The 125,993-nt window shown below is 48.6% G+C and overlaps 3 protein-coding genes and 2 long non-coding RNA genes across 14 annotated transcripts; 2 read left to right on the top strand and 3 right to left on the bottom strand.

Annotated features, from left to right (window-relative positions):
• Nucleotides 1-42,248: 42,248 nt before the first annotated feature.
• LOC142819274 (uncharacterized) lies at nucleotides 42,249-61,275 on the bottom strand. 7 transcript variants are annotated; one of them, XR_012897109.1, is made up of 4 exons: nucleotides 60,531-61,275; nucleotides 57,052-57,173; nucleotides 54,927-55,083; nucleotides 42,249-44,762 (listed from the first exon to the last, which is right to left on the bottom strand). It is a non-coding gene; the product is annotated as an uncharacterized LOC142819274 (long non-coding RNA). The 7 variants fall into 7 exon arrangements; XR_012897110.1 differs by lacking the exon at nucleotides 60,531-61,275 and adding an exon at nucleotides 59,903-60,497; XR_012897111.1 differs by lacking the exon at nucleotides 60,531-61,275 and adding an exon at nucleotides 59,346-59,801.
• A 9,634-nt stretch (nucleotides 61,276-70,909) lies between these two features.
• Nucleotides 70,910-76,747, bottom strand: LOC112544818 (alpha-ketoglutarate-dependent dioxygenase alkB homolog 4). 2 transcript variants are annotated; one of them, XM_075904971.1, is made up of 4 exons: nucleotides 76,616-76,747; nucleotides 74,960-75,157; nucleotides 73,897-74,542; nucleotides 70,910-71,058 (listed from the first exon to the last, which is right to left on the bottom strand). In XM_075904971.1, exons 1-4 carry the CDS (start codon nucleotides 76,727-76,729, stop codon nucleotides 70,934-70,936), a joined length of 1,083 nt encoding a protein of 360 aa, XP_075761086.1. In that variant the 5' UTR covers nucleotides 76,730-76,747; the 3' UTR covers nucleotides 70,910-70,933. The 2 variants fall into 2 exon arrangements, with proteins under 2 accessions (XP_075761086.1, XP_075761087.1); XM_075904972.1 differs by lacking the exon at nucleotides 70,910-71,058 and having other exon boundaries at nucleotides 73,797-74,542.
• LOC142819273 (uncharacterized) lies at nucleotides 72,079-75,000 on the top strand. The gene is made up of 3 exons (XR_012897105.1): nucleotides 72,079-73,710; nucleotides 73,895-74,067; nucleotides 74,862-75,000. It is a non-coding gene; the product is annotated as an uncharacterized LOC142819273 (long non-coding RNA).
• Nucleotides 75,800-118,064, top strand: LRWD1 (leucine rich repeats and WD repeat domain containing 1). Of its 3 annotated transcripts, none has more exons than XM_075904965.1 (16): nucleotides 75,800-75,896; nucleotides 79,250-79,391; nucleotides 88,117-88,351; nucleotides 89,146-89,265; nucleotides 94,248-94,400; nucleotides 96,083-96,223; nucleotides 97,471-97,791; nucleotides 99,911-100,037; nucleotides 100,421-100,530; nucleotides 101,538-101,745; nucleotides 107,281-107,353; nucleotides 107,446-107,586; nucleotides 109,191-109,288; nucleotides 110,206-110,367; nucleotides 113,294-113,418; nucleotides 117,683-118,064. In XM_075904965.1, exons 1-16 carry the CDS (start codon nucleotides 75,815-75,817, stop codon nucleotides 117,821-117,823), a joined length of 2,379 nt encoding a protein of 792 aa, XP_075761080.1. In that variant the 5' UTR covers nucleotides 75,800-75,814; the 3' UTR covers nucleotides 117,824-118,064. The 3 variants fall into 3 exon arrangements, with proteins under 3 accessions (XP_075761080.1, XP_075761079.1, XP_075761081.1); XM_075904964.1 differs by lacking the exon at nucleotides 75,800-75,896 and adding an exon at nucleotides 76,716-76,849 and having other exon boundaries at nucleotides 79,246-79,391; XM_075904966.1 differs by lacking the exon at nucleotides 75,800-75,896 and adding an exon at nucleotides 76,717-76,849.
• Nucleotides 118,065-118,380: 316 nt separating this feature from the next.
• On the bottom strand, nucleotides 118,381-124,081 carry POLR2J (RNA polymerase II subunit J). The gene is made up of 4 exons (XM_075904973.1): nucleotides 123,925-124,081; nucleotides 121,973-122,062; nucleotides 120,442-120,616; nucleotides 118,381-118,696 (listed from the first exon to the last, which is right to left on the bottom strand). Exons 1-4 carry the CDS (start codon nucleotides 123,975-123,977, stop codon nucleotides 118,661-118,663), a joined length of 354 nt encoding a protein of 117 aa, XP_075761088.1. The 5' UTR covers nucleotides 123,978-124,081; the 3' UTR covers nucleotides 118,381-118,660.
• Nucleotides 124,082-125,993: the final 1,912 nt, after the last annotated feature.

The following is a 125,993-nucleotide window of genomic DNA, read 5'->3' as shown; positions in this document are numbered from 1 at the left end:
CCTTTTTCGAGCGAAAAGTATGGAATTTGGTCGAATGTGCATTAAAACACTGTATCTAGCTGCATACATTTAGGTCAACATTCCCCTATGTCAGTTTTGGTTACGATTCCGTTTTTCCTCCCACCAAGCACATGAAGTACCTCAGAAATGTGTGAAAAGCCTTTCCCCTCTTCTGGAGAACACAACAACGCATCTCAGCTACGAGGTATGTGCGGAACTTGCTTGCACAGAGCAAAATGAAGTCGTTCTTTCCCACTGACAAGATGACTTTCACAAGCTCGTGCTCCATTTTGCTGCATGAACCCTCTTTTGAAAAGCGTTTTCAGCATCACCTGTCGTGTTTATCACTGTGGACTTTAGAAAACTGACTAGCTGCGTATAACATTCCCCATATCAGTTTTGCTTGCGAGACACTTTTCCACACAGTGACTTCAACTGGCTCAGAAATGCGTGAAAGTCCTGCCTTCCGGTCTACACACCGCAGCAACTCAGTTTACATACAGATCAGCTCGAGACATTGGTACAGGAACCACACTGCTCATTATGTTTCAGGAGACGATTTTCCGAAGCTGCAGCCCTGTAGGCAATGTCCCTCATACAAGAAGTAAGTTTGAATTGATTTTTTTAGCTGTAGCTGAGCTGTTTGCACCCTGGACGGTTCGAACACTGTGACAAGCTGGATGCTGCAGTCCGCTAGATCAGTTCTGCTTACGAGACGCTTTCTCTGAAGGTTTCTGGTATTGCCTCAGAAATGTGTGAAAAGCCTTCCGCACGGTCTAGCGAAAGCAACAGCTCTGTTCAAGTACATCTTTTGGGTGGGACTGTCATAAATGGGGAAAAATGAAGGCTGTCATTACCCGGAACAGAAAGCTTTCAAAAGCTCTGCATGAGCCCTCATCTGGAGATTAGTTCAGCAAACGCTATGGAGTTTTCCTATATGGGACATAAGAAACTGTGGCTAGCTAGAAACACTGCATTCAACATTCCCCTATCGCACTTCTTAGAAGTTGGTTTGAATTGATTTTTAGCTGTAGCTGAGATGTTTGCACCCTGGGCCATTCCAACACTGTGACCAGCTGGATACATCATTCCCCTAGATCAGTTCTGCTTACGAGACGCTTTCTCTGAAGGTTTCTGGTATTGCCTCAGAAATGAGTGAAAAGCCTTCCGCACGGTCTAGAGAAAGCAACAGCTCTGTTCAAGTACATCCTTTGGGTGGGACTGTCATAAATGGGGAAAAATGAAAGTTTTCAATTTCCCGCCACAGAAAGCTTTCAAAAGCGCTGCATGAGCCCTCATCTGGAGATTAGTTCAGCAAACGCTACCGAGTTTTCCTATATGGGACATAAGAAACTGTGGCTAGCTAGAAACACTGCATTCAACAGTCCCCTATCGCACTTCTTAGAAGTTGGTTTGAATTGATTTTCAGCTGTAGCTGAGATGTTTGCACCCTGGGCCATTCCAACACTGTGACCAGCTGGATACATCACTCCCCTAGATCAGTTCTGCTTACGAGACGCTTTCTCTGAAGGTTTCAGGTATTGCCTCAGAAATGTGTGAAAAGCCTTCCGCACGGTCTAGAGTAAGCAACAGCGCAGTTCAACTACATCTTTTGGGTGGGACTGTCACACATGGGGAAAAATGAAAGCTTTCAATTTCCCGCCACAGAAAGCTTTCAAAAGCTCTGCATGAGTCCTCATCCGGAGACAAGTTCAGCAAACTGTACGGAGTTTGCCCATATGCGACTGAACAAACTGTGGCTAGCTAGAAACACTTCATTCAAGATTCCCCTACAGCACTTTTGATTAGGAGAGGATTTGTCAAACTATTTCTTGCATTGCCTCGGAAAGGTGTGAAAAACTTGCCAGACGCTACAGAAACCGCAACAACTCGGGTCAAAGCCATGATTTGTACGGCACCTTCACGCAGCGAGAAAAAGGAAAGTTTTCATGCTCGCTGAGAGGAAAATTGTCGCAGGCACTACGTGAGTCTTGATTCGGAGCCTTTTTCGAGCGAAAAGTATGGAATTTGGTCGAATGTGCATTAAAACACTGTATCTAGCTGCATACATTTAGGTCAACATTCCCCTATGTCAGTTTTGGTTACGATTCCGTTTTTCCTCCCACCAAGCACATGAAGTACCTCAGAAATGTGTGAAAAGCCTTTCCCCTGTTCTGGAGAACACAACAACGCATCTCAGCTACGAGGTTGTCAGCCGACGGTCAGGGCAGTGAGTCCCTTATGACCGGCTGAAGTTCTTTAAATTGTGCTTGGTTCTGTTACAGCAACTGAAGGAGTCAGGTTAAAGCTTAAACAGTTACTATTTATTGTTACAGGGTAAACTTAGTTGTTAAATGCTACTACTGTGTTACAGATAACACAGACACTACAAAGGACAGGACAGTAATTACACTAATAAGTCACTTACAGGTACCATGAAACCCTTTTGGTTCTCTGAGCTCTTATTAAATGCATGCAAAATAGACACATAGCAGGTATATATTCTCACCCCTGCGTTCCAGACTTGGCGTGGCCAGCGTCTTTCTCTCAATCCCTCGGGAAGAAGTAGGGCGAGGTTGGGCGTCCCACAGACCTCGGGAGACAATCAATACCTGCCAGCAGGTATAGATGATTGGAGCTCAAATGGGGTAGGCTGCTGAACCTCTTTTTATACCCCTTGGGTCATGTAGGCTTCTTCCTGGGCTCAAGTGGCCAATTAGGAAAAATGGCTTTGAATGCCAAGTTTCCCACGAAGGGTGCAAAGCATAATTTACACCTGGGAAAATGCAGACAATGGGCACCTCTGGTATGTGATGGGCGAAGATTCCTCTCCTGGGACAGTGCAGGCGTGTCAATTACTGGTACTAGCCATCAGGGCGACGGGAGGCCCCGGGTCGTCAGCGAGCCCATTTACTGTCTGGTTTCTGTTTATGGTAGAGTCAGGGACAGGCAGCAAACCTGTGTTCCCAGAGCATCAAAGGCTGACTGCCTTTCTCTTGCTCTCTGGGGGGGGGGGAAAAACAAGATGGGGCTCGTGGAAAAACAAGATGGGGTTTTGTGTCTGGCTACAGAGGTATATGCGGAACTTGCTTGCACAGAGCAAAATGAAGTCGTTCTTTCCCACTGACAAGATGACTTTCACAAGCTCGTGCTCCATTTTGCTGCATGATCCCTCTTTTGAAAAGCGTTTTCAGCATCACCTGTCGTGTTTATCACTGTGGACTTTAGAAAACTGACTAGCTGCGTATAAAATTCCCCATATCAGTTTTGCTTGCGAGACACTTTTCCACACAGTGACTTCAACTGGCTCAGAAATGCGTGAAAGTCCTGCCTTCCGTTCTACACACCGCAGCAACTCAGTTTACATACAGATCAGCTCGAGACATTGGTACAGGAACCACACTGCTCATTCTGTTTCAGGAGACACTTTTCCAAAGCTGCAGCCCTGTAGGCAATGTCCCTCATACAAGAAGTAAGTTTGAATTGATTTTTAGCTGTAGCTGAGCTGTTTGCACCCTGGACGGTTCGAACACTGTGACCAGCTAATGCTGCATTCCGCTAGATGAGTTCTGCCTACGAGACGCTTTCTCTGAAGGTTTCTGGTATTGCCTCAGAAATGAGTGAAGAGCCTTCCGCACGGTCTAGAGAAAGCAACAGCTCTGTTCAAGTACATCTTTTGGGTGGGACTGTCATAAATGGGGAAAAATGAAGGCTGTCGTTGCCCGGAACAGAAAGCTTTTCAAATTCCCCATATCAGTTCTGCTTGAGAGACACTTTTCCACACAGTGACTTCAACTGGCTCAGAAATGCATGAAAGTCCTAACTTCCGTTCTACACACCGCAGCAACTCAGTTTACATACAGATCAGCTCGAGACATTGGTACAGGAACCACACTGCTCATTATGTTTCAGGAGACGATTTTCCGAAGCTCAAGCCCTATAGGCAATGTCCCTCATACAAGAAGTAAGTTTGAATTGATTTTTAGCTATAGCTGAGCTGTTTGCACCCTGGACAGTTCGAACACTGTGACCAGCTGGATGCTGCAGTCCGCTAGATCAGTTCTGCTTACGAGACGCTTTCTCTGAAGGTTTCTGGTATTGCCTCAGAAATGAGTGAAAAGCCTTCCGCACGGTCTAGAGAAAGCAACAGCTCAGTTCAAGTACATCCTTTGGGTGGGACTGTCATAAATGGGGAAAAATGAAGGCTGTCATTGCCCGGAACAGAAAGCTTTCAAAAGCGCTGCATGAGCCCTCATCTGGAGATTAGTTCAGCAAACGCTACGGAATTTTCCTATATGGGACATAAGAAACTGTGGCTAGCTAGAAACACTGCATTCAACATTCCCCTATCGTACTTCTTAGAAGTTGGTTTGAATTGATTTTCAGCTGTAGCTGAGATGTTTGCACCCTGGGCCATTCCAACACTGTGACCAGCTGGATGCTGCATTCTGCTAGATCAGTTCTGCTTACGAGACGCTTTCTTTGAAGGTTTCTGGTATTGCCTCAGAAATGAGTGAAAAGCCTTCCGCACGGTCTAGAGAAAGCAACAGCGCAGTTCAACTACATCTTTTGGGTGGGACTGTCACACATGGGGAAAAATGAAAGCTTTCAATTTCCCGCCACAGAAAGCTTTCAAAAGCTCTGCATGAGTCCTCATCCGGAGACAAGTTCAGCAAACTGTACGGAGTTTGCCCATATGCGACTGAACAAACTGTGGCTAGCTAGAAACACTTCATTCAAGATTCCCCTACAGCACTTTTGATTAGGAGAGGATTTGTCAACCTATTTCTTGCATTGCCTCGGAAAGGTGTGAAAAACTTGCCCGACGCTACAGAAACCGCAACAACTCGGGTCAAAGCCATGATTTGTACGGCACCTTCACGCAGCGAGAAAAAGGAAAGTTTTCATGCTCGCTGAGAGGAAAATTGTCGCAGGCACTACGTGAGTCTTGATTCGGAGCCTTTTTCGAGCGAAAAGTATGGAATTTGGTCGAATGTGCATTAAAACACTGTATCTAGCTGCATACATTTAGGTCAACATTCCCCTATGTCAGTTTTGGTTACGATTCCGTTTTTCCTCCCACCAAGCACATGAACTACCTCAGAAATGTGTGAAAAGCCTTTCCCCTGTTCTGGAGAACACAACAACGCATCTAAGCTACGAGGTATGTGCGGAACTTGCTTGCACAGAGCAAAATGAAGTCGTTCTTTCCCACTGACAAGATGACTTTCACAAGCTCGTGCTCCATTTTGCTGCATGATCCCTCTTTTGAAAAGCGTTTTCAGCATCACCTGTCGTGTTTATCACTGTGGACTTTAGAAAACTGACTAGCTGCGTATAAAATTCCCCATATCAGTTTTGCTTGCGAGACACTTTTCCACACAGTGACTTCAACTGGCTCAGAAATGCGTGAAAGTCCTGCCTTCCGTTCTACACACCGCAGCAACTCAGTTTACATACAGATCAGCTGGAGACATTGGTACAGGAACCACACTGCTCATTCTGTTTCAGGAGACGCTTTTCCGAAGCTGCAGCCCTGTAGGCAATGTCCCTCATACAAGAAGTAAGTTTGAATTGATTTTTAGCTGTAGCTGAGCTGTTTGCACCCTGGACGGTTCGAACACTGTGACCAGCTAATGCTGCATTCCGCTAGATCAGTTCTGCCTACGAGACGCTTTCTCTGAAGGTTTCTGGTATTGCCTCAGAAATGAGTGAAGAGCCTTCCGCACGGTCTAGAGAAAGCAACAGCTCTGTTCAAGTACAGCTTTTGGGTGGGACTGTCACACATGGGGAAAAATGAAAGCTTTCAATTTCCCGCCACAGAAAGCTTTCAAAAGCTCTGCATGAGTCCTCATCCGGAGACAAGTTCAGCAAACTGTACGGAGTTTGCCCATATGCGACTGAACAAACTGTGGCTAGCTAGAAACACTTCATTCAAGATTCCCCTACAGCACTTTTGATTAGGAGAGGATTTGTCAAACTATTTCTTGCATTGCCTCGGAAAGGTGTGAAAAACTTGCCAGACGCTACAGAAACCGCAACAACTCGGGTCAAAGCCATGATTTGTACGGCACCTTCACGCAGCGAGAAAAAGGAAAGTTTTCATGCTCTCTGAGAGGAAAATTGTCGCAGGCACTACGTGAGTCTTGATTCGGAGCCTTTTTCGAGCGAAAAGTATGGAATTTGGTCGAATGTGCATTAAAACACTGTATCTAGCTGCATACATTTAGGTCAACATTCCCCTATGTCAGTTTTGGTTACGATTCCGTTTTTCCTCCCACCAAGCACATGAAGTACCTCAGAAATGTGTGAAAAGCCTTTCCCCTGTTCTGGAGAACACAACAACGCATCTCAGCTACGAGGTATGTGCGGAACTTGCTTGCACAGAGCAAAATGAAGTCGTTCTTTCCCACTGACAAGATGACTTTCACAAGCTCGTGCTCCATTTTGCTGCATGATCCCTCTTTTGAAAAGCGTTTTCAGCATCACCTGTCGTGTTTATCACTGTGGACTTTAGAAAACTGACTAGCTGCGTATAAAATTCCCCATATCAGTTTTGCTTGCGAGACACTTTTCCACACAGTGACTTCAACTGGCTCAGAAATGCGTGAAAGTCCTGCCTTCCGTTCTACACACTGCAGCAACTCAGTTTACATACAGATCAGCTCGAGACATTGGTACAGGAACCACACTGCTCATTCTGTTTCAGGAGACGCTTTTCCGAAGCTGCAGCCCTGTAGGCAATGTCCCTCATACAAGAAGTAAGTTTGAATTGATTTTTAGCTGTAGCTGAGCTGTTTGCACCCTGGACGGTTCGAACACTGTGACCAGCTAATGCTGCATTCCGCTAGATGAGTTCTGCCTACGAGACGCTTTCTCTGAAGGTTTCTGGTATTGCCTCAGAAATGAGTGAAGAGCCTTCCGCACGGTCTAGCGAAAGCAACAGCTCTGTTCAAGTACATCTTTTGGGTGGGACTGTCATAAATGGGGAAAAATGAAGGCTGTCGTTTCCCAGAACAGAAAGCTTTTCAAATTCCCCATATCAGTTCTGCTTGAGAGACACTTTTCCACACAGTGACTTCAAGTGGCTCAGAAATGCATGAAAGTCCTACCTTCCGTTCTACACACCGCAGCAAGTCAGTTTACATACAGATCAGCTCGAGATATTGGTACAGGAACCACACTGCTCATTATGTTTCAGGAGACGATTTTCCGAAGCTCAAGCCCTATAGGCAATGTCCCTCATACAAGAAGTAAGTTTGAATTGATTTTTAGCTGTAGCTGAGCTGTTTGCACCCTGGACAGTTCGAACACTGTGACCAGCTGGATGCTGCAGTCCGCTAGATCAGTTCTGCTTACGAGACGCTTTCTCTGAAGGTTTCTGGTATTGCCTCAGAAATGAGTGAAAAGCCTTCCGCACGGTCTAGAGAATGCAACAGCTCTGTTCAAGTACATCTTTTGGGTGGGACTGTCATAAATGGGGAAAAATGAAGGCTGTCATTTCCCGGAACAGAAAGCTTTCAAAAGCGCTGCATGAGCCCTCATCTGGAGATTAGTTCAGCAAACGCTACGGAGTTTGCCTATATGGGACTTAAGAAACTGTGGCTAGCTGGAAACACTTCATTCAACATTCCCCTATCGCACTTCTTAGAAGTTGGTTTGAATTGATTTTTAGCTGTAGCTGAGATGTTTGCACCCTGGGCCATTCCAACACTGTGACCAGCTGGTTACAACATTCCCCTAGATCAGTTCTGCTTACGAGATGCTTTCTCGCGAGGTTTCTGGTATTGCCTCAGAAATGTGTGAAAAGCCTTCCGCACGGTCTAGAGAAAGCAACAGCGCAGTTCAACTACATCTTTTGGGTGGGACTGTCACACATGGGGAAAAATGAAAGCTTTCAATTTCCCGCCACAGAAAGCTTTCAAAAGCTCTGCATGAGTCCTCATCCGGAGACAAGTTCAGCAAACTGTACGGAGTTTGCCCATATGCGACTGAACAAACTGTGGCTAGCTAGAAACACTTCATTCAAGATTCCCCTACAGCACTTTTGATTAGGAGAGGATTTGTCAAACTATTTCTTGCATTGCCTCGGAAAGGTGTGAAAAACTTGCCAGACGCTACAGAAACCGCAACAACTCGGGTCAAACCCATGATTTGTACGGCACCTTCACGCAGCGAGAAAAAGGAAAGTTTTCATGCTCGCTGAGAGGAAAATTGTCACAGGCACTATGTCAGCCTCAGCGAAGATGGTTGCCATCTCGGTGGAACCTCCAAATTGTCAAAGTCAGACAGGACTCACAGATTTGTCAGACCGCTCTGTTTATTAGCAAAGCTGCTCTGCTAAATGCACTCAGAAAATGTGAGTGCCATACAAGGTTCAAACCCCTTGATTTATGCAGTCAAAAGAAAGCCAAAATTAACAGGATTAAAAGAGGGGCAAAACGTCACATAATTAGTGTGAGGCTAGTCAAGTATCTTCATTTCCACATCAAGCACACAGCAATCTCCTGTCCATATCTCCTTGGTTATCTCAATTTCTTTCTCCCTAATACCTAATGTTCCTTTTCCTATTAACTCTGGCTAGCACTCTGATCTGCATACCTACTACATTAACATACTTTTCTTCTTCCTGTTCAGAGACCAACAGTATTCCTTTAACTTATTCAATTATTACAGCATAATTCATCTCTTACAGTATAAATCTTTCTACTTTCACAACAGCATTCAAGATGTGGGCGTACCATAGTTTTATATAGGGGCAGTAAGATATTCTGGGTCTTATTTTCTATCCCTTTCCTAATAATTCCTAGCATCCTATTTGCCTTTTTGACCGCCGCTGCACACTGTGTGGAAGTTTTCAGAGAACTGTCCACGATAACTCCAACATCTCTTTCCTGATTTGTCATAGCAAAATTAGCCCCCATCAGACTGTACGTATAGTTGGGGTTATTTTTCCCGATGTGCATTACTTTACACTTATCCACATTAAATTTCATTTGTCATTTTGTTGCCCAATCACTCAGTTTGGTGAGATCTTTTTGGAGTCCCTCACAGTCTGCTTCTGTCTTGACTATCCTAAACAGTTTGGTATCATCCGCAAACTTTACCACTTCACTGCTTACCCCATTCTCCAGATCATTTATGAATAAGTTGAAAAGGATTGGTCCCAGGACTGACCCTTGGGGGACACCACTAATTACCCCTCTCCATTCTGAAAATTTACCATTTATTCCTACCCTTTGTTTCCTGTCTTTTAACCAGCTCTCGATCCAAGAAAGGACCTTCCCTCTTATCCCATGGCCATGGAATTTACACAAGAGCCTTTGGTGAGGGACCTTGTCAAAGGCTTTCTGAAAATCTAAGTATACTATATCTACTGGATCCCCCTTGTCTGCATTTTTGTTAACCTGTCAGGGGGTACACCCCTGTCAAGGGGCTCAGCCCCCTCCTACCGGGCCGGTACAGTCCCCCAAAGTCCCAACGTAAAAGTCCAGGCCCTTATATCAGGGTATATACGGTACTAGAGGCCTAGCCGCTCTGAGAAGCCTCCCCTGGCCCGGGGTTTGCTTGTCCAGGGAAGGGAAAACGGGTGGTAGGGGGACCCAGGCCCTCCCTCTCCACCAGGTCCCAGCCCAGGGCCCTTTAGGCAGGGTCTCTGACTCCTGCCGGCTCGGCAGGGGATCTGGCCGAAACAGGCCAAGCCAAACTTTGTACCCTTTGCCCTGGGCTGCTTCCTATGCCATCCGGTCCCGGAGATTTGTTAATATTAAGTTTTTCCATTTGTTCCAAAACCTCCTCTAATGACACTTCAATCCGGGACAGTTCCTTAGATTCATCACCCGCAAAGGATGGTGCAGATTTGGGAATCTCCCTAACGTCCTCAGCCGTGAAGACTGAAGCAAAGAACATGTTTTGTTAGTCTATAAAGTGCTACCAGACCATTTCTTGTTTTTTTCTGTAACAGACTAACTCGGCTACCTCTGCAGCTTCTGGAAAGAAAAGAGTTAGGCATCTCATGATGTCCTTTTTCCTAACCACAAGAATGCCACGGTAATTGACTGACTTCTACTGCTAATGAGAGTGAGGTAAAGGATTAAGAATTTACAGAAGAGCATCCCAACACTGTGGTGAGGTAAGGAATTACAAATAAGGAAAAGGATATGAAACCTCTACTGTGTTTTGCACTGGGCATGGTGGCATCAGTGGAACACATTGTAGAAGTTGCCCTGAGAGATGCCACAGTGATGTCTGATGGCAAAGGAGAAAAGACCTAAACCAGCCCTTTCCAAACAGCCTGCAGCCTGAAGTGGACGGATGCCTAGCTCATCCTGTACTCTTTCTACTTGCTGTGCAGGGTTAGAGTGTTTGTGACGTGGCTCTAGCTCTATTCATTATAAATAGGGGGTGATTTTTTAAGTAGGATTTTTGCGACCATGCACCTTCAGACTCCCAACTGAACACAGTTCTCATACTTTACCTGATGGTGGTACAAGAATCTATCCAATCTCAGTGCTAAGTAAGGAAACGACATTAGTAATCACTGTACAGTCACTGTATCCGGCACTGGGCATGTGTTTCCTATTTTCATTAGTCAAAGGCCTAGGAAAGCAAACCCAACTGTTGCACTGCAGTGGCAGCACGCTAAATCCTCTCCAGCTCTCTCCTAAAAGACTGTGGGTGAAACCACAAGGCCCTTGCAGGATTTTCACTCTGTAGGTAAATGGATCCTTGTCTTGAGCAAGGACCTCGGGATCTGACCTCATTTCCACACTGTATTGTGGCCACTACATATGGCTGGAGGGGACCATCTCCACCCGCTTGTGCTACTGAATTCTTCAGCCAGGAAACGAGGAGATGCGGGGGACCACATGCGCCAGTTATGGTCTGGCAGCCCCCGGCTCCCACAGGCGACAAGGAAGCCGTGGGGGTGTGGAAGAGCCGATGATGACAAACCTGGCTCTGTCGGTTCCTGCATCACAGCGTGGGCCCCACCTCTGCAGCGTGGCAGACGGGGGGGCACTAAGGGGCCTAGGCTGCCACGAGGCGAGCTCTGTCCGGGACTTTCCGGGGAGAGACTCACCAGCGAAGGTAGCACACTCCGAGGAAGCGTCCAGCGCAACGCCACCACTTCCATTCCGCCTTGCTTACCAAACGGCAGTTGGCCCAAAGCCTCTCCCACCCAATCAGGACGCACTGCACCCCGCACTGGCCACTGTACCCTCTCACGTGCTGCTAACCCCACAGTGGCTGCTGGGAGATGTAGTTGCCCCGGCCTACATCTCCCACAGGCCACTGCAGCTCCCTCCGCCCTCCCAGGTGCCCCTCTCGCCCCAAGGCCCGCCTGGCTGGAGCTGGGCAGGAGCACGGCCGTGAGTGGGCGGACGCAGCCTGGGGGAGCGGGTGTTGCCTGCCGGGCTGAAGCACAGCCTAGGTCCCGCTCAGGACCAGGAGCGGGTAAAGGAGCTGCATACGGGGCGGGGGGCAGGTGTCAGATCCAGGAAAGGGGGAGGGGCGAGTGCTTGGTGCGGGGAAGCAGGGGGGGGGGGATGTGTTGATGACGTGATTGCAGAGGAGGAAACTGAGGCATGGGTGTCGGCCAGGGAAAGCAGAGCTGGTGGGGGCGGGGCTGAGGCGGGGATGTTCAATGTCGGTTCACGGAGCAGTTGATGGACTCATGAATTCTCACCAGCTATTCAACAATTCCACAGTCCCGGGGGCGGGGCCGGTGTGACATCACAAACAGCTGCCATCACAATTGGCTCCCCATAGCTGTATCTGACACACACACGGGCCAGTCACATTTGGCTTCTAACGGTTTTAGCTGCGCAGTTCTGCAAGCACAGAGGGGAAGCCGATTCTGATAGATGAGAGGTTCGCTGCGACATTTGGCTGCCTGGACCCCCTCCACCCCACCTCTGGTTCAGAGAGTTTCACCCTGGCCCCCCATACCCACCCTCAACTCCAGGTCTAGGGCAGGGTTTCCTCTAAGACTTTCCATCCAGAAGTGGAGTGGGCCAGGACTTCTGCCCGAAGGCTGGAGCCGCAGCCAGACCCACGTGCTGGCTGCCCCGCTGTTCCCAGGGCTGGTTGCCTGGCAGGCGGCTGCTGGAGCCGGAGCCAGAGGCGGGGTACAACTGTTCCTGGGGCGGGGCTCCCTGCAACCCTCTTCTCCCTCCCCTCTGCTCTTCCTCCCTCACTGCCCTCCGAGCCCCCTGCCAGCTCCCCCACCTTTGCTTCCTCACATGTTGCTGGCTCCCAGGCTCCCACTCCCTGCAAATGCTGGGGGCTGGCAGCAGCTCCCCTCTGCCAAAGGCAGGGACTCAGAGCCCAGTCCTGGGGGGAGAAGCCTGGGACAGACCTTGCCCTGCACACAGCCTGCCCCAGGATGTGCGCTCCCTGGGGGGAGGAGGGGCCAAATCTCACATTCTACTCACCAGGGGATGGGGCGCTGCCTGGGACAAGGCTCTGGGTCCTTACAAGGTGGGGGTGGGGGAGAACCACTCTGGCGTCTCTACGGTGGGAGAGACTCTCTGGGAGCAGTGCCACTGGTGGGTGCCCCGCCCCCTCCCTACGCTGCCACACCCCAATACCACAGCCCTTAGGGCAGAAAACGCCATGACTCCCTTGGGGTTATGGGGCCATGGGAGCTGATGGGTAACGCAGTCCAGAAGACGCTGCAGCTCCTGTGGTGTGATGGGGGCCGTAGTGACCCGTGGAAAGACTACATCTCCCAGCATGCACTGTTTACCTTCTCTACCCGCCCAGGGTGGGATTTCTTGGCAGACCAGCTGTGACCTCAGGGCCTGCCACAGACGCAGGGCACCAACCCGTCCAAGCAAGGAGCAGAGCGGCGCCTTGCCAGAACGGTTCCAGCCTCCATCGCCGCTCGGCCACGGTCTCCGGTGTCCCTCCTCTGCCTCCCGCACCACCGGAGTTGGTGGGCTACGCTGGCTGCGCTGCTGCAGGAAACCCCAACTCCAGAGCCAGCCGCAGCCAGGCGCCCCAAGTCTGAACCCATCCCGTCCTGTGTTTCCCTCCGCCTCCCGCTGGCAGACCCGGCGCCAGCTGAGTGTTCGCTGAAGCCAATCGACTCTGGGCCCTGTTCCCGGGGGACGTGATTGGAGCACATACCTGGGCACCTTCTGGTCACGGTTCCCAGTCAGTTGCTGTCAGGCCATGGACCGAGCAAACATCACTTCCGGTCCGTGGGACTGAACGCACGTGGCGCCGGCATGACGCGAGGCCGCTCCTTGTTGCACCACGTCGGACACAAAAGGAGCAGCTACCGCGCGGCAGTTAGAGCCTCGTGCTGAAACGCGCTGCAACAGTTCTACTCTTCCCTGCCTCTCACATCCCAGCTGCATGCTCCAGATGGGAAGTGGTGTTGCTCTCCAGGAGCTAAAGCTGCCAGAGCACCGTCTGACTAGAACATGTCAGACGCACACGCCCGTGCAACAGCCACTCACCCTGCCAAATGCTCAAACGCAGGGATGCGTGTATATACGCACAAATGCGAATTAACAGATTAACACGCCTGAGAGCCCACTCGTGCTTGCACGAACACGCATGTGGATACTCATGCCCTCGCTCAGACGCGCACACACACGCATCTGCTCAATCTGCCTGCACGCAGGCACGTGCACACACATGCAAATGGACACTTGCACACGCACACACCCAGGGACGCACACACTTGCACTGATACTTACGTGCGCACGCATGCACACCAAGTAACAGTTGCCGAGAAGGACTCAGCAATAACATTAAACTCAAAAGCCAAAGATTAGATCAATTAGGAGACAACTATTCCCACGAGGCCCTAGTCCATGTCTGGGGCTCCTCGGTGCTGCTGCGAGACCAAGTCTTTACTTCAATCCCAGTTTTGCCAACTCTCAGCATGCGTGACGCTAGGTCAATTGGCAGCCTACTCACTTAGTTTTCCATATGATCCTTGACTCATTAAGTATCGCCAGCCAGGAGATTCGGGGGGCGGAGGGGAGGGGGATTAATGACATTTTTAAAAATACAAAAATCGGTGTTTAGTTTCTGTTGTAGATAAATCTATGTATTAAATATATTCCTTCATATGACTTGACATTGTGCCTCTCCATATAACCTTGTAACTTTGTATTAGAACCTGAATCCATATAACCTTGTAACTTAGTTTTCTACAAGTTTTCTAAATAGGGTTCTAATACAGAGTATATAGTTCAAGAGGTAAAAATGTCTTTTGCTAGGAGTAGAATAAGAACTTTCCCCCACTCTCTTCCCCCCACTCTGTAATCAATTGCCCTGTTGAATGAATGAGGTGTGAATGAGTAAGACTTGGGAGCCAAGCACCTCTAGACAGCTACACCAGTTGAAGAGGGGGTGGAAGCCAGACCCAAGGTGTCAAGAGGGCTCAAGAAAGAAGAGCAGACATATGGACAGCCTTGGGATTAGAAGCAAGCACCTTCTTTGGAAAACACCCTCTCTGAACAGACAGCACCCACAAAGGGACCAAGGGACACAGACCCAGATTTTGAATCTGGGATATATTTGCATAAGAGGGAAGCTGCTATAAAACTGAGTTGTCTTGCAGAGGACCCCGGGTTTCATCTTGTCACTATCGGAGCATCGATCCGGATCGGCAGAAGCCTGGCTCCACCCCTCCCCCGTCTAACTCACCTGGCCAGTGAAGTTAAGGGGAGCAACTAGTTGGTAACAACAGCAAGACTGAGTGTGCTTGTGCTTGTGTGTGTGTGTGTGTGTGAGTGCATGAGTGACATGTATATATATATATATATATATATTTATCATATGCATATGATAAGTATTGATTATTCTATGTGTGATCAATAAAAGTGGCATGTTGCCTTATCCCTCTGAAAAAGATCCCGAGTACTTCTTTTAAGTACAACACTGTGACTTTTGTACTTCGTATTTTCAAGTTCTTCCACCACAAGCCAGAGGGCCTTTTCTCAGGGACCCATGCCACACTCGCAAATGTCTGTGCGGCCCTCCCTCGATACTTACCTTGAGCCAATTGCTATTTGCTCTTCTTCCATAGATCGCAGTCTGGTTTCCATCTGCTGGCAGGGTCTCGGAGGGGGGGGGGGTGGATTAGCCTCTCATCTACACACACCAGGTGACCAGCCTCTCATCTACCCCAAGTCTACAGGGACAGAAAAAGAGACCGAAAATGCTTAGGAGCTAGGCCACCCCAGGTGTGTGGAAAGGACAGACACATGCGTCACCTGGCTGCTGCTCACTGGAGCCCAGTGTTGCCTCTAACATTTCCCCTCCAGGAGCGGAGTGAGTTTTGTCTCATGCTCCAAGATCGAGGTCACGTGCCCTTCTTAGGATGCCTGCCACCCACGCGAAGACATGTCTCGTCTGTGTTTTTAAAACATTCTGGAAGTATATGGAGAGGCACAATGTCAAGTCATATGAAGTAATATATTTAATACATAGATTTATCTACAACAGAAACTAAACACCGATTTTTGTATTTTTAAAAATGACATTAATCCCCCTCCCCTCCGCTCCCCGAATCTCATGGCTGGCGATACTTAATGTGTCTAGGATCATACGGAAAACTGAGTAGGCTGCCAATTGACCTCGCATCACACATGCTGAGAGTTGGCAAAACTAGGATTGAAATAAAGACTTGGTCTCACGGCAACACCGAGGAGCCCCAGACATGGACTAGGGCCTCGTGGGAATAGTTGTCTCCTAATTGATCTAATCTTTGGCTTTTGAGTTTAATATTATTGCTGAGTCCTTCTAGGCGACTGTTACTTGGTGTGCATGCGTGCGCACGTAAGTATCAGTGCAAGTGTGTGCGTCCCTGGGTGTGTGCGTGTGCAAGTGTCCATTTGCATGTGTGTGCACGTGCCTGCGTGCAGGCAGATTGAGCAGATGCGTGTGTGCGCGTCTGAGCGAGGGCATGAGTATCCAAATGCGTGCATGCAGAGGACCCCTACCAGCATATCCCCTTCAAACCCTCCCCATTCAAATCCCCAGCCCGCGCTGACCGCAAGACAAGCAGGGACGTTAGGCAGCCATTAAGTGAATAGTCCTGTAACCGCACAAAATACTGTCGGTTCCACAACTATTCGACAGTCTCCTAAGGTGGGACCGGCAGCCAGTGCGCTCCCAGCCCCCACTCCCAGGAAGCCCCCTCCCCAGCATGGACTGCTTCCTTTGACGCTGCCCCGGCATCTCACGCAGCTGCCTCCGTCCGCAGTGAGCCCTGGCGACCCCCACCCCGCCTGCCACCGCTGCCTCCGATAGCTGGCATGTGCGGGGGAGCCGGCTGGAAAGCTTCATGCAGGTACCGCCTCCCGTCTCCCCCCTCACCTTCCGTGCTGCGCCTCTCTATCGGAACAGTGCCCAGGAGGGAGGGGCGGGGGACAGGTGGCTCTCCACGGCACTGGCTCCCATTACCTCCACTTCACTGCTACTGAGTGGGAGGGCGGGCAGGGGGAGGAGTGTGGGAGACAGGTGGCATCTTGTGTCCCTGCTCTCTCTGTCGCTTGTCCCCTTCCAGACAAATAACTGAAGCCAAGTAAATTATTTTGCAAAAAACCCTCCACTTTTCTGCTATTTCTTTCTCACCAGAAAGGAGCGTGTTTTGGACCATGCGCTGCACATGCTGATAGTAATTCAAATCACTCAATTTGGGAATGAGAAATGTCAGTCACAGGTTTTGCATATAATCAGGTAGCTCGCAAACCCCTCCCCACAAAGTGCCACTGGCAGGACGGGCGAGTTCTGCTAGAGATGTCTAGGCGCCAGCAAGCTTTGTGCCGGTGGGCAAGACGATGTCTCTCCGAGGGAGGGGCTCCTTCACAGCGAGGGCAGCGGTGGCCTCCTGATACCAGCACAGCATCAGGGCAGCTTCTCCTTCCAGCCTCGCACGACCCTCGTCCTGCGCACGGGAACGCCCGAGCCAGCGGGCGCTGCACTTCCCAGGATGCCCTGGGGCCTCCAGTCCCCCGCTGGCCCCGTGCTCCCCACACGCTTTGGTCTGAAACGGAGAAGGGTCCGTGGAGCCCTGGTCCATTTCCCACGTGAGGAGCACGGGACCAGTGGGGGGCTGCTCGAGTTCCCTGCCGGCCCCGCACTCCCTACGGCGCTTCCGTCTTTGCAGAGCCAGCGGGGCTCACGCTGCGTTTCAGAGGCGCAGGCGCCCCATCGGCCCACTGAACAGTCGCGGCAAATTCCATCGACAATTCGATTACTGTAATTTAGCGAATATAACCCACGAGTTACGTTCATTTTTACAAAGCCCGCACCCCACCCCACGGAGTATACTCGGGTGCGGGGTATAAAGAATTGTTTTTACTCACCACATGATGAGCTCTCCATTGCCTCTTCCTGTGACTGTGCAGCCTCCGGACAGAGGAGCACTCACTCCCCGGTTCCTGGGCTGGGCAGGAACTGGGCGGTGAGCGCTCCCCCGCCCGGAGGCTAGCGGCTGTGCTGGAACCTGGGGCGGTGAGGTAGTGGGGCTTCTCGGGGTTGGGGGAAAAATAGGGGGTGGGGGGACCCGAATGCCTCGCCATTGACTGGTCGAGGCCTCGCGATCCACCAGTCGATCGTGATCTAGCGGTTGGTGACCACGGTGCTATAGCAATGCAGTGGGAGCGGCTGGCAGGGAGAGACGAAACAATTACAGCAGTTGTAAATAAAAACTCTTCTACGCTCCGCCTTTGTGCCCCCACCGACAGATTTGGACCCTGGACAGGGGGCTCGCACCCTGGGTAACAGTTACCCCCTTGGCCTCTGTGACGGACTGGGCTGGGTCTGGGCACAGCTGAGGGCGTCCGTTCAGGGCAAATTGCTCAAAACTAGGGCTACTTACAGCCCCAGACCGGAGACCTTTCCCAAACAGGCCACAATCCGGTCACACCGAGCGCTTCGGCTGCCAATCCAGCCAGCAGGAAGCCTCACGAGCAAAACCCCTCAGGCACCCCAGCTTTCCCTGTGCCACAATTAGCCCTGGGCCTGCACACAGGTGAGGGGTTATGGAACCCAATCTCACCTACCCCGAACGGGTCTTTCCAGTCCCAAAGAACCAGCCACAGATTCTTGGTCAGTTTCCCCTTTGGATCTTATCCACAAGATCACGCTGGGCCAGTCCTTTAGAATCGAAAATCGAAAGCGACAAAGAGTCCTGTGGCACCTTCTAGACTAACAGTTTGATTGGAGCATAAGCTTTCGTGGGCAAAGACCCACTTCGTCAGAGGCATGCAAGATGAAAGTCTAGGAGGTGCCACAGGACTCCCTGTCGCTTTTGCAGCTCCACACTAAGACGGCTACCCCTCTGATACTACAATCTACAGGGTTATTAATAAAAGAAAGAAAAGGTGGAGAGTGAGGGTGTTAAAGAAAATACATTACTTGCACCAGTCACCCTGGGTATGTCTACACTACCCTCCTAGTTCGAACTAGGAGGGTAATGTATGCATACCGCACTTGCTAATGAAGCCCGGGATTTGAATTTCCCGGGCTTCATTAGCATAAGCGGGGAGCCGCCATTTTTAAATCCCCGCTGCTTCGAACCCCGTGTAGCGCGGCTACACGGGGCTCGAACTAGGTAGTTCGGACTAGGGTGCCTATTCCGAACTACCGGTACACCTCGTTTCACGAGGAGTAACGGTAGTTCGGAATAGGAACCCTAGTCCGAACTACCTAGTTCGAGCCCCGTGTAGCCGCGCTACACGGGGTTCGAAGCAGCGGGGATTTAAAAATGGCGGCTCCCCGCTTATGCTAATGAAGCCCGGGAAATTCAAATCCCGGGCTTCATTAGCAAGTGCGGTATGCATACATTACCCCGCTAGTTCGAACTAGCGGGGTAGTGTAGACATACCCCCAGTTCTTGACGCAGGCTTTCAGCAGAGAGGTTATAAGCTGCTAGCTTAAAAGTTTCTGGTGTGCAGCCTATGTCAGGATGGGTCAGCAATCCTTCCCGCTCTCTGTCCGTTGTAAGGCTGCATCTGGGATCAGTAGCAAGATTGAAGACAAGATGGGGTCCGCCTCATGGCACTTATATAGTTCTCCTGGCATCCCCCATCCAGAGCAGGTCACACAGTCTCTGTTTCACATGCTGGCAGCCATTATGCCCTGACTGGTTTGCAGGTTTCTAGATGCCTTCCCCAGGTGTGTATTGGCACCTAGAGAGCCATTGTCGTTGGGGCTGTGCTAATCAGCATAGTCATTCCTGTGACAATCCTCCTTTACAACAGGCAGTCCAGGCCAGTATCAGCAGAGTCCATGTTCCTAACTCCACACACAGATATCACACACGTACATGAGGAGCAGACATAGATGGTATCTACATGTTTGGTTAGTCTATAAAGTGCTACCAGACCACTTGTTGTTTCTTTCTGTAACAGACTAACTCGGCTACCCCTGAAGCTCCTAGACACAGAACCAGGACAACACAAGCTTTCATTTGACACCTCGCATGGCCCCTTTGTACAGACTTTGGGGCAAACACCCGCCCCTATGGGCGCAGCAGTATCGGACTGCTCCTAGGACTGCCCCCCAGCACCAATACCCAACAATGGTATCTGAGACCACCCCCTGCAGTGTTACCCCAAAGCAGTGCCTGGGATCGGCCCCAGTGCTACCCGAGAGCAGTGCCGGGAACACTCCCCCCTGCAGCGGCGTCACCCGAGAGTGGCGCCAGAGCCCCACCCCAGCAGCATGACCTGAGAGCAGAGCCAGGGACCCCCCCAAACAGCGCAACCCGAGATCGGAGGCAGAGACCCCCCCCCAGCAGCGCTACCTGAGAGTGGCGCCAGAGACCCTCCCCACAGCAGCGCTGGCTCAGTCAGCCATAACACACCACCGCTCTTCCTTGCACGACTGGCGTACCTGCATAATTCCCGTTGGCTCCCGAGCCCTTAACCCGTGGAGATGCTCACCTGGAACGCCTGCAAGGGTCCTGTAGAAGGAGATGGCAGAAGCAGAGCAAGGACAAAGACACAGACAGAAACAGACAGACAGAAAGTATTGGCCAATACGAAAGAGCAACGAGAGAGAAACACAGGAGAGGCAGCCAGAAACCTTACCACCTTGCGTCTCCCTCCTCGAACCAAGCGTCTGCTGGGTAGGACACCGTGTTCCAGAGAAACCAGCACCCCTGACAAACGGGAGCTCTGTTTCTCCCACAACCAAGGAAGCACCTCGGCAACCTCTGCTCGGACACGCTGTCGAAGCAAAAGTGACTTCCCTTCCTAGAGCCGAGTGGGCCGTAAGCCGAGAGATTTCCAGACCCGACACTTATCTCCGTGACAGCGATGGCTCCTCCGCTCCCAGCCGGACGGTTCTCGCCTCGTTTCGACCAACCTCCCGAGCTCGCTGTTCTTGTTTTCATTCCATCCCCGGACGGGAGGACACTGGGACGGTTGACTTCTTATCGCTCGCTACCCAACCCAGAAAAGGGGGAAAACCAAACAAACAACTTACGTTTCAGTCTCCCTGTACCAGGGAAACCAGTACACCTGACAACGTAAAAGGGAATACGTTGGCATCTCAGTCCGTAATGTCGCGTAACCTCTTCTCACATATAAATTATGCTGCTGTCTTCTACCCTCCCACTCCGCCTCTCCCTGGCACTGCAGAAATACCAGTGGAGAAGAGTGCTTTGAGCCCACATCCAAATAGTCTCCTTACAGAGCAGACCCAGCAGAATTCTTCGTACCCAAAAGAAAGCTCATGGCCTGTGATGAAACCGACTACTAGTTGTCCCCTACTTTTTTGAAGGCTCCCAAGACCACATCTGTGCAGATGTTCACCCAGCAGACCTGCCCATGTCCTGTGAAGGGAGACAGCAGGACTGCGAAGAATAGAGTCTCAAAGGGGCTGATCAGTGGAGAAGTTCATTTCCTATTTTGGTCTCTACCTGGGTGCGTCTAGACTGGCAAGATTTTGCGCAAAAGCGGGCGCTTTTGTGCAAACACTTCCCAGCTGTCTACACTGGCCGCTTGAATTTGCGCAAGAGCACTGACGTTCTAATGGAAGAATTCAGTCCTTCTTGCGCAAACACTTTGACGCTCCCGCTCAGGGATAAGCCCTCTTGCGCAGGAATACTTACACAACAAGGCCAGTGTAGACAGGCACCGTAATTTTTTCTGAAAGAAAGCCCCAATGGCTAAAATGGCTATCGGAGCTTTCTTGCGCAAAAGCGCGTCTATATTGCGCACGGGTGCTCTTGCGCAAAAGCACTTTTTGTGCAAAAGCATCCGTGCCAATCTAGACGTTCTTTTGCGGAAATACTTTTAACGGAAGAACTTTTCCGTTAAAATTATTTCCGCAAAATCATGCCAGTCTAGACGCAGCCCCTAAGTATGACTGTCTTGAATACATAGTATTGGGGGCTGCACTGTGGAGGGGAGAGGTCTGAGGATCCCAGGGACACTGACAGTTTGGGGGATTTAGAGGCCCCAGAGTTGAAGAATAGCATGGAGGAGTGTTGGCGGGCAAAGCCAACTCAGCAAGTTCATGGGGAACAATAATTGGAACTGGGGAGAGCTGGGGGCTAAGGGATCCCATGAATGGAGGGATAACAGGTGCAGGGAGCAGATTAGGGAAGGATATGGCAGGCTGGCAGTGTTGGGAAGGAGGAGGACTGAGGGGGTAGGAGTGCAACTTGAGGGTGCGAAGGAAGGAATAAGAGAGGCTGGCAGGTCCAGGCACGGCGAGACAGGGGTGTATGGGTTAGGAAGGAAGGAAGAAGGGAGAACATAAGAACATAAGAACAGCCGTACTGGGTCAGACCAAAGGTCCATCTAGCCCAGTGTCCTGTCTACCGACAGTGGCCAGCACCAGGAGCCCCAGAGAGGGTAGACCGAACACAATGATCAAGCGATTTGTCTTCTGCCATCCCTCTCCAGCCTGTGACAGACAAAGGCCAAGGACACCATTTTATCCCCGGACTAATAGCCTTTTATGGACCTAACCTCCATGAAATTATCTAGTTTCTCTTTAAACTCTATTATAGTCCTAGCCTTCACAGCCTCCTCTGGCAAGGAGTTCCACAGGTTGACTACACGCTGTGTGAAGAAGAACTTTCTTTTATTAGTTTTAAACCTGCTCCCCATTAATTTCATTTGGTGTCCTCTAGTTCTTCTATTTAGGGAACTAATAAATAACTTTTCTTTATCAGCCCTCTCCACACCACTCATGATTTTATAGACCTCTATCATATCCCCCCTCAGTCTCCTCTTTTCTAAACTGAAAAGTCTCAGTCGCTTTAACTTCTCCTCATATGGGACCCATTCCAAACCCCTAATCATTTTAGTTGCCCTTTTCTGAACCCTTTCCAAGGCCAAAATATATTTTTTGAGGTGAGGAGGCCACATCTGCACACAGTATTCAAGATGTGGGTGTACCATAGTTTTATACAGGGGCAATAAGATATTCTGGGTCTTATTTTCTATCCCTTTCTTAATAATTCCCGGCATCCTATTTGCCTTTTTGACCGCCGCTACACACTGCGTGGAAGATTTCAGAGAACTGTCCACGATAACTCCAAGATCCCTTTCCTGATTTGTCGTAGCCAAATTAGCCCCCATCATACTGTACGTATAGTTGGGGTTATTTTTCCCGATGTGCATTACTTTACATTTATCCACATTAAATTTCATTTGCCAACTCCCCTTATTTCATAAGGTGCTAAGGTCTAACACTCTAGACCCGGCAGACTTTCTCTTTGGAGTGTGTAAAGTTAGTTTAAGTGGGGGTTAGTCTAAACACCCCCCACTCTGCCAAAAGGCTCCCCTGTGTACTACATGTACGTGCATAATGGTCCAAGGACCTGTAAGCATTTAACAAATTGAAAAAGAGGAAAAATTAAAGCCCTGAGGAATAAAAGTAAAGCTCAGAAAAGCAAAAAATCCTCCCTGCAGTAAAATAGGTAACTTAAAAGTTGCTGCAGCACTTCTGTGCCAAAATAATGCACAAAAAGTAAAAAAAAAAAAAAATTCTCAGTTGGCACACCCATATCAACCAAGCTTGGGGGGAAAATCTGGCACAACATCACCCCTCTATCCCTCTTTATAACGCACAAACAGGTAAAAAAAATCATAAAAAATAACTAAAAGAAATTAGCTCTTCCCTTTAAAAACACAGGCTCCTGTAACAAACTTGCCCAATCCAAAGCAAAACACAAAGTTTAAAATAAGTTTAACAGTTTAAAAAAAGTGTTCCTCCAAATCCTAAGGAGGAGGAAAAAAAAAAAAACCTGCTTTAAAAAATAACTCCTTGTTTCTTGCAGCCTCTTTTAATCATCTTAGCAATAAAACAGTCAAGTTAAACATTTGGCTACAAACACTTTGTTAAATCTATTGAAAAAAATAAAAAATTCTACTAAACCTTAATTGGTTAACCGCATAAAAAAATAAAATCTATACATTGTAAATTTGTAAAACCTGCACCCTAAGGGTTAAATGTGTCTTCCAAGAAACCTAATTATTGTTTAAAAAATCCAAGCCCAAAAACTTCACAGTGTTTCTGTTCAAGGCTAAGCTAATAGCAGTTTTGGCTTGCTTTCAAATCCAAGGTTGTGTGTGTCTGCAAACTGCCTGTCTGTTCTGGACGGGGGTGGGGGAGCACTGTCCCCCATAAGTAAGTCTGTAACATTGCATGTAATTCTTTTCAGAAAAAAAAACTTTTTTTGCTTGCTGGAATAGTAACTAGCAAGTACCTTGTTCTAAAAAAGTTTCTGTAGCAGTAAAAAAAAAAAAAAAAAAAGCCTGGTCTGCAGTACAAGAGGGAAACTAAGGCATGCCACCTTTAACTTAATAATTAAACAATAAAGTAATTTACTCAAACACTCTAAAGCTAGTGTTCAAAATAAAAGCATACCATTGGGTAACAGCAGGCTGATCAAAAAGTAGCAAAAATCTGTAAAAAAAAAAGTGTTCTAAAATATAATGCACCACCCCAACGTGGGTAAAAAATGTTTTCTTTGTCTTTCAAATCATCAAGAAGCGCTAATATCATCTAAAAATTAACTAAAAAAAACCCCATGGTTCTGTGTCATAACATAATAAGTTTGTGTTCTGTGTTCTGTCCAAATTTGTCTTGTGTGTGTCTTAATTGTAATATATGGATTTCTAACATTGTTGTGTGTACAATATTGTTGTTTTAATAAAAAAATAATTTAAGTCCCTTAAATAATCTTAACTTCGTGCTTTACACAGATGGCTTTTTTGCTTTTATAATTTTAGTAAAGTTTTAGTAGCAGGCTATGCAGTTTGTATTGTCTAAAATGTAGTAAAATCTGCTCCTCTACCTGCTGTTTTTCCCTTCTCTCCTACCATCGCCAGCTCCTTTGCCGTCTCTGTCAGAACTGGCCCTCCTGCAACACCAAGAATCGGAAAAGCAAAAGTAAAAACCGGCAGGGTGCACCTTGCACCCAAACCACTTGTGGTGCAGCTCTAATGGCCACATTGTTGGCCCAGTGGTCTTGCTACCTCACCTTGCCCCCGTGCTCCATAAATTGTCGCACGTTGGCAAAGGGGAGGATGGTAGCAATCCTTAAAACAAAATTGGTTTGCTCCCAAATTCTCCCAAGCAGCCAAAGATTACTGTCTGGCTTGCCCTGTCTGCCAAGCCCACAACGTGGGTAAACCTGTAAAAACAGTTCCGGCAACCAGACCTCCGCCTTTGGGACCATTTCTGAATTTACAAATGGACTTTATTCAGTTGCTTAAATGTCAATCTTTTAAATAATGTGCTGGTTATTGTTTGCTTGTTTTTGAGAGGAGTAGAAGCTTATTCCTGCAGGAAAGCTGATGCCATCACAGTGGCAAAGAAACTTCTAAATCATTACATCCCATCATGGGAAATACACCTTGTGATCTCCAGTGAAAAAGGTACCCACTTTACTGGGCAAATTGTTCAAAAAAACTGGAAAAGTACTACTCTACCAGACAAGCACTGCACTGTGCATGACACCTGGAGAGCGCAGAAGCAGTAAAAAGATGAAACAGGATTTTAAAGAACGAACTTGCTAAAATATGTAAGAACTCTGGCTTAATATAGATAGTAGCACTCCAGATTGCTCCAATGAGCATGAGAGCCACTCCTAATCAGAAAACTGGACTCAGGCCACAGAAAACTGCATGTGGCCGATCTATAAGACTGTTAAGCAGCCCAGAAATTAACCTGGCTGATGCCACACTTGTTAAAGGCAAGAATTGTCAGGAACTTATGAGGTGTGTACAGTCTTATCATTCACAGGTTAAGAACGCCTTCCAGGAGGCCCCGACTGAGTCGTGCCATAAACTACAACCAGGAGACTGGGTTTGCGTGAAAGTTCACAAACGAAAGACTGCCCTGGAACCCAGGTGAAAGGGGCCCTACCAAGTTCTTCTTACCACTCATACTGCTGTAAAGTGCAAGGAATTGCCCGCCTGGATTCACACCTCCCACTGCAAACCGGTTCCAGTCCCTACAAAGGTTGGCCCCAACAAGGAGCACCGCAGACCTGGTACCAGAGACCCAGGTCCAGAAGCAGATGGGAATCACCACAGACCAGGTACCAAAAACCCAGGTCCAAAAGCAGACAAGGATCAGCGCAGGCTTGGTACCGGCAATCCAGGCCCAAAAGCAAACGAGCCTAAAAAACCAAGGCTAAGGTACCAGCTGCGGCCCAGAAGAACCTGCCAGCGATAGGTGAAGCAAACTACGAAGTCCTAAAAAACAGCCAGCATAAGGCTGAACAAACAATTCATGTTAAGCTTATGCTTAATCTTGGTTTTAATACCTAGCAGTAATAACCTGTATAGTTTAAATGTGTTTATGCTTTTAATAAACCAAGTTTCCCAAGAATTTAATTCCACAGGTTGCTGGATATGTGCTCACAGTCCTGTACATTCAGAAGGAGGCATCCCAATAATTCCAGTCCCACTAAACAACACTCAAATAAATGGCACACTGTTTAGTAAACTAAGCCAAATAATACTTGGCAGGATAAAGGCTTTACTAACCCAGGGTATATCCGCCTAGCCTTGACCCCAATTGGAAAGTACTGCTGGTGTGGGGAAAATCCAATAACTCCAATTGTGTCAAAGGGGGGGACTGTGCAGAAATCAAAACTCTCTGAAAGAAAACTGCTGTAAGGGTTAAAAAGTTTTCCAGGCCTCTCTCCCTGTAACAGAGAGAAATCAAATTAGCTGTAATCAAAGACCCTTACAATGCCTCCTATCTCAAGTTCATGGATACTCCTAGTCTGTCACAATTTGTCATGTAAACCCTTATCTTTGTCACAGTTTGCCTTGTAGACTTCTCCACTCCACATTCTCATATGGCTTTGTTCTGTAAAACTTACTTCTAGCACTCCTGGGGTGAACAGAAGTCTCAGAGTGCTTCTGCTGAGACTTTGATATATTAAGGAAAAACAATCCACAACTGAATTGTCTAAGCATTCTGTATATAGGATACCTGAATCTGTCTTGCATGTAGAATAGTGATAGAAATGTAGCCGTGTTAGTCTGGGGTAGTTGAAGCAAAATGCAGGACAATGTAGCACTTTAAAGACTAACAAGATGGTTTATTAGATGATGAGCTTTCGTGGGCCAGACCCACTTCCTCAGATCAAATAGTGGAAGAAAGTAGTCACAACCATATATACCAAAGGATACAATTAAAAAAAATGAACAAATATGAAAAGGACAAATCACATTGCAGAACAGAAGGGAGATGCGGGGGGGGGGGGGGGGGGGGGAAGGGGGAGGAAGGAAGGTAAGTGTCTGTGAATTGCTGATATTAAAGGTAGGGAGAGTGGAATGTTTGTGAGTTAATGGTATTACAGGTGATAATTGGGGAAACTGTCTTGGTAATGGGTGAGAAAGTTCAAATTCTTGTTAAGTCCTTGTTGGCAAGTGTCGAATTTTAACATGAATGACAGTTCAGAGGATTCCCTTTCAAGTGCAGATGTAAAAGGTCTTTGTAGCAGAATGCAGGTGGCTAAGTCATTTAGAGAGTGTCCTTTCTGGTTAAAGTGGCAAGAAACTGTTTTCTCTTTGTGATCTTGTCTGATATCTGTTTTGTGGGCATTAATCCTTTGGCGAAGTGTCTGAGATGTTTGTCCAATGTACATAGCAGACGGACACTTTCGGCACATGATAGCATAGATTATATTTCTGGATGTGCAGGAATATGTGTTCTTGATCTTATAACTCACTTGGTTAGGTCCAATAATGGTATCAAATCAACAATGGAAAATTAGACACCACTCTCTACAGAAAACCCACCGACTCATACAGTTACCTACATGCATCCAGCTCCCATCCAGAACACACCACACGATCCATCGTCTATAGCCAAGCCCTTCGATACAACCGCATCTGCTCTAACCCCACTGACAGAGATCAGAAACTTCAGGATCTCTACCAAGCATTTATAAATCTCAACTACCCACCCAGAGAAATAAAAAAGCAAATTGAAAGAGCCAGACGAATACCTAGAAACCATCTACTTCAAGACAGACCCAAGAAAACCAACAACAGAACACCACTTGTCATCACCTACAACCCCCAACTTAAACCTGTCCAACACATTATCAATAAACTACAGCCTATATTGGAACAGGATACCATACTCAAAGAGGCTCTGGGAGACAGACCCATAGTCTCCTATAGACAACCACCTAACCTCAAGATGATTCTTACCAACCACCACAGGACATACCACACTAATACCAACCCTGGTACCTTTCCTTGCAACAAACCCCGTTGCCAGCTTTGTCCACATATTCATTCTGCTGATACCATTATTGGACCTAACCAAGTGAGTTATAAGATCAAGAACACATATTCCTGCGCATCCAGAAATATAATCTATGCTATCATGTGCCGAAAGTGTCCGTCTGCTATGTACATTGGACAAACATCTCAGACACTTCGCCAAAGGATTAATGCCCACAAAACAGATATCAGACAAGATCACAAAGAGAAAACAGTTTCTTGCCACTTTAACCAGAAAGGACACTCTCTAAATGACTTAGCCACTTGCATTCTGCTACAAAGACCTTTTACATCTGCACTTGAAAGGGAATCCTCTGAACTGTCATTCATGTTAAAATTCGACACTTGCCAACAAGGACTTAACAAGAATTTGAACTTTCTCACCCATTACCAAGACAGTTTCCCCAATTATCACCTGTAATACCATTAACTCACAAACATTCCACTCTCCCTACCTTTAATATCAGCAATTCACAGACACTTACCTTCCTTCCTCCCCCTTCCCACCCCCCCGCATCTCCCTTCTGTTCTGCAATGTGATTTGTCCTTTTCATATTTGTTCATTTTTTTTAAATTGTATCCTTTGGTATATATGGTTGTGACTACTTTCTTCCACTATTTGATCTGAGGAAGTGGGTCTGGCCCACGAAAGCTCATCATCTAATAAACCATCTTGTTAGTCTTTAAAGTGCTACATTGTCCTGCATTTTGAATCTGTCTGTCAGGGCTGCTGCTTTCACTCTTGAAAGTGACAGCCTGCATGCATGCATCATAAAGTTTTCTCTTCTAGGTTTCTCTCCTGCCTCACTGATTTGACCTCCGGCCTCGGACCCTTCTGGGGGCTCTGTACCCCAGGGGAGCGAGATTTCCCCCTCAACTTGGTGTCAGAAGTGGGATGGCTTGGAACTCCAGTTGGAAAGGCTGATGACGGGGAATGGGAACGGACTACAGCGCGCATCTGGAGGGTAAGGGATCCATTTAAAATCCCCCAGTCCGCCTCCCTGTTCTCGTCACCAGCTGGACCGGCTGGCGGTAAGAGTCATCTTTTACTTAAAATTTTTTGTTAAGAGGCTTGAGGGAAATTTAAAACGAAAACACTGGGTATAGCCAAATAGGGGTTGGATTTTGTTGGTGTTGTTGTTGTTGCTGACTGATTGGTGGCGAGTCCAAGCACATGGTTTTGAGTGAGTGAAGTCCGGAGGGGGACCGCAGCCGCACCAGCGCTGTCAGTGTCACTGCACAGCTGCTGAAAGCAAGGGCGGTTTCCCCCGGCACATAAGGAGTGTGAGTGAAGCTGACAGTTTGTGTGGACTCCCACACTATCCTTGGAGAGGGTAGTGTTGCTGGACGCCTGTACTATCCTTGAAGAGGGTAGTACTGTTGGGCTTCTGCGCTGTCCTTGGACAAGACAGTGCTAACATGGATAAAATTGCTCCCTCAAGTCTGTCTCCTACTGAGGGAAAAGGTTTCTCACAGCCTGGGACTCCCTTGTCTCAGATGATCAGTCAGCTAGGTATTGCCTGCAGGTTTGAAACTAAGGAGACTTAAGGAATTATTGAGCATTTGGAATGGCTATACTCAGGAGAATTCCCAGAATAAATGGCAACTAGATCTTTGACTTACAAAAGCTTGCTTATCTTAGAGTTTTCCTCGAGGAAAAACATCCTAACCAGATGGAATATTGGTGCCTCTGGGAGGATGTGGCAGTAAAATAAAAAGAATCAGAGCATTATGGCTAGCAAAAAAAGATTCTATTGAAAAGCTGCAGCAAAAATTGGCTACTCTAAAAAAACAGCTTGATTCCCCAGATGTGCCATCTGCACCCCCACCCCGCTTTGGACCCTTGTCAGCTGAACATTCTTTCCTGTTATCTCCCTTTTCTCCTGTAAACCTTATGGGACGTGACTTGTTGTGTAAATTGGGTGCAAACCTACTCTGTAGAGAGGAAGGGATATTTGTTGACCTTCCCCCTATCAGGCTCCAAATTTGATGGCATTACTACTCTCAGAGGAATCTGATGAGACCTCAGGACATACACCCCTCCTGAACCTCTCAGATGTCCCAGAGACATTGTGAATGAAGTGAGGTTGCTAGCCTCTGCAACACCAGTGCAAATAACATACAGACACAACAAGCCTTTCCCAAGGGTAGCCCTGTATCTATTGGCTAGGGAGGCACAAGAGGGCATTAAGCCTGTAATCTCTCCCTCCTTAAACAAGGGATACTTGTTTATACAACTTCACCATGTAATACACCTATACTACCTGTGAAAAAGCAAATCTATAGATTTGTAAAAGACCTAAGAGCCATTAATAAGTTTGTAATCCCTAAATTTCCAGTAGTACCTAACCTGGTTTTCTCTAATAAATTTATGTTCTGCCTTCTTTTCTATTCCAGTGCATAAGAATTCCCAATTTCTCTTTGCCTTTTCCTTTCAGGGTCATCAATTAACCTGGACATGTTTTTGTAAAGTTATTGTAAAAGCCCTACTCTGTTTTCTCAGTTTTTAAAAAGCTGACTTTAATTCTATCTCTCTTCCCTGCAGTTCTGTGTTAGTTCAGTATGTTGATGATGTGCTAATTGCTAGTAAAACTAAGGAAAAATGTAAAACTAATACCTCATATGTGTTAAAGTGTCTTGCTAAAAAAGTCACAAGGCTTCCAAAGCCAAATTGCAATTTGTAAAACAAAGAGTTCAGTACTTAGAACATTTACTTTCAGGAGATGGCCGCCAGTTAACACCTGAGTGAATTTCAAGTTCTTTCCATTCCTCACCCTTTCACCAAAGTCAGGTATACAAATTTCTGGGTACTGCAGGATATTGCAAACAATGGATTCCTAATTTTTCTGGACTCACCAGGCCCCTTACTATTCTACTCTTAATCTTAGCTCCTGACCCAGTGACCTGGTCCCCAGAATGTGAATCTGCTTTCCTTTCCCTTAAAACTCTTCTGCACAGTGGGCTTATCTAATTATAGCAAGACCTTTACTCTGTTTTGTCATGAACAGGATGGAATTGCAGCTGGAGCTCTCTGTCAACCCCTTGGACCCACACCTCGTCCAGTAGCTTATTTTTCTGCAACACTGGACTCAGTAGCCTGTGGGTTCCCACTTTGTCTAAGGGCAGTTGCAGCTACTGCTGAATTACTTTAAAAAGGCCCAACCTGTCACATTAGGCCACAGCATTATCTTACAGGTCCCTCATGCTGTCTCTGCTCTCTTACAGCAACACTGCACCCAGCACCTATCTGTTCAGAGACAAACCCTGTATGAGAATGTTATCCTCTCTTCCCCAAATGTGGTAATTCAAAGATGCAATGTACTTAACCCAGCTACTTTTTCTCCTTTACCCTCTACTGGTAAAGCACATACCCATAACCGTGAAGAATTGCTTGAGCACTGTGTAAAACCTCCCCAAAAATTTGTCTGATCAACCGCTGGAAAATGCAAATCTTGTATTGTACACTGATGGCTCATGTAAAAGAAATTCAGTTGGTAAACTAAAGGCTGGATATGCAGTGGTCTCAGATAATAATGTTTTAGAGGTTTTTTTCTCTTCCAGGAATCAAAATCAGCTCAGGCTGCTGAGCTCATCGCTTTAATTCGTGCTTGCCTTTTAGCGTCCGGACAGTCTGCTGCCATTTATACTGACTCAAAGTATGCTTTCTCTGTCTGTCATGCCACAGGACAAATTTGGAAACAACAAGGTTTCCTTACCTCTTCTGGCTCTGCTATCTCTCATGGTCCCCTTATCTCCCAACTCCTTGATGCTATTCAGCTACCCACATCCCTCTCTATTACCCATTGCCCGGCCCACACAGGTGCCACTGATCCTGTATCTCTGGGTAATGGGAATGCTGATGCAGCCGCCAGACGTGCAGCAGAACATGGACCTCTGGCTCCCTTTCAGATTCTGGTCTCTCTTTCCCTCCCTGTTTCTTTGCAGGACCTGATAGAACTACAGCAAGCTGCTCAACCTGCAGAGAAAAACCTTTGGGAGAAAGCAGGCTGCTCCTTATCCCCAGCTGGCTGCCCAGTCGCCCCAAAAATCTCTCACATGGCAGCTTGCTCAGGTGTCTCATCAAATGACACTCATGAGCAAAAGGGGGGTGGCCTCACAGATCCCTCACAGATCCCAAAACAAGGCTCCGCCCCAGGCGTGCACCTAGAAGCTGTCTCAAGAATATCTAATTCCTGTGTGATTTGTAAGCAGTTTAATGTTGCAGGAGGCCCACAGGCTAGCAGCCACACAGAAAGAAGAAACCTAGACATAAAATGACGGTTAGGAGAGCTTGCACCTGCAGGTAAAGGAAGCCCTCCCAGTACCTACTGATGTACCGTGCCACAACATCCAACCAGGCGACTACGTGTTCGTGAAGGAACATCGCAGAAAGAATTCCCTAACAGCCCGGTGGAAAGGACCGTTCCAATTGCTGTTCATCACCCACACAGCAGTAAAGGTGAAGGAGGGCCCCTCGTGGATCCACGCAAGTCATGTATGCCGAACTGCAGATCCAACAGAGCTGATTGACCCCGTCACCCAGGACCCCTCCCTGGAGGAATCACCTGAGGACGAGGTTCAGCGGACCGAGGCGGCAGACTCTCAAACCAGACTGTTACCAAACCGGCCTCCACCAGGAGCTTCGAGGTACAACCTGAGAGGTAGGACTGTACCAGCAAAGACCTACAGGTGAGCCTGGCGAAGGGGAATCCATTCCAGTATTGAGTGAACTAAGAGACTACGAAATCTAGAAGAGTGCCTGCAGAGGCAAGCCAAACAATACTAACTGATTAAGTTTAGTTAAAAGACTGCTTTGCTAGTTGCTAGCTAATTACTATATTATTATTATTATTATCCTTTCTACTTTAGAAATTTAAGATACTATAATAGGATGGGGATTGTTTTCCTTCTTTTAGGAGTCAGAATAGCCTTAGTATATAACTTTCCCCACCCTTATTGGGAAGCCCTGCAAAAGGTTGTGTCCCTCACCAATGCAAGTGACTGTTGGATATGTGAACAGCTCATAAAAGGCTCTGAAGGCCTTTTACCATTACAGTTTATCCCAACTCCTGCCTCCTTGTGGACCAGACCCCTAAAATTGAGATTTACTGGTAGTCAGTACTCTACAGGAGAGCGGGAGTGGGTAGATGCCCAGAATGATAACACTGTACCAGGAATACATAGTCATGGGGAAAACAGGCAGATTTGGCATAAAAATCTAATTGCCTCAGGAATTCCCCTAACTCAAGCATTACATCCATCAAGGACTATGTTTCCCTTATGTTTTGAAAACAAATTTGGCACTGGTAAAGATCTGGGTGGATCCCAGAAAATACCTGCTATCGTAAAGTAAGGTTAAATCCAGGGAATGGGCAATGGGTCATTTACCCAGCAGATAAAGAAAACCTTCCTCTAAGATAAGAATTCATCCCAGCAAAAGAAGAATACCTAAGAATGTCCAGAATAAACTTTGAGTAATACTCCAATAGGAGTATTAAAGGGGGGAATTGTGGGGAAAATCCAATAACTCCAATTGTGTCAAAGGGGGGACTGTGCAGAAATCAAAACTCTCTGAAAGAAAACTGCTGTAAGGGTTAAAAAGTTTTCCAGGCCTCTCTCCCTGTAACAGAGAGAAATCAAATTAGCTGTAATCAAAGACCCTTACAATGCCTCCTATCTCAAGTTCATGGATACTCCTAGTCTGTCACAATTTGTCATGTAAACCCTTATCTTTGTCACAGTTTGCCTTGTAGACTTCTCCACTCCACATTCTCATATGGCTTTGTTCTGTAAAACTTACTTCTAGCACTCCTGGGGTGAACAGAAGTCTCAGAGTGCTTCTGCTGAGACTTTGATATATTAAGGAAAAACAATCCACAACTGAACTAAGCATTCTGTATATAGGATACCTGAATCTGTCTGTCAGGGCTGCTGCTTTCACTCTTGAAAGTGACAGCCTGCATGCATGCATCATAAAGTTTTCTCTTCTAGGTTTCTCTCCTGCCTCACTGATTTGACCTCCGGCCTCGGACCCTTCTGGGGGCTCTGTACCCCAGAGGAGCGAGATTTCCCCCTCACTGGACATGTAATGGTTCAGAAGCCAGGGTAAAAAAAAAGCCAAAACCAAATGGCCCTAAACTATGTCCTAGCTAGTAAGGGCGGGGTTTGTGCCTTAGTAAGAAAAAAATGCTGTGGGTATATTTCTGACACCAGCAAACAAGTAAAAAAAAAGGTCTCAAAAATTAAAAAAAACCTGTGAAACTCCTAAGGGGGGAGACTGAACCCTCTGGGATTGGTTGGGAGGCTGGTTTGAACATGTGGGAACTTGGATTTTGCAAGGTATAGTTTTAGTATTAGCTATATTCTTTTGTGCCTATTTTTGTTTCTTGCTAATCAATTGCTTTATTTCTTGTATTCTAAAAAACACAAAACAGACCCTTACCAAAGGGAATGTGAAACTCGTGATGTTAAAATAGAATAAGCAGAGAAAGGAACAAGAAATTTACATAAATACTTTAATGGAAAATGAAGGTATAAAATGGTTTCAAGGTTAGCCTTTAAAAGGCTAAAAGGGGGGAGTTGTAGAAGCTATTTTATGTTTAGCTAGAAGCCATCTTGTATATCAGAAACCATTTCAGCTTTTCTCTCAAGCACGTAAACCAGAGTGAACTTTCTGTCACCCCGTGAGAAGAGGCCTACAGGATGGGCTATTGGTATGTGTTAATTGGGCTGGTTGGGACAGGAGATGTACTCCCTCGAACCTGTCCGCCATCTTGTTGATAAGGCTTTGTTTTTCCAAATTTAATTAAGAATTTCTGTAATTGGATGCCCTGACGTCAGACTGTTTGGCTAAGGGTATAAAAATACTAGGATTAATTGTATTAGCAGCTTTACTGGGCCTGGCTTTGCTGGGACCACGTTTGGCTCACTTTGCTTTACTAATCAATAAAGCAATCAGTTGTTAGCCGCCTAAACAGAGAGGAGCGTGTTTTTGCTTCGACAAACCCCAAAAGCGTAACGAGAATCAGTATAAATGGTGGCGGAGTGCCCGTCAGCCAGAAAGCAAGCGCGGGTTAGGGCAACTAGTTCAGTGACTTGCGCTGTCACAGAAGGTAATGGCACAGCTTCTAGGGTTTCAGAGAGTGATACCGCAGCATATCCTGCAAGGAGACGACCTTGTCTATCTTGAAAGCAGGAACACAAGGTCGGAGTTAGAGAGAGGGACATCAGAAAGGTCAGGGCACGGACGGTGACAGCAGAGACAGCTGCAAGGCAGTCGTGGGGTTCACTGTCATCAGACAGAGGAAGGAGAGTGGCAGGGTTCAACTGAGAACAGTGATTTATGGTGATATGCGAAGCCGAAAGCAGTAAAAGTTCGTACCTAGTGAGGCGGGCGGAGGAAAGGTGAGCTGTATTACGTTGTAGCAGGAGAGTTTCTATAGAGCGGGGGACCATGAGAGAAAGAGGAGAGCAGAGGACAAGGGACTCAGCCATTTCGACTAGGCGTGCCGCAGCAGCCACAGCACGCAGGCAGGGGGGTAAACCCTGGGCAACAGGGTCCAAGGTGGCAGAGAAATAGGCCACTGGATGATTTTTGTCACCATGCTCCTGAGTAAGAGCCCCAAGTGCACAACCAGATTGCTCATGGCAGAAAAGAGTAAAAGGCTTACAGTAGTTAGGTAACCCTAAGGTGGGGGGCAGTGAGAAGCACTAAAGAGTCAGTTTCTGAGGCCGATAATGAAGGGGAACAGAGGAGTAGATCATTTACATATTGGACCAATGTGGACCCAGAGGGGAAGACCAGGTCAGTGAGGTATCTGGCTAATGCTTGGGAAAAGAAAGACGGGCTTTCTGTATACCCCTAGGGAAGCATGGTCCATGTGTACTGCTGCCCCTTGTAAGAAAAGGCAAAAAGATACTGGGACTTAGGGTGAACCGGGACAGAAAAGAAAGCAGAACACAGATCAACAACAGTAAAATGAGTTGCATCTGGTTGGATAGAAGCCAGAATAGTTGCTGGGTTAGGGACTACAGGAAAGGTGGGTACAACAATGCAGTTAATGGCTTGAAGATCCTGAACAAACAGCCATGATTTCCCATCAGGCTTTCAAACTAGGAGGATAGGGGCCTTACGGCACTGGAACACGGGACAATAATGTCTTGTTCCCGCAGGGTGAATATGACCGTAGCTGAAACCTCTAAATCCCAAAAACCCAGTCCCACGACCCCTTCTCCGACCTCTCTGGTGTCTGGTAAATTAGAAGGATGCTCAGTGGTGGGCCAATTTGCTATCAGGAGCCTTTTTTTTTTTCTTGCTCACTAGGGGTTATAAGTAGCTTACACAGTTGCAGGAGGTCTGCTTCAGAGGATTCATAGGCATTGCACACTAGCAAAAATTCCTCTGCAAATTTGGTAGGGTTTTCCTGGGGCTTTGGAAAACCTTTTACAATTGAGTGGAGCTCCGTGTGGGTCCAGGGTTTATAGCTCCAAGTGGGACCGGTCTGAGTCTTCTCGGAGAACGGGGTAAAGGGAAGCGCTTGGTCTGGTGGTGGGAGAGGAGGTTTCCAATAAAGCTTTTCACTTATAATTAGAATTTTTAAGGGAGGCGAGCTTTGATTCAGTCCATCTAAGATTTGCCTCGAAGCAATCTACCTCTCCTCTAGCCAATTCAGCTTTGGGAAGGCCAAGTTTGTCTTTTAAGACGTCCACTTGGTCTTTGTTCCAAGATCCTAACAGTGACCACTAAGTTTTGGGATCCCCCAGAGTCAATCTAGATCATTTTTCTAGAAATGTACAGGGGTCTGGACCCTTTCTAAAATATATAAACTGAGCCGGGGTCGCTTTAGGGAACTATCCCTGCTTAGACGTCTGCTTACCCATACAGGAAGACTTCATACACCAAATCACACAAGGAGGAAATTCGGGTTCATCAGAGCGGTACCCAGTGCAACACAGAAGAAGCCCGCAGGCTACTGCCTCAATCGCCCTTGCGTTCACTCCAAGGATTTTATCCAAGGTGCGGTGCGGCTGCGATTGTGCAGATTCCAGTCACACAGATCGCGGGGACAGGAGCCCCTTGGTCAGCCAGTTCCCGGACAGGGATGGCTCCCAGACTCACTCACACCACAGGGAAGACGGATAGACACAGAGACAAGACAGTCCTCAGTCCGGACAAAACATAGAAATAATTACCTGATCAGAGTCCTGATGTTAGATCCCGGGATCCCTACCAGAACACAGCGGGAACCAACAGGTTCGATGGAGTAGACTTCGCTGTGCTTGTGCACCTTTCCATTCTGGCAGAGAACCGCTCCAGCCAAATGCCCAGGTGCCGGCTACCACTGCAAGACAGTCAGGGATCACACAGTTCCAGCGAAGACGGTTGCCATCTCGGTGGAACCTCCAAATTGTCAAAGTCAGAAAGGACTCACAGATTTGTCTGTTTATTAGCAAAGCTGCTCTGCTAAATGCACTCAGAAAATGTGAGTGCCATTCAAGTTTCAAACCCCTTGATTTATACAGTCAAAAGAAAGTCAAAAGTATCGCTGTCCTGGTCAGGTGGTCGGTAATATATCCCTACTGCTAATTTCTTATTATTGGAGCATGGAATTACTATCCATAGCGATTCTATTGAACATATTTTTATTTCATTTGATTCTACATTATCTTTCACATACAGTGCCACTCCGCCACCCACCCGGCCCGCTCTATCCTTTCTATATATTTTATATCCCGGTATGATTGTGTCCCACAGATTTTCCTCATTCCAGCAGGTTTCAGTGATGCCTATTATGTCAATCTCCTCATTTAATACGTAGTACTCTAGTTCACCCATCTTATTAGTCAGACTCCTAGCATTTGTGTACAAGCACTTTAAAAATTTGCCACTGCTTCTTCGTCTGCCCTTCCCTGATGCATTGGATTCCTTTGGATGCGGTTGTTTGTCTGCTCTGGCCCATGGTTTGCCCTCTCCCCTCCTCTCTTTCTGACTACAGCTTAGAGAATCTCTGTCTATGGATTCCCCTCAAAGAGAAGTCTCCCTCCGATTGACGTGCATCTCCGCACCAATCGGCTTTCCCCCATCTCGTAGTTTAAAAACTGCTCTACGGCCTTTTTAATGTTTAGTGCCAGCAGTCTGGTTCCACCCTGGTTTAGGTGGAGCCCATCCTTCCTCTATAGGCTCTCCCTCTCCCAAAAGTGTCCCCAGTCCCTAATAAATCTAAACCCCTCTCCCCTACACCATCGTCTCATCCACGCATTGAGACTCTGAAGCTCTGCCTGCCTACCTGGCCCTGCGCGTGGAACTGGAAGCATTTCCTAGCAGCCTAAATTTGGCCTCCAGGACATCTCTCCTACCCTTCCCTATGTCATTGGTAGGGGACCATGACCACGACCACCGGCTCCTCCCCAGTAGTACACATAAATCTGTCTAGATGCCTCGAGAGATCCGCAATCTTCGCACCAGGCAGGCAAGTGACCATACGGTTCTCCCGGTCATCACAAACCCAACTATCTATGTTTCTAATGATCGAATCACCCACTACTAACACCTGCTTCTTCCTAACTGGCATTCCCTCCCCCTCAGAGGTATCCTCAGTGCGAGAGGATACCGCAACATCCTCTGGGAGGAGGGTCCCAACTACGGGATGGTTTCCCTCTGCTCCCGTTGAATGCTCTTTTCCCTTGAGACTTTCATCCTCCTTAAGAGCACTGGGGGCAGATAGGGCTAGGGATGCAGGTTGGACTGGGAAGCAGGGGAACGGGGGTGTACATTGGACTAGGGGTGCTGAATGGACTGGAGAGTGAGAAGAATGGGGGTGCAGGTTGGGTTGAGGTGTTGAGTGCACAGAGGGTGGGGGAGGGGCTTGCAGGTTGGGTGGGGGGTGTTGAAAGCACTGGGGGGTGTAACAGGTGCAGGTTGGGCAGGGGGGTGTTGAATGGAGCGGGGGATTCAGGTCGGGTGGAAGGTGGGGGAGGGAGGTGCAGCTCGGGGGGGCTGTGCAGAGCTGGGGGGGGGCTGAGGACCGCGGGGCGGGGGCAGACAGAGGCAGGGCCTGAGTAGCACTGCAGGGGCGGCCTATGATGCAGTTGGGGCCAGGGAGAGGCTGGAACGCAATGGGTGTGGCTATGACGGCCGGGGCATGGCTATGATTGGGGCGGGGCGGACAGAGACACGAACCGGGAGGCCGCACTGTGGGAACTACAACTCCCAGGATGCATCGCTCAAGCTGGCCTGTGATGTCGCTTCCGCTGCGCCTGCCCATGGGAGCTGCGGATTGCGGCACGGAACGTTTCCCACAAGCCACCGCGGCTACTTTCCCTGCTCCCCCCGGACTCTCCCGCCTCAGAGAGCCGCCCCCCCCACCCAAACTGCCCATCCGGCTTGTCCTGTGGCATCAGGACTTGCAACCCCCCCCACTCTGCCCCCCCACCAAAACCCCCTGTAGTCTGTCCCCCAAACCTCCATTCCGCCCCCCCAGCTCCCTCTGCAGTCTGCCCCCAACCCCCCTACTCTCCTCCCCCCCGCCCCCTGCAGTCTGCCCCCACAACCCCCCTGCAATCTGTCCCCCAACTTCCCCACTCTGCTCCCCCAAACCCCCCTCTGCTTCCCCCACGAAACCCCCCCTGCAGCCTGCTCCCCCAACCCCTCCTGCAGTCTCCCCCAACCCCCTACTCTGCTCCTCCCCACCCCCTGCCGCCTGCTCCCCCCAACCCTCCCACTCTGCTCCCCCACCCCCTGCAATATGCTCCCTCCACCCCCCACTCTGCTCCCCCCACCAAACCCCCCTGCAGTCTGCTCCCCCCAACTCTGCTCCCCCCACCAAACCCCCCTGCAGTCTGCTCCCCCCACAACCCCACTCTGCTCCCCCCTACCCTTTGCAGTCTGCACCCCCCACCCCACACCAAACTACCCAGCTGGCTTGTGCGGGACATGCAGGACAGGCTGTTGCCTTACAAAGTGCAGCGGGGCAGCGTGAGGCCGGTTGGGGGGGGGCTGCCTCGGCTGCACCCTGTTTGAAAACACTGAGGCTGTGTCTACACCGACGCGATGTAGTGCCAAAGCGGCCGCTCTTGCGCAGAAACTTGCTGCCTGTCTACACTGGCCGTGTACAACCAGGGCTTCTGAGCAAGAACTAGGATGTTCCTGCTCAGGAAGAAGCCTCTTGCGCAAGAGCCCTTCCAGCACAGGCCAGTGCGGACAGGCACCAGGAATTTCTTGCGCAAGAAAGGCCGATGGTTAAAATGTCCGGCAGAGCTTTCTTGCGCAAGAGAGCATCCACACTGGCATGGATGCTCTTGCGCAAGAACACATGCCAGTGCAGACGCTCTCTTAGAATCCTAGAACCACAGAGTTGGAAGAGACCTCAGAAGGTCATCAAGTCCAGCCCCCTGCGCTAGGCAGGACCAATCCCAACTAAATTAACCCGGCCAGGGCTGTGTCAAGCCGAGACTTAAACACCTCTAGGGATGGAGACTCCACCTCCTCCCTAGGTAACCCATTCCAGTGCTTCCCCACCCTCCTAGGGAAATAGTTTTTCCTAATATCCAACCTGGACCTCTCCCACCACAACTTGAGACCATTGCTCCTTGTTCTGCCCTCTGTCACCACTGAGAACAGCCTTTCTGCAGCCTCTTTGGAACCTCCCTTCAGGAAGTTGAAGGCTGCTATCAAATCCCCCCTCACTCTTCGCTTCTGCAGACTAAACAGACCCAACTCCCTTGGCCTCTCCATTGCGTCCACATCCTTTTTGTAGCGGGGGGCCAAGAACTGCACACAATACTCCAGATGTGGCCTCACCAGAGCCGAATAAAGGGGAATAATGACATATCTGGATCTGCTGGCAATGCTCCTCTTAATGCACCCTACTATGCCATTAGCCTTCTTGGCTACCAGGGTACACTGTTGTCTCATATCCAGCTTCTCATCCCCTGTAGCCCCCAGGTTCTTTCTGCAGAACTGCTACTTAGCTGGTTGGTCCCCAGCCTGGAACTCGTCTGGAAGAGCTTATTTTGTTTCCCGAAGAAAAAGCTGAAACCCTGGACCGTCCAGTTCAAAGCCGGTCACCTGGCAACCATAAGCAGAGTGGTGCCTTGTCGGAGCGGTTCCAGCCTCCACAGCCGCTCGGTTACGGTCTCTGGTGTCCCTCCTCAGACCCCCCCGTACCACAGGAGCTGGGGGGTTACACTGGCTGCACCGCCGCAGGAAACCTCCGACCCCAGTCGCTGTCCCAGCCAGGCACCCCAAGTCTGAACCCGTCCCGCCTGGCCCCGTGTCTCCCTCTGCCTGTCACTCGCAGACCCGGCGCCAGCTGAGCACTCGCCGGAGACAATCGACTCCGAGCCCTGTTCCCGGGGAACGCGATTGGGGCACGTACCCGGGCACCATCCGGTCACGGTTCCCAGTCGGTTGCTGTCAGGCCGTGGACCGAGCAAACATCACTTCCGGTCCATGGGACGGGCGTCCACCCAGCGAGGGATGCGAGACGCACAGCTCCTGCCTCGTGCCAGAACGCGCCACGGGAGTTACAATCCCCCCGCCCGCATCAGTGCATCATGGGAGACCGAGTGGGGTTCCCATGTGTGAACTGTCAAAACAAGAGACCCCCTGAGAGGGCGCGTGTCCGTCTCAGTGTCTGCCAGCTCCCACTGCAGTCACGGGTGGGGCCCTGAGCCCGAGTCCCTGTCCCGCCTGCCTCTTCCCCCTGGCCCTCTCAGACTGTCTGGGCCATTGCAGGCTCCGGCTGGGGAGGGCAGGGGTGTTGCTCTCCAGGAGTGGGACCCCAGTATCCGCCTGGCACTGCTGCCATGGCTCCATCTGACTGTCACGCCCCCTCTCTGCACACTCCTCAGGCACAGGCAGCAGCGTGGGCAGGCAGGCAGGCAGCTCTGCGAAGCCAGCACCAGCTCCTGCCTCCCCCTCTTGCCTCTAGAAGAGGCAGCAAGGGGATTGACAGGTGGGTCCATGAAGCCACCACACACAGTGCTCATGCATATCAGTTCCCGCCTGCCTCCTCCCACCATACTGCTTCCTCTGTATCAGAGGCAGCAGCACAGAGGTGGGGGAACAGGCCGATCCAATGCTTGTGGGGCGCTGATCAACTGTACAACCGCGCCCTCTTGTGACGAGCTGACTTAAAAGCTGGCTTCCCACAGGTATCAGCTCACGCCTCCTCCCTCCTTGCTGCCTCTGACAGAGACAGCGGATGAGAGGGGAGAATGCGTGTAATCCACAGGATTGACCAATAAGTTGAGGCTTATTGGTTAATCGTGTAGTCGTCTGTACATTGACATTCCTAGAGAAAGCCACTAAATCTGGTGTGGTGAGCTTAGCCCCTAACCAGCCAGCAGCGAGCAATACCTCTGAGCTGATAAGTGCTGGGAACAGAACAGCTAAAAAGTCAGTGATAACATCTAACTCTAAAATGGTGAGCAATAAATTAAAACATAAGCTCTTAAATATGAATAAACTGCAACACCCGTGCAAAAGAATATGAACAGAACACTAGGCATTTAGATTTATTTCAAAATTAAAAGGTTTGTGTATTATTAGGGTAAAACATACATAAAAATGCGATGTTAAACTCATGTAAGCGATTGCTGGAGCATGGATTACAGCAGGGGTTCTCAAAATTCGTGATACCACTACCCCCTAAAATGCTAAACGAATTTGTGTGGCCACCCACCCTCACTGCCCTGGGTTGCTTCCTCCCCCCCTTCTCACCAGACTCCTTGCCCTCCTGGGGTTCCTTCATGGCATGTGCAGTTCTTAACACCCTCCCCCCTGCAGGCTCCTTTCCCCCTTCTCTTTCTCCTCTGTGCCTCTTTTCTGCTCCGCATCCCACTCTCCCGCTGCCTTGCTCCTGGAGTCCCATGGCCCCGGCCACGCTGTGCGGCTTGCTGGCAGCTGCCTTCCGCCACCCTGCCGCTCTTCACAGCCCGGGGGAGAGGGGTCACAAGTGAAAAACCCAATCCAGCTGCAACCCCCCCCGAAGTTGCTCACAACCCCCCAAATAGGATAGTCAGGGCTCCCTGAAACAACCAGTTTCCTATGCCAGAGAAATTGGACAAGTTACTTAGCCATTTCCACAGGGAACTTGGCTCTTCGTGGGGAAGGTACGCAATCTGTTCCAAGTGGCTAGCGCGATCTATTACATCATTGGTGTTGTCAGGTATATATACACAACATTCTTTGCCAATGAGAGCTCAGGTCCCTCCTTTTGCTGCCAGAACTATATCCAATGCCTGATGGTTTTGGAGGGCCAGCTGTCAGATCGCTCCTGTTTCTTTGGCCAGGGCCCTTAAACTTTCTCTAGTTTCATTTGCCATGATTTCAACTACTGCTTGTAACCTCAGAAGCCTTTTTGCATGATGTATTACCCCCCCAAATGGAATAAAGGAACCACCAATAGTCTCTTCCCAAGTTAAGGGGCTTATGTGAGTCACATACTATTGGGCATCTGACAAATCCCTTCTTTTTCGCCTAAAATGACGGAGGCGTTCTCGTGGGAAGGAATTGTGGGAAGAGTTAGGCCGGATAACAGATACCCGACCAGTTAACTGGTAACGCAGTCTAGGCTTTTGTCCCGCAGACCCAGTGAGGCCCTATCAAAGCTGGGAAGGGTCGGTTGCACCCCTTTGCCATATAGGTGTCTACAAAGGAGGAGTAATATCCCCCGAAGGGCACACGGTGATTCTCCTTATGGGGAGTGGTGTTATTTGCATGGCATTGAAAGATTGTACTGTTCTCACTAGGGTGGCTGTAGGGGGAGCATGAGAGTGATTTCATTCTCCAATCTTAGACAACTGCTCCTCCCCAGATTCAGCCCCGTCCCATTACACACCCAACACCAGTGACCTTTTCCCTCCTCCACACTTATCCATTTAGATACATTGATTCCCACTACTTCCCAAGTGTCGTTACTGTTCCATGTCTTGTTAAACGGATGAGGTCCTCCGGTGAGGCCTGGGGAATTAAGTGGGATTGCCAAGACAGGAACCAGCTTGTGACTGGGCTGGGATGTGGCTGCAGACCCAGCAATTAGAGATATTAAGGGTCTGAGCGATCCATACTTGCTGGTGGATAAAAGAATTGTCATTGTCATTGTGGATTCCCCAGACCTTAAGACACCAGTGGCCAAGGAACAGGCCCCACCAGAGGCACATGTTGGAGGCAAGACCCTTTTGGTTCTGGCAACCTCAGCTGAGGGAACCGCAGTCACGGTTTTATGCCCACCAGGCAGCAGGCGCTAGGCTCACTACTGCTTCTTCTTGGGCCTTCCTTTTGGTCCTCGTCTGCTTCAGGCAACCCTTACGCGAACGTAGGTTGTAAGGTATTGCAGGCTGTTCCTCTACGTCTTCTTCTGGAGTCAAAATTGACTCTGTGTGGTCCTGAGGCGATGATTGGTCCGCAGGGGGTGGTGCCTTCTTACACTGCGAAGCCTGTATCCATGCTGCGATGCCGGATAGCTTAACAGCCGTCTGGGTAGTGAGCAGCACCTGATGCTGGCCCTTCCACCGGGGTTCCAAGGCGTGTTTGATGGTGGTGTCGTATGTAGACCCAATCATCTGTCTCGAGAGCGTGGCAGGCATCAGAGGTGGGTTCCGTTGGAGGCATCAGAGGTGGGAACCTGTGAATGGAAGTGACTTACAGCTTCCATTAGTCCCTTGCAGTATTGAAGGAGTATACTGTGAGTCAAGTTCAAGTCTGAGACTGGAGTAATGGTAGCCATTGTTCTCAATTTCAAAAGGACTTAATTTATGTCTTTGGGATGGGGTGGATTGAATTTCCATAAAGGCCAATGGTAAGGCTGCTGGCCAGCTTAACCCTGTAGAGTCACAACATTTTTTGCAAGCTTATTTTTTTTATCACACCATTTCATTTTTCAACTGCACCTGCGCTCTGTGGGTGGTAGGGACAGTGCAGCAGGTGTGTGACAGGTAACACACGATCCAGGTGCTGAACAAATTGTCCAGTAAAATGTGTACCCCGGTCACTGGACAGAGTGGCAGGAATTCCTTTGGCAGGCATAATATGATTTAACAAACATTTGGAAACAGACAGTGAATCAGCTTTGCGACAAGGAAAGGCTTCAATCCAACCCGAAAATAAGCATACCATAACCAAAATAAATTCATATCGTTGACACTTAGGCATTTGTACAAAATCAAGCTGCCAATGCAAGAACGGTGCTTGGGGCAGGCCCCAGAACCCGTGAGCTACCTTTACAGGTTTGCCAACATTGTAGCTTTGGCAAGTGGTATAGGCGGTACAGTGGCGGGCTGCAAAACAGCTGAAATGTGGGGCTCACCATCCTGCCTTAGTTACAGCAGAGACCATCCCCTCCTTTCCGACATGCGAAACATCGTGAAGCAGGGAGGCCAGAGGGGGGTAGAGTGAAAAGGGGGCCACAAAGGTACCAGTAGGCGAGTACCGACGGGAATCGGGGTATAGAGAGCAACCCTGGGTGACCCAGGAGTCTTTTTCTGCTTCTGGGGCAGAGTCTTGGAGCAGGGTGAGGTCAGAAAGGTGGTACAGAAACAGAAAGAGAACCGAGAAACGCACCTGGGGAAGGTTCTATGGCAGTATTACCCTTAGCAACATCAGTATCTGCTGTGGAGTGGCCAGGGCACTTAACAATAGCTAATGCAGATGGGAGTAAAACTGCATACAGGAGAGCAGCAATGTAGGGGCCATTCTTGATAGGGGCACCAGCAGAGGTAAGGAAACCCCGAGCTTGCCAGAGGGTGCCAAAGTCATGTACAACCTGTAGAAGCTATGTTTAGCTAGAAGCCATTTTGTGTATCAGAAACCATTTTAGCTTTTTTTTTTAAGCACGTAAACCAGAGTGAACTTTTTGTTACCCCGTGAGAAGAGGCCTACAGGATGGGGCCTATTGGTATGTGTTAATTGGGCTGGTTGGGACAGGAGATGTACTCCCTCGTACCTGTCCGCCATCTTGTTGATAAGGCTTTGTTTTTCCAAATTTAATTAAGAATTTCTGTAATTGGATGCCCTGACGTCAGACTGTTTGGCTAAGGGTATAAAAATACTAGGATTAATTGTATTAGCAGCTTTACTGGGCCCGGCTTTGCTGGGACCACGTTTGGCTCACTTTGCTTTACTAATCAATAAAGCAATCAGTTGTTAGCCGCCTAAACAGAGAGGAGCGTGTTTTTGCTTCGACAATTTGGAGGTTCCACCGAGATTCCTAACGCGCCACTTGCCTGTATGGATGGACCGGCACTCCACTTCCAAACCTCTCAGAGAGCTCAATAAAAGGTAAAGGGAATACCTGTTACGAAATCTCCTGGTGAGGGCTTGGGATTTGGAGTGACGGCCGGCCATTGGGGTAAGGAGAGCTACGAAATTCAATTTTGTGAAGTGGCTAACATTTTTGTCTGTCTGTGTCTGTCTTTGTCTATTAGGCCTGTCTTATGTGTCACAGTTCCAAAAGGGCACACCGGTGTCTCTAGTAAGGCAGCCATGCGCTGGACCCTCTGTGTTCAGACGCTAAAAGCTGGTGTGGTGCCAGTACTCTCTCTCGGCACACGGAAGCTTTGCTGTCTCTCTCTGTTATTTGTGGGCGTAGTACTGACCTCTGAGGCTAACCCCAGGCCATAGTACCCCATTCCGCCAGGCTGTCTCCAGGCGCCAGGACGTGGTGTTCTGCCGGGCTGAGGCAGGTGCCGGAAACCCCTGCGAGCTAGGTGCACTTTAAGTCCAGTGCCTCGCAACCAAAAGGGGGGGGGACCAGTGCGAGCAGGTAAATTCTTAATTCGGTGACTCGCAGAGCGAGCAGGCAGATTCTGATTCAGTGACTCGCAGAACAAGCAGGCGAATTCTAATTCTGTGACTCGCAGAGCGAGCAGGCGGATTCTGATTCGGTAACTTGCAAAAGAAGGTGTAAGCAGGCGGACTTTTAGTTCGGTGCCTTACAAAATTAAGCGCGCGCAGAAAATGGGGGTAGGTCAGTCTACAGGAATTCCAGTGCCTTGATAATAAAAGCCTTCTGGTATAGGATCCTAATAAAGCCTGATATTATGTGCCGGATGTCTTAGGGCAGCGCCACTTAATAGAAACACCCATAAGAATTGAACAATACAAAAAAATGCATCTAAATGTGGAAACTGTAGGAAAAATGTAAAAAAAGGAAAAAAAATTGTAAAAAATAAAGAAAAAGTGTGTAAAAAATAAGTATAAATGTAATAAGTGAAAAATAAATGCCTCTGCATAGGTCTAAGACTTAAGCTAATCCCAGCCGCACCAGGGCTCTCCCACAAGGGAGCTCTGAGCGCAAGGGGGGGAGGTCAGCAGAACCTCAAGACTCAGCGGATATGTGAGAACATAAGAACATAAGAACGGCCGCACTGGGTCAGACCAAAGGTCCATCTAGCCCAGTATCCTGTCTACCGACAGTGGCCAGCACCAGGTGCCCCAGAGAGGGTGGACCGAAGACAATGATCAAGAGATATGTCTCCTGCTATCCCTCTCCAGCCTCTGACAAACAGAGGCCAAGGACACCATTTTATCCCCTGGCAAATAGCCTTTTATGGACCTAACCTCCATGAAATTATCTAGCTTCTCTTTAAACTCTATTATAGTCCTAGCTTTCACAGCCTCCTCTGGCAAGAAGTTCCACAGGTTGACTACACGCTGTGTGAAGAAGAACTTTCTTTTATTAGTTTTAAACCTGCTACCCATTAATTTCATTTGGTGTCCTCTAGTTCTTCTATTTAGGGACCTAATAAATAACTTTTCTTTATCAGCCCTCTCCACACCACTCATGATTTTATAGACCTCTACCATATCCCCCCCTCAGTCTCCTCTTTTCTAAACTGAAAAGTCCCAGTCGCTTTAACCTCTCCTCATATGGGACCCATTCCAAACCCCTAATCATTTTAGTAGCCCTTTTCTGAACCCTTTCCAAGGCCAAAATATCTTTTTTGAGGTGAGGAGACCACATCTGTACACAGTATTCAAGATGTGGACGTACCATAGTTTTATACAGGGGCAGTAAGATATTCTGGGTCTTATTTTCTATCCCTTTCTTAATAATTCCCGGCATCCTATTTGCCTTTTTGACCGCCGCTGCACACTGCGTGGAAGATTTCAGAGAACTGTCCACGATAACTCCAAGATCCCTTTCCTGATTTGTCGTAGCCAAATTAGCCCCATCATACTGTACGTATAGTTGGGGTTATTTTTCCCGATGTGCATTACTTTACATTTATCCACATTAAATTTCATTTGCGAACTCCCCTTATTTCATAAGCTGCTAAGGTCTAACACTCTAGACCCGGCAGACTTTCTCTTTGGAGTGTGTAAAGTTAGTTTAAGTGGGGGTTAGTCTAAACACCCCCCACTCTGCCAAAAGGCTCCCCTGTGTACTACATGTACGTGCATAATGGTCCAAGGACCTGTAAGCATTTAACAAATTGAAAAAGAGGAAAAATTAAAGCCCTGAGGAATAAAAGTAAAGCTCAGAAAAGCAAAAAATCCTCCCTGCAGTAAAATAGGTAACTTAAAAGTTGCTGCAGCACTTCTGTGACAAAACAATGCACAAAAAGTAAAAAAAAAAAAATTCTCAGTTGGCACACCCATATCAACCAAGCTTGGGGGAAAAATCTGGCACAACATCACCCCTCTATCCCTCTTTATAACGCACAAACAGGTAAAAAAAAATCATAAAAAATAACTAAAAGAAATTAGCTCTTCCCTTTAAAAACACAGGCTCCTGTAACAAACTTGCCCAATCCAAAGCAAAACACAAAGTTTAAAATAAGTTTAACAGTTTAAAAAAAGTGTTCCTCCAAATCCTAAGGAGGAGGAAAAAAAAAAAAACCTGCTTTAAAAAATAACTCCTTGTTTCTTGCAGCCTCTTTTAATCATCTTAGCAATAAAACAGTCAAGTTAAACATTTGGCTACAAACACTTTGTTAAATCTATTGAAAAAAATAAAAAATTCTACTAAACCTTAATTGGTTAACCGCATAAAAAAATAAAATCTATACATTGTAAATTTGTAAAACCTGCACCCTAAGGGTTAAATGTGTCTTCCAAGAAACCTAATTATTGTTTAAAAAATCCAAGCCCAAAAACTTCACAGTGTTTCTGTTCAAGGCTAAGCTAATAGCAGTTTTGGCTTGCTTTCAAATCCAAGGTTGTGTGTGTCTGCAAACTGCCTGTCTGTTCTGGACGGGGGTGGGGGAGCACTGTCCCCCATAAGTAAGTCTGTAACATTGCATGTAATTCTTTTCAGAAAAAAAAACTTTTTTTGCTTGCTGGAATAGTAACTAGCAAGCACCTTGTTCTAAAAAAGTTTCTGTAGCAGTAAAAAAAAAAAAAAAAAAAAAGCCTGGTCTGCAGTACAAGAGGGAAACTAAGGCATGCCACCTTTAACTTAATAATTAAACAATAAAGTAATTTACTCAAACACTCTAAAGCTAGTGTTCAAAATAAAAGCATACCATTGGGTAACAGCAGGCTGATCAAAAAGTAGCAAAAATCTGTAAAAAAAAGTGTTCTAAAATATAATGCACCACCCCAACGTGGGTAAAAAATGTTTTCTTTGTCTTTCAAATCATCAAGAAGCGCTAATATCATCTAAAAATTAACTAAAAAAAACCCCATGGTTCTGTGTCATAACATAATAAGTTTGTGTTCTGTGTTCTGTCCAAATTTGTCTTGTGTGTGTCTTAATTGTAATATATGGATTTCTAACATTGTTGTGTGTACAATATTGTTGTTTTAATAAAAAAATAATTTAAGTCCCTTAAATAATCTTAACTTCGTGCTTTACACAGATGGCTTTTTTGCTTTTATAATTTTAGTAAAGTTTTAGTAGCAGGCTATGCAGTTTGTATTGTCTAAAATGTAGTAAAATCTGCTCCTCTACCTGCTGTTTTTCCCTTCTCTCCTACCATCGCCAGCTCCTTTGCCGTCTCTGTCAGAACTGGCCCTCCTGCAACACCAAGCCCCAGAATCGGAAAAGCAAAAGTAAAAACCGGCAGGGTGCACCTTGCACCCAAACCACTTGTGGTGCAGCTCTAATGGCCACATTGTTGGCCCAGTGGTCTTGCTACCTCACCTTGCCCCCGTGCTCCATAAATTGTCGCACGTTGGCAAAGGGGGGGATGGTAGCAATCCTTAAAACAAAATTGGTTTGCTCCCAAATTCTCCCAAGCAGCCAAAGATTACTGTCTGGCTTGCCCTGTCTGCCAAGCCCACAACGTGGGTAAACCTGTAAAAACAGTTCCGGCAACCAGATCTCCGCCTTTGGGACCATTTCTGAATTTACAAATGGACTTTATTCAATTGCTTAAATGTCAATCTTTTAAATAATGTGCTGGTTATTGTTTGCTTGTTTTTGAGAGGAGTAGAAGCTTATTCCTGCAGGAAAGCTGATGCCATCACAGTGGCAAAGAAACTTCTAAATCATTACATCCCATCATGGGAAATACACCTTGTGATCTCCAGTGAAAAAGGTACCCACTTTACTGGGCAAATTGTTCAAAAAAACTGGAAAAGTACTACTCTACCAGACAAGCACTGCACTGTGCATGACACCTGGAGAGCGCAGAAGCAGTAAAAAGATGAAACAGGATTTTAAAGAACGAACTTGCTAAAATATGTAAGAACTCTGGCTTAATATAGATAGTAGCACTCCAGATTGCTCCAATGAGCATGAGAGCCACTCCTAATCAGAAAACTGGACTCAGGCCACAGAAAACTGCATGTGGCCGATCTATAAGACTGTTAAGCAGCCCAGAAATTAACCTGGCTGATGCCACACTTGTTAAAGGCAAGAATTGTCAGGAACTTATGAGGTGTGTACAGTCTTATCATTCACAGGTTAAGAACGCCTTCCAGGAGGCCCCGACTGAGTCGTGCCATAAACTACAACCAGGAGACTGGGTTTGCGTGAAAGTTCACAAACGAAAGACTGCCCTGGAACCCAGGTGAAAGGGGCCCTACCAAGTTCTTCTTACCACTCATACTGCTGTAAAGTGCAAGGAATTGCCCGCCTGGATTCACACCTCCCACTGCAAACCGGTTCCAGTCCCTACAAAGGTTGGCCCCAACAAGGAGCACCGCAGACCTGGTACCAGAGACCCAGGTCCAGAAGCAGATGGGAATCACCACAGACCAGGTACCAAAAACCCAGGTCCAAAAGCAGACAAGGATCAGCGCAGGCTTGGTACCGGCAATCCAGGCCCAAAAGCAAACGAGCCTAAAAAACCAAGGCTAAGGTACCAGCTGCGGCCCAGAAGAACCTGCCAGCGATAGGTGAAGCAAACTACGAAGTCCTAAAAAACAGCCAGCATAAGGCTGAACAAACAATTCATGTTAAGCTTATGCTTAATCTTGGTTTTAATACCTAGCAGTAATAACCTGTATAGTTTAAATGTGTTTATGCTTTTAATAAACCAAGTTTCCCAAGAATTTAATTCCACAGGTTGCTGGATATGTGCTCACAGTCCTGTACATTCAGAAGGAGGCATCCCAATAATTCCAGTCCCACTAAACAACACTCAAATAAATGGCACACTGTTTAGTAAACTAAGCCAAATAATACTTGGCAGGATAAAGGCTTTACTAACCCAGGGTATATCCGCCTAGCCTTGACCCCAATTGGAAAGTACTGCTGGACATGTAATGGTTCAGAAGCCAGGGTAAAAAAAAGCCAAAACCAAATGGCCCTAAACTATGTCCTAGCTAGTAAGGGCGGGGTTTGTGCCTTAGTAAGAAAAAAATGCTGTGGGTATATTTCTGACACCAGCAAACAAGTAAAAAAAAAAGGTCTCAAAAATTAAAAAAACCCTGTGAAACGCCTAAGGGGGAAGACTGAACTCTCTGGGATTGGTTGGGAGGCTGGTTTGAACATGTGGGAACTTGGATTTTGCAAGGTATAGTTTTAGTATTAGCTATATTCTTTTGTGCCTATTTTTGTTTCTTGCTAATCAATTGCTTTATTTCTTGTATTCTAAAAAACACAAAACAGACCCTTACCAAAGGGAATGTGAAACTCGTGATGTTAAAATAGAATAAGCAGAGAAAGGAACAAGAAATTTACATAAATACTTTAATGGAAAATGAAGGTATAAAATGGTTTCAAGGTTAGCCTTTAAAAGGCTAAAAGGGGGGAGTTGTAGAAGCTATTTTATGTTTAGCTAGAAGCCATCTTGTATATCAGAAACCATTTCAGCTTTTCTCTCAAGCACGTAAACCAGAGTGAACTTTCTGTCACCCCGTGAGAAGAGGCCTACAGGATGGGCTATTGGTATGTGTTAATTGGGCTGGTTGGGACAGGAGATGTACTCCCTCGAACCTGTCCGCCATCTTGTTGATAAGGCTTTGTTTTTCCAAATTTAATTAAGAATTTCTGTAATTGGATGCCCTGACGTCAGACTGTTTGGCTAAGGGTATAAAAATACTAGGATTAATTGTATTAGCAGCTTTACTGGGCCCGGCTTTGCTGGGACCACGTTTGGCTCACTTTGCTTTACTAATCAATAAAGCAATCAGTTGTTAGCCGCCTAAACAGAGAGGAGTGTGTTTTTGCTTCGACAAACCCCAAAAGCGTAACGAGAATCAGTATAAATGGTGGCGGAGTGCCCGTCAGCCAGAAAGCAAGCGCGGGTTAGGGCAACTAGTTCAGCGACTTGCGCTGTCACAGAAGGTAATGGCACAGCTTCTAGGGTTTCAGAGAGTGATACCGCAGCATATCCTGCAAGGAGACGACCTTGTCTATCTTGAAAGCAGGAACACAAGGTCGGAGTTAGAGAGAGGGACATCAGAAAGGTCAGGGCACGGATGGTGACAGCAGAGACAGCTGCAAGGCAGTCGTGGGGTTCACCGTCATCAGACAGAGGAAGGAGAGTGGCAGGGTTCAACTGAGAACAGTGATTTATGGTGATATGCGAAGCCGAAAGCAGTAAAAGTTCGTACCTAGTGAGGCGGGCGGAGGAAAGGTGAGCTGTATTACGTTGTAGCAGGAGAGTTTCTATAGAGCGGGGGACCATGAGAGAAAGAGGAAAGCAGAGGACAAGGGACTCAGCCATTTCGACTAGGCATGCCGCAGCAGCCACAGCACGCAGGCAGGGGGGTAAACCCTGGGCAACAGGGTCCAAGGTGGCAGAGAAATAGGCCACTGGATGATTTTTGTCACCATGCTCCTGAGTAAGAGCCCCAAGTGCACAACCAGATTGCTCATGGCAGAAAAGAGTAAAAGGCTTACAGTAGTTAGGTAACCCTAAGGTGGGGGGCAGTGAGAAGCACTAAAGAGTCAGTTTCTGAGGCCGATAATGAAGGGGAACAGAGGAGTAGATCATTTACATATTGGACCAATGTGGACCCAGAGGGGAAGACCAGGTCAGTGAGGTATCTGGCTAATGCTTGGGAAAAGAAAGACGGGCTTTCTGTATACCCCTAGGGAAGCATGGTCCATGTGTACTGCTGCCCCTTGTAAGAAAAGTCAAAAAGATACTGGGACTTAGGGTGAACCGGGACAGAAAAGAAAGCAGAACACAGATCAACAACAGTAAAATGAGTTGCATCTGCTTGGATAGAAGCCAGAATAGTTGCTGGGTTAGGGACTACAGGAAAGGTGGGTACAACAATGCAGTTAATGGCTTGAAGATCCTGAACAAACAGCCATGATTTCCCATCAGGCTTTCAAACTGGGAGGATAGGGGAGTTACGGCACTGGAACACGGGACAATAATTCCTTGTTCTCGCAGGGTTGATATGACCGGAGCTGAAACCTCTAAATCCCAAAAACCCAGTCCCACGACCCCTTCTCCAACCTCATCCCCGTTCTTGGTACCCTCCCCGTTCCTGGTACTGTCTGCCGTGCCCTGAATAATGCTGTATTTGCAGAGCCATTAACTTTTGTGAGGACTGCTCCTCTTTCCCTTTTACAGTGCGGTGGCAATGCTCTGCCACTGCTTGCAATTTGTCCATGGTGTTGGCCTCCCATCCAACACTTATTGGCTTTAACATACTGCTAATAGCAGGTAGGAGGCCATTAACAAACGCATGCGCCAGGGCGCCCTGTCCATTTTCACCCGGTCGCTGTATACCAGAATGTTGCAGAAAAAAAGCCCATCGGTCAGACGGGTGTGATAGTTCCCCGGGTTTTCTCTCTGTTGCTGTTTACAGCAATGTATGGCCGCCCAGTTGGTTTTTGGAGTCCATACTTGGGGAATGGCCTCATACAGGCACTTTGCTTGATTCTTACATTTGTTCCAGTAGGCAGCGTCAGGACCAGTGTCTGGTAAATTAGAAGGATGCTCAGTGGTGGGCCAATTTGCTATCAGGAGCCTTTTTTTTTTCTTGCTCACTAGGGGTTATAAGTAGCTTACACAGTTGCAAGAGGTCTGCTTCAGAGGATTCATAGGCATTGCACACTAGCAAAAATTCCTCTGCAAATTTGGTAGGGTTTTCCTGGGGCTTTGGAAAACCTTTTACAATTGAGTGGGACCGGTCTGAGTCTTCTCGGAGAACGGGGTAAAGGGAAGCGCTTGGTCTGGTGGTGGGAGAGGAGGTTTCCAATAAAGCTTTTCACTTATGATTAGAATTTTTAAGGGAGGCGAGCTTCGATTCAGTCCATCTAAGATTTGCCTCGAAGCAATCTACCTCTCCTCTAGCCAATTCAGCTTTGGGAAGGCCAAGTTTGTCTTTTAAGACATCCACTTGGTCTTTGTTCCAAGATCCTAACAGTGGCCACTAAGTTTTGGGATCCCCCAGAGTCAATCTAGATCATTTTTCTAGAAATGTACAGAGGTCTGGACCCTTTCTAAAATATATAAACTGAGCCGGGGTCGCTTTAGGGAACTATCCCTGCTTTGACGTCTGCTTACCCATACAGGAGGACTTCATACACCAAATCACACAAGGAGGAAATTCGGGTTCGTCAGAGCGGTGCCCAGTGCAACACACAGAAGAAGCCCACAGGCTACTGCCTCAATCGCCCTTGCGTTCACTCCAAGGATTTTATCCAAGGTGCGGTGCGGCTGTGATTGTGCAGATTCCAGTCACACAGACCGCGGGGACAGGAGCCCCTTGGTCAGCCAGTCCCCGGACAGGGATGGCTCCCAGACTCACTCACACCACAGGGAAGATGGATAGACCCAGAGACAAGACAGTCCTCAGTCCGGACAAAACATAGAAATAATTACCTGATCAGAGTCCTGATGTTAGATCCCGGGATCCCTACCAGAACACAGCGGGAACCAACAGGTTCGATGGAGTAGACTTCGCTGTGGCTGTGCACCTTTCCATTCTGGTAGAGAACCGCTCCGGCCAAATGCCCAGGTGCTGGCTACCACGGTCATCCTGCAAGACAGTCAGGAATCACACAGTTCCAGCGAAGACGGTTGCCATCTCGGTGGAACCTCCAAATTGTCAAAGTCAGAAAGGACTCACAGATTTGTCTGTTTATTAGCAAAGCTGCTCTGCTAAATGCACTCAGAAAATGTGAGTGCCATTCAAGTTTCAAACCCCTTGATTTATACAGTCAAAAGAAAGTCAAAAGTATCGCTGTCCTGGTCAGGTGGTCGGTAATATATCCCTACTGCTAATTTCTTATTATTGGAGCATGGAATTACTATCCATAGCGATTCTATTGAACATATTTTTATTTCATTTGATTCTACATTATCTTTCACATACAGTGCCACTCCGCCACCCACCCGGCCCGCTCTATCCTTTCTATATATTTTATATCCCGGTATGATTGTGTCCCACAGATTTTCCTCATTCCAGCAGGTTTCAGTGATGCCTATTATGTCAATCTCCTCATTTAATACGTAGTACTCTAGTTCACCCATCTTATTAGTCAGACTCCTAGCATTTGTGTACAAGCACTTTAAAAATTTGCCACTGCTTCTTCGTCTGCCCTTCCCTGATGCATTGGATTCCTTTGGATGCGGTTGTTTGTCTGCTCTGGCCCATGGTTTGCCCTCTCCCCTCCTCTCTTTCTGACTACAGCTTAGAGAATCTCTGTCTATGGATTCCCCTCAAAGAGAAGTCTCCCTCCGATTGACGTGCATCTCCGCACCAATCGGCTTTCCCCCATCTCGTAGTTTAAAAACTGCTCTACGGCCTTTTTAATGTTTAGTGCCAGCAGTCTGGTTCCACCCTGGTTTAGGTGGAGCCCATCCTTCCTCTATAGGCTCTCCCTCTCCCAAAAGTGTCCCCAGTCCCTAATAAATCTAAACCCCTCTCCCCTACACCATCGTCTCATCCACGCATTGAGACTCTGAAGCTCTGCCTGCCTACCTGGCCCTGCGCGTGGAACTGGAAGCATTTCCTAGCAGCCTAAATTTGGCCTCCAGGACATCTCTCCTACCCTTCCCTATGTCATTGGTAGGGGACCATGACCACGACCACCGGCTCCTCCCCAGTAGTACACATAAATCTGTCTAGATGCCTCGAGAGATCCGCAATCTTCACACCAGGCAGGCAAGTGACCATACGGTTCTCCCGGTCATCACAAACCCAACTATCTATGTTTCTAATGATCGAATCACCCACTACTAACACCTGCTTCTTCCTAACTGGCATTCCCTCCCCCTCAGAGGTATCCTCAGTGCGAGAGGATACCGCAACATCCTCTGGGAGGAGGGTCCCAACTACGGGATGGTTTCCCTCTGCTCCCATTGAATGCTCTTTTCCCTTGAGACTTTTATCCTCCTTAAGAGCACTGGGGCTCTCAGACTGGAGGTGGGACAGTACTACAGTGTCCCGGAAAGTCTCATCAACATAGCTCTCTACCTCCCTTAGCTCCTCCAGTTCAGCCACCCTGGCCTCCAAAGCCCGAACTCGGTCTCTGAGGGTCAGGAGCTCCTTGCAACGGGTGCACACATATGCCACCCGCCCACAAGGCAGGTAATCATACATGTTACACTCGACACAATAAACAGGATAGCCCCCACTCTGCTGCTGGGCTTCTGTCTCCATGTTTCTAATGAATAAGTTTAAGTATAAACTGGGATTCTTTTTACACCTCTGGAATATAGATTATTCTAAGAGTTATGTTTTAAAGAAGGTCAGAAGTCACTAGTGCCCTCTAAACTCCCTCTCCAAACTCTCCTGTTAGCTGTTCCTGGTCGCCGAGTATAGCTCTGGTAGCCCCTCCCCCTGACTGAGGCTCAGCCAATTAACAGAGTCGTCTAGATTTCAAACCTTTTAGCCTTCAAACAACAAAGCAAACAAACAAACAAACCAACCAGATAAACACAAGCTCAGCACACTGCAAATAACTCCCCCACACACAAACACACACTCCAGACAGCCACTTACCACAAGGGTCCCGTTGTTCCTCCTCTTTTACCTGGAGAACTCCCTCTCCAAACTCTCATGTTAGCTGTTCCTGCTCGCGCTCTCCCCGGTCGCCGAGTCACAGAGGCTGGTAGGTCGCAGACCTGGCGAGATAGGGGTGTGCGGGTTGGGAAGGAAGCCAACAGGGAGCTGAGAGGTCCCACGTACGGGGGAAGGGAAGGAATAGGGTGCAGGTCGGGGTCAGCTAGGGGGTGTTGCAGGGAGCAAAATGGGGGACTGATAGACCCCATGAATGGAGAAAGGGGCTAGGAGGGACATGTTGGTTTGGGCATTGTGGAGAGGAAGGATAAAAATATGGTTCACACAAGGGAGGGGGCCCGCATGGGGGATATGATTGGCTTGGGGGTGTTGTAATGCACTGGGAAAGTGAGGGAAGGGAGGTGCCGGATTGGCTGCAGCGCAGATAATGGGGGGGGGCAGGTTGGGCTGAGGTAGAAGGAGTGGGGGTGCTGTTGGATTGGGGGTGGGGTAAAAGGGGGTGTGGGTTGGGCTGACGGTGTTGAATGCACTGGGGGCAGATAGGGCTAGGGATGCAGGTTGGACTGGGAAGCGGGGGAACGGGGGTGTACATTGGACTAGGGGTGCTGAATGGACTGGAGAGTGAGAAGAATGGGGGTGCAGGTTGGGTTGAGGTGTTGAGTGCACAGAGGGTGGGGGAGGGGCATGCAGGTTGGGTGGGGGGTGTTGAAAGCATCGGGGGGGTAACAGGTGCAGGTTGGGCAGGGGGGTGTTGAATGGAGCGGGGGATTCAGGTCGGGTGGAAGGTGGGGGAGGGGAGTGCAGCTCGGGGGGCCTGTGCAGAGCAGGGGGTGGCTAAGGACCGCGGGGCGGAGGCAGACAGAGGCGGGGCCTGAGTAGCGCTGCGGGGGCGGCCTATGATGCAGTTGGGGCCGGGGAGAGGCAGGAACGCGATGGGCGTGGCTATGACGGCCGGGGCGTAGCTACGATTGGGGCGGGGCGGACAGAGACACGAACCGGGAGGCCGCACTGTGGGAACTACAACTCCCAGGATGCATCGCTCACGCTGGCCTGTGATGTCACTTCCGCTGCGCCCGCCCACACGCTGTGATGTCACTTCCGCTGCGCCCGCCCACACGCTGTGATGTCACTTCCGCTGCGCCCGCCCATGGGAGCTGCGGATTGCGGCACGTTTCCCAGAAGGCACCGAGGCTACTTTCCCTGCTCCCCCTGGACTCTACCGCCTCAGAGAGCCCCCCCACCCCACCCAAACTGCCCATCCGGCTTGTCCTGTGGCATCAGGACTTGCAAACCCCCCCACTCTGCCCCCCCACCAAAACCCCCTGTAGTCTGTCCCCCAAACCTCCATTCCGCCCCCCCAGCTCCCTCTGCAGTCTGCCCCCCAACCCCCCCACTCTCCTCCCACCCAGCCCCCTGCAGTCTGCCCGCACAACCCCCCCACAATGCTCCCCAACCCCCCTGCAGTCTGTCCCCCAACTTCCCCACTCTGCTCCCCCAACCCTCCCACTCTGCCCCCCACCAAAACCCCCTGTAGTCTGCTCCCCCAACCCCCCCACTCTGCCCCCCAACAAAACACCCTGTAGTCTGCCCCCCAAACCCCCATTCCGCCCCCCAGCCCCCTCTGCATTCTGCCCTCCAAACCCCCCACTCTACTCCCCCCCGACCCCCTGCAGTCTGCCCCCCCAACTTCCCCACTCTGCTCCCCCACGAAACCCCCCTGCAGCCTGCTCCCCCACGAAACCCCCACTCTGCTCCCCCCACCAAACCCCCCTGCAGGCTGCTCCCCCCAACCCCCAACTCTGCTCCTCCCCACCCCCTGCCGCCTGCTCCCCCCCACGCTCCTCCCCCCCAGCCTCCTGCAGTCTGCCCACACAACCCCCCCACTCTGCTCCCCCACAACTGGAGCCTTTTAGACTCCGGAGCGGTTTCCGAGGGGCCTAGAAATACGGCTGTTGATTGCAGAGTCTTGGTGCAGAAGCCCTAAAAAGGGCTGGATCCCCTCGGGTCCCACGGCGCAAAGGATTCGATCCCACCGCGGCGGTTGCTTAATCAGGCGATCTTCAAACAGGACCCCGGGCCGGATACTACACTCGAGCTTACCTCACCTTACGGCACACACAGACGTACTCTCCCCCTCCCAAGACGTCCCCCAGCGCGGGGGAATAGAAATTTTCTAAGTCCCCCCCTCCCGGTAGCTCACCGCCGCCGCCCTCTCCTCGCTCACGGCGACCGACCGCAGCCAGAGCGACCCACCCCGCGCGCCTCCTCCGACCTACCCTTGCTCGCCCCAGGGAGGCCCGGGTGGTGGTGGGGCGCCGGGACCCTCTGGGCGGCGCCCTGCTCGCCTCCCTCCCTCCCTTCTGCCTTCCTCCATTCCCGGCAGCCCCCGGGCTCATCTGCAGGCAACAGAAGAGCCTCCGCCAATAGGCGGTCTCAAAAGACGTGCCTGGGCGGGGCCTGAACATCTGATTGCATCTGAGCTGTAGAGCGCCCGGCCGGCAGAAAAACCGGGGTAGGGGTTTAAATCCCTTCCAGGCTAAAAAAAAAAAAAAGAAACCGCACACAACTGGAGCCTTTTAGCAAACTGGAACCACCGCGGCGGTTGCTTAATCAGGCGATCTTCAAACAGGACCCTGGGCCGGATACTACACTCGAGCTTACCTCACCTTACGGCACATACGGACGTACTCTCCCCCTCCCAAGACGTCCCCCAGCGTGGGGGAAGAGATATTTTCTAAGTCCCGCCCGCTCGCTCGCCGCCGCCGCCCTCTCCTCGCTCACGGCGACCGACAGCAGCCAGAGCGACCCACCCCGCGCGCCTCCTCCGACCTACCCTCGCTCGCCCCAGGGAGGCCCGGGTGGTGGTGGGGTGGCGGGGCCCTTTGGGCGGCGCCCCGCTCGCCTCCCTCCCTCCCTCCCTTCCTCCCTTCTGCCTTCCTCCATTCCCGGCAGCCCCCGGGCTCATCTGCAGGCAACATTTGAGCCTCCACCAATAGGCGGTCTCAAAAGACGTGCCTGGGCGGGGCCTGAACAGCTGATTGCAGATCAGCTGTAGAGCGGCCGGCCGGCAGAAAAACCGTGGTAGGGGTTTAAATCCCTTCCAGGCTAAAAAAAAGAAAAGAAACCGCACACAACTGGAGCCTTTTAGGCTCCGGAGCGGTTTCCGAGGGGCCTAGAAATACGGCTGTTGATTGCAGAGTCTTGGTGCAGAAGCCCTAAAAAGGGCTGGATCCCATCGGGTCCCACAGAGTAAAGGATTCGATCCCACCGCGGTGGTTGCTTAATCAGGCGATCTTCAAACAGGACCCCGGGCCGGATACAACACTCGAGCTTACCTCACCTTACGGCACACACAGACGTACTCTCCCCCTCCCAAGACGTCCCCCAGCGCGGGGGAATAGACATTTTCTAAGACCGACCGCAGCCAGAGCAACCCACCCCGCGCGCCTCCTCCGACCTACCCTCGCTCGCCCCAGGGAGGCCCGGGTGTTGGTGGGGCGCCGGGTGCCCTCTGGGCGGCGTCCCGCTCACCTCCCTCCTTCCCTCCTGCCTTCCTCCATTCCCGGAAGCCCCCGGGCTCATCTGCAGGCGGGCTCCGCCCCCTCTCCCAGCAGTCTTCCTGCCTCTACCTCTGCTCTTCTGAGCCCTGACTCCCTTTCTTGATTTAAAAAAAAAATTAAAATGAAAAAAAGTGGCGGCTGGCCAATGCTGCCTGTGAAAAAAACCTCCCCCAGGAGACCAAGGAGACGCGGAGCAAAGCCGCAGCGAGAAAGTACGGGGGCGGGGCCGGGGGGCCAGCCGACCAGGCAGACGCGGAGCAAAGGTCCAGGTCCAGATCCAGATCCAGATCCAGCGGAGCATATCCACAGCCGATAGCAGAGGATCCAGTGTAGCAAAAAGGAGAGAGCAGCTGTTGCTTTAAGGCAACAGAAGAGCCTCCGCCAATAGGCAGTCTCAAAAGACGTGCCTGGGCGGGGCCTGAACATCTGATTGCAGATCAGCTGTAGAGCGGCTGGCAGAAAAACCGCGGTAGGGGTTTAAATCCCTTCCAGGCTAAAAAAAAAGAAACCGCACACAACTGGAGCCTTTTAGGCTCCGGAGCGGTTTCCGAGGGGCCTAGAAATACGGCTGTTGATTGCAGAGTCTTGGTGCAGAAGCCCTAAAAAGGGCTGGATCCCATCGGGTCCCACGGAGCAAAGGATTCGATCCCACCACGGCGGTTGCTTAATCAGGTGATCTTCAAACAGGTCCCCGGGCCGGATACTACACTCGTGCTTGCCTCCCCTTACGGCGCACACAGACGTACTCTCCCCCTCCCAAGACGTCCCCCAGCACGGGGGAATAGAAATTTTCTAAGTCCCGCCCGCTCGCTCACCGCCCGCCGCCCTCTCCTCCCTCACGGCAACCGCAGCGAGACCGATCGACTCACCCACCCCGCGCGCCTCCTCCGACCTACCCTCGCTTGCCCCAGGAGGCCCGGGTGGTGGTGGGGCGCCGGGGGGCCCTCTGGGCGGCGCCCCGCTCGCCTCCCTCCCTGCCTTCCGGGCACCCTCCGCCAGCCCCCGGGCTCATCTGTATGCGGGATCCGCCCCCTCTCCCCGCAGTCTTTCTGCGTCTGCCTGCTCTTCCAAGCCCTGACTCAATTTCTTGATTTAAAAAAAAAATAAACAGAAAATTAAAATGAAAAAAGCGGTGGCTTGCCAACGCTGCTTTTGAAAAAACCTCCCCCAGGAGACCAGGGAGAGGCGGAGCAAGGCCACGACGAGAAAAGCCGCTCCGCGTCTCCCTGGTCCACTGGAGGTTCCCCGGGTTCCCTCCATCAGACCAGGGAGACTAGAAGCGGCTTTTCTTTGCCATGGCTTTGCTCTGCCTCTGCCTGGTCTGCTGGGGGAGGTTTTTTCAAAGGCAGCGTTGGCGTCGGACCTGCGCTCGGGGATGTCAGGGAGCAGTTGATGAGCCCTGTTGAACACTAGACTAGCCGGTTCTGCAGGCGAGGCAAGGCGAGGCAGGTTGGAGCAAGCGAGCGGGCGGGCGAGCGGGCGGGCGGGCGGGCGGGCCAGCCAGCAGGCCAGGTAAGCGAGCGGGGGAGAGGGCGGAGCCCACATGCAGATGAGCCCAGGGGCTGGCAGAGGCTGCCAGGAAGGGAGGAAGGAGGGAGGGAGGCGAGCAGGGCGCTGCCGAGAGCGCCCCCAGCGCCCCACCACCACCCGGGCCTCCCTGCTGCGAGGCAGGGGAGGCCAGAAGAGGCACACGGTGTGGGCGAGTCAGTCGGTCTCGGTGCGGTCGCAGCGGGGGAGCCTCCCAGCAGACTAGGGAGACCCGGAGCAAAGCCGTGGCGAAAAAAGCCGCTCCGCGTCTCCCTGATCTCCTGGGGGAACCCCGCAGCAGACTAGGGAGACGCGGAAAAAAGCCGCAGCGAGAAAAGCCGCTTTGCGTCTCCCTGGTCTGCTTGGGGCGGGGGTCCCAGAAGACCAGGGAGACGCGGAGCAAAGCCGCGGCGAGAAAAGCCGCTCCATGTCTCCCTGGTGTGCTGGGGGGACCGCCCAGCAGACCAGGAAGACAAAGCAAGACGCGTAACAGCTTTTCTCACTGCGAAGGACGCGGGCAGCGGGACCGCCTGCATCCTCCATGGCGAGAAAAGCCTGGTCTGCTGGGGCTCTGGGGCGCACTAGCTCTGCCCCCCCCCAGCAAACCAGGGAGACGTGGAGTGGCTTTTCTCACCATGGCTTTGCTCCGCGTCTCACTGGTCTGCTGGAGGGTCCTCCCAGCAGACCAGGGAGACGTGGAGCGGCTTTTTTTGCCACGGATTTGCTCCGCGTCTCCCTGGTGTGTTGGGGGGGCCCCCGCCCTGCAGCAGAACAGGGAGACGTGGAGCGGCTTTTCTCGCCACAGAGGACGCGGGCTGTGGGACTGCCCACGTCCTCCACGGCGAGAAAAGCCTGGTCTGCTGGGGGGGAGGGCTTTGCTCCGCGTCTCCCTGGTGGTCAGCTGGGGGGGTCCACCCAGCAGACCAGGGAGACGCGGAGCGGCTTTTCTCGCCGCGGCTTTGCTCCGCGTCTCCCATGTCTGCTGGGGGGCTCATGGATTTTTTTTCTCTTAAGTGCATTTCTATTCGGGGATGGCGCTGAGAGCCTTGATGTGTTTATTAGGGTTGTAAGATCCTGGTTAATCAGGTTGACCTAATTTTTAACTGGTTAAGCGGTACTGTCCCAGCCTGGCTGGAGTAGCCCCCAGCCTGCGGGGCTCCTGACCACCAGCTCCGCACTGGGGCTGGCTGCTGGCTCCCAGCCTCCCTCCGAGCAGCGTCCCTGCTCCAGCTCCCACCACTTATGAGTTAACCAGAAGTGGTAAGCATCACCTGGTTAGAGTTAACCTTTCACATCCCTGGGCTATGTCTACACTGCACATTGTTGTGCAAGAAGATATGCAAATGAGGCACGCCACTCCTAATTTGCATACCTAATGAGCCACCATTTTTGCAGTAGGGGTTTTTGTGCAAGAAGGAACTGTCTACACTGCTCCTTCTTGCACAAAAACCCCCTCATGTGCAGCAGCCGTTCTGCTGCTTATTTTCAGGAAGAACGGCTCCTGCGCAAGAGGAGTTTTTTGTGCAAGAAGGAGCAGTGTAGACAGCTCCTTCTTGCGCAAAAGCCCCTTCTGCAAAAATGGTGGCTCATTAGGTATGCAAATGAGGCATGGCGATATTCATCACCATGCCTCATTTGCATATCATCTTGCGTAACCATGCGCAGTGTACATGTAGCCCTAGTGTTTATCAACCCCACGGATGGCAGCATGCTGTTACTGTGATAGGTGCCTTATTCACGTGGCTGGTAATGTCTCGTGGAACCTGGAATTGCCATTGCCACATACAGACTTGCTTCCTTATTACACTGGAGTGAATCCGGAGTAATCCACTGAAGCCAAGTGAGTTACACCAATATGTAACTAGTGTGAGACCTTGGGCCTGATTCACTGACATGCAACGGCCCCTTTACACCTGCCAGCATGAAGACACAAGCTGCAAAAACAGACCCTGGCTGATTGAAAACTGCTGGCCCCGCCCACGGTCCCCAGTATAGGGAGCTGATCAGGCCATTCTGGGAGCATGGCTGATGTGCATTTTACTACAGCCCCGCAACTTTTCTCTCTCACTTGCCAGGGACTGTTTATAAGGCTAGAAGGCTCAGGAGAGCAGAGAGTCAAATCCTGCTGGAAAATGCCAGCGCCCCCAGATTCGCTGAACTGCTTTGTCCAGCACAGATGTCTTTTTGGACCTGATCTCCAGGTGCTGATGCGTGAGAGTAGAATCTGGCTCCACACTTCGATTTTATTTTTGTTGCAGCAAAAAATAGATGCACGTGTGTGTGGCTGTGATCGGCACAAAAAATAAATAAAGCCAGAGAGGAACATATGGGCCTGCTTGAAAATGCCATCTGCCAGCAGCAGCCTGCCACTGTTCTAAATACCAGAGGGTAGGAAATGCAAGTGGCAGTTTCAGCTTTCTGTTTCCTAGGTGAACACAATTTTAATGAATAGGGCCTTAGGCCTTCGGATTCGCTCTCTCTTGTTCGCGCACGCTGCTTCCGAATGCAGCTGTAATTTGCCAATGGGAGCTGAAACTGAACTAGCTGCCTTCGCATCACAGCAAGGAGCTAGAGCCAGGTGAATGCTCTAGAGAAATGAAAGAAGGAAGTGATATGTTCCTAGCCTCTGCCTTACACTATGGGTATGTCTACACTACCCCGCTAGTTCGAACTAGCGGGGAAATGTAGGCATACCGCACTTGCAAATGAAGCCCGGGATTTGAATTTCCCGGGTTTCATTTGCATAAGCGGGGAGCCGCCATTTTTAAATCCCCGCTGGTTCGAACCCCGTGTAGCGCGGCTACACGGGGCTTGAACTAGGTAGTTCAGAATAGGAATCCTAGTCCGAACTACCTAGTTCGAGCCCCGTGTAGCCACGCTACACGGGGTTCGAACCAGCGGGGATTTAAAAATGGCGGCTCCCCGCTTATGCAAATGAAGCCCGGGAAATTCAAATCCCGGGCTTCATTTGCAAGTGCGGTATGCCTACATTACCCTCGTAGTTCGAACTAGGAGGGTAGTGTAGACATACCCTATGTGATATACCCAGAGTACTAGTACAAACGGTTATTGTCCTGGATCGATTGCAAGGCATTACATCCTCAGCAATCCATGTTGAAAACCGAAAGTTTTTGGTCATCTGCGCCTGCATCTTTTGTTTTTAATGTGTGTTGCTAAGGATGTAATGCCTTTTAATTGATCCAGGACAATCCAGGGTATTATTCTTGTCTCTGCCAATCATATTTCCCGCAAGTCATTTCACTTCTGTATGTGGAAGGAACACTTAACGCCCGCCTACCAGGGCCACATTATGACTTTCATGGGCCGTAGGCACTTTTGCCTTCATGGGCCCCTTCCTCCATAAAAAAAAAATTAAAAATTATTTTTGATATAACCCTAAATACTTCAACATTTTATTTTTTTTCTGTTTTAGGCAAAATGTAATAGATTTTCGTGGGCCCTGAAAGTTTCATTTTTTTCTGATGTGAGAAAAAAATTGAAACATTTTCTTCGACCCTAAAAGTTCATTTTTTTTCTTCTGATTTTAAAAGAAATTAAAACATGTTCGTGGGCCCCTTAAAAGTATTGTGGGCCCTAGGCACTGTGCCTAATGGATAAGTCAGCCCTGCCGCCTACACATCCCCCATCTCAATGTCCCACCTGATCTGTGGATGGAAGGACCATGTGTTATAGTTATAGCAGTAGCCTGTGTTCTGAGGCTTGCTGGGTTGTGACTGTACATAACCAGCTGTTACTCTGCCTTCTCCAGCGGGAGCTGTGTTGATTTGGATGGCCAAAGAAAGCAAACTGGCAGGAGAGCGGGATGACACATCGTGGGCCCACACCGGTCATGGATCACAAAATTCGTGGGACAGCCTAGTTTTTGTACAACCAACCTCACACCCTGAAAGCTCAGTTTGTAGCTCAATAGCCAGTCTCTCTAGGTTCTGTAACACATGGGCTGACCTATATTTGAAAGCTGTACTAATTTAAGGATATCTCTTATGGTGGATCTCCACTGCACCCATAAGTTGAAATAAGAGATACAATTTTGATCTAATTTCGAAATAGCTTATTGCTACACAGCACCAAATTTCAAAATAAACCGCTATTCCAAAACATCCCTTTACGTCAGTTTAAATTCTGTGCCAGGAAAGATAATGGAGCAAGTAATTAAGAAATTCATCTGCAAACATCTGGAAGAAAATAAGGTGACAGATAGGCGCCAGCATGGATTTGTAAAGAATAAGTCATGTCAAATCAATCTGGGTATGTCTACACTACCCTCCTAATTCGAAATAGGAGGGTAATGTAGGCATACCGCAATTGCAAATGAGGCCCGGGATTTGAATTTCCCGGGCTTCATTTGCATAAGCGGGTCTCCGCCATTTTTAAATCCCTGCTCGTTCGAACCCTGTGCCGCGCGGCTACACGGGGCACGAACTAGGTAATTCGAACTAGGCTTCCTACCGTTACTTCTCATTTCATCGGCACAGGGTTCGAACGAGTGGGGATTTAAAAATGGCGGAGCCCCGCTTATGCAAATCAACCCCGGGAAATTCAAATCCCGGGCTTCATTTGCAATTGCGGTATGCCTACATTACCCTCCTATTTCGAATTAGGAGGGTAGTGTAGACATATCCTCTGATAGCTTTCTGTGACAGGATAACGAGTCTTGTGAATAAGAGAGAAGCAGTGGACGTGGTATACCTAGACTTTAGTAAGACATTTGATACGGTCTCGCATGACCTTCTTATCAATAAACTAGGCAAATACAACTTAGATGGGGCCACTATAAGGTGGGTGCATAACTGGCTGGATAACCATTCTCAGGGTATGTCTACACTACCCCGCTAGTTCGAACTAGCTGGGTAATGTATGCATACCGAACGTGCAAATGAAGCCCGGGATTTGAATTTCCCGGGCTTCATTTGCATAAGCCGGCCGGCGCCATTTTTAAATGCCGGCTTGTTCGAACCCCGTGCCGCGCGGCTACACGCGGCACGGGCTAGATAGTTCGAACTAGCAAGCCATTCCGAACTATCTGTACACCTCATTCCACGAGGAGTACAGCTAGTTCGGATTAGGAAGCCTAATCCGAACTAGCTACTCCGTGCCGCGTGTAGCCGCGCGGCACGGGGTTCGAACTGCCGGCATTTAAAAATGGCGCCGGCTGGCTTTATGCAAATGAAGCCCGGGAAATTCAAATCCTGGGCTTCATTTGCAATTGCGGTATGCCTACATTACCCTCCTATTTCGAATTAGGAGGGTAGTGTAGACATACCCTCAGATAGGCTAAAGTTGAATAAGGAACAATCCGTTTCACACATACAGAATGGGAAATGACTGTCTAGGAAGGAGTACTGCAGAAAGAGATATAGGGGTCATAATGGACCACAAGCTAAATATGAGTCAACAGTGTGACGCTGTTGCAAAAAAAGCAAACGTGATTCTGAGATGCATTAACAGGAGTGTTGTGAGCAAGTCATTCTTTCGTTCTACTCTGCGCCAATTAGGCCTCAATTGGAGTATTGTGTCCTGTTCTGGGCACCAGATTTCAAGAAAGATGTGGAGAAATCGGAGAAGGTCCAGAGAAGAGCAACAAGAATGATTAAAGGTCTAGAGAATATGACCTATTGAAGGAAGACTGAAATAAATGGGCTTGTTTAGTTTGGAAAGGAGAAGACCGAGAGGGGACATGATAGCCATTTTCAGGTATCTAAAAGGGTGTCACAAGGAGGGAGATTCTCCTTGGCCTCTGAGGATAGGACAAGAAGCAATGGGCTTAAATTGCAGCAAGGGAGGTTTAAGTTGGACATTAGAAAAAACTTCCTAACGCTCAGGGTGGTTACACACTGGAATAAATTGCCTATGGAGGTTGTGGAATCTCCATCACTGGAGATATTTAAGAGCAGGTTAGATAGATATCTATCAGGGATGGGCTAGATGGTACTGGGTTCTGCCGTGTGGGCAGGGGACTGGACTTGTTGATTTCTTGAGGTCCCTTCCAGTTCTAGTGTTTTATGATTCTATGATTCTAACCCTGGTGGAATGAGGGTTACAGGATTATTGGAATAGCGAGCCAATTGTTTTGAAATCTACTTTGAAATAACTGGCTGGTTCCAAAGACACGGAATAGCTATCCTAGCGCCGCAGTCTAGACGTACCCTTAGGGGTGTGATTTATACTGGTACAAGCTATAGTTTAGGCAGAGTTGCTATACTGGTGTAAAGGTCCTTTATACTGAATCCACATTCAGAGGGTTTTATTGCTTTGACTACGGGGGTTTATTAAAGGGTACAACTTTCTATTGTGCATGAGATCTGTGTCACAAGATTGGATTAATATGTGATAGGATCATGACACAGCTTCACCAAATCATGTATCATAATATCTTGTAGTGGGACATTATAAATCTGATAGCCTTAGTCACTGAAATGACACCTAGGATGAATTTGGCTCTGAAAGATTTGTTTATACAGTACTGTCAGCTTTGTTGATTTAGGATAAGCATCTGATTATCCTAAATCAGGGATGGGCAACTAGGTTAGAGAGTGGACCGCATGGGCCTTCATCTCAGTGGGCCGCGAGATTGTTGTAACCAAGATGTCTCCTGGGACAGGGTAATTTTGCTAACTGCGCTTGCATATCTAGAAGGTGCCGTCTGAACCGTAGCAGCGCTTTGATTGGATACAGAGGGAGTGCCCGGCTCTCACACTCAATGTTGTGTGTAATCAGCATGCACTTCACTTCACGTGCCCTTCCTTTATAAACATGTCATTGTTGTAGAACTGCTATAAAAAAAGCTATGTGGACACAAACCAGCGGAATCTGGTGACCCTGCTTGTGGGCAACTGTAAACAAAATGTCTCGTGGGCCACACCTAGAACCCCGATAGGCGCAGATTGCCGGCCCCAGTCCTAACTGGATTGTAATGTTTGTCAGGAGGTTTTCTATCCATTTGTACAAGCTAAGCTCCCTCTGCTGGCAACCAAGAAATCAAACCTCTTTAGCAGCTGGACATGCTAGGCATGGGAAGTAGGGGTGTGCGGGGTGCTGCAGCACCCCCAGATTTTGCTCCCAATTTCCCCATACCTGTGGGCTGTCTCTGCTGCTGGCTTCACCATCCTGGGTCTCAGCCTCTGGACGGCCCCCACAAGATTCTGCTGGCTCCACTGGCTTCTCTGCGGCCCGCTAGTCTCACAGGCTCTGCTGGCCCTTGGGGCCCTATCATCTGTTGCCCCTGCCCCTGCAGGGTCCGCAGTCCAAATGCCCTGCCAGCTCTGGGGTCTAGGCCATCAGACTTGGGGGTTTCATTGATGCCTGGGGTCCTGACGCTAGCCTGGGGCTGTATTCCTAGTGCCAATCCAGAGCTCAGTAGTCAAACCCCCGTTGTGGCTGCATCCTGGGGGTGGTGCTGGGGTAGAATTGCCAATGCTCCCAGACCACATGGACTGGATGCTATTAGCACGCATGGCATCTAATTTGGTCTGGTCCAGGAGTTGGCAACTAGTGGAGGGGCATGAAACAGGTGTAAGGGAGGGTGCGTAACTCAGCATCCCCACCCTAAAAATTGTTCCAGCACCACTGTTTGACAGTGGGGGAAATTAAATCAATTTTTGAAACTAGACAGATAAGAGCTGGGCTTCTGCCTTTGTAAATTTCTGCAGAAATGCTTCCCTTTACAGAGAAGGGCAATAATAACTGCCAAGAAGTTGCTTTTTCCAAGAACATATCAGCAAAGCCAGAGACCTAGATACCACTCCTCATCCTGCCACTGATTTGCTGAGTGACCTTGGGCAAGTCACTTCATCTCTCTGCGCTTCCGTCTCCCCTTTAGCTGTCTTGTCTATTTAGAACAAAAGACTTTTGTGTTTGCACAGCGCCTAGAAGGACGGGGCTCTGATATCCAGTGGAGGTCTCTAAGCGCTATTGTAATACAAACTAATACATGCATAATCAAATGATGTTTTTACAAAATAAGCATATAGGTCAAGCAGTGGAACCATTTCTCTCTTTCTGTGCGACTGAAGCCACAGTCAGTGTGTGTGAGTGTGTGTGTGGGGGTGGGGGAAATAAGAAGCTTATGCTCATTGTGAGATTGTGTGTGTGGGCAACTTCTCTCGTCCGATGCATATCCTGCCAAGTGTCTGTTTTCACTCTGACCATGGGTCCTGAGCATCTGCCTGAGCCTGCCTGATTATTCCCAGCCTTTGGGCACAACTGTGGTACGTGGGTGACCCACAAGTGCGCTGCTGAGTCTGGGGCACTCTCTGGTGTACAGACAGCGGGCAAGGAATGGTGCTCTGTTGGGCACAGACCACACATGCCAGCCCATTTCAGGGCATTCGCACTGTCCCCTCACCAGAGATCCCTCGGGTGCTCTGGGCTACACACTTTGGTGCACAGGAACTGTAGGACAAGGGCAGCCCCAGCGGGTTGCAGGCCTATGAAGGATGCCGCAGTCCCCCAGCAGGCTTCCCAGGAAGCTGTGCCCTTGGCCTGCTGCTCAGATGAGATTCCATTGCTGCCCAGCTGATTAGCAGAGTGCCCACAGCCCGCAGTATGTGTTTGGATTGGTGGTGCACAGCTGCATGCCCTCCCCGGTGCACAGAACAACATTTATTCTGCACAGGGGTGGGGAAAAATAGAGGGAAGTAATCCCCGCACCCGCCCTCCTGATCTGCAGCCCCCTGGGCGGGTGCCCTCTTCCCAGCTGCCCTTAGACCTGCTATGGCCTCTGCCACATCCCTACCCCCACCGCCCCCGCAGCGCACTCACTCAGCAACAGACCACTCCGACCAGCAGGTGGCGCCGCAGGGCCGGGCAGGGAGCCCCGCTGGCCTCTCCTCTCTACGGCGGGCGCGGGGCGGGGCCTGGCGCGCGGACTCGGAAGTGGGGGGGGGGGGGGGCGCCCAGCCAGGGCGGAGGTGAGGGAGGGGCGGGTTTACTGAAGCCTCAGCGTTCCCCCCCCCGCCCCGATAACGGGTCGCCACGGGGGTCTCGGTGACCCCTTCGCCCAGCCCGAAGCGGCCCCGCGGGGCAGGCCCGGCAGGCAGGGTCTAGAGCTCCCCGCCCGCGCGCGGCTCCGTGTGGCGTGGGGTACGCGCGCGGCGGTGTGTGTGTGTGTGTGTGTTGGGGGGGTTCCCGTGTGTGGGGTGTACACGTGTTTGTCCTTGCGTGGCGGGGATGTGTGTGTGGGGGGGTGCGTACGTGTGGAGGTGGACACGGAGGGGGCGTGTGTGTAGGGCGTGCTCGTGTGTGTGTTGGGAGTGTGGGGCGGGCCCGTGGCTTTCCCAGCCCTGCCAAGGCACGTTTCCCTGGGGGGTGGGCTGCACACACAGAGCAGCCTTCTGCTTCCCAAAGAATATTCGCCTGTCTCAGCAGCTTAGGGGTGGGGGCTCCTGTTCGGTTTCTCCATGACAAGCCCCATTTCTACAGCACTTATGGGGCCCCCCTCACCACAGTGTCTGGGCATCTGCGTATTCCCATCCATGCCTTATTGCAGTGCCCTGGTGACATAGCGAAGCATTATCCTGTCCATAGGCGGAGAAAATATGACAGGGTGGCATAACATCCATGGGAGAGATGGGAGTTGAATAGTGATCTTGGAGTACCAGTCCGGTGTCTGAGCTCTAAACACTAGGGCTGTGTCTAGACTGGCCAGTTTTTCCGGAAAATCAGCCGCTTTTCCGGAAAAATTTGCCAGCTATCTACACTGGCCGCTTGAATTTCTGCAAAAGCACTGACTTCCTACTGTCTGAAATCAGAGCTTCTTGCGGAAATACTGTTCTGCTCCCGTTCAGGCAAAAGTCTCTTTCACACAAAAGGGCCAGTGTAGACAGCTCAGATTTGTTTTGTGCAAAAAAGCCCTGATCGTGAAAATGGCGATCGGGGCTTTTTTGCAGAAAAGCGCGTCTAGATTGGCATGGACGCTTTTCCGCAAGAAGTGCTTTTGCAGAAAAGCGTCCGTGCCAATCTAGACACTCTGTTCAAAAAATGCTTTTAATGGAAAACTTTTCCGTTAAAAGCATTTCCGGAAAATCATGCCAATCTAGACGCAGCCTAGGGCTGTGTCTACACTGGTGCGATCTCACGCAAAAGCGGCAGCTCTTGTGCAAAAACTTGCTGCCTGTCTACACTGGCCGTGTGTTCTTGCGCAAGTAAACTGATGTTCTAATGTATAAAATCAGGGCTTCTTGCGCCAGAACTCTGACGCTCCCGCTCAGGAAGAAGCCCTTTTGCGCAAGAGCTCTTCCAGAAGAGGCCAGTGTAGACAGGTAACATGAATTTCTTGTGCAAGAAAGCCCTATGGTTAAAATGGCCATCAGAGCTTTCTTGTGGAAGAGTATCTACCCTGGCATGGATTCTCTTGCGCAAAAGCACATGCCAGTGTAGACACTCTCTTGTGGAAGAGTTTTTGCACAAGAACTCTTCTGCAAAAGAGTTCTTGTGCAAGAAGCTGCCAGTGTAGCCATAGCCTTCATATTCTGTCCCCCTACTTCACTCACCCACAGGCTGCTTCCATCTTCTTGTAATGCTACAGAATAGCAGACTCATACCTTGATCCTCTGGTTTGCAACAAAAGCAAGCCCTGAAGATGACTGAGGATTCACAGCAAGGATCTATGCAGACTTGGTGCAGCCATGATTATTGTTATTATTTCTGTAGCACTATATTAGACTCATGAAACTGTGTCTACGAGGGGTTTGGGGATGGTCCAGTGGTTAGGATATAAGCCTCAAACTTGGGAAACTATGTTTCTTCTTGCAATACTTCAAACTTCCTGTTTGACATTGGGTTGGTCGCTTAGCTCCTCTTTGCCTCTATTCCCTGTCTTGAAAATTGGAATAATAATAGCTAGCTGTTATCAAGTGCTTGAGATCAGTATATGTCAAAGCACATTACAAAGGAAAAACAATGGAGAGTCCTGTGGTAAATTAGGGTATGTCTACACTACCCCCCTAGTTTGAAGTAGGGGGGTTAATGTAGTCATACGGAGTTGCAAATGAAGCCCGGGATTTGAACTTCCTGGGCTTCATTTGTATGATCCCAGCCGGCACCATTTTTAAATGCCAGCTAGTTCGGACTGCGTGCCGTGCGGCTACACGCGGCACGAATTAGGCTTCCTAATCCAAACTAGCTGTACGCCTCATGGAACGAGTAGGAATAAGAGATCCTCCGGAAAAGGGCTTTTTTCCGGAGGATCGGGGCCAGTGTAGACGCTCTTTTCCGGCTTTTCTAAAAGCCGGAAAAAAGCGGCGGACATTTTTATTTAAATGCCGCGGGGGATATTTAAATCCCCCGCGGATTTCCCTATCACGAAGTGTCAAATTAGCATGCCCCTTTCGGAAAAGGGGCCAGTGTAGACGCAGCCCTTAGGTTTAAGTGATTAAAGTGGTTTGTTTAACTATAATGAAATGCAAAGTAGTAAAGAACAAAAGTATAATAGTCAATTTCTGATTCTCATCCAACAGCTAACACTACAATGTTTGCATTGTGATACTGTCAGGGCAGGCTTATTTTAAAAGCAGCTGCGCTTCTTCAATCTATGGTAATGTTGTAACATTTCCATGAGATCTAATTTTTATATTTTACATAATTTGGTCCTTTAAACAGCCTCCAAATAAGACAGTGATAAACTGCAAAAATTCTGAACTTTATTTTTTAATTATTCAAACAATTCATAATTCCAGGTTTCTCTCTCATGCTTACACTGGTTTTCCTTGAAATGTCAGGGCTATTTCCAGGAGTTCTTTACCCAGTTTTTCCTGCTCTCCTCCCAAAGCGAACTCTGCAGACAGCTCCCTGAAGGTGACACAGACCCGGCGATGCTCTATATGCTTGCGGTATATTGCATGCTTCCACTTATACCGTGCATCTCCAAATAGTACAATCAGGGATCTTCTAGGTAAGTGAATGTCTACAGTAACTTTTTTGTATGGAATAAATCTTGAGGAAAACAAGTAGTTAATATCCCAACTGGCTAAATTTTCACATACTGTTGTGGAAGGAAGGTGGTTTTGTTTGTGGCTCTGGGAAGCTTGAGGTGAGGCAGAGGGATTTGATTCCCCCATTGCTTGCTTGTGATTGGCAACTAACTGGAGACCATCCTCTGATTCACAAGACATGGACAGCACCGTTTTTGAGAGTAAATTTAAGCTAACCAGTCGCTCCCCCCAAAGCCACCAGTCATCAAAGTGTGGGTCAATGGCAGAACCTCTTTCTGGTAGATAGTCCAGGTTACACTGCTCAACAGGAAAGAAGTCTTCTAATGCAGAATGAGCCTTCATTCGCTGTACAATCTCCTGGCTAAAACTGGGCAAGCCAAAGAAGCCACCAGTTTTCAGCTTCTTTTTCTTAAAGTTCACTTTGGGCCCATAGTCCTGTTGAAAAGGAAAAGCAGATGATGATAAATAAAAATGTGGGTTATGCCCTTTTAGAGAGGCACTATCCTCTGGACAAACTGGGGAGCCCTGGGCATCTTGGGTTCTGTTTCTACCTTTGCCAGTGACTTATCAGAAGATGATCTGCACCAGTAAGATAGCCCCATGAAAGTCATAATACTTTTGGATTCAAGTTTTCCTGCTTGTGCACATCAATGTGGTTTGAGATTGTTTCAATGTGCAATATCAAGCGTGATTCACTATAGCTATCACAAATGCACTCTTGAGAGAAATTAATTTCAAATATTTGTTATTTCAGAAAGAATCAATTTAATGAAAACATTAAACCTAAAGCATGATTTTTGTTAAGTGAAGAAATAATCTTCCCCTGAAGGAAACCTATTTCTGGACTCAGACCTGCTTCCTTCGGCCAGATTGTGATAGTTTCCAGTCATCTTGATCCATCAGCTGAACCATTTTATATTCCTCATCTTGGCTTATAAATTCCTCCAGCAAGAACACTCCTGGAAATGGAAATGCCCAGCCAGCAAACTCTGAACATTCATTTCCTACAGCCAGACCTGTTGCTGGACAATAAGTGAAGTTACCTTTTTCCTGCAGAAATAAAAAAGGACACAGCAAAATAAGACATTGCCATTGTATCTGTTGTTATAGGTTAGATACATGTTAAGAGTTGAACAGTTGTACTGTTTCTCTTCAGGGAAATGTCACTCTCCTTTTACAGCTGTATCTCTGCAACTTTCATTCTTTAACAGTAATACCTTTATAGCGCAAGCTGCCACTGGATAAAAAATCACCAAGCTGTGCTTTCTTAAAATACAGTGTATATTTGAGGGGTTATTGCTCCTCTTCCATCCCTCAGTGTTCCGAGTTGTAGCCAACTACACTGGGTGATGGACTTCATGCAAAACCCTCTACAAAACCAACAACACCTCTACTGATGCTACTGGTTAGAGTAACAGAAACCTATGCTTTAAACTGGATCCACGGTCTAGTGCACTAACCAGCAGGCTGCTCTCAAACTATTTTGCATGTCTTTCCTGCCCCTAGCTCTAGTTGAGATGTGAGCAACTGCTACTGGACTGAACGTGGTTTGGCCAACTGGAGTGCTCCAATTGTATAGCTAATGACTTTCTTGATGCCTTTGATACAGGCCTAAAGAGGGAGAGATCCAAATCAGGCTGGAATATCCTGGTGTTAACTCTTTGTCTACACTACAGCTTTTAGCAACGCAGTCCTTTTGGCACGGCCATGTTGGTAGAAGTTGGACACCGTAGCTGCTGCCTGTCAGCACACTTGCAGACAAAATACTTTCACCTCCCAAAAGCAGCGGGTGAGTGTTCCTGCTGACCACGTGCTGTTCACACTGACGCTTGCCATGGCAAATCTTCTGGGGAATGTTAGCATGTGTGAATGGTAAAATTTTGTTGCTCAGGTGCCAGTGTAGGTATCAAAGCAACAGCTACTGACTGGCCTACAGGGGAGGTTGTGGCCCCATCCTCTGCAGGCAGAGGCTCAGTAGCATCCTCCCTGCTCAGGCAGCTCTCAATGTCACTCTCATGCATAAAAGCTTCAGCAGGGTTGCTGAGTTAGTCTGGAACTGGAAAAACTTAAACAAGGAACAGTCCTGCAGCATCTTAAAGGCTAATACCATTTGTGTGTTTTGTTAGCCTTTAAGGCGCTGCAAGACTAGTCCTTAATCTCATGCATCCTAGGCCTGGTGTTGCCTGAAGCTAGCTCCAATACCCTCCCCTCATGCTCTGGAAATGCGGGGGGCTGAGCTTGTGGGGTTTCCTCCGAATGGAAGCAGCCTGTTTAGCAGCCCCCCCAGCCTTTAGCCTCTCTCTCGAGCAAGGGTGGGGGGCAGGCAACAGCCGCCCCCTCTGCCACTCTCTGGTGCCCGAGGGCAGCCAGGGACAAGAGGCACTGTGCCTGCCCGCCCCCCCCTCTCAGCCCGCCCCATCCACTTACACCAACTCACCCCCATCTGCCCCCCCCCGCGCCCCTTTGTCCCATCCCTCGGCGCCCCCTCCCGGTCCCTCCCCCCGCTACCTGCGGGGGCGGAGCGGCCGGCGCGGGCCCCTCGCAGAGCAGGCAGGAGCGGATCCCCTTGCAGCCGCAGGCGGGCCCCGCTCCCCCGCCGCCTCCGGCTCCCCGCGCCTCCATCCCGCGGGGAGAGGCGCCGCTCGGGCCCCGGACCCGGATCGCCGCCCGCCGGGCTGCGCGCCCCCCCGGCTCCGTCGCGGCGGCGGGGCCCAGCGCGGCAGCGCGCGGCCCCGGCGGCAGGTGAGGGGACGGGGCACGCGGGGGGGGAGGGCGCCGCAGGGGAGGGGGAGGGACACCCGGGCTCCACGACCCGGCTCCGGCAGGCTCGGAACCGAGCCGGCCGCCCCCACGCCAAACTCGCTTTCCCAGCAGCCCGCGGGGCGGGCGGCCAAGCCACAGGGCCGAGCTGGACCCCGGGGGGTGCTGGGAGTTGTAGTTCTCGCCCTTTTCCGGCCTTAGCTGTCCGCCCGCCCCAGCCTGGCACACGGGCTCTCCTCCCCTCCCCCACTCACCACGGGCAGGACTGGCCTGGGCCATGAGGCTCTTCCCCCTCCCCCCACGGGCAAAGCTGCATGGGCCATGGGCTCCCCCCCCCCCGCTCCCTGTCAGGGCCGGCATGGGCCATGGGGCACTGCGCCCCACCTCCCCTCCACTAGCAAGGCCGGCCTGGGCCGTGAGGGTCTGCGGCCCCTCCCCCTCCCGGCCAGGGTCCCGAGCCAGAGCTGGCCTGGGACATGGGGGTGCTGGCCCCTCCACCCCCCTCCCCTGTTTCAGGCAGGGTTCTGAATCGGGACTGAGCTGGGACGTGGGGACATGCCCATGGCGGCTCTGCACCCCCAGACCTACCCTGGACCCGACCAGAACACAACACGGTCACAAACGCATTTGTTAACGTGGCCTGGTCTGCAGCTGGACCAGAACACAAGGACCCAGCTGCGGCCATATGTCACAGAGCTCGGCGCCCTATCTGGGCCAGAACATGCTGGTGCCACATCTCGCTGGAACTGGATCTGGACACAGCGACGTAGCCCTGAGCTGGAACTGAATAACCGGAACTGAACTGGAAGAGGAGGGCTTGATCACTGCCCCTGACATGGCCATGCAAATCCACAGCAGACCTGGACCAGGCCACTGTCACCCAGTCACAGCCCTGCAACTGCTAACACAGCAGCATAGTCCCTTGCGGTCACTGGACCGGACCGTGGCAGCCTGATCACAGCCACAGAACCCCTAGCACAGCAGTGTTGCTCTGAGCTGGAAATGGAGTGGCACAGGGTGGCTAGGCCACAGCCCCATGGAGTGGTAATCTAATCCCACCTCAGAACTGGATCGAAACAGGGTGACTCAGTCACAACCACGTGACCTCTCCCTGGTAATGCAATCTCCATCCAGACTTGTATTGGAACACCGCGATAGAATCGTGGTGACCTAGTCACAGTCATACAACCCATAGTAAGGCAACACAACCTGCACTAGAACTGAACCAGAACACCCTAACCCGGTCACAACCACATGGCAACTCAACCCTTTGCTGGACTGGACCTGGCACTGGACCAGGTCTCAGTCACACAGTCACAGCCATGCCACCCGTAACATGAGAACACAATCCTGCATTGGAACTGGACCGGATCATGGTGATGCGACCATAGCTAGGAACCCATCATGGGGCAATGCTGTTTTGAACCAGAACTGTATCAGAGCAGGATGTTGCAGTTACAGCTTCCCATGAACCTGTCACATGGCAATGCAGCTCTGTGCTAAAACAGTGACAGCCTCTCAGACTTGGCCTGTAACATACCAATGCAGTGTTGTCCTGAGTCAGAACTGAACCAGTCACAGTCACTTGGCCCATAATGTAGCAACACAGTCTTGATTAGAACATGATGTTGGGGACACGGTGCCATGGCCGCCGCTTCCAGCCCCACATGGGGCTGCCAGCTCCCAGCCTGTGTGGAGGTCTGGCGGACCTGGAGCAGCCCTCTGCCTGCAGTGGGCTGTGATCAGGGGCCTGCTCCCTGTGGTATGAGTTAACCGTTACCCGATAAGCATCACCTGATAAGAGCGATGCTTACTGGGTAACCAGTTACCGAATAATATCCCTACTCGTGACCACACAGACCCCCGATGGGCCACATTTGGCTGCTGAGCCAAGGTTGCCCACCACTGAGCTAGTTTGATTAGTTTTGCAATATTTTAGGAATTTAAGGATTGCCAGCCTGGATCCAGCTAGCGGTCTTTGTAGTCTGGTATCCGATCCAGTGGCCAGTAAAATTTCAGAGGAAGAAACCTTGCAGCAGGCAGATATTGTTTATGACTTGCATAGCAACTAAGAGCTCTGGTCATGCACAGAACTAAGAGGTGGTCCCTGTGCCAGTTTGCAATGTAGGATACAACTGACCCACAGTATCACGAGTGGTTTTATTACTAGCATTGTGACAGTCGGGGCAGGTGATGTGAAATGTATGTCCAGTTTGGTAAATGTTTATGATTGTTTTGCAAGGCTGGATTATTAAATTACCTAATAAACGTCTGATTTATCAACAAAAAAAGGAGTAGTTGCACCATCACCTTTTCTTTCATTCTTGTTGAGAAAAAGTTTTACAGGACTCCTCCTAATTCTTGTTTCTTTCACCAAGAAAGTTCCTGGAAGACATTTTACCGCTGTCAGCTTTGTGCTCCCAGGAAAGTGGCAGAAACTAACCATGTCCAAAGTTACTACAGAGCTTCTTTTGGAAAGAGCGGTTCCAAGATCTACTAGGCTCCGGAAGATTGAGACTCTGAAGTAAGTGCAAACCAGACTCTGAATAAAATTCCAGTTGAATCCCACTTGGGCTTGCTTTCTTTAGATAGGAAAATGAAACAACACACATGTCCATTATAAAAACACATGGGGTACGTCTAAACTACATGCCTCCGTCGACGGAGGCATGTAGATTAGCCAGATCGGCAGAGGGAAATGAAGCCGCGATTAAAATAATCGCGGCTTCATTTAAATTTAAATGGCTGCCCCGCTCTGCCGATCAGCTGTTTGTCAGCAGATCGGGGCAGTCTGGACGCGACGTGCCGACAAGGAAGCCTTTCTTGATCGGCACAGGTAAACCTGGTTTCACGAGGCATACCTGTGCCGATCAAGAAAGGCTTCTTTGTCGGCGCGGCGCGTCCAGACTGCCCCGATCTGCCGACAAACAGCTGATCGGCAGAGCGGGGCAGCCATTTAAATTTAAATGAAGCCGCGATTATTTTAATCGCGGCTTCATTTCCCTCTGCCGATCTGGCTAATCTACATGCCTCCGTCGACGGAGGCATGTAGTTTAGACGTACCCTTGGTGGTGTGATGGGGCTTTATCACCATTACAGGGTTGAATAGGCAAGAATTAGAAAGTCAGATTATCTGCAGGTGTAAGATCTTTGCCATCATGTATATTCTGCATATGCCATATGTGTTACTGCAAAACTATTAGGGAGCTGGCTTCTCATCTCCTTACATTAAGTAGCACTTTCCTACTTTGTCCTTAATGGGACCCATTCATGGAGTAAGGTACTGTGACTAAGCAGATCTGAATCCAGTTGATGGGGGCAGCAGAGCCTACAGCCAGCAGGGTAGGGAAGCCGACTGGGGCCAGAGCTTGTGGGGCAGTGGAGCCCACAGACGGCAGAACTGCTAGGAACTCCAGTGGGATGGCATGGCTGCTGCAAGGTTGGCAGGGCCAGCAGGAGCTCCGGAAGGGCGGTGGGGCTGGCGTGAGGTCGGCAGGAGCTCTGGAAGGGCTGCTGCAGTTTGCGGGGCTAAGAGGCTGGGGAGAGGAGCCCAGGTGGCCGGGGAGAGAAACTCAGTAGGGAGGCTAGTACTTCCCCCGCCCCCGGCCTTCCTTTGTCTGGAAAACTCCCTTGTCTGGGATTGGTCAGGTCCCAAGGAAGCTGGACCGGGGAGGTCCAACCTGTCCCTTAAGTTTAACTGTACTGGCCTTGTAGGTAGAGACTCTTTGGAAGCCTCTAAAAATTCTCATTGTGCAGTTGCTATCATAACCAGGGTGTACAAAAAATATTTTAAAATGTCTAAAGTAGCTTTTTCATGGCAATGTAGGACAGGAAGGCACCTCTTGGGTGGTTCAGCCCAGTCTTGTGCTGTTGCAGGCAGCCAAACAGTGTCATGCTTTTACAGAATGTTATTTCATCAGCGGTCAGACTGAGAAAAAATCCTGTATTGACATTCTTCCAAGGCCGGCCCACAAATCCAACGCTACCCAGCCATGAAGCCAAAATGAGAAGCTAGTTGTAGCAGATCACTGTTATATTCTATGATGTTGGGGGATCACCCCAAACACTATGGCTGTGTCTACACTGGCCAGTTATTCTGGAAAATCAGCCGCTTTTCCGGAATAACTTGCCAACTGTCTACACTGGCCGTTTGAATTTCTGGAAAAGCACTGACGATCTAATGTAAAATCATCAGTGCTTTTCCGGAAAAACTATGCTTCTCCCGTTCGGGAAAAAGTCTTTTTCCGGAAAACTGTTCCGGAAAAGGGCCAGTGTAGACAGCAGAGATTTCTTTTCCACAAAAAAGCCCCGATTGCGAAAATGACAATCGGGGCTTTTTTGCGGAAAAGCGCGTCTAGATTGGCACGGACGCTTTTCCGCAAAAAGTGCTTTTCCGGAAAAGCATCCTGCCAATCTAGACGCACTTTTTCTGAAAATGCTTTGAACGGAAAACTTTTCCGTTAAAAGTATTTTTGGAAAATCATGCCAGTGTAGACATAGCCTATGAGGTTCTGCCACTGCTGGTCCTGGGACTTCCAGAACAGCTCAGCATTAAAGCACCTGCCTCAGGGCCCTGACACCAGCACCCTGCCCGCAAACACAGGCTCTTGGCTCCCACCAGCCTCATTACTCCTGGCCGGGTGATGCCAACAGCCCTTCCAGTGCCAAATCTCCCCAAATCCATCCTCCCAGAAGCTCATGCCATTCCCCTTTGGTTTGTCATCGCTGCAGGCGTGAAGCCAGTACCCCAGTTATCAGTTCACTTTGTTGCATGCACTCCTCACAGCACAAAAGACCTGCATGAGGTAGAAGCAAACAAGGTTTATTTAATAGCAGAACTACAGATTCAGAAATGGAGTTGTGACAGAGAGCAAACATAGACAGGTTAAACAGTAAATCAACATAAAGACGCAACTTTACACATCCAGGGTATGTCTAGACTACATGGCTGTGGCAACAGAGCCATGTAGATTAGTTTACTAGACATACCCAAATGAAGCCACAATTTAAATAATTGCAGCTTCATTTACATGAAAATGGCTGCCACGCTGTGCCGGGGATCAGCTGTCCCGGCACAGCGGGGCAGTCTAGATGCGCCACTGTTGACAGGGAAGCCTCTGTTGACCGCTCCATTATGCCTTGTGATGAGTCTGCCTCATGATGAGTCACAAGGCATAACAGAGCGGTCGACAGAGGCTTCCCTGTCGATCGTGGCGCGTCTAGACTGCCCCGCTGTGCCGGGACAGCTGACCCCCATTTTAAATCGCGGCTTCATTTGGGTATGTCTGGTAAACTAACCTACATGGCTCTGACAACAGAGCCATGTAGTCTAGACATACTCCCATCTAGGGTGCAGTCCCTTTTCTGCTACAAGTTACCTGTTGCCTTTGAACAGGTTCCCCGCATACTGCTAGCTCTAGCATTATGGCAACAGCTTTCTGCCTCGAGGCTGTCCCTGTCTCTGAACAGCTCTCACTTCAGCCTTAAGTTCCCTCTAAGCCAGGCCTACTCAACACACAGCCCACAGGCTGTTTGTTTGCAGCCCACCGTGCGGTTTGGGTTTACTGAGGGCTCACCATGCGGCCTGTGGGTGGGATCCTTTGAACATGGCCTCCACCGGGAACACGCTCCACAACGGCGAGTCAATAGAATAGTCTTCTGTTGAGGTACATTTTCATATAGTTAAATTCCGGGACTGTCATTGCTCATTAAAAGTGCTGTCATATGGGTGGAAATCAGGTAACTATTGCATTTTATTAACATCAGCAGAACTGATTTAAATGGGGCTTGCATGTTGTGTAGTCTTGCCTTAATCTTTGTATTAATACCCGTCAGTGTGAAAGAAGCTATTTGCATATATTTGCATGTATATGCAACCACACTTAAGTTGTGTCCATTGGCATGTGCTGTGAATATTATTGTGGCTCTCAGGGCTTCCAAAGTTGAGAAGCCCTGCTCTAAGCCGTGCAGCTGCCTATTAAGCCCCGAGCCGGGCTGTGGTGTGGAGAGATGTCTCTTTCCAAGCCCTGTATCTGGTTGAGTGGGAAGAGGCACCTCCTCCTGTCGGCCCCAGCACGAACCTGCCGCAGCCAGGAAAGAGGCACCCCTGCCCACTGGCCCCCGTCCAGCCTAACTCAGAGATGCCAGGGCCAGGGGGTAGCGCCTTCCCTGGCCAGGCCTTGCTGGAGCAGCTGCAGCCATGGAGAGGCACTTCTCTGTCCCTGAGTTTCCATGATGAGAGGTAATTCTCTCTCCCTGAGACAGCATGCACCCCCTGCAAACTCTCCATCCACAGCCTACCCTAGAGCCTGCATCCCACAGCCAGAATCTTCACTCCCCACACACACTCCAGCCCTCTGCCACTGCCATGAACCCCCTCCTACACTTTAATCCCTCGGCCCACCCCTGCCACACACCATCCTTGTGCATAATGATTTCTGTGATGTGTTACGCATCACCTCCATGGTGGTGCACATCACAAAATTCATTCTGCACATGGACATAAAAAATTAGAAGGATCACTGCTTTGGACCCCTTCCACTGTAAAAGGATCAGTACTAGCTAAGGGAAACACTTGCCTTGGGTGGTACCTCGTCCTTTCATTCACTGTCCCGCTCTGAGGTGGAACAGAAATGTTACGACGTGCAGTCTACATACATTCATAACTTGCATCTATATCTCCTAATAATTACTAAGTTTAGAACATTTCAAGCTTTCATAAGAGACAGCTCTTGCTGTGTTTTTCTAGCATAGTTACATGGCATTCAACGGCTTACTCTCTGGTGTTCAGGTGTTCAGGCCTCTTGTTCTCCCCGCGTGGTGTCTGGACCCTGATTGTCACGCATTCTGTGCACTTGCTTTGATCAGCCACGGTGCTGACATTGCTGGGCCCCGGTGATGACGGCTCTTGAGATAAATGGAAGCAGGTCTTCCTTCTAGTTGCATGTTCAGCCTATCGCAGCCACTCAACACCAGATTCACATCTGGAAGGGCTTTTTCTAATCGTAACTGCAATCCCTTAACAAGTGAAATCGGAAATTCTCAAGCACAAGAAATTAGCCACAAGGAAACAGTTCACTGGCATGTGGAGCCAGGCTAAAGGTTTAACCAGCCCAGTCTGATCCCAGTTCTCATGATATATGTCTAGTGGCAAAGGGCTTCTATTGGCTAGGAAAGAGAATTTCCCATTTCTATGGTGGCAGGAATCACCTGTTTTGGTTTGATTTTTTTAGGACTGTCACAGGGCAGACTCATCACCATAGCACCTCCAGCCCACAGTCCTGGGAATTAGCTTGTTTGGCTCGCTAGACACCTCCCTCTAAGGTGGTGTCTCCCCATGTTTCTCTTCGTCCTCGGCCTCCTCTTCAGGACACTGCCCTCCAGCAGTGCCCACTCCAGCGTCTGAGCCCCTCTCCCTCCCAGGGGTTGATGTTAATCCTGCTTTCACTCCTGGGATCTCTCCTCCCTGATGCTCTGTCTACAGAGCTTCCCTTGTCTGCAAAAGCCTATGCAAATGAAGCATGGATTAGCATATTGCCACACTTCATTTGCATAATTAGGAGCAGTTTTCACACAAAAAGCCCCTCTTGCATAAGAGCCATTCTTCCTGAAAAATGAGGAAGAACAGCTCTTTTAAGCAAGAGGGGTTTTTTTGCACAAAAAGGCACTGTGTAGATGGTGCCTTTTTGCGCAAAAACCTCTTGCACAAAAACAGCTCCTAATTAATTATGCAAATGAAGCACAGCAATATGCTAATCCGCACTTCATTTCCATAGGCTTTTGCAGAAGAGGGAAGCTGTGTAGACATAGCCCAGGGCACCCTGTTCTCCTCCCCTGTACCCACCTTGCCTCAGTGACAAACTGCAGTCTGTAATGGCCACTCATTACTGGCAAAGGGATGTGGACCTGCTGCCCCTGCCTACCCTGGCTGCCCCTTCAGGCCTTGCTTCAGGTCCTACAGCCTGGGAGCTTGCTTAGTTAGAGCCTCCCCAGCCCAGCCCAGCCCAGCCCAGCCTGCCTTCCCCAGCATGGCTCTATCTCCAGGTAGCCTCCAGTTTTTCTGGTAGTCAGGTCCCTACTGCTCTCTCCCCTGCCCTCCAGGAGTCCTTTATATAGCCCCCAGCTGGGCCCTCATTAACCAGAACTGCCTCAGCTGGGGCTTTGCTCACAGCCCTCATTCAGGACTGGGGTTTTACCCTTAGAGGGCCAGTGCAGGGCAAACGCCCTGTCACAAGGACTAAATGCTCATGACTACTTTAAACCTCTGCCTGTTCCAGAATATGATTCTGTCCTTTCTGTGCCTCAGACTGTCATAAGAAGTGGAATTCCACATGGGGAGAACACTTTTGTAGCACCTTTGATTGATTGATTGGGGGGGGGGATGGGGTGTCAGTCAGTTGTTTGAAAACTGCCCAGGCACTGGGGATGTCAGAAGTAATTCCAGGCAAGATGGCTTAGTCATTTGAGGTGCATGAAAAACATAAGTGTATCCAGTGGGTATGACTGTCATGTATACGTGATGTACATAGAGACACCAGACACAGTGGCTACGTCTACACTGGCACCCTTTTCCGGAAATGCTTAAAATGGAACAGTTTTCCGTTATAAGTATTTCCGGAAAAAGCGCGTCTACATTGGCAGGATGCTTTTCCGGAAAAGCACTTTTTCTGGAAAAGCGTCCGTGGCCAATGTAGATGCTCTTTTCCGCAAAAAGCCCCGATCGTCATTTTTGCGATCGGGGCTTTTTTGCGGAAAAGACTACTGTGCTGTCTACACTGGCCCTTTTCCAGAACAGTTTTTCCGGAAAAGGACTTTTGCCCGAATGGGAGCAGCATAGTTTTTCTGGAAAAACACTGACAATTTTACAGTAGATCGTCATTGCTTTTCCGGAAAAGCAAGCGGCCAGTGTAGACAGCTCGCAGCCAGTCTGTTGAGAAAGGAACTCTGTTATGTTAGTTCTCTTTTGGAAATAGTGTTCCAGAAGTAAAGTGCAAAGTCTGAAAGATGTAAATTCAAAGAATTCAGCATCAAAGTCACTACAATAATAATTGTTATCATTAATTTTTTTTGGTAAATTTGTAATACGTTTTATACACGGCGGATGGAGGGTGCCAGATTTTAAGCTGCAGGGAGGAAGGGGACAGGCAGCAGCTGTATCAGAGGCAGCAGTGGGGGGTTAGGCAGCTCCCCGGGAGCTGGTGCTCACAGGGAGCTTGCTTAAAAGCAGGCTCCCCGCAAGCACTGGCTCTAGCCTGCTCTGCTCTACACCCCCTCCGCCCACTCTCCTGCGTATAACCATGAAGGTTAACCAATGAGTCCAGGCTTATCCATTAACCATTTAAACGTGTATACTGACACATCCCTAGTAAGCGAGGGAAGTGTTGGTAATGCTACTAGACAATATTGACCTCTCGTGGTTCGGTAAATTCTCTGATTCAATACCAGTCAGGTCCTGATTATGCCAGACTAGAGAGGTTCAACCTGTGTCTTCTCATTAAGTAACAGGTGGAAGTTTTGCCTGTAGATGTTAGCCATAGTTACTGCTCACCCACCAAACTTGAAGTTACATTTAGCCAGTGCTTTTTTTGCAAGAAAAAAGGTGCCGGTACTCCAGGCTCAAACTTGTTGAGCCAAAAAAAAAAAAAAGTCCTGTGCTGGTGCTGAAATGCCCCTTTAAGAGCTGTGTCCCGAGCGGGCTTCTGTTGGGAACCAAGCTGCCCTGGAATTCAATTAAAGTAAGATGGGAAAATAGGTGCCGGTACGCCGTCCTGGGGCGTACCATCACAAAAAAAAGCAATGCATTTACCTATTCTCCCTTCTTGTCATCTTCACATTTGTGTTTGAACCCTGTAATGCTACATTCAAAAGTTGGTGTCTGTAGGATCATAAAAATATAAGAATGACCATGCTGGGTTAGACCAAAGCTCCATTTAGACCAGTATCCTGTCCTCCAACAGTGGCCATTTCCATGTGCCCCAGAGGGAATGAACAGAACAGGCAATCATCAAGTGATCCATCTGCTGTTGCACATTCCCAGCTTCTGACACACAGAGGTTAGGGACACCATTCCTGCCCATCTTGACTAATGGCCATTGATGGACTTATCCTCCATGAATTTATCTAGTTCTTTTTTGAACCCTGTGAAAATCCTGATCTTCACAACATCCTTTGGCAAGGAGTTCCACAGGTTGACTGTGCATTGTGTGAAGAAAAACTTCCTTTTGTTTGTTTAAAACCCACTACCTATTAATTTCATTTGGTGACTCATAGTTCTTGTGTTATGGGAGTAAGTAAAGAACTTTTTCTTATTCACTTTCTCCATACCAGTTATGATTTTATAGACCTCTATCATATCCCCTCTTAGTCTCCTCTTTTCTAAATCCAAAAATCCCAGTCTTATTAATCTCTCCTCACATGACAGCTGTTCCATTCCCCTAGTCATTTTTGTTGCCCCTTTCTGAACTTTTTCCAATGCCAAATATCTTTTTGAGATGATGCGACTGCATCTGTACTCAGTATTCAAGATGTGGGTGTATCATGGATTTATACAGTGGCAATACAATATTCTCTGACTTATTCTATCCCTTTTAAATGATTCCTAACATTTTGTTTGCTTTTTTGACTGGGGCTGCACATTGCGTGCTGTCCACAATGACTCCAAGATCTCTCTCTTGAGTAGTAGGCACTGAATTAGCTGTTATCATTTTATATGTATAGTTGGGATTATGTTTTCCAACATTAAAATTCATCTGCCGTTTCATTGCCCAGTCACCTAGTTTTGTGAGATCCTTTCAAAGCTCTTCACAGTCTGCTTTGAACTTAACTGTCTTGAGCAATTTAGTATTATCTGCAAGTTTTGCCACCTCATGGTTTACCCCTTTCTCCAAATCATTCATGAGTATATTGAATAGGATTGCTCCCAGTACAGACCCATGCGGGACACCACTAGTTACTTCTCTCTGTTCTGAAAACTGATCATTTATTCCTTCCCTTTGTTTCCTGTCTTTTAACCAGTAAACAGCCCATGAGAGGACCTTCCCTCTTATCCCATGACATCTTACTTTGTTTAAGAGTCTTTGGTGAGGGACCTTGTCAAAGGCTTTCTGGCAGTCTAAGCACAGATAGATTTGCTCAGCAAGTTTTACAACAGGATGAAACTTTATATCCTTTAAAAGGTCAATATGTTTACCTTTGTCTTTACCTTTGGGTGAACTGGAAATGGCACGTGTTTTGCTTTGGTTTTGTTTCAGTTTATCCAAGTTGCAGTTAAAGACTGGAGACTTAGAACCACGGTTGTTTTCACGTCTGAGACATCTGCAAAATCTCGATCTCTCTGATAATGCGTTGGACAGGCTTCCGGCTAATTTGAGCCTGCCAGGCCTGCGTATCCTAAACTGCAGTAACAACCAACTGGAAGACGTGACTGCCTTGAAGCAGTTCCCACTGCTGGAGGAGCTAAGCTATGAAAACAATGTGTATTTGACCGTGAGTGATATAGTTTCCATCCTTACATGATAAGCAGCATATTGACCGGGAAGTAAATAATAATAGTACCTTGTGTAGCACTCTTCAGCCATAGATCTCAAAGTGCTTTACAAAGAAGGTCAGTAGCATTATCCCTGTTGTACAGATGAGGCTACTGAGGCACACAGAGGGCCCACAGTTACCCAGGATGCCAGTGGCAATGCTAAGTCTCCTGTTTCTTGGAGCAGTGCTCTAGCCACTAGGCCGGCTCCAGGAAGCTGCCCCCGCAGGGCTGCTTGTGCAGGGTATTCTAACGTGACTCCTCTCTGCAGAGCTTAGAAGATGGAAAGTGCCATGGTAGTGCGAAAGGGACCGCAAAACCCCCTTGTGCGCCACATAACGCCGCAGACTTGCCACAGCTGTGGGAAGGGGGGTCATCAATAGAAAAGTTAACTGAGTTCTGCATGCAGAAGCAAATTTTGCCCTCCATCATGCTGCACAGTGCTCCCTGGGCTAGCTGAGATTTTACTCCTGGCGATGCAGGAACAAGAAAGAGCTTGACTTGACTCTCAGAGCCCAGTTTGAGTTTGCAGGGCTGGCTGTCAGGACAAGAGTTTTACTTGTAAACAGAGCACGTTTAATCTGAAAGTCTTAAATGGTGCTAAATTATTTTCTTAAATGCCCTTTGTGGAATAAACATATTCAGTTCCTTCCTGCTGGATTTGTAATTTAAAACTCAGCAAACGAATGTTTATTTGTTCAAGCGACTATTGTGCCCATGCTGCCATAATGCAAACGTTCGATCTGTTTCCTAGACCAATGACGACTATAAGGTTATGTTTCTTCTACAAAATCTTCGGCTTCTCAATGGCAAGGATATCACCAAATTAGCTAATCATGTGAGAATTGTCAACAGCCGAGAGCTGACCAGCAAGGTAAGAGACGTAATGTTTCCATGGGCTTGCCTAAGGAATAGCTTACACTTACAGTAAAACCTCAGAGTTACGAAAGCCTCGGGAATGGAGGCTGTTCGTAACTCTGAACAAAACTTTTTAGTTCTTTCAGAAGTTTACAACTGAACAGTGACTAAAGATAGTTTTGCAATTTTGCTGTACAGACGAAAAGGCTGCTTTTAACCATCTTAATTTAAATGAAACAAGCACAGAAACAATGTCCTTACTTTGTTAAATTAAAAAAATAAAATAGCGAGGACTCCTGTGGCACCTTAAAGATTAACAAGTTTATTTAGGCATAAGTTTTTGTGAACTGGAGCCCACTTCATTAGATGCATGGACCACCAGGTAGGAACATGATCATGCGTCTGATGAAGTGAGCTCCAGCACACGAAAGCTTTTGCCCAAATAAAGTCTTTTGTCTTTAAGGTGCTGCACAGGACTCCTTGTTGTTTCTGTTGAAAGAGACTAACATGGCTACTCCCCTGAATCTTTTGTGAACTTTTTTTTTAAAACTGGTGTTCGTAACTCAGGTTCCACTGGCGATACAATGCAATATTCAGGTTAACTCCTCTGACCCTGTCCTCTGCTTCACTGTTGAAACTGTGCTGGCAGCTGACATGTTTAAATGCAGTAGCACAGTTCCATCTACATTGTGAACAGTCCTTGTCAAGACTTGAACGTCCCCTTCATTGGCCTCCTGTTCTCCGAAACCAATTTGTGATTGCTCTCCTGGTTTTCATTAGTCTCCTTATGCTCACCTCATGACCACCCACTGCCTTCAGTTTAAACCAGCATGCTCTGCACAACAAGACATGGGCCCCGATTCTGGGCTTTCAGGTAGCACCTGTGTACCAGCTCTCCTGGCATATAGAGGCTGCAAAGCTGGCGGGTCTTTCCACCCGGAATTCCCCTTGTGTGGGAGGGCTTTGACATTTGACAGCCCTGTATTAGATTTCTTAGCAGTTGGTAATAAATGAGACCATGTGTGTTCGGGATCTTCAGTTTTTCTGGGCTCCTGCAGCAACTCAGAAGTGTGGGGTTCTCAGTCTTTCCAGACTACTGCTCCCCTTTCAGGAGTCTGGTTTGTCTGGCTTATCCCCAAGTTCCACCTCCCTTAAAAACCACGGGATGTTAAAAAGGGATGTTAAAAAGCAGTTAATTAGGTAACCATGTAACTGTGAAAAATCTTAGCCGTTATATGCTCCAGGCTCTGCAGTATACTGCTTTATACTGTAGAGCCCAAAGCGTAGCCGGCTCCCTGGGGTTAACTGTTTAACCGGTTATGCTGTTGCATCCCTACTGCTACCAAATCAAACTTAAAATACAAATGTGTCCCAGCACACTAGTACTCAGAAATTGCAGACCTTTTCATTTTTACCATATAATTATTAAATCAATACATTATTTAAATTTTGTCCTGACATCTCAGTCAAAATGAGATGACAGAGCAGAATAAGCAAGTCACTGTTTGAGATTTTAGATTGTACTGACTGCATTAGTGTTTTCTATGTAGCCGGTTGTAAAACAAGGCAAATATCTGACTGAGTTGATGTACCTCCGAAAGATATCTATGTATCCCCAGAGTTATGTGTACTCTTAATCAAGAACTGCCATGTTAGAGGAGCCTCAGGAGTTGACATAACAGCCCAGTTGGTGGCTAAACCACAGGATTCCTCTAACATACACCATGGTTTGAACTAGTTCTTAGCTAGCTCCAGAATCAGGATACATCTAGATTACGTCCCTCTTTCAACAGAGGGATGTAAATTAGGCACTTCGAAATTGCAAATGAAGCTGGGATTTGAATTTCCCACGCTTCATTTGCATAATCACGATATGGCGCTCTTTCAAAAAAGCGCTCTTTCTAAAGTAAAACCGTGTCTAGATGCGGTTCTTTCGAAAAGGGGAGGCTTTTTTGAAAGATCCTGTAAACCTAGGATCTTTCCCAAGATCAGAGGGGGCAAATTACAGCTTGGGGGGCATATCAGGCCCATTGGACCCTTCGGTCCAGCCCCTGAGCTCCGGCCAGGGACTGGGGTCAGGCAAGCCTGGCTGGGGGGAGCCAACCCACTTCCTGGGCAGCAGGTTGAGAAGGGGAAGTTGGCCCCTGGGCCCTCCCCCACAATTCCCCCAGGCCGGTTGCTGCGCTGCCAGCCCCAGCAACACGGGCAAGGAGTGAGGATTCCAGGGAGGTGGGGCACGGAAGCTTGGATAGGGGCTGGGAGTCCCAAGGGGGCAGGGAGTAGGGAGGTTGAATGGAGAGGATCCTGGGGGGCAGGTAAGGGATGGAGTATAGAGTGGTTTGGACACAGGGCAGGGAGTGGGGGAGCAGGGGAGGCTGGATGAGGGGGGCCAATTTCTATACCAGATTGGTATAGGTTTACAGGATCTTTCGAAAAAGCCTTCCCTTTTCGAAAGAACCGCGTCAAGAACGCGGTTTTACTTTCGAAATAGTGCTTTTTCGAAAGAGCTCCATAATGTGATTATGCAAATGAAGAGCGGGAAATTCAAATCCTGGCTTCATTTGCAATTTCGAAGTGCCTAATTTACATCCCTCTGTCGAAAGAGGGATGCAATCTAGATGCAGCCTCAGCTCTGCAAGATTGGCCTCAAACTAATAATCTCTCTTTCTGCAGCACATACACAGACTAAGATTTGCTCTAACGCTAACTCTGAGCCATTTGTTTGGAACTCTTTCTTCCTCTGAGTCTTGCCAAAACATCTTTTCTTGCCTTTGGCCGATTCTCCCTGTACAGCATTTTGAGGCTGTGTGTATGGATAACATTCTACAACAAAAATAGTGGTTTTGTAATATTAGTTTTGCCATTTATAGAACATTCTCAAGCTGGCACTTGTCACACTCACCTACATTAGATGTGGTGCAGAGATTCACAACGTGAAAGGGACTAGAGATCTGGGCCTCAGGCTTCTAATAGGCAGGCTTCCTGATACAGGCTGTGTCTACACTGGTAAGGTTGGCAGCAAAAGTGCTGTCGACATGCAAAAGTCTCTACAAGTGGAAAAACAGTCAAACCTGTTTTTCTGCCTCCCATTGTCAACATTTCCTGGCCACATTTTTAGCACCCCTGTCAACAGGCAGAGCAAAGGAATGTAGGTAAGCATCCTGCAGTGCAGTGTTGTGGGAAGGCAGAACTGATCCCTGCACTTCTTGGATTCCCTCGTAGTTCTGTGAGCTCTCCATGCTGAGGAATGTCAAAGCAGTACAGCCGTCTCTCCACCCCTCCCCCTACAGCAGCTGTCTGCTTGCCACTGTGTTCCTAGAAGGGCAGAATAGAAGCACTCCAATGATTTGCTCTTTGTTTCCCAAAGGGAGCAGCTCGCTCAGCTGTCAGTCACTTCCCAGAGCTTTGAAAGGGGAGGGACACATGCCTGCCAAGCAGCAGAGATCACAAAACACTGAGCACAGCCACCACGGCAGGTATTGTAGGATACTGGTGGAAGCCAGTTTTCTCAACAAAACAAACAGCAGCGTCCACATTGGCTCTTTGTTGACAATAAAGGGAGGGGACAAGACAAGTATCTCACTGGGGTGGAAGATTTTGTTTCCAAAACTGGGTGTTTTTCCCGACAAAAGCTGCACTGCAGTGTAAACGCTCTGGCTACGTCTACACTGGCCCCTTCTTCGGAAGAGGCATGCTAATTTAGAACTTTGGAATAGGGAAATCCGCGGGGGATTTAAATATCCCCCGCCGGATTTAAATAAACATGGCCGCCGCTTTTTTTCCCGGCTTAGGGAAAAGCCGGAAAAGAGCGTCCAGACTGGCGCGATCCTCCGGAATAAAGCCCTATTTCAGAGGATCTCTTATTCCTACTTGAAAGTTTTCCTTATTCCAAAGTTCTAAATTAGCATGCCTCTTCCGAAGAAGGGGCCAGTGTAGACGTAGCCTCTCTGTTTTGTCACCAAAAGGCAGATTTTGGCGACAAAACTTGCCAGTGTAGACAATTCCACAAGCAGTTCCAATGCTCTGAAAAGACACTGAATGTTGTGTGGTATTTCTGTTTGCTCTGGTGGCTGTAGTCAGAACATCTTCTCTTCCATTGTTATGCAGAGTTACTGTGAATGCAGCTGCGACCTGCCTACCTCAGATGCAAATGCACTGAGTGATGTAATTCCTGCATGTGTACCATTGATACAGTGTGTAATGCATAAAGGTGCTAACTCTGCCAGCTCGTATAAAACGTTTGTAAATATATTCAGCGTAGCTACTCACATGAATAAATATAGTAGTGTGTAAGAGTCTGCAGAATTGGCACTAGGGTTTGTAAAGCAGTTTGGAGTCCTTAGAACATAAGAATGGCCCGACCAAAGGTCCATCTAGCCCAGTATCCTGTCTGCTGACAGTGGCCGATACCAGATGCCCAAAAGGGAGGGAACAGAACAGGGAATTATCAAGTGATCCTTCTCTTGTCAACCATGTCTGGCCTCTGACAAATATAGGCTAGGGACACCATTCCTTCCCATCCTGGCTGATTGCCATTGATGGACCTAGCCTCCATGAATTTATCTAGTTCATTTTTGAACCCTGTTAAAATCCTGGTCTTTGTAACATCCTCTGTCAAGGAGTTCCACAGGTTGGCTGTGCACTGCATGAAGAAAAACTTTCTTTGGTTTGTTTTAATTAAACCTGCTGCCTACCTATTCCTTTTTTGAGTAAAGGTTCTATGCAAATGTATCCTTTATTTGCAGGTGCTTCCAGGGCGCCTCTTTCTAACACACATGAATCCTTTAAAATAAAAACACAAATGCAAAATGTGTTCACAAACCCTCCTTCCCTCCCCACCCAAAGTTGCTGAGATCATTATATCAGCACCTGATCAAATAAAGGCCAAACAGAGCCCTGTCTGAGCCCCGGGGTTGGCCATTTCTGGAAGGGTTGTACTAGGGAGCGTTATGATTTCCGTGACATATCCAGCTCAGTAAACCAAATCTCTCTACCTAGGTCAAAGCCCACTGGGAGAAGAATTTCCGAAGCCAACTCCCTGAGAAGTATTCAGTCGAGCATGTGAAGTTCATCAAGAAAAAGTTTTTGAAGTCTGCACAAACCCACGTCATCTACGGACCCAGCTCCCTCAGTGAATTTACCCGATGGAGGGTAAGTGTCTCATCTTTTTCTGAGTTGCCCAAAACCAGGATTCTGCAGCTTCATTTTGTGCCCCCGTAACATTAAGCTGCTGAAATGATTGGTGGTCGGGGGCTCCTGCAAATGACAACATCCACCTTTGGTTTTCATTGCTAATTAGCTGTAGGTGTTACATGGGCAGCGGCAGTAAATTCCATTCTGGATGCAGTGGGGGGGTGTCCTGTCTTTGTTTTCTGCTCACCAGCGTCAAGATACTTGTAGGCTGTATCTAGACTGGCAAGTTTTTCCGCAAAATCATCTGATTTTTTAGAAAAACTTGCCAGCTGTCTACACTGGCCGCTTGAATTTCCAGAAAAGCACTAATGATCTCATGTAAAATCATCAGTGCTTTTCCGGAAATACTATGCTGCTCCTGTTCGGGCAAAAGTCTTTTTCCGAAAGACTTTTGCACAAAAGGGCCAGTATAGACAGCATAGTATTGTTTTCCACAAAAAAGCCCCGACCGCGAAAATGGCGATCGGGGCTTTTTTGCGGAAAAGCGCGTCTAGATTGGCCACGGACACTTTTCCGCAAAAAGTGCTTTTGCGGAAAAACGTCCGTGCCAATCTAGACGTGCTTTTCCGAAAATGCTTTTAACGGAAAACTTTTCCGTTAAAAGCATTTCTGGAAAATCATGCCTGTGTAGATGTAGCCGACGTGATTGAGTATTAGGAATAGTCGTATGTGCAAGTGACAAATGATGTTAAAGGCAACCACTGTGTCTTCACAGCCCATTAAAGCGAAAGCTGTGTGCACACTGCCAGAGGAAGAGAGACCCTTTGGTTTGGGAGGAGGGTTTTAATTGCATGCACCCTCTGCTTCCGTCCGCTCTAGCTTTGTTGCTTTTGCCTTCCTTCCTCAGATGACCCCCCTGGCCTCAGTAACAGAGCGGGGAGCTCGGACCATGTGGCACAGACATACCCCCCCTCAGTAAAACCCAACACGTATTGGCAGAAGTCGTACGTGGAGGTTAAGATTGCAGCCAGACAGGCTTGTATTCCACCTCATGTTGCAGAACTCCACTGTGCTCATGCAGAAAATTCACCCCAATCTCTCATTTCTGCCCCTTACCTCGGGTCATCCAGATCCATCACTTGCTATTCACAGTATCCAGGTGCTCCATTCGGTAGCTGAGTCGCAGTCATTGCTCTCACACACTGGCCTTTGGCTAATAACTGGTGGCAATTGGCAGTTTTTTCATTGTGTCACCAGTATTTGTATGGGGCTCACTGTTGCCACACGCCTGGTCCCTCCTCTGACTGTGAGAAGAGCCGTCTTTAAACTACCCTAATTGATCCTCGTTGCTGGCAGCCTCCAGAGAGAAGCTGTAGACTGAATGAGGCCAAATTCCAATCTCCTAGCAGTGGTTCCTCTCGGTCAGGAATGAGGCCCAGGAGAGTGGCAGCACGAGGCATCTTGCACTGCTGCCTCCCATACTGGGCGAATTCTGTGACCAAAGAGAGGGCTTCGGTCACCACAGCTCTCAGCCTAGGTCCTTGCACCAGCCTGGAAGTACATCCCCCATAATAGCAAAAGCCAGATACCTCCCCTCAAAAAACGCCAACCCCCAAACCTGTGAGGGCACATCTGAGCCGGGATGTTCCCGTTGTGTCCTCTGTGGAGTGATGCCTTTTAAATTCCCCTTGTGATGCTAGGTGAAAATGATCGCCGAGGAGTTGTTGGCAGCCCTGGTGGGACAGGAAGAGAACACCAATCCTGAACTGCCAGACAGGATGGAAGATAATGAGGAGGAGACTCCAGAAACCCCCAGGGAGGTGGGAGATGATATTGCACAGGTAAGGGCTCTACGGGGGGGGGGGGGGGGGTAGTTTGAAGTGAGATGCTCTTGATTTTTAAGCAAGAGAACTGCATGGAAGGGTAGCGGCTGCTCTTTTCCAGCTGGGTTTTACACATTGCACCAAGGCCAGCTTTACCATCCGCATGTTACAAAACTGCCTGCAAGTAGAGTATTTCTCTGCTGAGGATCCCCTAGCCAGGAGGTCTGAGCAGATTCAGTGGCAGCCTCATCAAGGAGGTAAAGGGAGTTCATTCCATGTATGTTTTTACTTTCATCCAGAAGGATCTGTGCAAAGCCCTATGCAAAATGAATGCTGCTATTAACTGTTTGTATTGGGATAGTGCCTGGAGTTACCAGCCTACAATCAAGGCCCCATCGTGATTGGTGACGTACGTCTATAGCGTGAGAGACTGTCCATGCTTCAAAGAGCAGAAATAAGACAAAGGGTATGAGGGGAATAAAGGCACAAGAGGGTAGTGACAGAACAGGAATAGACCCCAGCTACACCGACTCCTCAGCCGGTGTCCAAGACCACTGGACCAGGTTGCCTGTCAGCAAATACAGGGATTGCTTCATCCACCACTAAAATGCAGCCACCTCTGGGATGGCACACAGCAGCTGCAGGCAGGCTTTCAGAAATCCTAATTGACAGAGGTGGGGGGTTGATTTTGTTAACTTTTAAAAACTGATTTTCTTATTAATTCAAAACACTGTTGAAAAAGTTTCCTTCTGTAACTCAGGCAGCATCTCGGGTTTTAGGCTGTTCTAACAAACCTTGCAAGCTGGCGGCACCTTCAGATTTTCCCAGGAATGGGAAGGTTGGGTCATTATCCCAGATGCAAAAGACTCTGACTCTCGTAGGAGACCCAGAATATTGGCTGGATAATGTCCTGCTTCTTCCGCTTCCACGGGGAAAGGAAGAAACTGAGGTGGCACAGGTTTTGAGGTTGCCCTCTCACTGCTCTTAAATTCTTTGACTGGGCTGTTCCTTATCCTCGTGTGAATCAGAATTAGCACCACTGGGGTCAGCCGCATGACACAGGTGACGCGAGAGGAGAATTGGGCTCTGCATATTGTTCTCCAATCAGCTGCAGTGCGGTGGCCTGGGGGACCTCTGCAGAAGAGGGCCTGTCTGACTTAGGAGCCCGGTCGCTGGGCATTTAAGAGACTTTCGCTGAATTCTAAGCTGTCTGTAGTCTGGGTGATGCAAGAAGCAACCCAGTACATTGCCAGTGTCTTTCCTAGGTCACATTAATCCCCAGCAAGAGAAGAGGGAATCACTCAGCAGTGGGATCTGCAAGCAAAAGACCCCGGTCCCAGTGTAACCTGGAGGAGGAGGTTGTGCTTAGCCCCAGAAAGTCCAGTCCTTCACGGGATGACCCGACTCCCGATACGCCAAGAGCATCGAACCAGCCAGCAAAGGGGGCAGAAGAGACTCACAGGAATGGAGAGCAGCTTGCAAAAGGACAGAGCCACAGACGATCCAGCCAGCTCACAGAGGAGCCAAGCCAGGAGCAGGACAAGAGGGGCCTGAGCATATCTCCGGTCAAGGACCTAGATGACAAGGTGCACTGCTCAGCCTCTTTTGGGGTTGCAGAGAGGATCCAAGTTGGGATGGGGACGGGAAGGTTCTGCTCTCTCCAGGCATTTCAGTAACCCTCTCAGATTCCCAGACCCCAGCTGACTAGCTGTTCAGGGGCGGGTATTGCTTTTCTCTGAAGCACAAGGGTTTGGCCTCAGCTGGAGACAGGGCACTGGCTGAGGTGACCCAGAGCTGTGAAGCGGTACAGACAATCCTCTTTCCTATGTGTTTGGCTGCTGTGTTGTGCTCGCACTCTCAGAGTCAGACTGATCACTAGGTTTAGGGCTGGCAAGGGATTTCCCCTGGCAAATAGCAAAGGAGATTTAAATCACCAATTTGAATCTAATTCAAGCCAGCAGCCAAGAAACCTTGATTTAAATAATCTCTTCTAACTGTAAGTTTATTTTGAAATAAAAACGGCATTGCGTGTATATTTTAAAAAATAAGATTTAAATGTAAAAGTTCTGATTTTTTTTTTAATCATTGGTTTTTGTTCACCCTGCCAGAGGGGCCCAGAGCTTGGGTTTTCCTCCGCAGCGTGGTCTGTGGATTGCCTGCTGGGATCGTTTGGGTACACCCCACTTAATAAATTGGACTGTTTTGTTTTATCTCAAGTTCTTGGATTCAGTATGGGGGTAAAACACAATGGTCTGTGTTACATGGGGCATCAGATTAGATCAGTGGTTTTTGATTTTTGAGAAACCCTCGTGCCTCCTCCCCCCCAAAAATAGCAGCAAAACTTGTTGAGCAAAAGAAAAAGGAACTGACCGGGCCCTAAAAACAAAAATAGCAGCAAAACTTGGGGAGGGAGGGGCGGGGAGAATGATGGGGGAGGGGCTGGGTCGCCTCACGCCCCCTCCCCCTCCGAATTTCTTCACGCCCCCCCAGCTTGGGAACCCATGGACTAGATGATCTAATGGCCCCTTCTGGCCTTGAACTCCATGGATCTGAGACTGATTCATTCCCGATGGGGGATCAGTGTACGTGCTCAGCTCCCAGGGCTGAGCAGGAAAGGCAGCAAGGGGGGAGAAATCCCTGTGCCGGTGGTGCATAGTCTCCAGCGTGTCAGAATTTCGTTTCTAAAGTTACTGTCAAATTGGCAGATTTGTCACAGTACCTGAGTGAAAAGCTTTTGTGGACGGAGCCCTGTAAAGAATTCTTGATTGTTTTGGGCGGCTCTTGCCCCGAGGACACTGCCCAGTGCTTCCTGTTACTTCAGTCGCCCCTCTCAGTTGCGGGGGGGCTCCAATGCCTCCCCTCTTCCTGTGTTCCCCACTGACCCCTGCTGAGTAGAGCAGTCCTTTGCTTCCACAGGCATCTGGACAGAAAGCAGTCCTGAACCTGCTCTAGCATACAGCAGGAACCGACCCATTGCTCAGCCAGTCTCAGGGGCGCATAATTGTGGCATAAAGCCACCTTTCCAGCCAGCTTGGATAGAGCAAAGGAGCAGAGCCCTTGTCTCCAAACCCTAAGGAACCATAGCCAGGCTACCCAAGAGAATACTTTGCTGCATGGAACACGTCATGTCCAGATGGTATTAAGGACTTGGGAACAAGGATGGCCCAGCTAGAGAGAGGGTTAGCAGCCGGGTTTGAGGTTGTAGGATGCCCTACAAGAGTGAAGAAGAATAAAAGATCCATCTATCTTTTGGTCTAGTCCAGGGGTCTCAAACTCCCAACCCGCAGGACATTCCTGGCTGGAGCAATTGTACAATCTGGCCCAGAAGTTCCAGCGGGCTGGGGGGTGCAGGGAAGGGCTGTCAGTTACCATTCCCCAAACCTCATCTCTTCCTGCCATTGCCCCACCCTCTCCCCCCATAACATCCTGTCTGCTTAGGGAGCTGCCCTGGGATTACCGGGGGCCCTGGCACGAGGAATGTGGGGAACCCCAGCTGCTCCTGCTTCGCCAGCCTCCCTTCTACCCCCTAGAGCTTCAAACCGTGTCCAGACTGTGCAATTTCTCCGGCCGGTGATGACCCACAGGCCGGGAGTTTGAGACCCCTGATCTAGCCCCTGGGGTTCTGTGTCAATAAGACGTGGGAGTAGGAGGCTTCTTCTTTTCCCGTTACTGGTGCACGTTTTCTAACTGTGAAGTGTATTGCAGGATGCAATCAGTTTGGAGCCACTGCATTTTCTTCAGTGTCACAGCAAAGGCAATAGCCGAGAGGATTTTAAAACCCAGCTCTGGTCCTGCGTCTTCGAGCCCCCGTTGGACTGTGGGACGAGGAAAGGTGAGCTTGCTCAAAGGCACGTGGGGAGCTCTTTGCAGGTGGCAGGCTTCACAAAATGACTCCCAAGCCCTTTGGCTCAGGGTCTGGGGGGAATGATGCCCACCTGACTCAGGCATTAAATCCTGCCACACTCAGGCTGTAGTTTCCACTGCTAGCTGCTCATATTCTGACTCCAGATAGATCAGGATTCTCTTGTCGCTTGCGTGCATCAGTTTCGTGGCAGATGCACTTCCTAGCCACGCCAGCCCACAGAATAGCTCCATTGCCCCACGGACCGGGAGTCTGAGGTAACGGAGACTCAGAATGTTGGCTGGATGATGGCAGATGGTGCTGGTTAGTGCAGTGAGCAGTGGTCTAACTACCAGCCCTGGGTTTTCTTTCAGACCCTGTCATGAGCACCTCCAGAACCATGGCCACCTGTGGAGGGGAATCGGTTTGTCTCATCGACTGCGAGACTGGAATAGTGCTGAAAAAGTATAAAGTGGCTGCGGAGGTAGGGACACGAGTTTCTGGCCTCTGACAAATAGAGGCTAGGGACACCATTCCTACCCATTCTGGCTAATAGCCATTGATGGACCTAACCTCCATGAATCAATCTAGCTCTATTTTGAACCCTGTTAAAGTCCTAGTCCTCACCACATCCTCTGGCAAGGAGTTCCACAGGCCAACCATGCTCTGCGTGAAGAAAAACTTCCTTTTTTTTGTTTTAAACCTGCTGCCTATTCATTTCATTTGGTAACCCCTAGTTCTTATGGGAACAAGTCAATAACTTTTCCTTATTCACTTTCTCCTCACCAGTCATGATTTTATAGACCTCTATCATATCCGTCCCTCCCCTTGTCTCTCTAGACCAGTGTTTCCCAATTTTAGTTGGCCACGGAACCCCTAGGGTTGCCTCACGATTTGTTGAGAAAAAAAAAAAAAGTCCTGCCGCCGCTTTTCATTGAGCAAAGAAAAAAAACAAAACCCCGCCACCGCTTTTCATCGAGGAGGAAAAAAAAAGTCTCTTCAAGAGGGAACGGGGGAGTGCCAGCTCCTCACGGAACCCTTACTTTCGCTTCGCACCAATTGGGAATCACTGTTCTAGACAAGTAACCTTTGCAGAATTTTAAAATACTGGGCACACCATTTTAAAGTTTTTGGTGCAGAGTTCCCTCGGGAGAAAATGTCTGTCACTCTGTTACAAAACCAGCCTGAAACAATGGCTCCCAGCGTGGACAGGCCTTAAAATGATGGGTACGGATGGAAAATGGCATTTGTTGATCCTGAAAATAATAAGACAAGCTAAAACTTGGCTACCCCACTGGTACGCTGTTAAAACTGCTTTTACAGTTTGTGTTTCTTCCCCTAAGTTTGATCTGACGTGCATGGCCCGTTTCATCAGCCCTGTTGTTTCAAAATGCAGCTTTTCTCTCGTTCACTAGCTTGCTGTCTAAACTGTGTCCTTGCTGCCATACCCCAATGTTACGTTTCACAGTTTCTCATCTCTCCTTGTCCTAGGAGTTTTTCTCTGTTGCATGGACAACTCTGACATTGGTAACTAACGACGGCCGGAAAAAAAAACACAATATCCTGGCCGCAGCCGGCAGAAGAGGAATTGTGAAGCTGATTCATGTGTCAGCTGATTTCTGTTATGGAGAGCTAAAGGCTCACAAAAAGCCCATTGCTACAGCCTGCTTCAGCCCAACCTGCGAGACTCACCTCTTTAGTAAGTCTCCAGTTCTGCATCTCGCTAGCAGCAGGGAGAAGGCCTGGCTTCCAGGAGGGAGGGATTTTGCGGTCACCAGGGTTGGAGCAGATATTGGCAGATGGATATGGTGTTGAGACATGCACCTGGAGCGCATATAACTCATTGGCTTGTGGCATAAGTTCACCCTTGGGGTTGACCCCAGGAGGATATGCCTTGTTACAGCCATCCGCTACAGCGCCTTCCTTCTTTTGCCCAAGTGGTGGCAGCTCAGACTTTGGACCTGAGAGGTCCACAGATGACTGAAATCCCAGCCATTCGATGCCGAGGAGGGAGGGTGCTACCTCTTGTGGGGGAGAAGTTGTGAATCCATTCCCATGGGCTGTTTGATTTCTTCAAATCAGTGAAGTTCTGTGCAGTTGTAACTGCAGGTTCTAACTAGTTACATATATTTAGTGACCTCTGATATTACTCACTCTTACAAATTACCTTATTCGGGGCCAGATCCTGAATATGAGGAGAACTTTGCATAGTTTGGTACTCAGTGAGCAGCCAGTAATAGCCTTTGGGTTACAAGTTACAATGGCATTTTCTGTCTAGTCACGTACTGATCAACCCTTCAGACTTGTTTTTCCCTGTTCCGTACCTTTTGTTTTGCATCTGAAATGACTCGCATCCTACTGTGCCATGTGCCTTATAAAGGCCTAAGCGTTCAAAAGCGTTGGAGGCCTCCAGTCCTGGGCACCCAACTTTTGGAAGCACCTGTAATGGGCAGGTCTCTTAAGTATGCTCAAGAATTGAAAACCAAGACCCAGACAGCTCAGTAGATAGGCACGCTGTTCAATTACCAGCAGAGGGGGACATTCACTGGAGAGTTGTTCTGAATTGGATAACCACAGGGACGTTAAAAGAAGGAAGGGCCACTTTTATAGAGTTGGGGTCTTTGCAGGGTTCCTGGAAGGCCTGATGGTCGGGTAGTTGAGAGAAGTCATTTAATTGGGGTCTGGCTTATTTTCTGAATAAGCTTATTGCAGATGTACCATGTACCACTCAGTGGCAAAGACTTTAAAATCTTGGCGCTTAGTGTCCACAGTGGGAGGTGCTATAATGATTAATAAAGTATGTGAAATCATAGAATCACAGAATCATAGGACTGGAAGGGACCTCGAGAGGTCATTGAGTCCAGCCCCCCGCCCTCAAGGCAGGACCAAGCTCCGTCTACACCATCCCTGACAGATGTCTATCTAACCTGTTCTTAAATATCTCCAGAGAGGGAGATTCCACCACCTCCCTTGGCAATTTATTCCAATATTTGACCACCCTGACAGTTAGGAATTTTTTCCTAATGTCCAATCTAAACCTCCCTTGCTGCACTCCTTGTCCTGTCCTCAGAAACCAAGAGGAACAAATTTTCTCCTTCCTCCTTGTGACGCCCTTTTAGATATTTGAAAACCACTATCATGTCCCCCCTTAAACTTCTTTTTTCCAAACTAAACAAGCCCAGTTCACGAAGCATCATTCTTGTCGCTCTTCTCTGTACCCTTTCCAATTTCTCCACATCTTTCTTGAAATGTGGCGCCCAGAACTGGACACAGTACTCCAGCTGAGGCCTAACTAGTGCAGAGTAGAGCGGCAGAATGACTTCACGAGTTTTGCTTACAACACACCTGTTGATACAACCTAGAATCATATTTGCTTTTTTTGCAACAGCATCACACTGTTGACTCATATTCAACTTGTGGTCCACTATGACCCCTAGATCCCTTTCCGCCATGCTCTTTCCTAGACAGTCGCTTCCCATCTTGTATGTATGGAACTGATTGTTCCTTCCTAAGTGGAGCACTTTGCATTTCTCTTTATTAAACTTCATCCTGTTTACCTCTGACCATTTCTCTAACTTGCTAAGGTCATTTTGAATTATGTCCCTATCCTCCAAAGAAGTTGCAATCCCACCCAGTTTGGTATCATCTGCAAACTTAATAAGCGTACTCTCTATCCCAATATCTACATCATTGATGAAGATATTGAACAGTACGGGGTCCCAGAACAGACCCTTGCGGAACTCCACTTGTTATCCCTTTCCAGCAGGATTTAGCACCGTTAACAACAACTCTCTGACTACGGTTATCCAGCCAATTATGCACCCACCTTATCGTGGCCCTATCTAAGTTATATTTGCCTAGTTTATCAATAAGAATATCATGCGAGACCGTATCAAATGCCTTACTAAAGTCTAGGTATATGACATCCACCACTTCTCCCTTATCCACAAGGCTCGTTATCCTATCAAAGAAAGCTATCAGATTAGTTTGGCATGACTTGTTCTTCACAAACCCATGCTGGCTATTCCCTATCACTTTATTACCTTCCAAGTGTTTGCATATGATTTCCTTAATTACCTGCTCCATTATCTTCCCTGGGACAGACGTTAAACTGACCGGTCTGTAGTTTCCTGGGATGTTCTTATTCCCCTTTTTATAGATGGGCACAATATTTGCCATTTTCCAGTCTCCTGGAATCTCCCGTCTTCCATGATTTTTCAAAGATCATAGCTAAAGGCTCAGATACCTCCTCTATCAGCTCCTTGAGTATCCTGGGATGCATTTCATCAGGACCTGGCGACTTGCTGACATCTAACTTTCCTAAGTGATTTTTAACTTGTTCTTTGTGTATCCTATCTTCTAAACTTACCCTCTCTCTGCTTGTATTCACTACGTTAGGCACACCTCCAGACTTCTCGGTGAAGACCGAAACAAAGAAGTCATTGAGCATCTCTGCCATTTCCAAGTTTCCTGTTACTGCTTCTCCCTCCTCACTGAGCAGTGGGCCTACCCTGTCCTTGGTCTTCCTCTTGCTTTTAATGTATTTATAAAAGTTCTTCTTGTTTCCCTTTATGCCTGTAGCTAGTCTGATCTCATTTTGTGCCTTTGCCTTTCTAATCTTGCCCCTGCATTCCCGTGTTGCTTGCCTATATTCATCCTTTGTTATTTGTCCTAGTTTCCATTTTTTATATGACTCCTTTTTTATTTCGAGATCATGCAAGATCTCCTTGTTAAGCCAAGCTAGTCTTTTGCCATATTTTCTATCTTTCCTACACAGCGGAATTGTTTGCTTTTGGGCCCTTAACAACGTCCCTTTGAAATACTTCCAACTCTCCTCAGTTGTTTTTCCCTTCAGTCTTGCTTCCCATGGGACCTTACCTACAAGTTCTCTGAGCTTATCAAAATCTGCCTTCCTGAAATCCATTACCTCAATTGTGCTGGTCTCCCTTCTACCTTTCCTTAAGATCATGAACTCTATTATTTCATGATCACTGTCCCCCATACTGTCTTCCACTTTCAAGTTCTCAACTAGTTCCTCCCTATTTGTTAAAATCAAATCCAGAACAGCTTCTCCTCAGAGCTTTTTCAACCTTCTGAAACAGAAAGTTGTCTCCAATGCAGTTCAGAAACTTATTGGATAGCCTGTGCCCCGCTGTGTTAGTTTCCCAACATATGTCTGGATAGTTGAAGTCCCCCATCACCACCAAATCTTGGGCTTTGGATAGTTTTGTTAATTGTTTAAAAAAGGCCTCATCCAGCTCTTCCACCTGGCTAGGTGGCCTGTAGTAGACTCCTAGCATGACATCACCCTCATTTTTTACCCCTTTTAGCTTAACCCAGAGACTCTCTACACAGCTATCTCCTACGTTCATCTCCACTTCAGTCCAAGTGTGTACATTTTTAATATACAAGGCAACCCCTCCTCTCTTTTTTCCCTGTCTGTCCTTCCTGAGCAAGCCGTACCCTTCCATACCAACATTCCAATCATGCGTCCCATCCCACCAGGTTTCTGTAATACCAATGATATCATAGTTGTATTTATTTGTTAGCAATTCCAGTTCTTCCTGCTTATTACCCATACTTCTCGCATTTGTATATAGGCATCTAAGATACTGATTTGATCTTGCCTCCCTGTTGTGCCCTGACCCTCCTTTCTCCTTGCCATTATAGGCCATAGTCCCCCCCATTTCCAACCCATCTCCCAGTCCCGCACATTCAGCACTTACCTGTGGGCTTTGCTCACCTGTCCCCGTCGAACCTAGTTTAAAGCCCTCCTCACAAGGTTAGCCAGTCTGTGTCCAAACAAGGCCTTCCCGCTCCTGGAAAGGTGAACTCCATCTCTGCCAAGCAGTCCTTCCTGGAAGAGCACCCCGTGGTCAAGGAAGCCGAAGCCCTCCTGGCGACACCATCTTCGCAGCCAGGCATTCACCTCCAGGATGCACCTCTCTCTGCCCGGGCCCCTACCTTTGACAGGAAGGATCGAAGAGAATACCACCTGCGCCCCAAACTCCCTCACCTGTACTCCCAAAGCCCTGTAGTCACGCTTGATCCGCTCAGTGTTACACCTGGCAGTATCATTTGTGCCCACATGGATGAGTAGCATGGAGTAGTAGTCAGAGGGCCGGATAATCCTCGACAATGCTTCCGTAACATCTCGGATACGGGTCCCTGGCAGACAGCATACCTCTCGAGATGAACTGTCAGGGCGACAGATGGGCGCCTCCGTTCCCCTCAGAAGAGAGTCTCCAACCACCACTACCCTACGTTTCTCCCTCACAGTGGTGGCAGGAGACTGCTCAACCTTGGTAGTGCAAGGCTTGGTCTCCTCCACTGTGGGGGGTGACTCCTTGTCTCCTGCAGAAAGTATAGTGTAACAGTTATGTAACAACACAATGGGAGGGTTAGGAGCAGGGATGGAACACTGCCTGCTGCCAGAAATAACCAGCTGCCAGTGCTCACCCTGCACCACCTCCTCCTCCATAAGTGGCGGGTCAGCAGTCCCACATCCTAGGACAGTGACCTCAGTGGACGCCATAGGAATACTGTCCAGGAATTCCTTATGGCCTCGAATGCTCCTCAGCCTGGCCACCTCCTCCTGTAGCTCTCCCACCTGCTGCCTGAGAGATTCCACCAGCAGGCACCTTTCAAAACGGTTGTCTCCCCCTGCCTGGATATCAGTCAGTGGGAATTGCAAGCCACAAATACTGCAACACCACACCAGGACCTGGATAGAGGCATCCATGCTCTCCTCACATGCCCCATTGGGACAAGTGACCAAAACAACACTGGCAGGAAGAGGCATTAATTGCTGCTCCTGTTGACCTTCTCCAAGGCCACAGACTGGATGTACCATGGAAAACAAACTTCCCTTTCACCCTTCAACGTGCTCCCTTGAGAAGACAGGTTTGGTCTGGGGGAAGCTGGCACTGCCCGTGCTGTGGATAAAGGGCCCTAGAGCTAACAGACTAGCACTCTTTACCAGCAATACATTCACACAAAATAGGATTTTTCTTTCCACAGTTTAAAAAAATATTTCAAAGCATTTGTGTTCAGTGACTTGGGTGCTTTGTTAGTTGGGGGTCAAAGCTCAGAGGCAGGATGCTGGGTTAACAGCCTCACAAATGACACCTCCATCCGACACGCTGTGAGATTAGGAGGAATTATTGTGGAATAAAAAGCAAGGTTGGCAAGTAATGGTCTATAACAGCCTGGTACCTTTTGTGTCCCCCCACAGCTGCATCCTACGACAAAAGAATTGGCCTCTGGGATATCGGGGTCCCGGATTGTGACTACAACTTCAAAGCAAGGTAACTGTTCAGAAACAAGCAGCGCCCCATTAAAGTCTCCTGAGAAGCAGCTGTTACAGGAGGTTGGACTAAGTGTCCGTTTTATTTGCCAGCCAACTGATGGTGCTGGAAGTTGCTTCTATTCCATTACGGATTGCTCTGGTCCCATCCTGCCCTGATCAGTTCCTGCTGGCTGGTTGTGAAGAAGGTTGCTTTGCTTGGGATATTAGACTGGACAAGCCACAGAAAAGCAGGTAAGACCCACATGCCTGGGACCCACATTCACTGTCCACAACCACGAGCGCTCTGAGGGCTTTGGGAGCCTGATTACAGAAGGCTGAGATGAGGAAAACCTGTTAGCTCTGGATCGAATTCCCCAGCGCTACAAGATTAGGGACCCCAGCGAGAGGCACAGAGAGCAGTTACTTAGCATGTATGATGCTCAGACTCCAGTAGCCAGCTCCAAGCAAGGGCTGCCAACCCAGCCTCAAGTTCCCCCACCCCAAGATTTCTCCCCTGGCTAGTTACTCCTTGGAGGGGGACACCAAGAGCGCTTACAGCCTTGAGTCTTCCTTGATCGACCCTCCCTGACTTCTTAACTACCAGACACTCAATCTGCTCCTCTTTGCAGATCGCCAGTCGGAAAGCATGAAACCAGCCCCCCTGGGTATCAATTGCCTAGCACATTCCTACTACAACAGAGATCTGGTTGGAATAAACACAGGTTCCCCCGGTACCCCCTAATTCTAGGGTGATCCAGATTTCATAGCTAGCTTCTCACCTAGACATTATCTCTCAGTTTCCAGGTTTAAAAAAACCCACCTCTGACACAACCTTACTTTTAAAATGTGCCCTCTCTGCCCCCTTTCCTTTTGTTCCCTAGTCCAGGGAGACTGATGTTTATTCAGTGTGTGAATCCCCTCTTAACTTGAGAGCTGGGTTGTCTGAGTGGCTTTCCATTAACTCTGAGGCTCCGCCATTGTCTCTTCCTGACTGGACAATGGTTTGAAGACTGTTTCTTGAGGATACCGGGCTCAGAAAGTGCCCCTCCCTGCTGGGAGATGCAGTCAAAATTGTAGCCCATGTACACGTCTCAGAGACCATCAAGTTCAGAACATTACAGACTGTCAAAAAAAAACCTCACTTGATACATTGTTACAGTCCCATAACGCTGCAAATGAGCAGTTGGTTCAGCTGCTCATTTTTAGGGCTTTAAGATTCTCGTCCCTTGGGTTGCCAGATGTGCGTCTCATCTTGTAGCCGGAGGTCTGTTTCTTGGCGCATAAAGGTAGAGAGCATTCAGGAATGCTCCTGACTAGGTACTGAGAAAAGCTGGAAGACACTCTGCGTCTGTCACTGCATTCTGTGACCCAGGGTATATCACTGGCTTGTTGAAGGGGTCGGGTGGAGCTTAAAGCGTTTGCTCATTCAGTTGCCGACTATTCTGTAACGCAGGGCTACTCAACACGCAGACCGCAGCTCGTTTGTTTGCAGCCCGCGGGTGGGAGGCAAAACAAAAAAGTAGACAATATAACGATCTTCTGTTGATATGAGTTTTAGTAGTTAAATTCCTGGACTGTCATTGTTCATTAAAAGTGCTGTCATATGGGTGGAAATCGAGTAACTATTGCATTTTATTAATATCAGCAGAACTGACTTAAACGGGGCCTGTGTGTTGTGTAAGTCTTGCTTTAAGCTTTGTTTTCATGCCCATCAGTGTGAAAGAATCTATTTGCATATATTTGCATGTATATGCAACCACACTTAAGTTGCAGCCCTCGGCATGTGCTGTATCATTGTGGCCCCCAGGGCTTCCAAAGTTAAGTAGCCCTGCTGTAACATCTAAATTTTTCACCAGGCCTTTTGAAGTGGCGTTCCAGTTTCCTAATGATGAGGGAGAAGAGACTGCTTCCCACCGAGTGGATGGATTGGCTTTTCTGAACAAGGATGTTGTAGGTAAACATGAACTCAGATCATTGGGGGCAGGTGACCATAAACACCATTATTTCCTGCACACCATAGAAGTCATGTTCCCCTGCTCTTAGGCAGGCTGGAACAACTTGAATTTTGTACTAGCCCATCTGAGACTGTGAACACGTTAGTGGGTTTTAATATTTTGGAGGGCTGGGGCAGATTTGGGACTGGAGCTACACAGGAGAGCCTTTTTAATGCCAGCCATTCAAGGCAGATGGCTTGCACGTGCTTTAAATCTTGAACAGAACTGGAGAAAATGCTTTCTTGGTTCAGGGAGCCTAGCTCCCTCCTGAAATCTGGCAGGGTTTGGCTCTGTGGGCCTGTCCACACAGGGATGTTAGTATCTAGTAAGCTGGTGGGTGAATTGACTGACATTAGCTATTCTGCACTAAGCCCTTGTATGGATACTCACAATACATACTAAGGACCTTTGTGTGCTTTTAGTGCACACGAAGATGGCCCACACAGGGATGTTAGTGCAGAATAGCTAAGGGGTACTAAATTCTCACGCTACCTTGCTGTGCACAAACTTCTCGGAGTAGACAACACTTTATAGTGGCCAGCAGTTCATTGGCTTCCTGTTTTCATAGCTGCTTCCAAGGCCCCACTAGCGCCAGTTTTCCTATTACCCAACCTAGCAGTGCCAGAGACCTTGGGTGCAGCTTTAAACTATTCCTGGGTGGGAAATCAGGTTTGTTTAATTCTCCCACTAGTCTCACACTATCAGTTTGCTTAAGGCAAGGGTGACTAGAAAGGTCCCTCGGTTCACACATAGGGACCAGATTTCTTTTGTAATAGGGAGCATGTGCCAGTAAGAAATTCAGTCCTGAGAGGGCTGGTGCCATTTTAAAAGACATGAAGGATGTTCGCTTCTGATAGGCTGGCTTTCTCCCCGCCAGTGTCGAAGAGTTCTAAGACAGGGTCGATATATTTATGGAGTTGGAGCCAGTCCTTTGAGGCACAGCGGAAATCATGTCAGAAGACACTAGCTGCAGTTATTCTAGCTGAACTGGAGTGGTCCACAACAGACCTGCCCTATCTCACCCTCAGCACCTGTCCAGGTAAGCACACCTTGGTAACTACAGTAGAGAAGGCCAGGAGCTATTGTTGGGGAAGGACTTGAAAGGTACAGTTTGTTCTTTCAATAGTAGAGGGAACCGCCAGTTCTGCTTTACTAACCTGATTCCTTGGGCAGTTCCGTGATTGGTGTTCAAGGCCTGGATGCTAGGCCGGGACTTGCTGCTGAGTAGTTGTTCTGATGCGGCATCTGTAAAAATGCTAATGCCTGAAAGGGCCGGTAGGAGATTAGCTTATGAAGACAAAATTCTAAAACTGGAAGGGACCTTGAGAGGTCGTCAAGTCCAGTCCCCTGCCCACACGGCAGGACCCAGCACCTTCTACACCAGGGGTGGGCAATACTTTTTGAGCAGAGGCCACTTCAGAAATGTTTGATGTCACAGGCCACCCAGGAAAGGGCGGGGCCTCGGATGAAAGGGGCGGAGCCCTGCAAGCCCTTTAAATAGAAGCCGTTGAAAAGACTTGCATGGCTCCTAGGCAACGTGCTAGGGGGCAGGGCCTGGAACAGCTGAATGGGCCGGATCAAAGCCCTTGGTGTGCTGGATCCGGCCCACTGAGTGGCTTTTGTCCAGCCCTATTCTGCATCATTCATGACAGGTGTCTGTCTAATCTGCTCTTCAATATCTCCAGAGATGGAGATTCCACAACTCCCTAGGCAACTTATTCCAGTGTTTAACCACCCCGACAGGTAGGAAGTTTTTCCTAATGTCCAACCTAAACCTCCCTTGCTGCAGTTTAAGCCCATTGCTTCTTGTCCTATCCTCAGAGGCCAAGGAGAACAATGTTTCTCTCTTCTCCTTGTAACCTTTTAGATACTTGAAAGCTGGTATCATGTCTCCCCTCAGTCTTCTCTTTTCCAGATTAAACAAATCCCTCATAGCTCATGTTCTCTAGACCTTTAATCATTCTTGTTGCTCTTCTCTGGACCTTCTCCAATTTCTCCACATCTTTCTTGAAATGTGGTGTCCAGAACTGGACCTAATACTCCAGCTGAGGCCTAATCAGCGCAGACTAAAGCAGAATGACTTCTCGTATCTTGCTCACAACACTCCTGTTAATGCAGTCCAGAATCGTGTTTGCATTTTTTGCAACAGCATCACACTGTTGACTCCGATTTAGCTTGTGGTCTACACTATAGCTTGTTCCGATCGCTTTTCTGGAAGAGGCTTTTCCACCATTTGGCCCTGTCTAGTCAGAAAAGCCTTCTCTTTCGGAGGAGCCCTTATTCCTCATAGAATGAAGTATACAGGGCTCCCCGAAAGAGCGTGTTTGCTTGTCCGCAAAAAAAAGCAGTGTAGACGTACTGTAGCAGTGCAAGACCAATAATTGAAACTGAACTAGTTTCCCTGCTCAGACCAGCATTAAAACTACTTTATTTCAGTCTTGCAAAATGGTCATTATCAGGGCTCGCCAACTGGTGGCGAGCCCCACTCGCCAGCCGCGCGGTTTTGTGCGGTTCTGCGTTCTGCGCATGCTCAGCTCGTTCTGCACAGATCGCTTTGCGCCAGCTCTTCCGGGTTAGAATCTACTCACCACGGATCATTAAAAACATACCAGTTTGAGACCAAAATCCTTACTGTGCTAAGATCAGTGCTATCGGACTAGTTGATAAAAATATTTGGGAGCTGAATTTTGTAAGGCTGGTTTACTAATCCCTGCAGCAATTAAGAATGGACTACAAAGAGGGTAACATTCATCACACTGGGCTCTGTCTCACCGTCTTAAGCTAGGGTTGCCACCAGAGGAACAGCAGGGCTATGTCTACATTGGCAGCTTCTTGAGCAAGAACAGCTGTTCTTGCGCAAAGACTTGCCTGCTGTCTACACTGCACGAGGGTTCTTGCACAAATACTTTTAGGCTGTGTCTACACTGGCAAGTTATTCCGGAAAATCAGCCGCTTTTCCGGAAAAACTTGCCAGCTGTCTACACTGGCCGCTTGAATTTCCGGAAAAGCACTGACGATCTAATGTAAAATCATCAGTGCTTTTCTGGAAAAACTATGCTGCTCCCGTTCGGGCAAAAGTCCTTTTCCGGAAAACTGTTCCGGAAAAGGGCCAGTGTAGACAGCAGAGATTTCTTTTCTGCGAAACAGCCCCGATCGCGAAAATGACGATCGGGGTTTTTTTGCGGAAAACCGCGTCTAGATTGACCACGACGCTTTTCTGCAAAAAGTGCTTTTGCGGAAAAGCATCCTGCCAATCTAGACGTACTTTTCCGAAAATGCTTTTAACGGAAAACTTTTCCATTAAAAGCATTTTCGGAAAATCATGCCAGTGTAGATGTAGCCTTACAGTATAGCGTTGTAAAACAGGGCTTCTTCCGGCAGAGTTATTCCTTTCCCCACAAGGAATAAGCCCTCTTGCCAAGAGCTCTTCCACAAGAGGGCAGCATAGACAGGCAACATGAATTTCTTGTGCAAGAAGCCCCTATGGTTAAAATGGCCATCAGAGCTTTCTTCCACAAGAGTGTGTCCACACTACCATGGATGCTCTTGCGCAAAAGCACATGGCAGTGTGGCTGTGCTCTTGTGGAAGATTTTTTGCACAAGAAGCTGCCAGTGTAGACATAGCCCAGGGGTTAGAGCACTAGACAGGTGAGAAGTTTTTGCTCCTGGCCATCAGAAATCTCCACACCAGTGTTTCTAAACTTTTTAAGACCAAGGAACACCAAACAATTTTTTATTTTTTTATGAGGAAAAACAAACTTTTTGTTGAGAAAAAAAAAGGCCAGGGAGGGAGTTATTGGGGATTGGTTGGGGGAAGGTTTCCTGTTCCTTTAAGGGCAGCCATTTTGAATTCTATTGTTCTCCATGGAACACCTCCAACTGCCTCACGGCACACCGATGTACCGCGGAACACAGTTTCAGAAACACTGCTCCACACTGTACTGCCTCTTCCATTGCTCCTGCAGCAGCAGAGTACGTGTTCTGCGGCGACGAAAAGGGAAGCGTATGGATGTACAATCTCAGCAAGCACACTTCAGCCTGGAAGGCCTCAAAGGGAAAATGCTCAGACAACAGAATAGCTCCCACACAGGTAGGCCTTTGCCTCTTGGCTTTACATTGACTCCACGGAGGCTGTGCAATAGGAGGCACACACATTACTATATCGGTTTTAAGATAATTCAGAGAATTGCGATTTTGATGCTCGAAAATTAACAGTTCCTCCCGGGTCTCATTAGATGGCTCGTTTAAGAAGAGATTTTTTTTTAATTCAGGCTTCTCAAGTCAGCAGGGAGCTAAATGTGTGGGAAGTCGGCCTTTCCCAAGCTCTTGCTGCAATTGGACAGAGGGAAATGATCCCATAGTTGGGACCCTCCTTTCAGAGGATGTTATGGTCTCCTCTCGCACTGAGAATACAGCTCTGGGGGAGGGAACTCCACTCATTAGGAAAAGGCGGGTTTTAGTAACGAGGGATTCAATTATTAGAAACATAGCTGGGTTTGTGATGACCTGGAGAACCGTATGGTAACTTGCCTGCCTGGTGCGAAGGTTGCAGATCTCTCGAGATATCTAGATAATCTTATGTATTGTTCCAGGGAGGAGACAGTCGTCATGGTACATGTAGGTACCAATAACATAGGGAAGGGTGATAAGAGAGAGGTTCTAGAGGCCAAATTTAGGCTGCTAGGAAAGAGACTGAAATCCAGGACTTCTATGGTGGCATTCTCTGAAATGCTTTCAGTTCCACGCGCAGGGCCAGGTAGGCAGGCAGAGCTTCAGAGTCTCAATGCATGGATGAGACGATGGTGTGGAGAGGAGGGGTTTAGATTTATTAGGAACTGGGGAAACTTTAGGGATCGGGGGAGCCTATACAGGAAGGATGGGCTCCCACCGAAATCAAAATGGAACCAGACTGCTGGCATTTAGTTTAAAAACTGTTCTATGACCTTTTTAATGTTAAGGACTGGGGGGAAAGCCGACAGGTGTGGAGGAGCACATGGATCGGAGAGAGACATCTCTTAGGGGAGGTTCTATTAATAGAGATGCTCTATGTTCTAGTCAGGAGGAGAGGATGGAAGTATGGGTTAGATCAAATGAAACAATCAAATGAAAAAGAGTCTAACATCAGAAAATGGCAGATAAATAGTAACGAATTATTAAAGTGCTTATATGCAAATGCTAGAAGTCTAAATAGTAAAATGGGTGAACTGGAGTGTCTAGTTTTAAAGGAGGATATTGATATAACAGGCATCACGGAAACTTGGTGGAATGAGGACAATCAATGGGACACTGTTATACCAGGATGCAAAATATATCAGGAGGACAGAGCAGGTCATGCTGGTGGGGGAGTGGCACTAAATGTGAAAGAAAATGTAGAATCAAATGAGGTAAACATCTTAAATGAGCCAAAATGTTCCACAGAATCTCTATTATTGACCAGCTGATCAGGACAGTGACAGTGACTATGAAATGCTAAGGGAGATTAGAAATGCTATCAAATTAAAAAACTCAGTAATAGTGGGGGATTTCAACTATCCCCATATTCATAGAATAATAGGACTGGAAGGGACCTCAAGAGGTCATCGAGTCCAGCCCCCCCGCCCTCAAGGCAGGACCAAGCTCCGTCTACACCATCCCTGACAGATGTCTATCCAACCTGTTCTTAAATATCTCCAGCGAGGGAGATTCCACCACCTCCCTTGGCAATTTATTCCAATATTTGACCACCCTGACACACCCACCTCAGGACAGGATGCAGAGATAAAATTTCTTGATAGGTTATATGACTGCTTTTTGGAGCAGCTGGTTCTGAAACCCACAAGGGGAGAGGCTATTCTTGATTAAGTGGAGCGCAGGATCTGGTCCAAGAGGTAAATATGACTGGACTACTTGGAAATAGTGACAATAATGTAATACAATTTAATATCCCTGTGGTGGGAAAAACACCTCAGCAGCCCAATACTGTGGCATTTAATTTCAGAAAGGGGAAGTTAGAGGAAGTTAAAAGGTACGTGACAAAAGTAAAATCTATGTAAGATGCATAGAAATTTTTCAAAGGCACCATAATAGAGGCCCAGCTTAAGGGTTTGTCTACACTGCAGGGTTTTTACAAAAGCGCGTCCATGCCTCAAAGCGAGCGTCTACACTGCATGGAAGCTCTTGCCCAAAAAGAGCAGGTGCTCTGATGGCCATTCTGTTAATGGCCATCAGAGCTTTCTTGCGCAAGAAACTCCTACAGAGCGTCCACACATCCTTTTTGAGCAAGAGCTGAAGCAAAAAAAAGGAGTTATTTCTCATGGTGAGAGGAATAACTCTACCTGCAAAATCCCTCTGTCCTGTTGATGTACTGGGTTGTTTTTTTGGTGCAAAAATGCGCTTGAGGTGTGGATGCTCTGCTGGTTTTTGTGCAAAAACCTTGTAGTTTAGACATAGCCTAAACGTATACCCCAAATTGAAGAACACAATAAGAGAACCAAAAAAATGCCACTGTGGCTTAACAACCAGGTACAAGAAGCAGACACAGATAAAAAGCTCTCTTTTAAAAAGTGGCAGTTAAATCCTAGTGAGAATTCAAAGGACCATAAACTGTCAAATTAAAGCGTAAAACTGTAAGAAAAGCCAAAAAGGAGTTTGAAGAATGACTAGCCAAAAACTCAAAAAGTAATAGTAAAATGGTTTTTAAGTACATCAGAAGCAGGAAGTCAGCTTAACAACCAGTGGGGCCCTTGGACGAGCGATATGCTAAAGGAGCCCTCAAAGATGATAAAGTAATAGCGGAGAAGCTAAATGAATTCTTTGCTTCAGTCTTCACAGCTGAGGATATTGGGGAAATTCCCAAACCTGAGCCATTCTTTTTAGGTGACAGATCTAAGGAATTGTCCCAGATTGAGGTGTCATTAGAAGAGGTTTTGGAACAAAATGATAAACTTAACAGTAACAAGTCACCAGGACCAGATGGCATCCACCCAAGAGTTCTGAAAGAACTCAAATGGGAAATTGCAGAACTATTAACTGTGGTTTGTAACCTATCCTTTAAATCAGCTTATGTACCTAATGATTGGAAGAGAGCTAATGTGACACCAATATTTAAAAAGGGTTCTAGAGGTGATCCTGGCAATTACAGACCAATAAGGCTAACGTCAGTACTGGACAAATTAGTTAAAACTATAGTAAAGAATAAAATTATCAGACACATAGATGAATATCATTTGTTGCGGGAAAGTCAAAATGGTTTCTGTAAAGGGAAATCATGCCTTACTAATTTGTTAGAGTTCTTTGAGGGGGGGGGGGGTCAACAAATATGTGAACGAGGGGGATCCAGTGTATGTAGTATAGACTTAGATTTCCAGAAAGCCTTTGACAAGGTCCTTCACCAAAGGCTCTTAAATAAAGTAAGTTGTCATGGGTAAGAGGGAAGGTCCTTTTGTGGATTGATAACTGGTTAAGAGATAGGAAACAAAGGGCAGGAATAAATGGTAAGTTTTCCAAGAGGAGAGAGGTAACTAGTGGGGTCCCCCAAGGATCTGTCCTGTTACCCATCCTATTCAACTTACTTCTAAATGATCTAGAGAAAGGGGTAAACAGTGAGGTGGCAAAATTTGCAGATGGTACCAAACTGCTCAAGATAGTTAAGACAATATGATGGGGACATTAATTTGGCTACAACTACTCAGGAGAGAGATCCTGGAGTCATTGTGGATAGTTCTCGGAAAACATCCACCCAGGGTACAGCAGTGAAAAAAGCAAATAAAATGTTAGGAGTCATTGAAAGAGGGATAGAGAATAATGGCAGAAATGTAGCTGTATTAGTCTGGTGCAGCTGAAACAAAAAACAGGACTGTGTAGCACTTTAAAGACTAACAAGATGGTTTAATAGGTGATGAGCTTTCGTGGGCCAGACCCACTTCCTCAGATCAAATAGTGGAAGAAAATTGTCACAACCATATATACCAAAGGGTACAATTAAAAAAAAATGAACACATATGAAAAGAACAAATCAAATTTCAGAACAGAAGGAGGATGGGGGGGGGGGGGAAAGGAGGAAGGTAAATGTCTGTGAGCTAATGATATTAGAGGTGATAATTGAAGAAGCTATCTTTGTAATGGGTAAGAAATTTAAATAAAGACACTAATTATGAGTGTAAAGTGTCAAATTTAAGTCATTCATGCTTAAATTCAACACTTTACACTCAGATTTGAAGACACTAATTATCTTACCCATTATATTTATGAATATAGTGTCAATCTGTTTTATACCTCCTCCAGTGAAGAGGTGGACTTTTCTTTCAAAAGAGCAGTAAACCCAAACCAAGTCTGACTGTCTCAGCTCTTCTGAACTAAATCTGTTTTCTTGGTAGATTCTTGAGTGGCCAGAGCTTCGAGCAAACGGGGAGCTGCTGACTGAAGTCTTAATAAACAATGTGGTGACAGACCCTACGTTCACTTACCTTGTGGCTTTAACTGGCGTAAATATAGCAGCTATATGGAAGAAAACATAGTCTGTTCTGATGGAAAATTTAATTCCTGTGATGTTTTGAAATAGTGCAGTATTAGTGATTGTTTCCAAAAGTAATCGTGAAGTTTTCTAAACCAGCCCTTATCGTGCAAGCAAGAAAATCTGAAGGGACTTGGCACACATCCTATCATTGACAACACCGAGCTTCTTTTACTGTGAGTTCTCACAACTTGTGTATTTGTTTTATAGAATTCTGATACTTAATAAAATGTAATACCTGCTAACTGGGCAGTGAATAGATGACTTATGGTGGAGGGGGGGGGAAAATGCTGCCTTAGATCTAGCATGAACAGGGCCATCAGTGGGACAAAATTATATTGGCCACCATAAGCTCAGTTGCTGAGCTATTCTGGAAGTACAGCTACTAAGCCCAGTATAAGTGGTGAAAAAACAGTCACTTTAACATGCCCCAAAAGACAATAACATGGAAAGCTACCTAGTTGTTAAATTTCATGAGGTCTTACCTCTTTATAGCAGTAATCAAAAGCTCTAAACTAGCTGCAACAGTAAGTGATGGATTGAGCCAATGGAAGTCTCTCACAGTTTTGAAAAGACAGTTTAATGACACAAGACTTTTCATGTATACTTACCACCCTGTCTTCAAATATTTTATCCTGTACAGAAATCAAAATATACTTTGCTTGATGAAAGCAGTAAGTGAATTTAAAGTCACTTATTAGAAACATTAAGTTCTTACTGAAGAAGTTTGAAATAATCCTTAAATTGTTCAGTTAAGTGGTTACATGTACTTTATATTGAAAACACTTATTTATAACTTGATCTGGGTAAAAAAAGATCATCCACTCTGAGCTTCATGTGTCTATTCAATTCCTTCTTGTTTATCTTTGATAGCAACCTATAAAAGAAAGAGAGAGAACCTTTTTAAAGGAGTTCTGTAGCAGAAAACAATTTCATTTATTTCCTCTCTACATGGGATTTCAAGACCAATAATTTGAGCAAAAGAGCTATAGAAAGAAACTATATTTGAGTTTAAAAAGAGGATTCATTTAAAAAATAATTAACTATAGATTCTTATATAAATGAATGGTTTAAATCAGCAGCAAAACGTGCACCTGCTGATGCCTTAGTTTATTAATTACTGGAATTAGCATTTATATGAAAAGAGGATTAACTTTCAAAGGATTTCATGTGTGTGTCAACTGCTTTATTCTATGAGATAATATAATCTCAGTAATTAAGTCAAGGCTATGACTTAGTTAAGGAACTAGCAAACAGCAGTATATGAACTTCAATATAGATTTGTTCTGAAGTGGTTTCAGACCAATAGTGTCTCAGACAATTTAAATAGACACTGTACAGCAAGGAGTGGAGTAATTACAGAAGGGCACACAAGTGAAAGTACTGTATCCCAAATTAAAAGAGTTATTGGCACAGAAAAGATCAATTTGAAAGGAAGGATTTTTCAAGTAAGCTGCTCCAGGCAACAGACTTTCAAGCTTACAGCAGTAATGCTTGTGAAAAAGGGAGAGAAAGCAAATGCTAGACACATGGGCTACGTCTACACTGGCAGCTTCTTGCACAAGAACTGTTTTGTGGAAGAGTTTTTGTGCAAAAAATCTTCCACAAGAGCGTGTCTACACTGGCATGTGCTTTTGTACAAGAGCGTCTATGGCAGTGTGGACACACTCTTGCGCAAGAAAGCTCTGATGGCCATTTTAGCTATAGGGGTTTCTTGTGCAAGAAATTCATGTTGCCTGTTTACACTGCCCTCTTGTGCTAGAGGGCTTATTCCTCGTGGGGAGAGGAATAACTCTTCCGGAAGAAGCCCTGTTTTCCGACACTAGACTGTAAATTTACTTGCGCAAGAATGTGTGTACAGTGTAGACACCCGGCAAGTTTTTGTGCAAGAACAGTTGTTCTTGCGCAAGAAGCCGCCTGTATAGACGTAGCCTTAGGGTATGTCTAAACTACATCCCTTTTTCGATACAGGGATGTAAATTAGACATACTGAAATTGTAAATGAAGCCGGGATTTGAATTTCCCATGCTTCATTTACATAATGGCAGCCCCAGCTTTTTTTCAAAAAGCCGCTTTTCTGAAGAAGAAAAAAAACCAAACGTGGTCAAGATGGGGATCTTTCGACAGAAATGTCCCATTTTGAAAGATCCTGTAAACCTCATTTTTTGAGGGTTACAGGATCTTTTGAAACGGAGCATTTCTGTTGAAAGATCCCCATCTTGACCATGTTTTTTTTTTTTTCTTCCAAAAAGCGGCTTTTCTTTGGGGGGAGGGGGAGAAAAGCCGCGGCTGCCATTATGTCAATGAAATTCAAATCCCGGCTTCATTTACAATTTCAGTATGTCTAATTTACATCCCTTTATTGAAAAAGGGATGTAGTTTAGACATACCTCTAGAGAGAAAAGCTTTGAGAAACTGAACAAGATCTCAAGTAGTTTGCAAAAGTGTCCTATGATAACAGAGCCAAATTCTGCCCTGGCTTAATGGAATGAACATGTGAGTATTTGGATTTTTCATACAACAGCAACAACTGTAAAGTAACTGCCATTTTTAATCCAGCTCACAGTTTCAGAGGTGGAAGGGAGCCCCCTTATTAGTGACACTGCAGTTCAGCAAGCTTACCCTGAACCTCTCCTCCAGAAGGGAGAGTTCACTGATCAGGTCAGTGATCGCATTGGTGAAAGCTTCTTGGGGGCTATAATCTGGAGTGGTCTGCACTCGAATGATGATTTTATGTTCCAGAGGATGTGGGACCTTGTATCCTGCAAACAGCACCTGAGGGTCTTTCAGTAATTGCCTGAAAAGAGAACAGAGAAGCATTGAGAAGATAACAGGACAGATGACAAACAGCTGCAAAATTTCTGTAAGATCCCAATGCATGAAGTTGGGTCAGCCTTATCACACCTTTCTAACAGGCCATTGCCAGCTTATTCAGTCCCTGGAAAACTGAAGATCAGAGGAAATGTTAGGGGTCTATGCCACTCTCCTCTAATAGAATTTGCTGTCAAGGTGAGCCACTCTTATCTTAATAAGATGGAATAAACGCACTTCATAAACCCACTGCACACTGTCAGCATTGAGAGTTCCTGCTTTTTGAGAACCAGGACTGGAACTGCAGGCCTAATAGTGAGTGCTTCACCATAGCAAGATCTTGTGGATGAAGCACTAGGACATAACAACTGGAATCACTTTCAGCAAACCCATGCAGAAGAACTCCCAAAAGCAAACTTCAACAATCTGGTGCAAAGAGCCCCATTATTTGCTCTTACTCCTGGAGGCCACATGCTGCTGCTCTGAGCCCATGAATGACAGAAGGGAGCGAAGCAACAAACATACTACACCACCAGCTCCTGCTGTGTCCATCACCACCCAACAGTGTGACCTTAACCTGGTTCAGCCACAAAGATTCTTCTGTTTCCTACCTACACTGTCACATTAAGAGTTTCTTTCTTTGCTAGAATCACCATGTGCTGCTACACTGCTAATCTGTGGGGCTGCTCCAGATGGCCAGTAAGCATGATGCTCACTAGGTATCCTTTCACATCCTTAGGGCCAGACCCTCCCTGGTTACTGGCAGCATGGGGGGAGGGGAAGGGGAGAGAGCCGGGGTGGCCTCAGCCCCGCCCCAGCTGAGAGGGGGGTTGGCAAGCATAGCGAGCAGGGGGCGCAGCCTCCTGGTACTACCAAAAAAGTCACTCTGCATTACCATGTTACAAAGAACCAACCTTACTCAGAAGTCAGAGGCTGTATGCTTATACTGAGCATTGGAGGGTTGATTCCCCTGCTCGTCCACATACAGCAAGGGGAGGGTAATGTACTTGCACATTGCTGCAGCCATGCTACTATTTAAACCCACACTAGGAGCTAACATGACTACTCAAGCAGAGGAATACCACCCTTAGCTCAAGGTTTTACACATGGTGGCAACAAGGGCCACAGTGAGAAATGGGCATCCATTAACAATTATATACCTTTAACTACCACAAACAGGCCTGCAGACCTCACCCAAACATGCTCCTAAACCGGACTGCATGCTAGGTTATCTGGTGTTTGGTTAGTCACTGTGCACCCAGGCAACCATCCTAGCTAAATGTAATCCACTGCCTTGCTACCGTACTCCTATAACTGTGCAATAGGAAGTGACTTGACTTACGATTTAATAATATTTCCAAGCGTGTGATCTTCCTTGTTGATTGTAAACAGACAGGCATTTGGTACTTTTGTATCCTTATTAATTGTGATCCTGAATTAAAAAAAATAGTATTAAATCAAATTATGCGAGCTAACAAATTAAACCAAGCCATTCTATAAATATCCAACATTTATCTTTTGATTCACACCAGATAGATACTTTTGTACATGTTTTGGATAAACAAATTTATGAAGTCAATATGGAATCATGATCCTGATTCATCAGAAGGAAAAAATTCACAGAACCCTAACAGCATTGCTACAGCAGCACAACAGTGACATAAGAAAAGAAAGAATTTCAGAGCACAGCTTGCTAATTTAAAAATTAGTGTAACAACAAGTGCTTCTCACACAGCTGTAGCTGCATATTGTTATTGGCAAGAGAAAACTCTTCAATGGGCCAAAAATTACTCTATGCACAGTGCAGTAACAAAAGGTTAATTTAGCAAACATTAATTTGAAAAGCTTTGTGGGTAAATTAGTCAGCCTCAGAGTTAGGGATGTAAGCGACTAGTCAACTAGTCCCTTGACTAGTTGATGCCTCCCTCAACTAGTTGCTTCCACCCCAACTGCTGCCTCTATCAGTTTGTATTTCTGAAATTCTCACTTAACCAATAACTTTGGTTACGGAACTCAGAATAGGTAAAAGGAGCCAAAACATAGCATATGTACCAAATGTCAGAGCAGAACAGAGCAAGATTTGAAATTAAAGGATTTAATTTGGACCCACCTACTTTTGACTGTCTCTCCTAGGACTGTACACACTTAATGTCAAGTGACACCATCTCTGAATTGGAGACATATTTATGGTCTACCACCTAACTGGAAGCCCCTCTGCCAATTATTGAGATTTTTACAATACAGATTGAACCTCTCTAAAGCAGGACTCTCTGGTCTGGCAACACTGGACCACAGATGTTCCAGTACCAGAGTGTCCTGGAGGAGGGCTGGCAGACAGGAGCCTGGCGCATCGCAGTGGGGCTGCCCAGCGGGGCCAGGAAGCCTGGCAGGGCAGGCGGCAGAGGGGGAGCTAGTGGGCTGGGGATGGAGTGAAATGACCTCCACGAGTGTGGCAAAATTCCTCATCTGGGACTGGTCAGGTCCCAAGGGTGCCAGATCAGGGAGGTATAACCTGTAATAGAAATGCAGGATGGAAAGAACTTCAAGAGGTTGTCTAGTTTTGTGGTTCTCAAGCAAGGGTCTGCAGCTGCTTCCCCTCCTTCCCCTCAGACCTAGTGCCCACCACAAAGCCCATAGGTGGGGTTTGGGGAAGCATTTGGGAAGGGCAGTAGCAGAAAAAGGCCAGGCTTGGAGATCGAACCGCCATGCGGGCTCCTGGACCAAATTGTGCAACTGCTCCATCAGGGACAGCCCAGGAATTTGAGACTCCCGTTAAAAACCTTCCAGCTGGGTATTCCACAAGTCCCTGAGGTAACCTGCCCCCCTGCACACTCAGTGTTATGGCTGGAAAGGAATCCCTGCTACCTAAGGGCCAGGTGAGCACTCGGGCCAGCAGACTGCTGACAACTGGCCAGGAGGTTCGGGCAGAGTAGTGGTGATGGGCCGACAGCTCCCGTGGTGCAAGCTATTGGAGAGGCCTGACCCCAGGGGGGCCTCGTACAAGCGAGCTGCGGCCAAGCCCGCGGCACTACCACAGAGTGAGCGCAGCAGAGTGAGTGTGGGGAGGGAGGGGGGATGAGCCGATGTCTGGAGCGGTCCGACGGGGGGGGGAGGGGGGTGTCTGAGAAAGGGGTCACCCCGGGTGAAGTGCTGAGGAAGGGGTCGGGTCCGGCTCGGGGGGGGGGGGGACTGAGGGGCTGAGGAAGGGGGCGGGTCCGGCTCGTGGGGGGGGGGGGGGGACTGAGGGAGGGGTCGGGTCCAGATCGGAGGGGGTGGAGTCCCACCCGCACTTACTTCTTCTCCCCTTCGAAGAGCAGGAAGGACTCGAAGGCTGGCGGCGCGTTCATCCTGCGGCGCTAACGGCTTCTAGCAGGGCCCGCTTCCGCTTCCGGCAGTCCCAGCGCTTCCGCTTCCGGGGCACTCAGCCCGTCGCCGCCGAATCCACCCGGAACAACGTCATAGTGACGCCCGCGGCAGAACGGCGGCAACGGTCGCCACCCGAGCGCGCGTCGTGCGTCCTAGGCTCTTTGCGCCTCTCACTGGACTCCCCCTCCCCTGTGCCGGCAGAGGCCGGGCATGCGCAGTACCTGTTCTAGCCTTTTGACGGCAGGAGCCCCCCGGGTGATAGTAGCAGCATCGCGGCGCCGCTCACGCACCGTCCGCAGGGCCGCGAGCCGCTGGCTCAGCTCACCGCCGCCCTTCAGCAGAGACACAGCGGGCAGAGGGACTGACTGGGGTCCCCGCTCACGACCCCCCCGCATCAGCTGGGCAGCAGCCCCCGCGGCTTTCCCCAGCACAGCGTGAGCGTCGGGCTGAGCGCAAAGCAAAGGGCCCCAGCTGTGGGGTGCCAGTCGTGCATTACACTAGAGCTTTAACCACCTGGGTGCCAGAGCCCCAGCTGTGGGGTGCCAGTCGTGCATTGCACTAGAGCTTTAACCACCTGGGTGCCAGAGCCCCAGCTGTGGGGTGCCAGTCGTGCATTGCACTAGAGCTTTTTAACCACCTGTGTGCCAGAGCCCCAGCTGTGGGGTGCCAGTCGTGCATTGCACTAGAGCTTTAACCACCTGGGTGCCAGAGCCCCAGCTGTGGGGTGCCAGTCGTGCATTGCACTAGAGCTTTTTAACCACCTGTGTGCCAGAGCCCCAGCTGTGGGGTGCCAGTCGTGCATTGCACTAGAGCTTTAACCACCTGGGTGCCAGAGCCCCAGCTGTGGGGTGCCAGTCGTGCATTGCACTAGAGCTTTTTAACCACCTGTGTGCCAGAGCCCCAGCTGTGGGATGCCAGTCGTGCATTGCACTAGAGCTTTTTAACCACCTGTGTGCCAGAGCTCCAGCGGTGGGGTGCCAGTCGTGCGATGCACTAGAGCTTTTTAACCACCTGTGTGCCAGAGCTCCAGCGGTGGGTGGGCCGTAGTGCATTGCACTAGAGCTTTAACCAACTGGGTGCCAGAGCCCCAGCTGTGGGGTGCCAGTCGTGCATTGCACTAGTGCTTTAACCACCTGGGTGTCAGAGCCCCAGCCATGGGGCCAGCCTGCAGGCATAGGACTGACCCCCACTCCAGCTGCACTTTCAGGGGTACAGGTGGGCGGGTAAGACACCTGACAGCCACTGCCAGGCCCTTGGGTTCCAGTCTCCTGAGCAGCCTCTTGCTCAGTTAGGAGCTGATCCCCCACCCGGGTGACAAGTCCACCTTGCACTACAAGGTGTCCAGCTGCCCCGCCTCATCGGTGTAGATCAGCGTACCGGGCCACGGGAAATAAACACCGGGCCTCTCCATGCCTGGTGGCTGCCGGTGGGGCCGGCCTTAGGCCGATTCAGACCCCGCATCCCTGAACCCAGAAGTGCCGGCGAGTTACAGAGCCAGGGGCCCTGCTCCACCACTATGTGGAGCTAGGTCTCTCGCCCAGCTCTGTATGGGGCAGGAGTGGGCCTCTCCCCCCGCGTGCTTCCCCCCCGCGCATCCCTGCCGTGCATGGCTCCTCCTCACCACCTGCTGCTGCCCATGCGTGGTGTTGCACATGGGCATGGAGGACGCCTGGCCTTGACGTGACATCACAGCCTGGGATTTTAAAACTCTTCGGAGGCACGTGGCAGGGCCACGCTGGCGCCAGGTTCAGCCTCCGGGGCCTGAGCGTGGCCTCCGGGGCCACAGTGTGGAAGGCAAAAGGTAGAGAACAGGCTTGGGTGGTGGCAGGGAGGGGAGGCAGCGGCAGGCTTGGGCAGAGGCGGAGGGAGCAGGAGGGAGGAATAAATCGGCCTGTGGGGAGAGGGGCTGACCCGGCCATATGTAGATCTTGGGGCACTGCCCCTGTTCCCCTCTTCCCCCCGCAAAGCACAAAGCATGAGTTAGTCCGGCCCGGGGA

The sequence above is a fragment of the Pelodiscus sinensis genome, chromosome 21 (assembly GCF_049634645.1).
Source record: "Pelodiscus sinensis isolate JC-2024 chromosome 21, ASM4963464v1, whole genome shotgun sequence".
NCBI lineage: Eukaryota > Metazoa > Chordata > Testudines > Trionychidae > Pelodiscus > Pelodiscus sinensis.
This window is presented reverse-complemented; position numbering and strand designations above follow the sequence as displayed.

Bases quoted from the DNA above. Each gene is read 5' to 3' on its own strand.
- LRWD1 (XM_075904965.1), top strand. From the start codon at position 75,815: ATGTTGGTAGAAGTTGGACACCGTAGCTGCTGCCTGTCAGCACACTTG. The intron at 94,401-96,082 runs GTAAGTGTCTCA...TTGTGATGCTAG, and splicing joins GTGAATTTACCCGATGGAGG to GTGAAAATGATCGCCGAGGA. The intron at 100,531-101,537 runs GTAGGGACACGA...TCCTTGTCCTAG, and splicing joins AGTATAAAGTGGCTGCGGAG to GAGTTTTTCTCTGTTGCATG.
- LOC112544818 (XM_075904971.1), bottom strand. From the start codon at position 76,729: ATGGAGGCGCGGGGAGCCGGAGGCGGCGGGGGAGCGGGGCCCGCCTGC. The intron at 75,158-76,615 runs GTAGCGGGGGGA...TTATTTCTGCAG, and splicing joins CGGCCGCTCCGCCCCCGCAG to GAAAAAGGTAACTTCACTTA. The intron at 71,059-73,896 runs CCCTGACATTTC...CGCCCCCCCCCC, and splicing joins TAAAGAACTCCTGGAAATAG to CCCCCACTTCCGAGTCCGCG.
- POLR2J (XM_075904973.1), bottom strand. From the start codon at position 123,977: ATGAACGCGCCGCCAGCCTTCGAGTCCTTCCTGCTCTTCGAAGGGGAG. The intron at 122,063-123,924 runs GTAAGTGCGGGT...TTTTTAATTCAG, and splicing joins CTCTTCGAAGGGGAGAAGAA to GATCACAATTAATAAGGATA. The intron at 120,617-121,972 runs GTAAGTCAAGTC...TTCTCTTTTCAG, and splicing joins CTTGGAAATATTATTAAATC to GCAATTACTGAAAGACCCTC.